At 35.6% G+C, this 144179-nt stretch overlaps 3 protein-coding genes across 7 annotated transcripts; 1 reads left to right on the forward strand and 2 right to left on the reverse strand.

The window, feature by feature from the left end:
* Window positions 1–592: 592 nt before the first annotated feature.
* Window positions 593–64705, reverse strand: VTA1 (vesicle trafficking 1). 5 transcript variants are annotated; one of them, XM_021087275.2, is made up of 8 exons: window positions 64568–64705; window positions 42478–42572; window positions 40036–40163; window positions 39306–39381; window positions 32880–32988; window positions 21805–21978; window positions 12962–13045; window positions 593–5019 (listed from the first exon to the last, which is right to left on the reverse strand). In XM_021087275.2, exons 1-8 carry the CDS (start codon window positions 64677–64679, stop codon window positions 4874–4876), a joined length of 924 nt encoding a protein of 307 aa, XP_020942934.1. In that variant the 5' UTR covers window positions 64680–64705; the 3' UTR covers window positions 593–4873. The 5 variants fall into 5 exon arrangements, 2 of the variants coding, with proteins under 2 accessions (XP_020942934.1, XP_084880986.1); XR_014845336.1 differs by lacking the exon at window positions 593–5019 and adding an exon at window positions 10846–11043 and having other exon boundaries at window positions 12435–13045; XR_014845335.1 differs by lacking the exon at window positions 593–5019 and adding an exon at window positions 10846–11135 and having other exon boundaries at window positions 12397–13045.
* Window positions 64706–74796: 10091 nt separating this feature from the next.
* Window positions 74797–77079, reverse strand: GJE1 (gap junction protein epsilon 1). The gene is made up of 3 exons (XM_021084388.1): window positions 77041–77079; window positions 75851–76033; window positions 74797–75192 (listed from the first exon to the last, which is right to left on the reverse strand). Exons 1-3 carry the CDS (start codon window positions 77077–77079, stop codon window positions 74797–74799), a joined length of 618 nt encoding a protein of 205 aa, XP_020940047.1.
* Window positions 77080–113848: 36769 nt separating this feature from the next.
* On the forward strand, window positions 113849–128911 carry NMBR (neuromedin B receptor). The gene is given in 3 exon segments (NM_001128489.1): window positions 113849–114270; window positions 125752–126100; window positions 128489–128911. Coding segments are annotated over 3 exon segments (1173 nt in total). The 3' UTR covers window positions 128891–128911.
* The last annotated feature ends 15268 nt before the right edge of the window (window positions 128912–144179 follow it).

Raw genomic sequence — 144179 nt, forward strand, 5'->3', positions numbered from 1 at the left:
TTTCACCCTGTTCTTAAGCCATAGAGGTTTAAATAGCTCCAATGGGCTTGAACATATTTCTGCTGGCGTATAGGTAGACCAAGAACATATAAGCTGCTAGAAAGGAAAATGTATGTTGTTACAAGGATGTTATTAGCGTATATTCTAAGAATGTTCTGAGCACATCGCTGTTACCCTTCATGTTTTCAACAGATAAAGAACCATGTATTTGAATTAGGAGTCAAGGCTAGGTGGGGGAGCATGGGTGGATTCTGCCAGTATTCCAATATTTGGATATTGCAAAATGAGATTTTCTTAGATAACAATGATTAACAAATAATTTCAGAAATACTGGATGCAATTATCCTTATAAATTTACCTCATATTATAATATTAGAGGACCAAGGTTTCTGTATATTTACTTGAGTTTATAATCATTTCCTTATTCTTTTACCCATTTATTTACTAATTTCACCAGTTAGGTATACTCAATATGCAAGAGACATCATGTGAAATACTAGGGATTCACAGATGTATAAATAGGTCTTACCTTCAAGTTACTTAGCATCTGATGATCTAATTATGGGAACATATAAATACATACACACACGTATACATAATGCTTATATATATATTTAACGTAAATGACACATAAAGAAAACAGGTAAACAGTAATTCTGCCAAGTTGTTAGAGGGGTATTACTAGTTTTATACAGAAAATATAAAAGCACAGCACAATAGACAAATCTAAACATTCTTCCTTCTTAAGGGCCCCTATACCACAACACAAATAACACAGCTGAGGAGTCAAAAAGACAAAACCAACTCGATGGGTTATCGACATAAAGCAAGCAGCCAATATGTCAGGAGAATACCTCAGGGGATCAAAGCCTTCATAGAGATACACAAATAAAAGTGAAAATTGAGCCACAGACTATAGAGGAAGTTTAGAAATAAAATTCCTTCACACTTTGAGTGGAAATGACAATTATTTGGTGGAGCTATCAGTGTTTTCATCTTGCCTCCTGTTGCTATAATGATACTACAAACTGGAGGCTGGAAGTCTAAGACCAAGGTGCCATCAGGGTTAGTTCTGGTGAGTTCTCTTTTTCTGGCTTGTAGATAGTTGCCTTCTTATTGTGCCCTCACATGGCCTCTTCTCTGTGTGTGCATGGAAGGAAGGGACTCTGGTGTCTTTTGTCTAATAAGAACACCAGCCCTGAGGAATTAGGGCCCCTACCTTTGGACCTCCTTTAATGTTATTTACCTCTCTAAATGTCCCATCTTCAAATAGTTACATTGGGAGGGAGGGCTTTAACCTATGAAGTCTGGTCAGTTCATGACATCTTCCCACCTGTGCAATCTCACATTGACAAATCTTGGTCTTGATAGGCCATCTACCATAGCAACACTAAATTACTCAAAATCGCTGAATTTTCTAACATTTTTTTCTCTATGCCGCTGCTCACACTTTTATTTTTGCTAAGGTCTCCTTGCATTCTGGCAAAGCTGCAGTTCAATCTCTTTTCCCAGGCCTTCCCTGACTTTCTGCAGGAAGAATGATTTGTATCTCATACATAACCTCCAATATAGTATTATCATGTTAAACTTTAATTGATGGTAGATGCTCAATCATAGAATTTTTGAACAAATGATACTAAATTTTTTATGAGATCTCCCAAAACTGCTGCACCATGAAGATAGTTCTCTAGGAAATTTATATTCATGGATTATTGTTATGCAATCATCTCTTTTCCTCCAAATTTTAAGGGATGATTAAAGAAAGGGACAGGTGTTCCTGCCTCAAACTTTCAGGCAAAAATTTAATTTGAATAAATGATTAATTATGAACATGGTTGTTATTTTGATAGCTATCTAATTAGGAAAAAGTTACATTGTTTAAAACAAAGAGGAAAAAATCACGGTTAGGTCTTGGAAGCCTAGGTCTCCTTAGTGATAAGAGACACTCTCTCTAGGATGACATATTAATCCATTGCATCAGTCATTCAAATCTGCCTATTTTCTCCTTGGACACAAATTCCATTTGTTCTCAGGCCATGGGCTTCAGTGTGTGTGATCATGCTGTGTTCACTGACTGGCACCTAGTTAATTGGAACATATTTACCAGACAATAGGAAAGTCTATGCTTCACCTCCCACTAATATTGTTCAGTGACCTTGATAAATCTCACCTCTCTTGTAATAATTTAACTCATGATTTATCTACGTGGATAATATTACTGTCTGAAACTGGCAGTCTAAACTTCAAAAATTTCAGTATTAGCTATGCAGCCTCAGGTAAACTTATTACCCTGTGGCTGTCTCCTCATCTATAAAACAGGAACCAATGGTAGGACCCACATCTCAGGACCATTGGCAATATTAAATGAATACATGTCAAATATTCAGAATGTTGGCTATCACATTTACTATCATTAAAGTATCACTTACTTGGAATTAGTCCTACTAAAGTATACTCCACTGACTGAGTTTTAGTCTCAGAAATCCACAGAGATATCAAAGATTACAACCAACCAGGTAAGTGCACCACTACATGAGGGATGCCTTAGAATTTTGTGATTTAAGAACTTTTCTGCTGGTGGAGGTTTTATGTATGGTCCCAAATTAGATGATATGATCCAATTGCTTTGGAACACAAAGTGAATAAACCAAAAAAAAAAAAAAAAAAATGGGAATGGGTCAAGAAACCCATGCAGATAACTAAGACTTCAATCTCGTCAGTTATTGTTCTTTTAGAGTTGAAGGTATTTGTAACAATGCTTTTAGGATTTGTTTCTTCAGAACAAGTAAACAAATCCAAGTAGATTCTGATTGAGTAGGACTGGGGTTGGGCCCAAGATGTGCATTTCTAACAGTTACTCCTTGAAAACCATTGGTTGAATAGAGTATATGATATACTTTCTATTGTCTCCTCCCCATTACAATAAAACTCTCTGAGGCAGGGATTTTTTTTTTTTTTCCCTGCTATTTCCTTATGCAAAGGACAATACCAGGCACTTAAGTAGCTCCTTGATGAATACATGTTGAGTAATCGAATGAAAATCACTTATCCTAGCGTTACACCAGAAAATTTCTTACTCTTGTCAGATTTTATAGGCAGAAGTACAAATACTGTATGACTTGAGCTATGAAACATGTGAAAACATTTTTCAGGAGTTATGTTTTTTGGGGGGCTTGTTTTTGCAATGATTTAGAACAGTTTATTCTGTTTGTATATTCATTTTACCAAACTTTATACTATAGCATTACACTTATACAAAGAAAAACTAGAAAGACATAAAAGATTGTGATTTAATGACTCACTTTCTTTCATCAGACTGTTAGAACAGGGGTCAGCAAACTTAAAGGGCCAAAGAGTATATATTTTAGACTTGCAGGCCATATAATTTTGCGGTTGTGGAAAGCAAACACCAAACATTAACAAATAGATATGATTTTGCTTCAATAAAACAATTTATACAAGTGGCCAGCCCATGGACCATAGTAGTTTGCTGATCCCTATGTTAAAACATTCCAGATATTAGTGGAATGCATGAAATGGGCCAGATATTGGAGTTCCCGTCATGGTGCAATGGAAACAAATCCAAGTAGGAACTACGAGATTGTGGGTTTGATCCCTGGTCTCACTCAGTGGGTTAAGGGTCCAGCGTTGCCATGAGCTGTGGTGCAGGTGGCAGACGTGGCTCGGATTCTGTGCTGCTGCAGCTGTGGTGTAGCTCTGATTATACCCCTAGCCTGGGAACCTCCACATACCATGGGTGTGGCCTTAAAAAGCAAAATAATAAAAAAATAAAAAGTAAAAATGAAATGGGCCAGATAGATTTCAGGCAAATCTGCCAAATTGCTCTTTAAAAAAAAAAAGACTTTAAAATAGTGACAATTTTAGCACACAAAACATCTGCCTCTGTAATACACTGAACTAGTTAAAAGAATGCTTATATTTATTTTTTACACAGCACAAATGAAGGTGACAGAGTAAGTCCATAATTTCCCACAAAACTTATAAACTTAACAACTGAGAATTAATTTTCTTATAATCTTTTGCATCATTCAAAGACATACATTCTATGGAATCCATTCCATAGCAGCAGAGGAGAACCTTAACTCAAAGCACCAAGTTTCCAGGCATTACTACAAACATTTTGTTTTCATTCTCTAATACATGCAGTCAAACTGCCTATGAAGCAAATACCAATTCACCTTAAGCATCAATGGATAGGGAAAACAGCTGGGAAACCAACATTATTCCTAAGTCTAAATTTGATTCTCCCTCTTTACCTTATTTTATTCCCTTCCATGAACAATCTGACTTTTAACGTAGCTATATTTAATACGAATATAAATTGAAATTTGAACATAATCTTGTGATTCATCTAACAGTTTATGACATTCGTATCTGTTTTGTAAGTCCTGAGGAAAACAAAAACATGCTCTAATCTAGAATATTCTGGCAATCTTTATTAAAAGTTAAATTTAGTATTTTATGACAAAGTAATAAGGTCTGTTTGTTCAAATTATAGATGAAAAAATTCCTTAATTTATGTAGATTAAGATACAAAGCTAATTCCCAATACATTTACTAGAAGCATGTTTTCATTTTTTTGAAGAAGCAGGGTTCAATGGGCGTTTTTAGGATCTTGCTCACATCAACCCTATATACTCAAGAGATTACTGGATCCACTAAGTGGACAATGAAAACTGGTTGAGGCTGCTGCTGAATGCTTCAACAGGATCTGATACACAGACACAGATTTCATTGTTATAGTCATGGAACTGAAGTCTTCCTTAAAACTGTGCCCCTGAGAGGCTGAAGATAGAGTAATGGACTGTTAGTTCTTTAAGCCAAAAATGCATGGATCTGTTGCACAAAGGCTTCATTCTCTGCCTGTAGTCAGTAACTTGAGGGCCTTCTGCAGATTCTGCACAGCAGTGCTGACATCTTCATACTGCAAAGCACTGCCAGCATATTTGCAGTATTTCTGAGCCCTAGCAAAGTCCTCCGGTGTTAGTCGGATATCTCCTAAGAGAAAAATAGAGTAATTGAGATATTTATAAAGAATATAAAAAGTGTTCCCTTTAGATTAGGTAAGTGCTTATGTTCAAGATTACAGAAAGTATTTGGAATTACATAAAAGCATGAAGTGTTCTTTTCTCCCCCAATCCCCAGTTGTATTTAATTTTCTATATGCTTTAAAATTTTTAAATTACTAATATAAGCCATACATATGCCAATATATAAGAACTTATATGAGCGGAATTTTCCTTTCAGAAGTAATACACTAGATGCTTTTACGTTTTGGCAAATTAACTGCAAAAAATAAATTACGTTCTTTATGAAACAAGAAGAGTAGCTTTGTTTATGTTAGAATAGCTGAGCTTCTCTTTTCATAGAATTAATGCACGTAGTCTAAACCATTTAACCCTCATTTGAACCAGAATATAAATATAAATATAACTCTCAATAAAAAAAATAAATAACAAACTTTATGTAAAAAAAATTACATAGGTCATCTAACTTTTTAAGTATGAAAATAGTTTGCATTTTTGTGCCACCCACATACAAAACTCTTAATATTTAGCTAAGATATATCATTAAGCTACACAAACATGTAAACAAACCTGACCAAAATTATTTGTCCAAAGTTTATTCTCAGCAAGTTTTCTAGTTACACATATCATTAATATACATAGAGCCCAACTAATTTGGGTAAAAAAACAACAACAAAAAACACTCTGAAAACATTTCATTTAATCTAGGATTTGAATATACCTGACTATATATTATTTCTAAAGATGACTACATTATATATTATTTTTAAAGATGAAAACAAAAAACTTAGTTTGTCTCTTATCTTTGGAAATAAATACCATTTTCTTTAGAAATTTTTATGAGGATTCTAAAAGCTGAACAGAAAGCTGGGAGAATAGAACATAACAAATAGATAATATATTCTGATTCTGTTTCTAAATGAATAGATAATATATTTTGATTCTGTTTCTAAGCTTATAGTTAGTTACTTTTTAAAGTAGCTTTTAATTCTGCCATATAATACAGCATAAAATGCTAATCTTATTTTTACAGTGTCAGCTTTAGCACTTTTCTGCTGATGTACCACTTATTTTATTAATAAGGTAAAATGTGTATAGTGGCAAGAATTCTATTCTATTTTAGTTTTTATAAACTTATCTACCAATGATAAAACTACTTTAATATATAAATATTGCATTTTTTTCCATGAAATAATTTCAGTATTTATAAAATGTCAATAAAATATTTAATAGAAAACTATAATTACAGACATGTAGTATGTATTATGGGCATGTATAACAAATTACCTAACTATCATAAGATATAATTAGTAAATGATAAAACCAACTTACAGATTTAGATGCAAATGTAATTTATAGATTTATATAGATGTTAGATTTATTTTCAATAATAAAAATATCTAAAAAATGAAAAACTTAAAAACCTCAAATAGTTAACGTCTGCTTTTTTGTAACATTTGAGCCTTTCCTTCCTTCATTGATAAAATGTTGTCTAAAAATCACTGATAATAAAATACAAGAATTAAAATTTTAAGTCAAATTAAAAAATCTAGAGTTCCTGCTTGGTGCAGTGGGTTAAGACTCTGACTTCAGTGACTCAAGTTGCTGTGGAGGCATGGATTTGATCGCTGATGCCCCGGTGCAGTGGGTTAAAAGACCTGGCATTGCTGGAGCTGCAAAAGGGGTGACAGCTGCAGCTCAGATTCAATCCCTGACCTGGGAACTCCCATTCACCATGGATACAACCATTAAAAAAATATATATATATAACTCTTGATTAGGATTATTTTAAATTAGCATTTAAAAAACAAACAGAAAGTGGAAAAGACATAGAGGGAAAACACATTTCAGGAAGATAATTGTTTAATTTCAGTTTATCTGATTTATTCGACATAGCATATATTCCTTAAGGCATCCAAATGAAAGCTGTTTTTTTCTATCATTAAAATTTACTAGGAGCCATGATCAGAGCTTAAGAGAGCTAAAAGGTGTTTAAAGAATTAGAAAGGTTGTCTAATACAGTATTTCTTTTCTAAAAGCTGTGCTTATAAACTCCAGATGGCTTCAGAGAAGATGGTCTTTATTACTGTGCTGCTTCTCCCCCTCACAGGGCAGGACAAGAACAGGGCAGAGGATAACTAGAGCTATCCAAGTTCTCTATTCTAATGGAAAGAGTCTGGGTCAACACTGGATCAAAGACAACATTATTTGGTGTAAAAAGAAAATCCTGCATGTTTAGCTGACATAAGGAACTACTTCCAAGGTTGACTTATCTAATCTCATGACAGAGGACAGAACGCTTAATTGTAAATATGGAGACTCTTTTCTATTTAACTAGGTAGTTCCAGAAATTCATGTGAAGGACCTTGTATAATCTGATCAGGTATACTCAGTTATCTTCTCACTTGAATGGAAGGCATAGGCAGAATCATTTGGGAATCATGTGACCTGCAATAAATCTTTGAGATAAATAAAAGCACAATACTGGACAATATATCCACGACACATTACTTAATAATGGCAACAACAGCATTCATGATAAGAGGTGGAATTATGTCAGGCATATGTGCTAAATATTTTTCATATATTCCATTTAATTCTCAAACTTTATAAGGTTAAGTCGTTATTCACACTCTAATACTATACGGATATACAAATTAAAAAAGTAAATACTGTACTTCAAACACCTACCTTTTCAATTTCATTCTCTCCTTCAGAGTAAGCCATGAATTCATTACAAAGTATTTTAATACTAACATGTAACACCAATATGTAATGTGTGTATTAAAAGATGATAAGTATCAAGCACTAGGGAGAAAAAGCAGCAGGGAAGCATATAGGAAGTATTAGAGATAGTGATGATGGTGGTAACAGTGGTTAAGAAACCACAATTTTTAGTTTTGTGCATTGTTTAGACTTTTCCCATGGATTTATACATAGGAAGATAAAGTTTTGCTTTAAATTTTATTTTTCTCTATATAGGGTCAACTTGCTTTTTAACTTATCATGCCTTGGAAAGTTACTATGTACATATATATATATATTTTTTTTCTTTTTTTTTTGGTCTTTTTAGGGCTGTACCCGCAGAATATGGAAGTTTCCAGGCGAGGGGTTTAATTGGAGCTACAGCTGCGGGCCTACACCACAGCTACAGCAACGCCAGATCCAAGCTCCATCTGTGACCTATACCACAGCTCACAGCAATGCCTAATCTTTAACCCACTGAGTGAGGCCAGGGATCAAAATTGTTTCCTCATGGATCTTAGTCAGGTTCATTTCCACTGAGCCATGACGGGAACTCCACCACATTCTTTTTTTTTGGTTGCGCCTGTGGCATGTGTTAAGTTCCTGGACTGTACCACAGCAGTAACCTGAGCCACAGCAGTGATGTCAAATCTTGAATCCGTTGAAACACCAGGGAACTCTAGATCATATTCTTCTTTAATATGTGCACAGAAGGGGAGTTCCCGTCGTGGCTCGGTGGTAAACGAATCTGACTAGGAACCATAAGGTTGTGGGTTCGATTCCTGGCCTTGCTCAGTGGGTTAAGGATCCGGCATTGCCACGAGCTGTGGTGTAGGTCACAGACCCACCTTGCTGTGGCTCTGGCGTAGGCCAGCGGCTACAGCTCCCAGACCCCTAGCCTGGGAACCTCCATATGTGGCCCTAGAAAAGACAAAAAGACCAAAAAAAAAAAAAAAAAAAAAAAAAAATGTGCACAGTATTCCATGGGACAGAGAGACCATAATTTCTCATTTCTCACTTAAAATTATTTTCTACTAATACAAGTGATGCCGAAATAAAATATCCTTGTAAATATATTTTGTGTCCATGTCTAAGTATTTAAGATGGACTCTCAAAAATGGAATAGCTGAGACAAAAAAATCTGCAATTCTGAAGGTGACACAATGCTACTGAAAAAAAGCTTTACCAATTTACATTCCCACCAGCAGCATACAGGATTCATTCCTTATGTTTATACTCTCTGCCAGTTTTTTCATACTATATTAAGTTTTATTTATTCATTTGCAGGAGCTCTTTATATTCACTCTGGACATTAATTCTTTATTTTTAAACTATTAATTTCCTCTTAGTCTATTAGTTACATTTTAACAATATAATGGGGGAGAAGGAATCTTTTGCTGTATGCAATTTATTAATTTTGATTAGTCAATGCCTGTTAAGACATAAACAAATAAGATGTAAGAATTGGAGAACAGTACCTAATATATATATTTTTCCTGATAACCAACTGTTTTAACATCACTTTTGAATATATATTCTTGCCACACTAATCCAAATGTCACCTTTTCATTATTTTAATTTCCATACTGTGTGGTCTGATTTCTGGATTCCTTATTCTGTTTCATTGTTCTGTCTATTCTAGTTCAGTATCTGCACACCAGGGTTGAGACAGAGCTTTCACAGATGGATGGGACTACAGAGGGGAATCTGGAAAGCAAGTTTAAAGAATATGGTATTTACTAAATAGGTTATTTATCTACTAGATAAATATTTTCCACTATGGTTTTGGGTAATTTGCCAACTTATTACAGGTTCTTTATCTACTCTTCTTACCTTGGCACTATGTTCCCACAAGAAACACAAACACTCTTTTTTTTTTTCTTTTTGTCTTTTTTAGGGCCACACCCCCGGCATATGGAGGTTCCCAGGCTAGGGGTCTAATCGGAGCTCCAGCTGCTGGCCTACACCACAGCCACAGCAATGCCAGATCCCAGCTGTTTCTGCAACCTACACCACAGCTCATGGCAACGCTGGATCCTGAACCCACTGAGCGAGGCTAGGGATTGAACCCACAACCTCATGGTTCCTAGTCGGATTCGTTAACCACGGAGCCATGACGGGAACACCAAACACAAATACTCTTAAACCAGGCTTTTCAGGATTCAGAGGTCATTGGTTGCTCTTGATTTTAGGTTTTATATCTCATTTGCTTCTAATAAAACCAGGAAAAGTAGAATAAACTTAATATAACTCATACACTTAAATAAGTCATCTTTCTTGGCCCTCCACCCAACCTTTAAATTATTTCTATTTTTGTTGTTCCCTAACAAACACCTCAATTTATAAGCTTATAACCACCATTTCCTGATTGATCAGTTTTTAGATTTTACCTACTGACACTCTGCTATGAAAGGTAAGGATTTAGATCACACTATTCTACCGTCTCTTGCCCTATCTCCTCCTAAATTTATTAGATCTTTAACTTTTTAGCTGCTTACTTCTGTCTAATAGTTCTCATTTGATTAACTTTAGGAAAGAATCACAGCTTTTCACTTCTGACCACTCCTCCTAACAGCTTTCTTTTATTCCACCTTTCAACTTTCAGAAATATCTCTCTACCTTCACTTGTCAGTGCTGATTTATAGTCTGTCCTGAATAAAACTATTTTGTTTGTGATAAGCCTGTGCCATTTCAAGGAGAATGTTCTTTGTGTCCAAGTCAAACAAAATCTCTTTTCTTATATTTCATAATTCTATTATTGTTCAAAATCATGGCATATTTTCATTTATTTACTTGAAATTTTTTGTACAATTTAAAGTGTTTGCTTGGATCTTTTCGTTCTTCTTGGGAGAGGAATTCTATGACTTCTTATCCATTTCTTTCATATTCTATAGCTTCTGACTCTCTTTATTGCATGGAATCCATTTGATTTTTCTTAAAAGAGGGGAGTTCTGATTTTCTCCTCTAATTTCAGACCAATTGCTTTTCAAGCCTATGGAAAAGCTATCAATGGAATTTTTCCTCTTTAAGTGACCAAAGATTAATTTCATCATTTCTTATATTACATTTCTTTTCCTGGTAATCATTCCATTCTTTCCCTTTTTAAAAAAAATTTACTATAGCTGATTTACAGTGTTGTGTTAGTTTCAGGTGTACAGCAAAGTGAATCAGTTATATACGTCCATTTATCATTCTTTTCTTTTCTTTTTTCTTTTTTTTTGTCTTTTTGCCATTTCTTGGGCCGCTCCCGCTGCATATGGAAGTTCCCAGGCTAGGGGTCAAATCGGAGCTGTAGCCATCGGCCTACGCCAGAGCCGCAGCAACGTGGGATCCGAGCCGCGTCTGCAACCTACACCACAGCTCACGGCAACACGGGATCGTTAACCCACTGAGCAAGGGCAGGGACCAAACCCGCAACCTCATGGTTCCTAGTCAGATTCGTTAACCACTGCGCCACGACGGGAACTCCCCTATCATTCTTTTCTTGATGGAGTGTATCTTCTGGTTACTTCCTTACAAAAGGTATGTGGTAGGCAAAACATCAGATCGTTAATATTTATTTTGCTGTCACATGCAAGGGTTTGGTTGGGTAAAGAATTTCCAGGGTGCTGGCTCTAGATGGTAAACTGAGCATACATCATTGATTATTCTTCCTTCTGAAACCACATTAAAAGATAAGGTAAAACAAAAGGAAATAAATCCTAAAATTGAAAAGAAAAAGTGGAGAGGATGAAAAAGTATAAAAACTGAAAGAGCAGAATGACAAGATATTTAAGTAAATTTCTAGAAAAGTAGAGGTATGCTGTTAGATAAAACAGAATGGAAGAAATCCCAACTCCAAACATGTACAGAGGCAGCTATGGAGCCTATCCAGAGAAACTTCAGAGGGTCTAGTCATATGAGGGGTAGGAGTGAGGGTCTTTACTGAGTAGGTCTGAAAATGTATTTGTACTAATCTCATATCCTTCCCTACTGTATCAACCTCTGAACACCTGCAAAACCTCAGCCCTAATGGCTTTCCCCCTCTCCTATGAAACTCTAGGTAAAGAAGACAGAATATCTCTCTAAAATTGTTGAATTAACTTCCTGGACAGAGACAGGACTGACGAGGTACATGTGGTACATCCCCTGCGATCCTTCTTCAAGAAAAGATCTCCTCATCCATGTTGAGATGCAGGAGGAAGCTGAATGGCCAGTTCTCACAGGAGAGAACAGAAAAATCAAGTGAGAAAATAGACTTGGAGACATAGCATCAGGGGAAATTCAATAACAGCTCCTGAAAATAATCAAGGTCTTTACTCTAAATACAAAAGGATTAATATCAGAAATATGAAGAGAACTCTGAATAAGAAAGACCAAAGTAATCAAAAACAATAGCCAGTGGGGAGAGGGAGGGAGTCAGAAAAAGCTGAAAAGATTAAAATCAACAAACCAGGAGTTCCCGTTGTGGCGAAGTGGTTAACGAATCCAACTGGGAACCATGAGGTTTAGGGTTTGATCCCTGGCCTTGCTCAGTGGGTTAAGGATCCGGCATTGCCGTGAGCTGTGGTGTAGGTTGCAGACATGGCTCGGATCCCGCGTTGCTGTGGCTCTGGGGTAGGACGGTGGCTATAGCTCCGATTGGATCCCTAGCTTGGGAACCTCCATATGCCCGTGGAAGTGGCCCTAGAAAAGGCAAAAAGACCAATAAATAAATAAATAAAAAATAAAATAAAATAAAACAAACCAATCCCCTAACTTACGAACCAACCAATCAAAATAATTATCCTCAGAGATTTTCATCTTTCACCGTGGTCAGTTTCTCTCAGATAATCTAATAACTCACGAAGATAAAGAAGATCTTAATCACATTACAAGATAATCTTGTACTAAAGTAATTGAGTAGAAGCTTTCCCGACAGCTTTGGCTACATGTTTGTGCCACAAGATATAGCAGTATTTGAAAAAAGGAATTGTTAAAAAAAAAAGGGAATGTCTTTGGATTCAGGTATTTTTTATAATAAGAAACAATCTTGGTTTACTGGAGAATCTTGTAAATAAAGGCATTCAAAGAAATGTGTTTCAAATTACCTAGATATTCAAATACATGGCACTTCTAAGATAAAATTACTAAGCAATGCCCCCAAACAGGAAATATACTAAATCTCATAAAACAATCAGTTGACTTACCCTGGGAAACTGTACTGAAAAGTGCGGGATCAATGGCAGGAATTGATCCCGGTGGAGTAGGCTGGATAGTGTTACTTGTTACACCTGCAAATCAAAAAACCACAAATGGGTATAAAAGCGGTACAACTCTTGGAGTTCCCGTCGTGGCTTAGTGGTTAACGAATCCGACTAGGAACCATGAGGTTGCGGGTTCAATCCCTGGCCTTGCTCAGTGGGTTAAGGATCCGGTGTTGCCGGGAGCTGTGGTGTAGGTTGCAGATGAGGCTCGGATCCTGAGTTGCTGTGGCTCTGGCGTAGGCCAGCGGCTACAGCCCCAACTGGACCCCTAGCTTGGGAACCTCCATATGCCGTGGGAGCCGCCCAAGAAAATGGCAAAAAGACCAAAAAAAAAAAAAAAAAAAAAAAAAGTGGTACAACTCTTAATTATATATGAGGAAAGCACTCAAAGGATCAGAGGAATTTCATCACTTAATTACTTTCTTGAAACCTCAATGAACTGTAATTTGACATACTTATTGGATGTTCAAGGCTGGTACAGTAAATATGCAGATAAATATATTTTGAGTGTTTACACACGTGTTGGCCACACATTTCTTATAATGTATTTTGCACTTCCTTTCATATCTAACGCTTCAAGCTGCTTCTCAACTAAAGCTTACCCAATATCTACAGATGTAACAAACTCCTTTCCTACATTTTAATTTTTTAAAATAAGTAATTAAATAATTTTGGGGACTAGGTGAGAGAGTTATGATTTGGTTTAACTTTTGGGCTGAGTCCTATTTCATCACTATAAATGAAATTATTAATTATATATTCCAAATACCCAGTCTATATTTTTAAGATGATACTTTTACATATTCAATAAGCAATTAAGTTTTAATTCCCTTCAGAACTTGTCATGACTGTCATATTTAGTGAATAACTAGCACTCTTGATTAATGCTAAATAATATGCCAGAGTTGAAGATTATTAATAACCTAAAAAATTAACTCAAACTGTTGAAACTTCCAAAGAGACTTAAGATGGTTTTATCATTAAGAAAGCAAATAAAGAGCTGATTACTCTAAATAAATCAATGGACTCAAAAAGAAAATAGGATTCATTTGCCCCAGGTTAAAATGTTAAATCTGAATAGGCAAACTGCAGTAAGGGTAAAGTGGGAAAAACAATGGGATAAGAAGGTAAGAGAAGAAAGGGAGAGAACAAACTGGGAAGTTTTGGGGGCACAAATATACAGCTAATTAGAGTTCAAGTGCTATTGTTTCACAGAGGTTGACAAAAGTTGCAAAATACATTCTGCAGGTATGAACACTTGCCTTTGAAGGATCTTATTCCCTAACCAAGGGAAAAAATGGTTTAAATCTATACTATTTTATCTCATTTAATTTTGTTTTGGGGAAACTAGTTTCATTTTACAGTGTTGGTGCTGTTAAATCATAAAAATCTTTTAAACTCAAAATTAAAGTAACACAAATTTTAATAGTACAAAGGGATACAGATGAATAGTCAAGTACATATTTTAAACAGTACAAAAAGAAAGGTGAAAAGCCTCCCTTTCATTCTTCTTCCAGGTCACTTTAAGGCTGCTGCTAGTTTCTAGGGCATCCCCCTATGCATACACAAATGTGTGTGTGCTGTGTGTGTGTGTGTATGTGCATGTGCTCCTGTGTGTGTATAAATAAATAAATGTACTGGGCTAAGAAACTGGTGTTTATGCTTAAATCAAAATCCTCCAAACCCCTTTTATTATGGAAAAGGCATACTTTAGTATGTGTATATGTTTTGCCAATGGTAATATATCTGCATACTGTACTATTCTGTGCATTTTTCACTTAATATGCCGTATCAATAATTCCCAATTAATACATATAAATTTGCCTTGTTCTTTTTAATGGCCATATAGTACTCCATTCCATGCATGAACCACAACTTACAATGCTATCCATTACTGATGGACTGCTTCCAAACTTTTGCTACTGCATATATTATTGCTTCCAAACTTCTGCTATTGTAGATATTACTACAGTGACTATTCTTTTCTTTTTTTTTAATTTTTAAAGATTTTATTTTTTCCATTATGGTTGGTTTACAGTGTTCTGTCTGTTTCTGCTGTACAGAAAAGTGACCTAGTCATACACATATACATATATTCTTTTTCTCACATTATCCTCCATCATTTTCCATCACAAATGACTAGATAGAGTTCCCTGTGCTGTATAGCAGGATCTCATTGCTTATCCATTCCAAATGCAATAGTTTGCATCTGCTGACTCCAGACTCCCAGGCCATGACACTCCCTCTCCCTTGACAACCACAAGTCTGTTCTCCAAGTCCATGAATTTCTTTTCTGTAAAAAGGTTCATTTGTGCCATATGTCAGATTCCAGATATAAGTGATATTATATGGTATTTGTCTTTCTGATTGACTTCACTTAGTATGAGAGTCTCTTGTTCCATTCATGTTGCCACAAATGGCATTACTTTGTTCTTTTTATGGCTGAGTAGTATTCCATTGTATATATGTACCACATCTTCTTAATCCATTCATCTGTTGATGGACATTTAGGTTGTTTCCATGTCTTGGCTATTGTGAATAGGGCTGCAATCAACATAGGGGTACATGTATCTTTTTCAATGGAAGTTTTCTTCATATATATGCCCAAGAGTGGGATTTCTGGGTCATACAGTACTTCTGTATTTAGTTTTCTGAGGTACCTCCACACTGTTTTCCATAGCAGTGGTACCAATTTACATTCCCACCAACAGTACAGGAGGGCTCCCTTTTCTCCACACCCTCTCCAGAATTTGTTATTTTTTGACTTATTAACGATGGCTATTCTTTTTTTTTTTTTCCCTGCTGTACAGCATGGGGATCAAGTTCCTCTTAGGTGTATACATTTTTTTTCCCCACCCATTGTTCTGTTGTAATATGAGTATCTAGACATAGTTCTCAATGCTACTCAGCAGGATCTCTTTGTAAATCTATTCCAAGTTGTATCCGATAACCCCAAGCTCCCAATCCCTCCCACTCCCTCCCTCTCCCATCGGGCAGCCACAAGTCTATTCTCCAAGTCCATGATTTTCTTTTCTGTGGAGATGTTCATTTGTGCTGTATATTAGATTCCAGTTATAAGTGATATCATCTTTGTCTTTCTGACTCATTTCACTCGGTATTAAGAATCTCTAGTTCCATCCATGTTGCTGCAAATGGCATTATGTCATTCTTTTTTATGGCTGAGTAGTATTCCACTGTGTATATATACCACATCTTCCTAATTCAATCATCTGCTGATGGACATTTGGGTTGTTTTCATGTACAGTGACTATTCTTAAACACTGTATACATAGTATGTGTGAGTATATTTATAGGAAAAATTTATAGCAGTATAACTGCAAAGTCAGGAGACATACAAATTTTAAATTGATTAATTCAGTGACTATCTTCTGCTTGATGTTGATAAATACTAACAAAATATATTAAACTATAAACATGACATAATTCTCCCCACCATAAAACTTGCTGAATTTTCGAAGGCACATAATTATATAATGCTTTTTTTAAAAAACAGAATGTAAGATTTGAGAGGGGTCTTCAGAAACTAAATAGTCATGTCCAGTGATTTAAAGCAGCTGAGCATTAAAACATAGGTAGTTGACTAAATGTATTTTTCACACAGATCATCAAAAAAAAAAGGGTAAGGAGTTCCCGTCGTGGCGCAGTGGTTAACGAATCCGACTAGGAACCATGAGGTTGCGGGTTCGGTCCCTGCCCTTGCTCAGTGGGTTAACGATCCGGCGTTGCTGTGAGCTGTGGTGTAGGTTGCAGACGCGGCTCGGATCCCGCCTTGCTGTGGCTCTGGCGTAGGCCGGTGTCTACAACTCCGATTAGACCCCTAGCCTGGGAACCTCCATATGCCGCGGAAGCGGCCCAAGAGATAGCAACAACAACAACAACAACAAAAAGACAAAAAAAAAAAAAAAAAAAAAAAAAAAAAAAAAAAAAAAAAGGGTAAGTTTCCAACTCTTACAAAATAATCTAGCTATCAATGCCATTCTTTACTAAGTAATTTCTGTTTCTGTTTAAATTAAAATCCTCCAAATAAACTCCTTTCTCTATGGAGAAAGCATACTTTTTTTTTTGGTTGGCATCTTGCATTAATTTTTAAATGCTTATGTGTACATCTCCAGGTGATTAAGCAGGAAACAAGACTTAAAAAGAACAAAGTGGAATGTACACAGAGAAAATTTAGTTATATAGTAAAATTTTGTTTGAGTGATATTAAAAAAAAAATAAAACAGGTAGTCTTCATTTTACTAAGCACTCCAGTCAAAGTCATTCAACTACAATTGAGAGCACAGACTGCTCCACATTGCTCATGCAGCAGTCAGAAGATGCCACTTCTTGTATGTCTCCATGCACAGGGGCCAAGCATACAGGCTCAATACAAGTGCATAAATACCTGTTAAATCAGTAAAAATAGTTTTTGGCTTATGTTATTTACTTTTTGAGATCTCCATATCTAGTTCTTTTTCCTTCTTTATTGATTTGGAAGGGTTTCATTTGTCAATGCACAAATGGGTTGTAGTCCTCTTATACTACATGGGGATCAAGTTGCTCTTACATGTATACATTTTTTTTGTATGTCAGAGTGATGTCATCATAGAAACATTCCTAGGGGAAAGCAGAACTCTGCTGGAAATTCCTGTCTATCATTTAATGAAAAAGAAACGTTTACAAGTATCTTGTGGTTAATTTTTTAGTAGATGGTTACATAGCCTTTTAGATGAAATTAACATATACTCAAGAATTAAAAACTATATATAGTTAATTTACAAAGTTGTGTTAGTTTCAAGAGTACAAAGTGATTCAGTTACACATACATATCTATTCTTTTTCAGATTCTTTTCCTTTATAGGTTATTACAAGATACTGAAGATAGTCCTTTGCGCTATACAGTGCAATTTCTAATTAAGTACTAAACTGTTCTATGGACTACACAGTGTGGGGATGCTGGAGAAGAGGAAATGTGTGTTGGTTAAAAAACTCCAGAAGATTATGTAAAAAGTATAATTAAACAGAACCCTGAAGGGTAGCAGCATTTGAAGAGGCATAGAAAGAGGGAGAAAGATATGCTAACTACGAGGAACACTAAGCAAAAATAAGATTGGGTTGAGTAAACCTCAGTATAATCAATGAAAATAGCACTGATAGAAATAGGCCAGAATATAAACAACTCTGGAAGCTGTACAGAAAAGCTCAAATGCAGTACTGCTGCAACTTAACAAATCTGAATAATAAAAGAGCCAGGTTTCTGATCTACATATGAGGTGAGCTGCATTAAAAGGCTAGCACTAATTCCAAAATAATTCTATTATTTAATCTATTTAGATTTATTACTGAGATATTCTTCCTCCATTTTTATAGACTGTAAAAAGTATGATTCAAGAGAAGGAAAAATAACATTCGCTATATCGCCTATATCTGATATTACACAGTGGTTAAAGTACATGAGGCAAACACCTGTCTGTTCAAACAATTGCTAGTCTTGCCCCTTTGTACCCCCTTTGCTTTTCTGTGGAAGAACTAAAAACTGTATATTAGTACATACTATTCTTTTCAGCTATCTCAAGGATTTCCCTTTGATAAAAGTGCATCCTGGACCTTTACATGAGAGAAAGTAAATCATTCTTAAAGTGAGTAAGAGGGGAAACATCTGCTATATTTATAAACTAAAATGTTATTTTATTTTCTATTAGGCAACTATGGACTGATTTTTTTTTATCACTTTTAAATATAATACAAAAATTTTTGTTAGCAAAGAGGAGAGTCCCATATCTTAAGCAAATCTTAAAGGGCAAAATATTGTGAAAAATGTAAATTTTGATTTGACAGGACTTTAGTTCCTTGGAAGAGGGGAAATAAAAGGGAGGAACTAAAATCATGAACTCTGAAAGACTTGGGTTCAAATTCAAGTACTGTCACTTACTAGGTATGTTTGTATGTTTATTTTCTCAGGATAGTGGCTGAATCTCTTTAGTTTGTAAATTAGGGATAATATCTAACATAGTTTTGTAAGAATAAGTTTATAAAATAGCTATGCCCTAAAACAGTTCCAAAGTTTTTAGTTTTGTGTCCCACTCTGAAGAACATAAGAGAGTTAGGGGAGGAAAAAAAAAGGCTTATGCCAGATTTAAATTGATCAAAATGCCGAGAAACTTCCTAATAGAAATAAGAAGACTTCTCCTGATATCTATCTTTATGTCTAGACACTCTAAGTAGGAGTCTGTCAGTTTGAACATATAAAGCTACTAATATTTCATCACTTTTGTTGATGGTCCAACCTACTACAACCCTCTTACTAGAAATTTATTTTCCCTCTCATATATACATACAGTATGTCTTTATATAAAATATACATGTATAAGCCTATACCACAACTCTGCCTTAAGAAATCTTGTCTGAGCAATCTTTTTGTAAGGTCGATATCCTATCCCTAATGGTGACTTTCTGATTCACAAAATGATTTCATAAGTGTTCATTAGTTATCTTTGGCACAGAAACAGGAAGAAAGGCAAAAAAGAGAAAAGGAAGCTAATTTGCTGGATGTAGACTTTGTGTTAGACCACAGTAGTCAATTTTTATATTTCTTCCCCTTTAATAATTAAAACAACCATGAGAGGATTTCCCATCGTGGCTCAGTGGCTAATGACTCCAACTAGTATCCACGAGGACATGGGTTCGATCCCTGGCCTTGCTCAGTGGGTTAAGGATGGATCCGGTGTTGCTGTGAGCTGTGGTGTAGGTCCCAGATGCAGCTTGGACCCTGCGTTGCTGTGGTGTAGGCCAGCAGCTACAGTTTCGACTCAACCCCTAGCCTGGGAACTTCCATATGCCATGGATGTGGCCCTAAAAAGACAAAAGATAAATAATAAAGAAATAAATAAGTAAAACAACCATAAGAGGTACGAATAATCTCATTTTAAAAGAGGAAAAACCTAGGCTGAGAAAAGTTGCACAACTGTGTTTGTGGTTTAGCAAGGGTAGAAACTAATAACTAAGCCAAGCGCATTTTGGTCTCACTTTGCCCTTCAGTAAGGATGCTTGTGTTGGCTCTTGGGTCAGTTTTTAAACTTGCTAGTATAATTTGAGCAATATTTATCTAAGGCAAATACATCTAAATATGCAGTTTGTTTTGCTTATATCATTCTACACTGGAAATACTGAATAGTCCTAAAAGATAATAAAATATTTAAAACAGTGTTCAATGAAACTTTACTTACAAAACTAATGCAAATTGGCCTATTTAATGACATCATACGGAATATAAGACAATGAAAAGTCAGGTGGGGTAAAATGTACAGAATGATGACATAAGAGATCCGTGTTAAAATTATCATGTTCATCAATATGCTTGAAGACAAACACATTTTCAGTATTTTTAGATAATATGAAGTTGAAAGCTTTAAAATAGGAGGAGAAAGATGAATTGTAATTTTTGCTACAATGGTCAAAATAGAAAACTTTAAAATGTTGTTCAACTCATGCAAAATAATCTAAATGATTTGGGTAAACTGAGGCTGAAAATCTGAAAGTCAACTAAATAATGGTGAATAATAGAAATGGTAGAAATCAGGGCTCAGAGGCACATTCAATCAATTACATATTTTATAATATTAGTTTGCTATCATAGATGACTCTTATGCTGAGATAAAAGTAAAATTTTAAAAATAATTTCTGGAAAAAAAATTGAAATTAGATAAATTAGATTTAAGAATTAAATTACAGTTTTTAAATGCCCTCTATTTGGAAGTAAGGGTGATATGGTGTCAAGTATACAAGCAAATGGTAGATTATATGTCTGTAACTTTAAAAAATTTACTGATACTGACTTTTTACTAGAAACTAGTTTTGCCAGGTCTTTTTTCCATGAAAACACAGACATATAATATTGTTTTATTCAAAGATAGTAGATCTCACGTCTCTGGCTTATTTTTAGACACATTTGTAATATTAAAAAATATAGCCTAAACCCCCTCCTTTCAACCTGTCTGTGAATCCACTGCTATTGAGACTCTATGTCTCCAAGCTGGCTTCTTCATCAATAATACTTAGTTGAGGGGAGAGGGAGGATCCTAAAGTAATAATGAACACACACACACACACACACACACACACACACAATTTTTTTTTTTTTAATGACTCTTGTGATCACAGTGGGGGCCTGAATGACACATCCTATAACAAGCCCCACTCACCTGAGTGCTATTCTATAGCAGTGAATGGGAAAGAGAGAGGAAGAAAAATAAAATAGCAGCACACATGAAAAGCATAGAAACTACTCTTATTTAAGAAAATACAGGAGCTCCTGTCATGGCTCAGTGGAAATGAATCTGACTAGTATCCATGAGGACGCAGGTTCGATTCCTGGCCTCACTCAGTGGGTTAAGGATCCGGCATTGCTGTGAGCTGTGATGTAGGTCTCAGACATGGCTTGGATCTGGCATTGCTATGGCTGTGCTATAGGCCAGTAGCTACAGCTCAACCCCTCCTGGGAACCTCCACATGCTGCAGGTGCAGCCCTAAAAAAAAGACAAAAAAAGAGAAGAAAATACAAGAGTAATAGTAATCTATTACATATAAATGTTTTGTCATTTCTCAAAAACTTAAAATACAGCTAATAGTAAAACTTCAATGAAAAGGATTTAATTTTGTGTGTGGGGGGTTCAAGAGGAGTTTTAAATTTTTATCATGCTTTAGGAACATCATTATGAGCGCAATATGAAGTGCAACTGTTATTTACGAAAGGCGAGTTCAAAACCTATGAGGCTTCCACTTCCTACCTGTGCTGTGAGGCACCTCTGCTGGGGTATTAGCTGGAGCATGGGCACCGGGAGGAATCTGTATTCCAGTATAGCTGCTCGATGGCATGTTGCCTGGGTCATAAGTGGAAGATGATGGCTGAGGTGGCTGAGTGGGCAGAGAGGTTGCTCCAGCATCTTCATTTTCTTCAATGTCTATTACATAATATATACAAAGTGTTAAACAAGAACCACACAGTCCCTGATTTAAGATTTTTAACTATAGTACAAAATTGATACGAATTTAATAGAAATTATACTTGTAATTTTGAATTTTGGTGTTTTCCCAGGCTAGTGCTATGTGGTACAGTACTCTCTGTGAAAATAGGCAGTGGCACTCACAGTCCCGTCAGCTACGCAGTCACAGGGTAAACAACTGATACATTTACAACCATTCTGTTTTTCACTTTCAGTACATTATTCAATAAATTACATGAGATATTCTACACTGTGTTATAGGGCAGGCTTTGTCAGAGATGATTTTGCCCAACTGTAGGCTAAGGTAAGTATTCTGAGCATGTTTAAGATAAGCAAGGCTAAGCCGTGATGTTTGGTAAGGTAGGTGTTTAAATGTATTTTCAAATTATAGTATTTCCAATTTATGAGGGCTTATTGGGGCATAATTCCATTGTAAGTCAAGGAAGATCTTTATTTTGAAATAAAAATGCTAAATATTTTTATTTTGCTATATAGACATGACAGACCCTTAAATGCAATTCTATTTACTGTGGCTGAAAAGCAGCCTTCCTTAAATTTAGTTTTTTCCTTTTCTTAAAACATTTAGTTGTGCATGGCAGTATGAGTAATATTTCTTTAGTACTTCCCAACTACATAAAATCTTTGCATATGTTCTATTTTTCCTAAAAATAAACTTTCTTTAAACCAATTCTTTAAATTTCTTAAAAATAGAGGACATTTTTGGCAAAATATATCACATTTATGCCGTCCATAAGAACTCTAATTTTTTCCTTTCTTCTTCTTCTTCTTTTTTTTGCTTTTTAGGGCTGCACCCATGGCATATGGAGGTTCCCAGGCTAGGGGTCGAATCAGAGCTGTAGCTGCTGGCCTACACCACAGCCACAGAAACACAGGATCCGAGCTGCCTCTGTGACCTACACCACAGCTCATGGCAATGCTGAATCCTTAACCCATTGAGCAAGGCCAGGGATCAAACCTGCAACCTCATGGTTCCTAGTCGAATTTGTGTTTGCTGTGCCACAATGGGAACTCCAAGAACTCTATTTTCTGACAGCTGCTTTTTACTGAATATTTGTTTACTAGCTATTAAATGATTACCTGTGTGTCTTAAATTAACAATTTAAGTTAATCCATTAAAACAAAGGAACGAAATTGCACACTGAGCTGCCTATGTAGAAAGGAGTCATAAGATTTTATATATACAAACATCATCTTCTCCCATATTACTCTAATACTTATACATCCTGAGGAGGGAAAAACAACAACATCAACAAACCCCACTGTTTTAAGACACTGGAAAGTGATCAAAAGTTGGTAGAAATTAGAGTGAAGATGGCCCTTGAGAGAGAAAATATCACCAGGTAAGGCTTGCTTTCATGTGGCTTTTCCTCTGAGGGCACTCAAAAGTTTATACAAAAGAAAGCTGCAGAAAAGTGAGCCTTGAAATGTGTGTCTGAACCTCAACTGAACACCTATGTGGCCCTGAACTATGCATGCACACTTAGGGAAGATTCTAAGGGGCCCTGAGAAAGCAACAGCCTTAAAACTGAAGGAAAGGAAGGACTGCATTTGAATTCAGGCAAGCTAACTGTCTGTGAGAACAAGAATCAAGACTGTGCAGAGGAAGATAACTGAATGCAGAGGAGCTACAAGATGTTATCAATAATAAGAATTATTAGATATATGGGGGGGGGGGAGGAGAATATAACCAGAATCAGGAGAAACAGAGCCTATATTAAGAGACTCCAACATGACCCAGATACTTAGCAGAAAGTATCTTTAAAGTAGGTACTATAAATAGGTTTAAGGTCCTAGAGAAAAACGTAGTCATAATTAATGAAAGAAGAAAAACTCACCAGAGAAAAGGAAACTATAAGAGGGAACAGAAAAAGATGGGCCTAAATAGGAAAAAAAAAAAAAAGGTAAAAAATAGTAGGCTTAAATATAGTAATAATTACATGAAATATAAATGAATTAAACACTATTTTGAAGACTAATGTTGAAAGACTGAAGAAACGAAAGAAACAATGTGCTTTAAGAGTCAGATATGTTTAAAAGGATGAAAGCAGATACCATGTAAATATCAAGCAGGCAAAAGCTGAAGTGGCTAATTTCAGCAATAGATAAGTTTCAGGATGATAAAAAGGTTAGGTCATTTAAAAAAAAAAGGTGGATGTGCTTAATAAAATAAAAAAGTTTCTAGTTAAAAAAAAAAGCCTGAGAACTACTGAAATCCCCATAAATTATTAATTATAATTATTAATAGAGAACAAATTATTAATTAAAATATACCCTTATATATGATTCATATTCACAGAACACCACATCTAATAAATGCAGGATACATTCTTTTCAAATCCATATGCAACATTCACCAAGACAGATCATATTTTGGGCCATGAAACAAAGCTTAGTGAACTCTGAAATACTGAAATCTTGCAAAAAATGTTCTCGGACCAAAACAGAATTAAATTAGAAATTAATAATAAGACAGCTAGAAAAGCCCAAATGTTTTAAAATTAACATACTTCTAAATAATCCATTCACCAAAAAATAAATCACAAAGAGAATAAGAAATATATTGGACTGGAGTTCCCATCATGGTGCAGTGGAAACGAATTTGATCAGGAACCATGAGGTTGCGGGTTCAATCCCTGGCCTTCTTGCTTAGTGGGTTAAGGATCTGGTGTTGCTATGAGCTGTGGTGTAGGTTGCAGACGCTGCTCAGATCCAGCATTGCTGTAGCTGTGGTGCCGGCCAGCAGCTGTAGACCCCTAGCCTGGGAACCTCCATATGCCACAGGTGGGGCCCTAAAAAAAAAAAAAAAGAAAAAGAAAAAGAAAAAAAGGGAAAAGAAATATATTGGACTGAATGATATCAAAATTTGTGGGACAATATTAAGTCAGTACCTAGAAGATAATCGACAGCTTTAAATACTTACATTAGAAGAAAAGTTTCAACTAAAAAAAAAAAAAAAAAAAAAAATCTACATTTTTCCCTTAGGAAGTTAAAACAAACAAGTTAAATTTGAAGTATAGAGAAGGAAAAAGAAAAAAGGATAAAGAGCAAATGTAAAGTAAACCAAAAAATAAAAAGGAACAAATTTTAGAAAAGCACTAATTGTTGAAATAATAAAAAATATTGAAAAATAAACCACACAAATTAGAAAAAAGAAGAGAAAATAGATACTACAAATATTAAGAATGAAAGAGGTTATATCAATACATATCCTACAGACATCAAAAGGATAATGAGGACAATAATGAATTATTAAGCCAATAAGTTGGAAAACCTAAGGGAAATGTCATTATTCTTTTAATGCCTTTTGGATCATTATCATCATCAAACTTAAGACACACATTACCAAAACTCATCTAAGAAGAAGATTATCTGAATAGGTCTATATCTATTAAATAAATTGAATTCATAGCTGAAAACATTCCTACAAAGAAAATGCATAGCCTCAAAAATAAAGTGGTGAATACTATCAAACATTTACGTAAGAAATAATACCAATCTTATGCAAACACTTTCAGAAAAGAGAGGAAGAAAAATCAGTGACAATTTGTTTTCTGAAGACAGTGTAACTCTGATTAGCAAAACTCACAAAGATTTGAACAAAGACACAAAAATCCTATATCACAATCAAATCTAGTCATGTAGGAAGATAATATACATCATGATCAAGTGAGGTTTACTAATGGTATAGGGTTTTAATATTTGAAAATCAATCAATAATAGCTCAAAATATAGGATATAGGAGGAAAAGAGTATAATTTCAATAGCTATGACAAAATTTAATATCAATATTTGACAAAAGTTCTCAGCATCCTAGGAAAACAAAGGAAATTTTTCAGTGTCAGAGCAAAAAACCAACATAAAGCAATGCATGTATTTATCACTGGTGGTGAAATAGACAAGAAAAAGAAAGAATAGGTATCATTAAAAGGAACGAAATAGCAGCATTTTCAGCAACATGTATGGACCTAGAAATTATCATGCTAAGTGAAGTTAGCCATACAATGAGACACCAACATCATACGCCTTCACTGACATGTGGAATCTGAAAAAAGGACAGAATGAACTTCTTTGCAGAACAGATACTAACTCAGACTTTGAAAAACTATGGTCTCCAAAGGAGACAGTTTGAGGGGTGGGGGGATGTGCTGGGGTTGTGGGATGGAAATCGTATAAAATTGGATTGTGATGATCATTGTACAACTATAAATGTAATAAATTCATTGAGTAATTAAAAAAAAAAGAAAGAATAGGCATGAAGATTGGAAAAGCAGCAACAAAACTTTCTCCTTGCCGGTCAGATGATTATATACATTAAAAACTCCCAAGGATTCCACAAAATCATCATCAGGCCTAATATGTAAATGTAGTAAACTTGAAAGATGTTAAGGTTATGTAAAAATCAATTCGTATCTCATATACTAAAAGCAAACAACTGGAAGACTAAATTAAAACAATTCTGCTTACAAGAGAATGAAAAGACAAAAACTACTTGGAAATAAATTTAACAGAAGAGGTACAAAATCTCTACTCTGAAAAATACAAAATATTGCTTACAGAAATTAACAAAAGCTAAAAAAATAGAAAGATATACTATGCTCATATTATAAAAGATTCAATTTTGTTAAGATATGAATTCTCCCTAAAGTGACCTTTATAATTCAATGTAATAGCGATTCTAATTCCAGTAGGTATGCAAAAAAATTTTTATTTTTCTTTTCATTTTGTATTTTTAGGGCTGCATTCGTGGCATGTGGAAATTCCCAAACTAGTAGTTGAATCAGAGCTGTTAGGTGTTAGTCTATGCCATAGCCACAGCAATGCCAGATACAAGCCGCATCTATAACCTACACCACAGCTCATGACAATACCAGATCCTTAACTCACTGAGCGAGGGCAGGGATCAAACCTGTGTCCTCATGGATACTAGCTGGGTTCGTTACAGCTGAGCCACAACAGGAACTCTGGCAATTTTTTTAAAAACAGAAACTGGAAAACCTAGACTAAAATTTATGTGAAAACTCAAAGGACATGAAATTTTTGAAAGAAAAGTGTTGGCGGACTTAAACCACTTCACTCCACGATTTCCTATAAAAAGGTGGAAGGCAATGTGGTACTGGTACAGGACTGAAAAACATATCAGTGTCATTGCAAAGAGTTCAGAAATAAAATCATACTTATATGGTTAATGACTTTTTGATAAAGAAACCAAAGACCTTCAAAAAAGAAAGGAAACAGTGTAACAAATGATATTGGAATAACAGGATATCCTTACGTATATTTTACCACAAAAATGGGTAAAAGATTTAAACAGATGCCTCACAAATAAAGATACATGAAAAGCCAATAAGCACACATAATAGAGCTCAGTATCATTTAATCATTGGGAAAATGCAACTTAAATCACAGTAAGGAACCCCTAAACACAGGGTTGGCTGTATTTAAACACATTACTGACAATACCAAGTGTCAGCAAGGACACTGGGCAACAGAAACTAATACATTGCTGATGAAAGTATAAATGGTTATACTAACTTTGGGTTAATTTCATTTCTCCCAGAGAAAATGATTTGGGAGTTTCTTAAAAATTAAAGAGCAATTCTGCTGTAGCTATTTACCCAGAACAAGGGAACGTATGCCATGTATTCACATGCAGCATGTGAAATATTTCTGAAAAATATATGTATTTCAATGTTAAGAAGCTTGGTTCACCAAAACCTCACAGTGGAAACAGCCATAATGTCCACTAGCAGATGAAATAATAAACAAACTGTGTTATCTATACAATGAAATACTACTCAGCGGTAAGAAAGAATGTACTACTGATACACAAGACATGGGTGAATCTCAGAGATACAACACTTTGAGAAAAATGCTGGGCATAAAAGAATATTGTATGACTCCAGTCATACAAAGCAAAACAGGCAAAACTAGTTGGTGGCTGAACAAACGACAAAATCATTTGGTTCTGAAGGTGGGAATGGACTGGAAAGGAGCACAAGGTAATTTCTGGGGGTAATGGAAATATCTATATTTAGAAGGATATACATCAAGTCACTGCGTCACACATGTAATTATGATACCAGACTTTTAAAAATTAACAGGGTGAAAAGCATACAGTGAACATATTCTTTATATTTAAAGGATTATTAGTATTCTTTACCTAACAATTTTCTACTAAGAAGCTCTATAAAAACGAAATGAAAATTATGAATAAAAATTACAAGCTCAATTTAAGCCAATTTTTGGAAATCCCCCAAATAAAAATTACATAGATTTAATTATCTATGGTACTATGGACGGCCTAAAACAACCGTTTCAGAACAAAAGAGATCATGGTAATCATCAAAATTTCACACTTCCTATTTTTGAGGGAAAAACATTAAAAACTTAAAGTTTAAGAGGTCACTGATACTGAAAGAGTATCTGAAAAACAAAACTGATCATTTATTAGGTATTTCAATATAGCTAGAATGATACCTCTGAAATACTACTGAAAAGTAAAATGATTATGTTTAAAACAACAAAAATATTTTTTATGGTATATTTAAGAACGTACACATAACCACATTTAAGAGGTTAAGTTTCTCTCAAATCAAATGTCTGAAAGTAATTTTAAGTATTACATGTAGTTTTACATTTACTACAAATATGTGTATATACCTTACAAGTAATAAGATAACAGAAGTGCCTCCACTTCAGTTTCCAATTTAATGTGATTACTGAATATGAACAAAGATTGGTCCTACTTTTGTCTTTTATTTCTTAAACGACTCATTTTCCCTGTGTGATCCAACATTTTATCTTGGCTTCATTTCTTGCTTTCAAACTGACAATTCCAAAAGTTCTACTTTTAGCCTAGATCTTTCTTCTGAAATCCAATATCTAATTGCCACTGGACTTCTTCAAGTAGTAGTCACATTAGCATCTCAATGACTTTTCCTTGACTTTTTCCACCAACCTGCTAATCTTTGATCAGCCATTTCTTTGAACTGAATCACCAAGCCTCTGATCACAAAAGCTGGAAATAGGGATCACTTTCTGTTTCCTCCCTCTTCTCTCACATTAAACTGTCTCTAAGTCCTATTAATTACACTTCCTTAGATGTACTTCCTTCTCTTTATCTCCTTGGCCAATAGCTTACCCAGGTTTTCATTATTTTGATTTACATTACTAATAGCTCCCGCACGTCCTTAAAATCTGCAGCATTATCTTTCTCCAGTTCATTCTGAAAAACATTTCTTCTTTTTCTTTTCTTTCTTGCAGGGATTATAGTGGGGCCATTTCTCAATATTCCTCCCTGCCTTTGGGGATGTTCTCCTTTTTAGCTGTAGCATCCTTCCCTTTTTCTTTACCTGATCATTCAATTTATCTTTTAAGATTTATTTATTTATTTTATTTATTTAATCTTTTTGCCTTTTCTTTACCTGATCATTCAATTTATCTTTTAAGATTTATTTATTTATTTATTTATTTATTTATTTATCTTTTTGCCTTTTCTAGAGTCGCTCCTGCGGCATGTGGAGGTTCCCAGGCTAGGGGTCTAATCGGAGCTGTGGCTGCTGGAGCCACAGCAACACCAGATCTGAGCCACGTCTGTGACCTACACCACAGCTCACGGCAACGCCGGATCGTTAACCCACTGAGCAGGGCCAGGGATCGAACCTGCAACCTCATGGTTCCTAGTCGGATTCGTTAACCACTGTGCCACGACGGGAACTCCTATCTTTTAAGATTTAGCTCAGGTATAAACTCTCACCAACATGTACTATATCTGCTTATTTACCTATAGCTCCCCATGAGAATGTAAGTTCTTATAGTACAGGGCTATGTCTTATCCATCTCTGATACCCAGTCAATGCTGACAAAATGACATTAAAAAGAAAAAAGTTTCTTAAAAAAATGAATTAAAAATATGTAAGACTTTAAAAATGCAAGCACAGGTTATACCTTGGGAGACAGGAGGTCACTACAAATTTGGGGCTCTATACCATGTCTATAGAAGTATAGAAGTGCTTCTCATAATGTTGGTACTATGTCCTCAAGGGGAACTAAATGAACAGTTACGTTGACTTGGTTGATTGGGACATTTTCTTGTGAGGCTCAATGGGGAAGACATATACAGATTAAGTCTTGTTATCTGGTTGAGGAAAATAACACATCTACTTAAACGCAGAATAAGAACATAGACGGTATTATTTTTTTTTTCCTTTTTGTTTTTACTTCTGGCTACACCTGCAGCATATGGAAGTTCCCCAGCCAGGGGTCATGTCACAGCCACTGTAGAAGCAATGCCGAGTAGTTATGTTATAGGCCACAGGGGAAGTCCAAGAACTTTAGAATTAGACAGATTTGGATCAAATCCTAGGTTCCATTAACTAGTTATTAGAGCTTGGATAGGGATCCCCAGCTACCATCATAAATTATGAGGACTAAATTAGAGATTATACATAAAATATTGAACACAGGGCCTAAAATCTAGCAAGTACTCTATAAATTATTTTTACCATATATTATGAAGATACTTCATTAAACATATATTTTATAAGAATTTATACATACAAACATAAAATAGCTCTGCAGAAATTTAGATGAAGGAAGATTATTACAGATTATTACAAGATTCAGATAGGTAAAGAAAGATAACATTTTAGGAGGGAGAAATGGCTTTAACTAAATAAAGAGACAGAGATACTTTCTGGCTGCTAACATCTATGGATATAATAAAGGGTTTATATAGGTGTTATGAACTGAACTGTCCCTCAAAATTCTTAAGATGGTGCCCTAACCCCTCAGTGTGACTGTATTTGGAGACAGGTCTTTAGAGATAACTAAAGGTTAAATGAGGTCATAAGAGTGAAGCCCCAATCCGAAAGGACAGTGACCTTATAAGAAGCGGAAGAGATCTCTCCTGCCCTGCCCCCCAACACTCTACCATGTGCAAAAAGAGAGGAGGTGGTTCTCTGAAAGCCAAGAACTGGGTCCTCATCAGAAACAGACTCTGCTGGACCTTGGTTTTGGACTTTCCAACCTCTAGAATTGTGAGAAAATAAAGAGCCTTTTCTGTAAGCCAGCTAGTCTACCATATTTTGCTATGGCAGCCCAAGCGGACTAAGATAAAAGGAGACAGGAATAGGAAATAAAGCTGGTAAAGTAGGTCAGTGCCAGATCTTGGAGAATCTTGCCTGGTAGGCTAAGGATCTTAGATCTTTCTTTGTGGGCAACTGGAAGTGACTAATGGTTTTGTAAACACTAGGACTGACATAAAATACTCCTGACTGTGGTTAGCATTAAACCATGGAGGGAAGTATGTAAAACATTTCAAAATATTGAGTGAAAAAGAAAGAAATAAAGTTAAGGCAATATACTTACAAAAATCCAATTTCACTATTATGACATAAATAACCCCAAAATAACCATATCTTAGAACAGTCCATGTTGAACATTTAATAACAACTTAATATTACATCATGCTTCTGTAGTGTTAGTAAACAGAATACAGGACTCAGAGTAAGAATTCAATTTCTGGTCCTCGTTCTTTGTGGTTCTATGACAGGCTGGCCAAGGCCAAGACCCAGGCGGAAGCTCAATTTCCTCTTTTGTAAAACAGGAATAATATCAACTGTCTCTTAGGGATTTCTGAGGGTATGAAGTATATGAAAATGATTGCTAGCCTTAAAGCACTGTATGATGCAAGGTATTTATTATTTAAAATGACTGTTAAGAAGCATTTTGTGTGAAAATGTGCTACTAAAAGATTAAACAAGGCCATATCTTAAAGTGTGCTTCCTGAATAAATAGCAAAAAACTCACTTGAAATGCTGCATCAAAGTTTGCATTTCTAGGAGTTCCCGTCGTGGCGCAGTGGTTAACGAATCCGACTAGGAACCATGAGGTCGCGGGTTCGGTCCCTGCCCTTGCTCAGTGGGTTAACAATCCGGCGTTGCCATGAGCTGTGGTGTAGGTTGCAGACGCGGCTCAGATGCTGCGTTGCTGTGGCTCTGGCGTAGGCCGGTGGCTACAGCTCCGATTCAACCCCGAACCTGGGAACCTCCATATGCCGCGGAAGCGGCCCAAGAGATAGCAACAACAACAACAACAACAACAACAAAAGACAAAAAAAAAAAAAAAAAAAAGTTTGCATTTCTAGGGGATGAGCTGCAAAATAGTTTACACATAGTATTTATATGTAAAACTGCAGTGTTTGTTTGCTTTTTTTTACTGAGTGGCATTATAAATTCTAAATAGTCCTCTTAGTGAATGAATAAACAAACCAACCAGATGCAGAACAATGTGTATATTACCAATACTGTGAAAAAGTGGGGGTATATATTCCTATTTACTAGTAATTTATAAAAAATAATCTCTGTAAAGATATACAAAAAGCTAAAAACATTATTTACTTGTTTAGGTTTTGGTGAAATCTGGGAAGATGAAGGGGGTCGTGGAAATGAGAAACTCACTTCTTATTTTTTATATACTCTATAAATTCTGAACTGTGTGAATGTATTGCCTGCCCCGCTCCTCAAAAAATCCATCTCAGGTATATAAGAAATAAATTCAATGTTATTTGTGGTCTGAAATACTTTATAGATTATAGAAGGACTGCCTGTCCCATGTAGGGGTAACATCTGATTAGAGGAAGGAGACAGCCAAGCTATTTTGTTGACATAGAGAAGTGTTAGAGCAGTTTTTCACTTGTCCCTAAGTTTACATTTTTACACCTGACTTTGGACCGGATGAGGGAAACAAAATTGTATCAGTCCTTCCCAAAACTCTGAATAATAATATACTAAACAATTATAATTTTACTAAATCATTTCACTTAGATAAATACATACCATTATCTTCTTCAATGCCCACAGGACCTGCTTGAGGAGTCTCTCCATTCTTTAAACAATTATGAATATATGTTGCCTTCCACCTTGCATACTTTCTGTGTTTCACATTCTAAAAGAAATATTTTTATAACAACATCAAACTGCAGTAAAGAAGGCAAATCAAAATATACACTATGATGACTTATATCATATTTCTGAGATAAAACCTATTTCTCCATGGTACAGCTCTGAAATAGTCTAGCAATCTCCCCACCTTATCTCTGGATTCTACCATTGCCCGGGGCTTGACAGACTTTATGAAAAGCCATTCTTCAAAACATATAACTAGTTCTCTTTTACAGTTCTGCGTTTCAGAAAAAGTCTGCAATGGAACTATGGGAATGTCTTTACAACAAAACTTGCAACTCTTATGCATAGGAGAGAAATAAGGCTAAATGGAATTCTAAAATTAAATATAAAAGAAAACAACAATAGATTGAACTATTTTCACTAAAAAGGAAAAACCTGATCTGTACATATCTATGAAAACAAACAAAAACCTAAGGTGCTATAATGGTTAAAGCAAACACACGAATACTAGACTGACAACTAGGCAAGCTTGACCTTTTAACTTACAGTATGCTATTTACCAGCTCTAATCTCAGTTACCTTCATTCTAAAAAGGGGGAAATAATACGTCATTGGGTTGCTTTAAAGAGAACTGGAAAATCAGTGAAAAATCTGATAGTTGCCTCTTCCTTCCTGACATAAAATTTATACTACATGCTATAAAATAACAATTTGCTTTAAAACATACAAGAGTAAAATCTGTTACAATTTTGGACAGGCTAGTGATTTGCAGTTTATATTTTCACTTGACCTTTACTTATGGACCAGTGGCACTGGTATCACCTGGGAGCTTATTAGAAAGGCAGACCCTTCAAGGCCATCCCAGACCTACTAAACCAGAATCTGCACTACTATCAAGATCCCCAGGTGATTTGCATGCATATTTGAGTTGGAGAGAACATATATTTTATTATGTACATTAAAAACAATTGTAATTTGCCTTTTATAAAGATCCACTAAGTCATCAATAACTACAAATACGGCATATAGTCCGGATACTTAGCTGAAGTGTTTTGCAGTTTAAGAGTCTCTATATACTACTACAGATAAGTAGTACATAGAAACCTAAAAAATGTAACCCCCTAAATTAATGAATTTGTATATTTAATTTTTCTCATCAAACAAGTCTCTCATATATTCCATTTTTTTAAAAGTTCTATACATTGCTTTTCATTTTTGCTCAGGTACAACTATATTTCTTCATCTTATACATGTGGGGACAGGCTTATATAAACAAATAACTTGCCCAAAGTCACACAGTTATGATGTGGCATACGAAATTTTGAAACCAATGCCTGCAGTATTCTTAACCACATTATATACTAACACTGCATGCAAAAATACTCCATTCATTTACAACTAATTGAATATCAGGTATAAGACACAGTTCTTGGCAATTATTACACCTAAGTGAATACGAGATACATGAAATTCCTACTCTAGGAAGAAATACTACACTCATATCTTTATTATTATAATTACTAAAAATGAGACCTTCGGTGTGCAGTGAGAGCATGAAAACCTAAGGTATGGTGTAGGTAGAGAACACATGATTTTGTGACTGGATACATTTCTCTTGATCTACCATGGTTTTCTAGGCTAGCAATAAGATGTTGCTTAATTCTGAACCTTCCATTGCAAACAGATACCTTAAACAGACTACCTTCTTTGCAGCTAATTATTCATGTACATGATCGTTCCAGATATGCTGCAGCCCTGTTTTTCAAGCCGGGAGAGTCCCAGACTGGGATACATCAGGATTCTCTGGGATATATAAGGATCTAGATCAGTGTCAATCAAAATTTGGTCTCAGAACCAATGCTGGCCTGTAAAATGTTTACCAGTTTCGTAACAAGATAGTATAGGAACTGAGAACATTTAGGAAGCTTACAGAAAAACAGGCTTATATTTTATGTGTCTTTTTAAAGTTTCATTTTTCTAGTTAATTATTACTTCTATTTTTACAAAATAATCAGTGTGCAACAGAATGGAAATTAAGTAGAAAAAAAATGCTGGACCTTTATTACAGAGAGTTTGCAAATACTGTCCTGGCCATATGGCCATAGCATCTGAGGACAAGGAACTTATATTTTTTTGACTCTGTTTCCTCACTGTAATTCAGGGATGTGAAAGTGAAACAAGATTTAATCTAAAGTGTCCAAGCACAGTTTCAGGCAAGTGGTAGGAGTGGAGCCCTTTCACTGTATGCTGTCACCACACCATTTCTCATCATACTCAGTTATTCTGCTTCACTTTCCAAGCTGGAACACAAACCCTGTAAGGGCAGGAAAACATACCATATTCATTTGATTTCCCCTAAATTGGCAGAAACTCAACAGATTAGAATAGTATTATTATCTTTCACCTGTAACTTTCTTATTTTTCCTAAGTTAGAAGTATTAAACCTAAAATAAGACTATGAAGGAATGAAAAAAGGCAAAAATGGGATCTGTTCCTCAAATATTGGTAGAAGTTAATGAAAACTAAAATACAATAAAAGGCAGCCTATCATAATGTTGCAAGATGTTACAGTGGGAAATTAACATACATTTGGAACACTGTTTGCTTTAAAATACAAAATTAAAAATATTAATATATACTCTAGTGACCTGACACCTAAAACTGGGACACTTTTTTTTTTTTTTTTTTTTGTAAAGGGCTGCACCTGTGGCATATGGAGGTTCCCAGGACTGAGGCTGAATCGGGGCTATACACCACAACCACAGCAGCTTGGGATCCGAGCCAAGTCTACAACCTACACCACAGCTCATAGCAATGCTGGATCCTTAACCCATTGAGGGAGGCCAGGGATTGAACCCACATCCTCATGGATCCTAGTTGGGCTTGTTAACTGCTGAGCCACTGAGGGAACTCCTAGGACACTGATTCTGAGACAGCTATAAGAATGGCAGAAGTTAATGTGACAACAAATTTAATCAAATTCTGAGATGGAATCACATAAAGCAGGGTTAAAAGAGTCAAGTACATATAACTGAACTGAGTTCAGAAACAGAATAGTGACATATAAAATATTAAAGAAAATATAAACCTTATTTTTGCAGAACTATGAATATGGCATAAAATTAAAAAGGGAAAATGTTAGGAAAGAGATCAAGAAAAATGAGAAAAAACTTTGGTTGGGTGATGAGAAAGGAAATAAGAGTGTGGACATTTTTGGAACATGTCCCTTTTACTCTTATGCTACATACAGTCCCTAGTATCCTGAGTATCTAAACAAATCTCCTCCAGCCCCTCTGAAGCCTTCTCATCTGCCCTATTTAGAGTCCTTACCTTAGCTACTATGTTCGAATAACTAAGGAAGCTGTTCTTTGTTAGTGACACCTAAATATAAACCCAGATTTTTTTCTTCCGAAATGCAGATGAATTCCATATTAATTATGTGTGTAGGTATTTATGTGTCTCTTAAGTAAAACAAAAATGAAAACAAAAGTTACCTAACTCACTTAAGACTTTTGGACATCTTGTTCTTTCCCTCTATTTATTGCTTTACCTATTATCTGGGTTCCCCACTATTGGCAGTTATAACCCCAAAGAACTGTGTGCCTGCTTCTGAGATATGTGGGCAAAAGCAGCTCCCCTAAGTAAGAAGTAGGAGGGGGAGGAAGTATATCATGGCTTTCTCTTCTCATAGCTTAATATTTCTATCCACTTCTCTGTTTTATTCACTTCCTCTTCTTGCCTTTCAAATTAGGTGGTGACCAGGATGTTTACCTGATCGTCTTGTCTCTCTTTCAAAACTATCCTCTTACCTGATGGTTCGTCTAATTTCCTAACTTGAACTTCCACTTCTGTTTTGCACATTTCTTGTCTTTTGATTTCCAGGAGTCTAGTAGTGATTTATTTTTGGATGCTATACCACCACCTCAAATTTTTTTTTTTAGCCACACCTATGACATGCAGAAGTTCCTGGGCCAGAGCTCAAACCTGTGCCACAGCAGCAACCTGAGCCGCTGCAGTGGATACTTAATCTGCTATGCCACAAGGGAACTCCTCACATTTTAAAATGTAAATTTTATTATCTAAGTATTATTTTTCCTTGGTCAAAAAACTCACTTTGTACAAAGTTTCATGGTAATTATTAACTAGTTCTTTTGCCAAATGACTGGTAGTTTTCTTCCTTACCCCAGTTCAGTCTACAGATTCTTTTTTTTTTTTTAATTTATTTTTTGTCTTTTGTCTTTTTTGTTGTTGTTGTTGTTGTTGTTGCTATTTCTTGGGCCGCTCCCGCGGCATATGGAGGTTCCCAGGCTAGGGGCTGAATCGGAGCTGTAGCCACCGGCCTACGCCAGAGCCACAGCAACGCGGGATCCGAGCCGCGTCTGCAACCTACACCACAGCTCATGGCAACGCCGGATCGTTAACCCACTGAGCAAGGGCAGGGATCGAACCCGCAACCTCATGGTTCCTAGTCGGATTCGTTAACCACTGCGCCACGACGGGAACTCCAGTCTACAGATTCTTACTATATGAAGCACCCGAAAGCATAGCTCTTTATTCAAAACTACCTCCCCCCTGCCCCGATAGAAGATGCCAGGCCTTTTATTATCTGTCTGATCCGGCTTATGACTTATTTTTCTAGTTTAGTCTCATTATTCTCCTTCACCCATCTGGTAGTCTCCAAAACCCTACTGACCTATCTACAGCTTTCCATAATGTCTTATTTATTTATTTTTAAGGGCTGCATCTGGGGCATATGGAAATTCCTGGGCTAGGGGTTGAATTGGAACTGAAGCTGCAGGCCTACACCACAGCCACAGCAAGGCAGGATCTGAGCTGCTTCTGTGAACTATGCTGCAGCTTGTGACAACACTGGGTCCTTAACACACTGAGTGAGGCCAAAGATCGAACCCACATCAAGGATGCAAATTGGGTTCTTAACTTGCTGAGCCACAAGAGCAACTCCCCATAACGTCATTTTTAAATCACCTCTGTGTTGTCTGTATGCTCTACCTAGTATAGAGTCCCATACTATGTAAAAAGGGGAAAAAAATTCATATCAGTATTAACAGGAGATGGGAGTAGAAAATGGGCTATACAGAGTGGATCATTAGGGCCTCCAAAATACAAAAAAGTGAGAAGCATTTCTGGTTTTCACACTCCAGGTTTCAGTTTTCTCTTATACGACTCTATCTCAGGAAACCTAACAGCAGTGGCTATCAATGGGCATTGTCCCACACCCTATAAGGTGTTTGGAAATATCTGCTGGTGGATCTGTGATCTGACTGACTAGGGAGTGCTGTGGGGGCAGAGCACTGTGCTGTGGGATGCTGGACATTTTGAAGTAAAAGGGACAGTCACACACAATAATTGGCACAATTTTGAAATGTCCTATACATCTGCCAACTCAAAAACCAAGCTTACGATCATTGAGCCTAGAGCTTAACTTCATTTGACATATAAAGAATTTTTTTTCACAGTTTCGATATATTGTTTTACAAAAATGCAAAATATCTCACAGATAGACGGTACTTCGTTTTGTTTGGAACTTTACCATGAGTTGCTCACCATTTTGAAAAAAAAAGATTTCATAGAAGGCAATGCTCTTCATAGGTTACTAATCACTAATATGACATGCCCCTATGGGTCTCATATGTAGCCCTCTCTCTTTCCTTCTTTCTTTCTCTTTCTAGATTAACATCTTCCCTCCCAAAAAACAAATTTGCTATGCCAATAGCAGAGCAAAGTGAAAGCATGTAGAAGGCATAGCAAAGCCTGCTACCTTGAAAACAACACAACTCATGGCAATAAGTTTGTCACTTAGCTTTCATTTGCTCAGATATAAAATGAACATATGCTCTACTTAAAGTGGCTATGAGAAATGACCTGGTAAAAATGGATAGGAAATATCTTACAAAATATCAAGTTCTATATGCAGTTTAAATAGAAACAAATCTTTAACAATACTATTCCTGACTAGAAATGAAATAGGAAAAAAACAGTCCTAAAAAGTCTCTGCCTCCAAATAACAATAAAGAAATTTAACAGCAGCCAGGATTAATAATAAAATCAGACTCTGAATCTAGGCTGACCAACATAGCAGCCACACACTTGCTAAAGTGTAAAATATACGCTGGATTTAAAGAACTTACTACAAAAAAATAACATTTTTATGTCATTATTTTAATCTTTTTTTTTTTTAACTTTTTAAAACGTGCCTAGTAGAAAATTTTAAATTATATTTTTCTTATACTATAATTCTGATGGACATGCTGCTCAAAATAAACAATGTAATAACAACTATAAAAAGCAACAATAATGATCTTCAGAACAATAAGACAATAAAGAATGTACACTCACTTCATCAGTGAGTTCTCCAAACACTGTTATGACATCTATTAAAAGACTTGCAGTATAGAAGGACTTGATCATGTTTCTGGAAGAGAAAAGAGTTCATTGAGTTTAAATGAAAAATATTAAGAGGCAGAAGTAGTCTTTTAGCTATAAGAAAACCTCCAATGTTTATAAAAGTACTCTGAAATTAATGTTTTAAATAAAATCAGATTTCGACAACACAATGGAACTCCTTTTGTAACCTGTTATTAGGAGGAAGTGACAACACATACTACTGGTAAATATGCCACAGCAAGGTTTCACAGTAGGCCTTTGATTTTAGAAAATGTAATGACAATACTATCTGAATACCTATCAAGCCATGTGTATTTCCTTGTATTTAAGTTTTATTATAATAATGACAAATCATTTCAATTAGTGGGGGGGTGGGAATTTTTAAAATGAGTACCATTGAACCAAGCTTTTTGGCTAAAATCAACTCAGATTTTATTAAATGTCAAAAAATGGCCAGTTAGGGTATATTTACTGAGAAAATGAGTCTGCCCTGGGTATTCTTCTTTCAGCCATTTTCTCTAAAACGACAGGATCACTCTTGTAACCTAAAATCATTCTGAGTCTACAGGTAATTAAGAAAAATCTATATCATTAATCAGGAAGCATAAAAGTGAACAAGAGAAAACTAGATACTTCTATTTGGTAACTAAACATCATTTTTATTTTATCTTTCTTTACTTACTTATGAAATCGCCCAGCCCGATCTTCATTATCTGCATATAAAAACATTTTCAAAGCATAATTCTCCAAGTGGGCAGAACCAACTATTTCTTGAGTAACAGCTTCATTGTCACCCAACTGTTTCTTAAGCTAAAATAAAATGAGATATAGAACTCATGATTCTGAACTTACAGAAGTCTATGCTTAAATACAAATAATCCTAATCATCAAAGCCAATGATTAGAAAATTTTGAAGAAACTCATGATAACCTAAAGTATAATTTAGCTGTAAATATCAAAATAATGAAGAATAAAAAAGATAAACATCCAACTATGACATAAATATTTCAAACTGGTGTATTATCCAATGTAATAATGGAATTATTGGGAGTTCCCGTCGTGGCGCATTGGAAACGAATCCGACTAGGAACCTTGAGGTTGAGGGTTTGATCCCTGGCCTCACTCAGTGGGTTAAGAATTCAGCATTGCCATGAACTGTGGTATGGGTCACAAACGTGGCTCGGATCCTGAGTTGCTGTGGTATGGCAGAGGCCAGTGGCAACAGCTCCAATGGGAGCCCTAGCCTGGGAACCTGCGTATGCCGCGGGTGCAGCCCTGAGAGGATAAAGGACAAAAAAAAAAAACAAACCAAAAACCAAACAAAAAAAAAAAACGGAATGAAATTCTTTCTTAACCATATGTAATTTAAAATTTTAATTTATTCCTATTTCAAGTTCTTCTATCAAATACAGAAAAATAGAGTAAGAAGGAACACTACATCCTAAAACAGTACCTCTCAGAGCACACTATGCAAAAAAAAAAAAAAAAAGATACCTAATTCTAAGTAAGGTATAAGATGAAAAACTTAGAATAGGACTATGGATGTTTTAAAAACATAGACAAATGTGTAGCTCAAATCAACACAATTTACAACTATGAAAATTTCCAGTTAGTACATCCCTTTCCTACACATACAATAATTTAAAGTATTTTAAAAACACACTAAATTCCTACATTTTATTCAGACTATCACAATGTAATAAAAGGACTTTTTGGAATATTAGATCTGAGCACCACACTACTGTTTAAAAATTGCTTTTCTTGGAATTCCTGTTGTGGTGCAGAGGAAATGAATCTGACTGGGAACCATGAGGTTGTGGGTTCGATCCCTGGCCTCACTCAGTGGGTTAAGGATCCAGTGTTGCCATGGGCTCTGGTGTAGGTTGCAGACGCAGCTCGGATCTGGCATTGCTGTGGCTCCGGTATAGGCTGGCAGCAACAGCTCCCATTAGACCCCTAGCCTGGGAGCCTCCATATTCCACAGGTACGGCCCTAAAAGGACAAAAGACCAAAAAAATAAAAAATAAATAAATAAAAATTGATTTTCTCAAAGAATGTTATAAAGTAAAAAATTAAATTTAGAAAAAGTCACAGGATTTTTCATAAAATCAGCAAACTAAATAATCTCATAATTAAGGCCCAGAAGAGACTGGATATTGGAATTTAAGACATTTTGGCCTGCTTATCTTGAACAAAAACAGAAAATAAATCCCACAAATAACACAAGTTTATTGTAACCACACTGTGAAATAATTTAATTGTAGAGGCAATTTAATTCTAGAAAAATTTAGTGGGAATATGTCATTCCATCTCATCTTCAATATAAAATATCTGGCAGCAAAAACACAATATACTTGAAGCTTTCCAACTGTAAATATAAAACACTACAGCACAAGCAGATATGTTCTCACCATGGAATAAACTTCCTTGTTATTTCATATAGATAATAATAAATTCCTAGTAAGTTCCCTTATAAGTATAATTTTACATTTTGCTTATTATCAAGAACTAATTGAGTTCTGTCTTATCCACAAGCTATTATTACTTTAGCTATTATTGTTATGCTATAAAATTAACGAAGATATATTCTGAATAAAATGTCTGTTAGAAATGGTATTTTACACATGTTTTGCTACATGTCAGAAACATTCTTCTCACCTCCTAATGCCATCCTCCAAGAGAAGAGCACTTAGGTTTTTCCTGCATCTATGGAAGCAGTGTTAGAAGTAGAAGAGACAACAGGCAACTTCCTCCATCATCTCTTTCGCTAAATAAATAGCCCATTTCATTATTATAAGAGCTATTTAAGAATCCCCAAATCAGTTATTTCTGTGATTTTGCGATGGAAGGTTAGAAAGGGTTCTCCCTTATGAAAGGATGACTCAAAGGTCATCTATAATAATCTGGAACAAGACATAATGAATATGCAAGATACTAAAATTGACTTTACACCTACAACTCCCTAAGTAGCATGATGTAAATTAAAAAAGAAATTGTGTCTAATTTCTCCTTAGCTATAATGACACTGCTGATTGCTGCCAAAAAGAACTGACAACATGCACACAAATGAAATAAAAATATTTTAAACACTAATCAGCAAATAAATTTTCAGTGTTCAACTTACAGCTTCTAACTGATCCATCAGCTTTGATAAAAATTTACGACATTCAGGAGTTTTACTATCAATCTTCATTCCAGTTTGCATTGCATATAAACGACCTATGAAGAAAAATATGATGATCTGAACAATTTCATGACTGATTGTTTAAAATATGTTTTGTCTAAGAAATAACTTAAATTTTAAGTGAATTTAGAAACAAAAGTCTAATTTACTATGAATCCTTTTCACAAATATAAAGAACACAAAAAATACCACCCTAAGAATGTAAGACTCATGATGATAACAAATTTTTATGAAGTTAGGCCTTCTCTTTTGGCATTATATTTAAGAAATAAAAAGACCAGGTCCTAAGCTATCAAAGGTACCTGCAGTTTACAAGGTCTAAGTGAGGGCATTCAGAAAAAGTTACATGTATAGGAGCACCTGCCAAGGGCCAGATAAGTGATACAGATAAAATATACGATATGGGCTGGGATAGTGGGAAATGACATTTGAGCTGAGGCATAATTGTTTTGGTCATTTTTATGTATACACATAAAATTAAATATACCTTCTTTTAAAAATAATAAAAATATCAGACATAAGGCTAAAGCCAAAAAAACTCTCTGATACCACAATCCTAAATAGCTTTCCCAGTGATCAGAACTGTGCAGTTTGGTGGTAATTGTTGCTACCACTGGTGCTTACACACACTTACATGTACCTCTTCTATTCAACAGTCTGCTTCCATTCAGCAGTGCTCCACAGTAAGGACACACTGTCTTAACTAAAGCATAGTTGGGTAGTTCTCAGATTTTCATCATTACAACCACATTGTGTTACCTAGTAAATACATCTTGTGTATATATTCAGGAGTTCCCTCAGGGAAATATTAAGTGGAATTGCTGGATCATAGTATGTGTACCTTTTACTCTTAAACTGTCCTCCAAAACAGACAACTGCTATGCAATTAAATCTACAATACATGCAAGTACCCATTTCTCCCAAACTCACAAAAACTGATATTAAGTTAAAAAAAATGATATTAAAACTTACCAATCTCAGGATTGCGTTAGCTGTCTGATTTTGCATTTTCTCTACTCAAAATGTATTAAATATTTACTAGATAGCTTTTTATCTTCCTTTATGAAGTAGGAATAGTTAAATAAAAGAAAAAAATCTTGTGTCAATTTTCTGTTGGGTTGTTTCCTTGCTAACACATTGTCTTGTGGAAGTTCTTTATACAATATGAAGGCAGAATAGCATGTTTTGGCCCCGAAAGGAATCTTGTGAACACCATCCCCCTTCCCTGCTTTATTTTCCCCTCAGCAGGTAATCATCTCCCATTTATTTATTCTGTTTCTACCACATCTCCAGCTTAAACTCCATGGTAATGGTGATTTTAGTCCATTTTGTTTGCTGATGTATCTCTGGCATCTGAGATAGTGCTTGGCTTTTGATAAACATTTTCTGAATAGATAAGTACATGAATGAAAGAATAGCTCATTCTGCCTCAGTGATTTAAATGCCATTTTTATCATTCATTACCATATATTAAGACTTCATAGGATAAAAGGGCCTAATTCTGTTTATTGTCTATCTTGCTTTGTTATTTGTTAGTCTACTGGTCTATCACTGCTTCATTTACTACAGCTTTAGCACAGGGCTTGGTCTATCAGGTCCTCTCAGGATTTTTACTTCAGTTATGTCACCCAACCATATCTTCCTTAAAAATGTATTAATATACAAATTATACATAGATATGTATTCTGCATTTTTTTTTTTTTTTTTAGAACTGCACTCGTGGCATATGGAGGTTCCCAGGCTAGGGACTGAATCGGAGCTATAGCTATGGGTCTTTGCCACAGCCACAGCAACGCAGGATCCAAGCAGCTCAGGGCAACACTGCATCCTTAACACACTGAGTAAGGCCAGGGATTGAAACCACGTCCTCATGGATAGTAGTCAGGTTTGTTACAGCTGAGCCACAACAGGAACTCTTGCATATGTTTTTAATGTCAATAGCTTTATATGAAGGAGCTTTCTTTAGAAGGCTTAGGTGTTTAGGGCTATCTCTGTTACAGAGCTTAAAGTTTATTAATGCAATTTATTTCCAATGCATTTAAGGGTTATAGCAGATTTAAGGGTTTGGTCTACCTAGGTACTAATGATAGAAAAAAAATGGAGTTCTCAAAGTATTTTATAGATTTACACTGCCTCACTGTAAAAATCATGATGATTTCATTTTCAATGCACAGTAACCACCACACGCTATCACTCTGACAAAAGAAAAGAAAATTCTAATTTGAGAAGCAAAAAAAGCTCTTATTATATCCATTGCTTTGATCACAAATCCGACAAATTTTTTGCCTTTTTTTCTCTTTCTTTTAAGCAGTCATATTTAACAACATGTCCCATTTGGATTCTAATCACCTCTCCCCACTCCACACCTTTTAAAGAATGGCTAAACACCCTCCCCCTCCCGCACTCACCTTGCTTGCTTTTCTTAATTTTCTTTTCATTTTCTTTTCTTTCTTTTTTTTTTTTTTTTTTGTCTTTTTGCCATTTCTTGGGCCGCTCCTGCGGCATATGGAGGTTCCCAGGCTAGGGGTCGAATCGGAGCTGTAGTGGCCAGCCTACACCAGAGCCACAGCAACGCAGGATACGAGCCATGTCTGTGACCTACACCACAGCTCACGGCAACGCCGGATCGTTAACCCACTGAGCAAGGGCAGGGATCGAACCTGCAACCTCATGGTTCCTAGTCAGATTCGTTAACCACTGCACCACGACGGGAATTCCTCTTTTCATTTTCTAAAGTTTTACTGAAGTATAGTTGATTTGCAACGTTGTGATAATTTCTGCTATACAACAAAGTGATTCTGTTATACATGTATACATATCCATTCTCTTTCAGATTTTTTTCCCACATAGATTATCACAGAATATTGGCTAGAATTCCCTGTGTTATACAGCAGGTCTCATCGGCCAATTATTCCATATACCTCAGTGTGCATATGTCAATCCCAAACCCCCGTCCATCCCTCTCCGCCTTCCCACCTTCCCCTTTGGTAACTCTAAGTTTTTCAAAAGTCTGAGTCTGTTTCTTTTCTGCAAATAAGTTCATTTGTGTCCTTTTTTTTTTTTTTTTTTTTTTTTTTTTTTTTTTTTGTCTTTTGTCCTTTTTAGGGCCACACTCGCAGCATATGGAGGTTCCCAGGCTAGGGGTCTAATTGGAGCTGTAGCCGCCGGTCTATGCCAGAGCCACAGCAACACCAGATCTGAGCTGTGTCTGGGACTTACACCACAGTTCATGGCAATGCCAGATCCTTAACCCACTGAGCAAGGCCAGGGATCAAACCCGCAACCTCATGGTTCCTAGTTGGATTTGTTTCCCCTGCACCACAACAGGAACTCTCATTTGTGTCCTTTTTTAAGATTCCACATAAAAGTCATATCATGTGATGTTTGTCTTTCACTGCCTAACCTCACTTAGTATGATAATTTCTAGGTCCATTCATGTTGCTGGTGCAAAACAAGACCCTTTTAAACTAGCCATATCTCCTGAATTGCTCAGGCTCTGTACCTTTTTCAGTCAGCTCTTTTTTGGTTATAATTGTGACTGAACTTCTCAACAGCTCCTCTTAGTGAGTTGTTCAGGTCTTTTCTTCCAGTGTTTTTATGCATTTCTTTTATTAAAAGTGCAGCACATAAGCCCTTTGGAAAATAAACATACTGGTTGCAAATCTTACTCCATCTTTCAATTTTTGAACATTGTTTTAAAACACAGAAGCTTAAAATATTTATGTACTTAAAGCTTCTATTTGTGACTATTTTTCTCCTGTCAATTCAAATGAAAGAATGGAAAGTTCTTTTATCTCTAAGAAACTTGATATTCAGTTAAATGATTTTCCTGGTTTTTCCTATGGTTTTTCATATTTAATTATTTAATAATATGCATCAATCCCAGTTACCAGCACCTATCTCAAATACACTCCATAAATAATCCTTTCTTTTTCCAATGATTTGAAGTTCTTTCTTGAATGTTTCTACTTTTTATATGTCATGGCTATTTGATTTCACTTAGATCACAGATCAAATGTCATCTCCTCTAATGATAATATCTACAACTGATAATATGCTTTTTCTTCATCCAAATTTAATCTTATTATGTCTGTTACTACCACATTTTTTTCTGAGGAATTTTGTTCTTGTACTTATTTTTAAACAGAAGGCTTTTAAAGGAGTGCAGGGATCAATTTCATGCCAGGCTGCTCCTATTCCCCTAACCACCCCCGACACCAGCCCAAACTACCCTGAGGCTGGCTGCAGCCTTATGAGAACCATAAGATCCTAGGGACTGACTAGCCGGAGTGTGGGGAAGAAAATATTAGCATTTCTATTTATATGTTTATCTCATTCTTTTAAGTTTCTATTTGTATATATTTTAATAATACATATATTATTCTTATAATACATATATAGTATTACCACATCAACATAAAATGTTATTTATAAATAACTTACATAATATTACAGATTTATGCTTAACTTTTTAAAACTCATGGGTAGGTGAGCAAAAGGTTAAGAAGCACTGCTCACTGTACCTTCACTCTCAAAAGTTTTGCCCCAACCTAGCCCATGTCTCTCCACACAGCCCCATTCCTTCTACAATATTTCCTGGAACTACTGTTTCAGAATCAGCAAAATTCCCTCCTCTCCTCAGATTCCTTCTCCCTCTTAACTCATAATCTTTTTCTCTACAGTACAATTTCCATGGCTCTGTTTTAATCCAACTTCTTTTCTACTTGTGTATAGCATGACCAAATAAATTTTAAGTTGCATTTTTAATATTCCTCCTTAATTTTTCTTGCACTTTATTTTATTTATTTTTATTTATTTATTTTTGTCTTTTCTAGGGCCGCACCCTCGGCATATGGAGGTTCCCAGGCTAGAGGTCTAATCGGAGCTGTAGTCACCGGCCTACAACACAACCACAGCAACGCCAGATCCGAGCTGTGTCTGCAACCTACACCATAGCTCATGGCAATGCCGGATCCTTAACCCACTGAGCGAGGCCAGGGATTGAACCCGCAACCTCATGGTTCCTAGTCGGATTTGTTAACCACTGAGCCACAATGGGAACTCCTTCTTGCACTTTAAAGAGCAGTAAATAATTATATACACAGGGGAGAGTCCATGTATAAACAAACTGAATAATCAGAAGAGCCATTTGCATTTTTCCTGGTTGGTGTTTGGCTCTCAAAGGGTTTGAAGCAATGTGATGGTGAGTATAAAGTCAACAATTACCTCCAGGTTGCTTTCGTTTTATTTGTGCTTTTCGTAATATTGATACAACAGACCAATCCTTTCTCAATGTAGCGCTTTCTCCCTTGGACTTCAGTGACACCACGATTTCCTGGGCTTCTCCTCCCTATCAGGCAGCCTCTTGGGTGCTCTTTCTCTACCAGCTCCTTAAAAGGTCCTTTGTGTTAATTAAAACTTGAATATCACTTGAAGAAATCAACTTATTTGCAGTCCTCTCAAGTAATGAGTTTTAATTCTCTCACATTCCTTCTGGTATGTAAGAGGACTAAAAGAGAAGTGGCAAGTTCTCTTTGTATCCCACTGTTACTCAGAGTAGAGACTCTCAATGTTTTCTAAACACGCTGATCTAGGGCTCATCCACTCTCTTTTGATTGTTATGTGCATAATTGTCCATGGACCTCAGGATCTTTCCTTGTCTTTCCATCATCTTGAAAATTTCCCTGGGAGTTCCAGTTGTGGAGCAAGGGAAATGCATCCCACTTATGTCCATGAGGATGTGGATTTGATTCCTGGCCTTGCTCAGTGGGTTAAGGATCTGGCATTGCTGTGAGCTGTGGTATAAGTCACAGATGTAGCTTGGATCCCATGTTGCCACGGCTGTGGCGTAGGCCAGCAGCTCTAGCTCCAATTCAACCGTAGCCTGGGAACTTCCATATGCTGTGGATGCAGCCCTAAAAAGACAAAAGACAAAAAGAAAAAGAAAAAGAAAAAAAAATTTCCCTGTTAACAAGGATAATGGCAGAGACTGCTAGTTGCCCACCCACATCCTTTCTTACAGTCCTCTTTACTAACCAGATTCCTACATTACGAGGGAGTTGTAACGTAGCTAGCTAAAACAGTACATTTCCCAGTACATCCCTCAAAGCAAAATATGGCCAGGTAACTAAGACTAATATAAAACCATAAATTATTGGGAGAGACTTCTGGAAGTCACCTTAAAAAGGGGAATGACAGCAGGGGAAAGATCTTACTGACCCTTTCCTTTTTCTCCTCCCTGCTCCTTAGAATAGAAATGGGATGACTGAAACTCTAGTAGGTATTTTGAACCACAAGGTGACCTTGGTAATCACATGCTGGTTTATAAATTTGAAATTGGAAAGAGTTTGAGTCCCTGATGGCTTCATGGAATTGGCACACTGGGACTGGGTACTGCAACATCAGACTTTCTTTTAAATGAGGGAATACATCCTTATTTTATTTAATGGCTATTTTATTTAGCCATTGTTATTTTGAATTTTCTGTGTTAAGAAAGCAAATCTATTCTAATGCATACATGGTGCCATATTCTCAATTCTTACAAACATTGATCTCCAAAAGTGTATGTACTTTCCCTTACATGCCAACCATTTCATAATTAAATTATCATCTCAAATCACCAGCATCAGCATATCAAGCATTTACTCTAAACTTTGTATTTTGCCTGTTATAAGAGGCTTTCAGTTCGTTGGTGTCTTCCTATTTCTTCATTATAATCAGTCTTTTCTCCTTTAAATTTTCCTCTGCAACTAGCTTTGATTTTATGATATATTTTTCTAGATTTTTTTTCCCCCCACACTCATGGCATATGGAAGTTCCTGGGCCAGGGATCAAATCCAAGTTGCGGCTGCTACGACACGGGATCCTTAATCCACTGCTCCAAGCTGGGGATCAAACCTGCACTGCCACTAAGACAATGCCAGATTCCCAATCCACTGCACCACAGTGGGAACTCCTATTTTTCTAAAACTTTATTGTCCCATCTCCTATCCCTGAATCTTTTTATTATGTTCCTCTGGCAAAAGCAACTATTCTCTTTCCCTCTGCCTGCATACCAGCAACAGACAGCACTAGCAGATCAGCATCACTATAAATATCATAATTATCAACCTCAAATTAACTTTATACCTTTAAAATATTGAATATTCCTGTATTCTTTATTTGGCCAAGGTAAAATAATACACTCTCCCTTACTACAAATTGAGCATGAACTACAGCTGTTTAAACATCCATATTTTTATTACATGCCAACATTTTGCATCCTATGCGAAACATTTGGTTTGAAAATACCCTTAAAGTTCTATTTTGTTTCCCATCTTCTCTCCTGTTATCTCCCATTCTCTGAAGACATTTTAATATTAATTGCGTAAGACTGATTTCCTTATCTTCCCAACCTCTCAAATGACTATTCTAAACATCTTTCAAAAACTTCACCAAACACAAAGAAAATTTAATAGATATTAATTAATTATTCACTATCTATATACTGTTAGCACACATGATAACATGATAATGTGAGGAAATACAGTACTGACAGTTTCATTCCTTTAGGAGGTCTTTCTCTTTATTTCATCATAGTAGTGAACAGTATATGAATCCTGCCATCTAAGAAGTACAATGAGCTACTTAGTAGACCAACTTTGGGGATAAATGGCTTTCTAGCACAGGTAATAGCCCATTAAGTAAACATGCAGAAAATTAATTAGCACTTTCTTGTTACCAAGCAAAAGTGATTTATTCCTATGTAAAAAGCACAATTCTTTTTCTAATTTGTTACTCTTAACTTCTCCTACTCTTGCTTACAATAAAATGGAGATTATCTATATCTTCTTTGAAGCAAATATGAAATTATCACAATTCGCTATCACAACCATCATCGATCTCCCTTACAACACAAATATAAACAAATATCAGCTACTTGTCCTTTAAAAGTTATCCTTAATACAGATGGCTGATAACTGAAATATATAGTATAATGACAAGAGAGTTTAATGGTTTCACCTATGTGTATTTTTTTCTTGGCTTACATGCATATTTAGTCTTTATAAGAACATTATTATAAGGACATTATTATTACTATTATAAAGTGAATTATAAGGACGTTATTATAAAGTAATTGAAGGACTGGGTGGAATCATCTCAGAACTGGAAAGATTAAGGATAAAAACGGGTCTGGCTTTTACATTTTTTAATATCTTACATGGTTTACAATTCTTAAGTTGTATCCCAAGATACATTTCTTATATTAAATGAAAGTGAAAAAATGCTAAATTCACTTATGAAAATTAATAAACACACCAGATCATCTTGATTAATGGATAGAACAAAGGATCACTTTCATATAGAACTCTGTTCAGGACAAGCAATTCATTGTAGCAGAAGCAGTACAATGAAAAATTAATGTTTAATGTGGAAAGTTACCTACTAAAACAGAATAAATATGCACCTAAAATCATCTATAAGAAAATATACTTGATTTATTTCAGCAAGGAAATGTGTTTATTTTCATGAATAAATATTATTTGAAGATGAGTAATGAAGCATATTTGCAAAAGGATTAAATACTTTCCAACCTAACTTTAAATTTAATGTGAAGCATTTAGGAGACAAACATTTACTAATCTTGAAGGTATGTTTAATTCAAAGTTCCATTAAATCTAAACATTAACGTTCTAACACACCCTTGCTTGTACATGAGAAATCTAAAAATATGAAATATATGGTATAAATACATAAAAGTATATAAAAGCAATTGTGAAGAGTGATATGTTAAAAGGTTAAATAAATGGAGCACTCAAATAGAAAATACATTGATGTATAATAGAAAATTTCATTCCAACAAAGAAAACTGAATATATTACTCTATCACAAGTGTATTATAAATACTTGCTGTATGGTTAGTATTATCTTTTCTGAAGTGACTTCTGAATTAAAGATGAAAAACAGAGTATAAATGATATATCAATGAAGGTGTTTCCTTCACTCATTCCTGTATTAAACAAATATTTTTAAAGTTTCTGTCATAATGTAGCAGCTTTAAGAAAAAGTTAGCTCTTGCTGAATTCCTACTAAAAGACTGCTGGTACTTAGCAAACACTAAGTGATGGTTTGGTTATTAAAATGAGAACACAGATTCTAATTCTGGCCACATGGAGTAATGAGATTTGCCATTCTACTGCAAACAACAAAAACACTAGACAAAATCTGCAAAACAAGTTTTCAGACAATGGAAACAGACATGGTAAGACCAAGACATCTGAAGAAAGGAAACATATAAGGAGACACCAACATTAGCCTAGCATTCTGCCTGGAGGCAAACTCCAAACTAAGGAATAGGAGGGAGTCCTAAGCAGAGCACAGTCTTCCAGCTGAGTTGAGAAAACAGACTGGAATTCAGGGAGATGGAGGCAGCTGTAAGTTGGGGCAGAGTTCTAAAGAGGATGGAGCTATAAAGAAAAGAAACCCAGAAATCTGCACAGGGGAAAACCTTGAGGCTCAAACAAATATTACCATGCGCATGTGAAGGAGAAAACTCCATATGGCCAGAGAATGAGCAGAAGCTATGCACTGGACTGTCCCCAAAGCACACACAGGGCTAGGATGCATTCAAGTTCTTACCAAACAGAGTGAAGAGCCTTAGATGCTTTCCGAGGATATTCAGTAGAGACCCCCAAAGGGATATGCTTTAAATAATAGGGTTAATCTGTCCTTAAAGCAAAGGCTACTTTAGACATGACCCCTAAAGCTAAAAACATAAAAAATAAAGCACAAAAGAAGCAAACGTTCAGTAGCAAATTTAACTTAATTGTTGGCCATACCAAGTCCCTTCAAAGAACAGATAGATATTCAGGAACTTAAACTCCAGACATTCAAGAACTTAAAATTCTCTCTGTCCTGCAACCAGTTAAAAACTACAAATGATGGCAACAGGTAGAAGAATGTAAACATAAGGTAAAACAATAAGATAGGCTAAAGCAATGGCAAAATAATGAAAGTAGCAGACAATGATGTTAAAATACTGGGAAATCATCATAAAGTATTTAATGGAAACCATGAATAAAATGAGAAGAGAAACAAAATATACACAAAGGAACACAAAAGGAACTGCCAGAGGTGAAAAATATAATACCTGAAATGACAAAATTTACTGGATAGGATTAATAGTTTAGACACCATAAAAAAATTAGTGAACTTCAGAACACAGCAATAGAAACTACTCAAAGCAGAGAGAAAAAGGATTAAAAAGAAAAAGAAAAACAAAACCAGAGTTTCAGTGAGGTGTGGAAAAACACCAAGTGCTCCAACATATGTGTAATTGGATTCCCTTCTCAAAAAGGTGGGGAGGTGTGGCAAAAACAATTGACAAATTAAAATTTTTTATCCAGTAAAGATATCTTTCAAAAATAAGAATGAAATAAAAGCTTGTTTCACACAGCAGAAGTTGAAAGCATTGGTGGTAATCCTACAAAAGAATTGCAATTTTTTTTTTTTTTTTTTTTTTTTGGTCTTTTTGCCTTTTCTAGGGCTGCTCCCATGGCATATGGAGGTTCCCAGGCTAGGGGTCTAATCGGAGCTGCAGCCACCGGCCTATGCCAGAGCCACACAATGCGGGATCCAAGCTGCATCTGCAACCTATGCCACATCTCATGGCAACGCTGGATTGTTAACCCACTGAGCAAGGGCAGGGATCAAACCCGCAACCTCATGGTTCCTAGTCAGATTCATTAACCACTGCGCCACGACGGGAACTCCAAGAATTGTAATTCTTAACAAGAAAGAAAATGATAGCAGATTTAAAATAATCTACACAAAAGAATGAAGACTACTGAAAATGGTAACTATGTGGGAATATATTAAAAATTCATTTTATAAGTTTCTTTTTAAAAAAGACTGTTAAAGAGATACATTTAGAATGGATAAACAACAGGATCCTACTTTACAGCACAAGGAACTCTATCTAATCTCCTGGGGTAGACCATGATGGAAAAGGAATATAAAAAAAAATAATGTACATATATGTATGAATGAACACTTTGCTATACAGTGGAAATTGGCAACTTTTTTTTTTTTTTTTTTTGCTTTTTAGAGCTGCTCCTGTGGCATATGGAAGTTCCCAGGCTAGGGGTCAAATTGGAGCTGTAGCCACTGGCCTATGTCACAACCACAGCAACGTCAGATCCAAGTTGCATCTGTGACCTACACCACAATCTTATGGTAACGCCAGATCCTTAATCCATTGAGCGAGGCCAGGGATCAAATCTGCATCTCATGGATGCTAGTCAGATTCGTTTCCGCTAAGCCATGACGGGAACTCCTGGCACAACACTGTAAATCAACTGTAATTTAATAAAAAATAAAGTAAAATAAAAATGTATTTTAGGGTTTATGGCAAATGTATAAGTAAAATGCATGAGGAACTACAGCCAAAGGACAGGAAGAGGGAAAAGAAAGTGAAGTTCTTACCTCATATGTGAAGTGCTATATGACAGTAGACTATGAAAAGACATTGTAAATGCTAGAGGAACCACTAAAAAAAATTAAAACAGTAAGGAATATTTATAAGCCCACAATGAAGGTACAATGGACTCCAAATCGGTTCCAAATAGAAACAATAACTGAGGGTCAAAAAACATCTAAAAACCTTAAGAAGGCACAGAAAAATAAATGACAAATTGAATGCAAGTGGGAACCTATCAAGCACTGATACAATTTTAATCCTGTGCTATTCAAGAATATGTAAGCGTTCACCTTGAGCAATCACACATAATTGTCATAAAAAAATGAACCTTATCTAAGATGCTTTTGGTAAAACTGCATGGGTGCCAAATGTAAGACAATGACAGTTAACTATGAGTTTCTTGATTCCACTACCCTGTCCCCTCAACATTCCGAACAGGATGAAAAAGTCTAAAAATGAAATGATTTACTTTACTCAAAAGGGAGCTATATATATTTGAGCTATAATACTCAAAATGACTATTTTAATAAAATAAAATTCATGTCTGCATATCTGTTTGCAAAAACAAACATAAGAGAATGGAATGCTAATGGATAAGTTAGTAGATCAACTTTCTATGTGTTTTTATTATTAACTTTCATTGCTACAGTAATGTATCCTGAGTCAGCTTATAATGAAAATGATAAACACCTAGACAAGGGGATTACGGACTCAATAAAAGAAAAGAATTACTTACGTTCACTGGCTTAGGTAAACTTGTCTGTCTTTAAAAAATCCAATTTCTGGAGTTCCTGTCGTGGCTCAGTGGTTAAGGAGCCTGGCTAGGATCCATGGGGATGCGGGTTTGATCCCTGGCCTTATTCAGTGGGTTAAGGATTCCATGTTGCCGTGAGCTGTGGTGTAGGTCGCAGACATGGCTTGGATCTCAGGTTGCTGTGGCTGTGGTGTAGGCCAGCAACTACAGCTCAGATTTGACCCCTAGCCTGGGAACCTGCATAGGCCATGGGTGCAGCCCTAAAAAGACCAAAAAAAAAGAAAAGAAAAAATTCAATTTCTGTGTGATTAACAACAAAAAAATTATAGGTAATTGATTATTAATCCTGCTATTACTGTAGATTACCACCATCAATAAAAAATCCAATATTATTTAGCCTTTATTTAAACTAAATTAAAAATTTATACTCATGTGTCCTAGAACATCTTGTATATGAGATATACATAGGTATTCACAAGTTTTTGAACTACATTTAATTTTTCTGTGATCATATAAGTGAATGATTCTCAAAGAATATTCTATTTTCAGTGAATATCTATTAATTGTACAATATCACCCCCTAGAGGAAACTTTTAAAAAAATCAAACTTGAAACGACTTGTTTAGTTACTTAAGAAAATTTAAAAGGGAAAATAATCTTTCTAGTTTAGCTTTACCTACAACACTAAATCTCACAGAATTAAAAAATTTATCATATGGTGCTCATGTTTAGTAGGGGCTCACAAATATTTTCTGGCTTCATTAAGGAAAAAGAGAGACAGACAGACACATACAGAGTGCAGAGATACAGTAATAAAAACAGGCCTGTCCTCCACCTAGTAGAAAGCTCCCAGATTACTGTATTGGCTCCCTTTTTATTTTTCACCAATTTAACTAGTCCATTTACCCTCACTCACTCTATAACTGGTTTTCTAACTACTACCTATTATCAACAAATTTTCACATACCCATTTCTCATATAGTATCCTTCAGGTCCTACTGGCTCCATCACTTATTAATAGAAGGGCCAGGATGACTGAGGGATTCAAATCAGACATCCTGAAGGAAAGCACTGTTACAAATGCCAAGAGCTACATGAATACTAACATTTGGCCTCTTTATTCACTGACAGCTATAAGGCCACAGTTTCCTCTAGGGACTACTGTTGCCTTAAAATTCAAAAGGTCAATTAGACGGACATTTTTTACTAGGTCATCTCTAGTGACCTAGTACTACCAGGTAATGAATAAAGAGTTCCCAGCAGGGTACAACCTTCTTAAAGTTTACAGTCTAGAAGAAACACCAGGCAAATGAAAAGGAATTAAGGTAAAGCCATGCAAGGCCCAATGAAGACACAGAAAAGCACCTTAAAACTAGAGAGTTTAAGAGAAGGCCTCCCAGAAAAAGTGACATTCAAGCTAGTACTTTTTGGTTAAAAATGAATTGGAAGTGGAGATGCTCAGATCTGGTGTTCTCACTGCTTTCACTTCAGGGTCACTGCTGTGGCCCAAGGCACTTTAAATTTTCTGATAGTTAGTTGGAGCTACTATAGGTGTCTTTTAAAAATATATATCTAATTTTATATCCTGTATTTTCATATAAACTTTTCCCCATGTTACAAAAGATACTTTCTAATTTTAAATAATGACATAATTTTCTAACAGATATACTATAATTTACTTAACCATTTCCACAATGATATATATTTACACCGATTTGAGCTTGGTACAAATGTATAAATAATCACGTAGAAAATTCTGCATAAAGCTCTTAATATTTTTGTGATTATATAATTTGTGATATATTTGTGAAGAGCAGAAGCTTTTCAGAACTAGACTTAGTGAATTACAGATACTTCTACCATTCCATACACTGACAAAATGCTTCCTAAAATTCTGAACAAATTCATACATCCATGTCAATGATTTCACCACATACTTATGTGCACTGGGTTATAACTAGAGTCAAAAAATGGTATGTCTTTTTAATTTACACTTATTACTAATTAAGCTGAATGCTACTAATTAGTATTCTCTCTTTAGCAGTTGTCCATTTATCTATGGGGATCTTAGTTTTTTTTTTTAATAGATTTGTATGAATGTTTTATATATTATGGTATATTGGCTCTTTGTCTCTCAACTATTAGAAATATTTTTTCCTAATGTAATTTTTAAAAATGTACTGTTTGTATCATACAGAATTTCTAAATATTTAGTTAACTTTATCATTGTGTTTTTTTCACTAAGCATTTAAAGCAGAACTTTCTAGTTGCAACAGGAATTACCTGGTTAAAGTAGGAAGTAGGAAGCTATGTCAATACCTTCCTTAGATGGAAGGTGAAGGTATGATATCAAAGAAACCAAGGAGATAAGTAAATTTAAAAAATTTGATGACTATCCAAACAGTGTGGTACTGGTATCAAAACAGACAGACAGACGAATGGAACAGAATAGAGAACCCGGAAATAAACCCTGACACCTATGGTCAATTAATCTTTGACAAGGGAGGCAAGAACATAAAATGGGAAAAAGAAAGTCTATTCAGCAAGCATTGCTGGGAAACCTGGACAGCTGCATGCAAAGCAATGAAACTAGAACACACCCTCACACCATGCACACAAATAAACTCAAAATGGCTGAAAGACTTAAATATACGACAGGACACCATCAAACTCCTAGAAGAAAACATAGGCAAAACACTCTCTGACATCAACATCATGAATATTTTCTCAGGTCAGTCTCCCAAAGCAATAGAAATTAGAGCAAAAACAAACCCATGGGACCTCATCAAACTGAAAAGCTTTTGCACAGCAAAGGAAACCAAAAAGAAACCAAAAAGACAACTTACAGAATGGGAGAAAATAGTTTCAAATGATGCAACCAACAAGGGCTTAATCTCTAGAATATATAAACAACTTATACAACCCAACAGCAAAAAAGCCAATCAATCAATAGAAAAATGGGCAAAAGACCTGAATAGACATTTCTCCAAAGAAGATATACAGATGGCCAACAAACACATGAAAAAATGCTCAACATCACTGGTTATAAGAGAAATGCAAATCAAAACTACTATGAGATACCACCTCACACCAGTCAGAATGGCCATCATTAAGAAATCCACAAATAACAAGTGCTGGAGGGGCTGTGGAGAAAAGGGAACCCTCCTGCACTGTTGGTGGGAATGTAAACTGGTACAGCCACTATGGAGAACAGTTTGGAGATACCTTAGAAATCTATACATAGAACTTCCATATGACCCCGCAATCCCACTCTTGGGCATCTATCTGGACAAAACTCTACTTAAAAAAGACACGTGCACCCGCATGTTCATTGCAGCACTATTCACAATAGCCAGGACATGGAAACAACCCAAATGTCCATCGACAGATGATTGGATTAGGAAGAGGTGGTATATATACACAATGGAATACTACTCAGCCATAAAAAAGAATGACATAATGCCATTTGCAGCAACATGGATGGAACTAGAGAATCTCATCCTGAGTGAAATGAGCCAGAAAGACAAATACCATATGATATCACTTATAACTGGAATCTAATATCCAGCACAAATGAACATCTCCTCAGAAAAGAAAATCATGGACTTGGAGAAGAGACTTGTGGCTGCCTGATGGGAGGGGGAGGGAGTGGGAGGGATCAGGAGCTTGGGCTTATCAGACACAACTTAGAATAGATTTACAAGGAGATCCTGCTGAATAGCATTGAGAACTTTGTCTAGATACTCATGTTGCAACAGAAGAAATGGTGGGGGAAAAATGTAATTGTAATGTATACATGTAAGGATAACCTGAACCCCTTGCTGTACAGTGGGAAAATAAAAAAATTATTAAAAAAAATTTGATGACTGGCTGACTGTGACAGGAATGAGGAAAGGAAGGAAAGGTTAGGTTTATAATTTCTAGCTAATAAATTTGAAAATCTGACATATGGAAGATATTCTAGAAAACTTAAGTATATCAACATTAGCTCAGGTTAAATTTTTTAAGTGGACAACAATCTCAACAATATTTAAGAAACCCACTTAACAAAATAAATATACAGACTTGACATCAAAAGCATAATAAAAAAAAGGAAAAACTGACAAATTGGGCACCACCAAAATTAGACCTTTTGTCTATAAAACTCTGTTATGAAGAGCCAAAGAGAAGCTACAGACTGGGAGAAAATGTTTGCAAAACACATTATGTGACCAAGGATTAGTAAGTAGAATATACTAAGAACTCTTAAAACAATTTACAAAGGAGGGTTGTCTGGGAAAAATAAGAACAGACATTTCACTGATGGTGATATACAGACGCTTAATAAGAAAAGACGTTAACTTCAGTAGCCATGAGGGAAACAGTAATGAAAACCATGATTAGATATCATCACACCTATCACACTAAAACTGAAAAACAGTGACACACCAAATGCTGGTGAGGTTGCAGAGAAGCTGGATGGGAATATAAAATGGTAGAGCTAGTCTGAAAAACAGCTTGCCAGTTTTTTATAAAACCAAACATGTAAGGACTTCCTACTGTGGCTCAGCAGCTTAAGAATCTGACTAGTATCCATAAGGATGTGGGTTTGACCCCTGGCCTTGCTCAGTGGGTTAAAGACCCAAGGTTGCCATGAGCTGCAGTGTAGACCACAGGCACAGATCGGATCCGGCATTGCAGTGACTGTGGTGTGGGCTGGTAGCTGCAGCTCTGGTTGGACCCCTAGCCTGGGAACTTCCATATGCTGCAGGTGCAGCCCTAAAAAAGCAAAAAAAAATAAAAAATAATAAGATAAAAAAATAAAAAATAAAAAAAAATTCAGACGTAATTACCACGCGCACCAGCAACTGAACCAAATGCAAACTTATGTTCACAGAGAAAGGCTACAAAACTGTTCATACCCACTAATCGTAATAGTCACAAACTGGAAACAACCTGTCTTAGTCCACTCAGGCTGCTAAAACAAGGTACCACACACACTGGGTAGTTAGAGGCTGGAAGTCAGTGCCAACATGGCCAGGGAGCTCTATGTGATCTCTTTCCTAAAAGCACTAATGCCGTTCATGAAAGGTCCACCCTCATGACATAATCACTTCCCAAAGGCCCCAACCTACTAATACCATTGCTTTTAGGGGTCAGGATTTCAACATGAATTCTGTGGGGAAAAACAAACATTTAGAGCATAGCACAATCTTTATGTTCATTAATAGCTGAAATGTTAAACTACAATATAAACATACCAGGGCATTGTACTGAGAATTAAAAAAGAAACAAACTATTGATAACTTGACTCACTTAGGTGAGTCTCCATGCAACCGTGCCAAGCAAAAAAAGTAAATTCCAAAAGGTTATACAATGTGTGATTTCATTTATAGAACATTTTAAAAGTGACAAAATTTAAAGACTGAAGAACAGGTCAGTGGCTGCCAGGGGACAGCAGGTGGCATGGAGGGGAAGTAGGTGTGGCTACAACAGGATAACATGAAGGATTCTTCTTAGGAAACTGCTAGTGTTCACCATAGTGATGGATACAGGAACCTACACACCTGATAGACTATTTAGCTAAATATGCAGGTACACACAACAAATTCATAGGAAACTAGGGAGGTCTGAGTAAGACTAGTGCTATGTCAATGTCAATTTTCTGGTTGTGATACTGTATATTTTACAAGATGTTACCTTTGAGGCACACTGGGCAAAAGGCACAGAGAATCTCTGTATTATTTCTTACAACTGTATGTGGCTCATAATTATCTCAAAATTAAAAATTTAATGAAAAAATCTAATAGGATTCTTTTCAGGAATGAGAGGATGTTACAAATATGAGTAAATTTAATAATCAACTATTTACTATACTAAAAAGTTCGAAGAAGAAAACATTAAGCATATTAATCAAAAAGCAATTTGATATATGGTATTTCAACACTCTTAGACAAACAACTTAGAAATACAGGAATATTAAGGTAACAATTTAAAAAATGATAAAACATGAGAGTATTCCCATTAAGGCCAGATAGAAATAATTTTTGAAATCATAAAATTCTGGAAAGGAGAAGGAACAATGGGCACATCCTATGACATATCTATGACTTAATCTAATACCTACCATAAACACAGTAAAAGCGCAAGTTATAAAAGACGTGTTTTGGGAATTTCCATCGTGGCTCAGTGGAAATAAATCTCACTAGTAACCATAACAACGCAGGTTTGATCCTTGGCCTCACTTAGTGGGTTAAGGATCTGGTGCTGCTGTGAGCTGTGGTGTAGGTCACAGATGTGGCTTGGATCTTGCGTTGATGTGGCTGTGGTAGGCTGGCAATACAGCTCCAATTCGACCCCTCCATATGCCGCAGGTGCAGCCCAAAAAAAGACCAAAAAAAAAAAAAAAAAGACAGTGTTTTGGAATTCTTTTCATCACATTTCCTTACTGTCCTAAAAGCATGTGAAAAAACTATGAATCGCCATTTAGTCAATCAACAGATATTACATGTAAATTGCCTAATTTACAATTATCCACTATGGCTTAGGTACTGTCTTAGGACTTAACAGATACAACAATCATCAATTTAAGACACACTTCTTGCTCTCATAGAGCTTACGTTCTAGCAAGAATGGAATATTAATAATATTTACAATGATGGCATGCATTGAATAGCTATAAATGTAAATTATGTGCCAGGTGGTAAAAGAAAACAAGGTGTCAATCCCTGTCTACCAGAAGAATCTAGAAGACTGAAAGGTAAAAAGTGTTTATAATACAATGCAATCAAGATAAGGGACATACTTGAAATAATTTCTAGACCAAACCTATAAGGTAAGGAAAACCAATATGCAAAAAGTACTGAGTCAGTAAGAGTAAGGGAGGTGAAGATGAAGAGGAAGTCAGAGATGATTCCAGGCAGAAAGCAACATACATAAAGCATCAGAAATAAAAGAGAATAGGGAACTTTTATAAATCAGCAAGTTACTTTAGCAAAATACTCTTGAATATTTTTTTTTGGATTTTTTTCTCACAAAAATTCTTCCTTGCTCGAGGAATTTAGAAAATTTTTGTTTGCTTTAAGTTTATAAAAATGTATCCTTCCACACATTTTTAGGTCATACCTGCCACTTTTCATCGGAAGTCTAAAGAGATAAAAAATAATTTCTGTACTAATCCAATATTGACATCTAAAAATTATATCAGTTTCAATATTTGCTATTATAATTTAAGATACAAAAAGCTCTTTATTTAAGTGAGAAAAAATACACTTGTATTTTCTTTTAACCTATACTCCTATTTACTTATCCTGCAGAATTTTATTATAAAAAAATATATTTGGAGGTTCCCTGGTGGCTCAGTGGGTTAAGGATCAGGCATTGTCATAGGCAATGTCATTGATATGACTCTGGTTGCTACTGGGGCGTGGGTTCCATTCCTGGCCCAGGAACTTCATGCTGAAGGCATGGACAAAAAAAAAAAGTACTGCCTTGATTATCCTATCATGCTGCTCTGCAAAAAAAGTGTATAGAAATTGAAATTGAAATTTTTGTAAATTTCCTTCATAGTAGGTAAGCTCCATGAATACAGCTCCCGTGAGAGAAAGTATGTGAATATGTGTCAAAATTTTCCTTCAGGAAATGAATTTTTGCAATTATTGTAATGTATAATTGATCAAAACAACATGAATATGTATTTTTTAGTCATTAAATACAAAAATAAAAATTTCCTTGGAAATACATTATGGGTTAAATTGCCTTTTTATGAATTAATATGATTTATCCTCAGAATGAACCAGTGTAGAATACTGGTTCTATCCCTACTTTCATTTTTTATGAATTTAACAAAAGAGAAAATTCATTCTCATAAAGAAGCAGATGAGAATGGAAGCGCTGTCACAGCAAATTCACTGAAGTCTTTAAATTCCTTCTGCTTATAAGCTAAACCCATCATCACTTATCATCAATTAATATTTTTAATAATTTTTCTTGGCTGACATTTTAATTAGGTCTGCCTCAAAATTTGTTTTAAGACTAGAAAAGAATCTGTCACCCATCATTAGAGTATTCACTTACCCAGTTCCTGACCATTTTTATTTTTACTGCTGAGCCTTGATGGGAACTCCTCCTGACCACTTTTAAAGTGAAATCCCCTCCTCACTTCCTACCGCCCTACTCTTGGTACTCCCTATTTTTTCCCCTGCTTTATTTTTCTTATAATTTTTTAATATTCTATATAATATACTCATATTATTACTTAATCTCCCCACTTCATAGTAGATAAGTTCCATGAATACAGGAACTGTACAGCCACAGTGCATAGGTAGAATTCAATAAATACAAACTGAATGAATGACTAATGGTCCCTGCTTGAGGTACCTGAAAAACAAGTCTAATGGAAAATGCTGTTAAGATTTGAACAAAATAAGGTATAGCCTTAAGAGTAATTAACTTACGGTCTACAGAAAAGGTGACATTTAAATTAGAACCTTGGAGTTCCCGTCCTGGCGCAGTGGAAACGAATCAGACTAAGAACAATGAGGTTGAGGGTTCGATCCCTGGGCTCACTCAGTGATTCAGTGGGTTAAGGATCCGGCATTGCGATGAGCTGTGGTGTAGGTCTCAGACGTAGCTCAGATCTGGCGCTGTCATGGCTGTGGCGTAGGCCCGCAGCTGCAGCTCCGATTAGACCCCTGGCCTGGGAACCTCCATATGCTGTGGGTACGGCCCTAAAAAGGACAAAAGATACATACATACATACATACATAAGAACCTGAATCATGAAGAGTTCTCCAAGTGGAGAAAAAAGGCAGACAACCCAAGAAAGGGAAGAGAGCAGAGGTTTGAAAGGGCCTTGCATATTTGAGAAATCAAAGCGGGAGACACCTGGCGTATGGCAACGATAACAGTGGACAGTATTTTAGCTAATCTTATAATGTCCACAACAGAGGACACATTATATTGAGCTTCTCAAAGCTAAAAGTCCTTTTCAGAAACTTTATAGTTGTTTGGTCACTTGTTTTATATGCAATTAAGTTAGACTATGTAATATAAAATAAAGTTTACTGGACCTACTATCTTCACTGCAAAGGAAAAAGTATGAACAAACTTAATCTGTGTGTTTCATCAACTGTAGATTATGTGTATTACAGTCAACCAAAGTGAGAATACTGCTACCAAACGTCTCAGCCCCAGGTATTATTCAAAGAAGTTAAAACCAAAGATCCTCATTAGTGGGAAAGAGTAGTCTGGATGCAAAAGGAGGAATGGTCTAACCCAAGTGCTTGTTTTGTAGCAGCTACTCTTCATTATGAATTTGTGAATGGACTTGCATGTTGTCACAATTAATCTGCACTTATTACTATGTTCTCAATCAATTCATCTCCCTTTTGTCCACATCACTACTGTCTTTAGGACACTTACCTATGTTTTAACCCCAACTCAATTACTTAACTACTCAGATTAATTCCAGGATATTCAGGGTATTTTCAGGAAACCCTGGTGGGGGCTGGAGGCTCTCGGACGTCCATACAGAAAGAAAACCTTAAGAGCTCATGAGCCTATGTGATCAGTTTAAAAATATTTAAGCACAAGACTGGAGAGCTGGTGGCCACCGCCGTGCTTTTGAAGTTTTGCCTTTCTGGGGCTTGCGGGGTTCCAGAGAGAATGTGGGGATCCCTGAGGAGGGCGGGGCCCTAGGGATTCCCACAGAAGGTCAGAGGGTCAGAGGTCAAAGCTAGGTCTAAAGCCAGGGGGGCGGGGCCTTGACTTAAGAACCAAGAGGCAGTTTTGTGGGCCCGGGAGGGTAATGAGGGCCGCGGCGACACGGACAGACTCACAGTAATATGCCACCACAGGGTCCCGCTTGTCATGCTCCTGAGCCGTCCTCAGATGATGCTGAATGCTCTTAAACTGCGGAGGCAGCGGGGGCAGCGGAGCAAGCGCGGCCATCTCCACCCCAAGAACCACCACTTCCTACTCGCGCGCCGCCGACACTTCCGCTTCCGTCTTCGGAGGGCGCGCGCAAGCACGGGCACAGCAAGTCCCGCCCATTTCCCTGTTGCTCAGCAACAGCAGGTCAATTACGGGTTCCCAACAGGGACAGCCTCCGCTTGTCTGGCTCGTAGCAGTTTAGTGCCCCGAGGAGGCTGAGCAGCTTCGCGGTTAAGCTGCTTATGGCACCAGCGCTCTCTGCTGGCTGCTGGCAGAAGGGAAAAGAGATTGTTTTATTTTCTTTGTTTCCACCCTCGACCCCCCTTTTGTGTCAGAAGATAGAAAGGGAAAAACAAAAAGAAAATAATGATTGTTAATTGGCAGAAAGGGTAAAGGCGTGAATTGCCTTTGGCATCATTCAGGAATTTTCTCTTCCAGTTCCTCAGGTTGTACTAATAGAGTCCCTAGAAGCCTTTCCAATTTTAGAAACTTTAAATGCAATTCTTGCGTAAGATGAGAGATGATGTGTTTAAAATGTTGAATTACACTTTTTTGTGTTGACACATTGGATAAAATAACCAGCCGCTTTTTTAACTTAAATACTAAACACGTTAAGCTTAAAAAAAAATTGAACTTTTTTTTTCTGAGCTGGTTACCACAAACACTAGTGAATGAATAATTTGTAGGTCGGTAGTTTCTGGAGAGTGATGAACTATTTGCAAAGTCTTTTGACAGTTATTATCTTGTGATTGCACAGATAAGGCGTTCAAATAATAATTCTTGTTCAATGCTGCCGACTCGTACTTTGTAGGTAGGCATCAACTTTTCCCATCACTGTTACCATCAGTGACATCAATTATTTTTCTCTCCTCTCCATCCTATAATTTTTCAGGACTTTACTCTTTATTTACCTCCTCCAATACCCTTCATCTTTATTTATTTTATCTCAGTCCCCAGTTTTGAGAGTTCATCTTAAAACTAATTTTCATGGAAATTGCACCATCTCAAAGAAACAAGATCTCAAGCTCTGAAATTTCCATCTGCCTATTCTTCTCTAATCCACACTCCACCCATCCTATCCCACCCGTGACCTCAGCAGAACCTGCTCCTTGTCCTGTATAACCTCCAGTCCACATCTTTTGTCTATCCATGTTTGCAGACTACATCATCTTATCAGGAGGCTGCCTTTTTTCTCTTTTTCTTTTTTTTGCAATGAACTGAATTCTGTATTCTCCCCAATTTCAGCAACACATTCATTACCACTTGAGAACGTGTGTACTGTGGACTGAATATTTGTGTCTCCCCAAAATTTGTGTGTTGAAACTGAATGCCAAAGGTGGGGCCCTTGGCATATGGTTAGGTCGTGCACACAGAGCCTTCATGAATGAGATGAATGCCCATATAAAAGGGACCCCACAAGCTAGACTGTCCCTCCACCATTTGCAGATACAGGGAGAAATCAGCAGTCTGCAGCGTGGAGGAGGGTCCCACCAGAACCTGACTGTGCTGGCACCCAAATCTTCACCTTCCAGCTTTCAGAGCTGTGAGGAACAGGTTTCTATAGTTCATAAGCTGCCCAGTCCGTGGTATTTTGTTGTAGCAGACCGAACAGACAAAAATAGTATTTCTTTCTCCTTCTCTATTCCTACTATCCAGTCGGAAGTTGCTGAGTTGGTAGAGAAATTAATGAAGCAAAGCAGAATGGCATAACCATAAATGTCATTTCTCTGTCCTTATGACTTCTCATTTATTATTTTCCTATTCTTGATTCTCAACTATGGTTGTCCTTAAAGTTCACCCCAGAAATTTTTTAAAAGCTCCTATCTAGGGAGTTCCCGTTGTAGCTCAGTGGTTAACCAATCTGACTAGGAACCATGAGGTTGCCGGTTTGATCCCTGGCCTTGCTCAGTGGTTTAAGGATCCCGCGTTGCTGTGAGCTGTGGTGTAGGCTGGTGGCTACAGTTCCAATTAGGCCCCTAGCCTGGGAACCTCTAAATGCCACGGGTGCGCCCTAAAAAAAACAAAAAGACAAAACAAACAAACAAAAAAACCTCCTGTCTAGGTCCTATTCCCCACCCCTGCCCCCGGGGCATTCAGATTTAATTGCTCTGGGTTGGATCCTAAATATCAGTATTTTTTTTTTAAGTGTTCAGGAAATATTAATGGCACATCCAAGGTTGAGGGCCAATGCTCTAGTGAATCACCAGTACAGGGCTAATGTTTCTTCCCTACTCTCTTCCAGTCAGATCCTCCAGCCTGATTGCCTTGGTCAGAAAATGCACTTCCTGCTGTTGAAATTAAGTTCAGCCAATATGAATTGTTTAACCTACCCCCTGCCACAACAAAGTAAGAGTAATTAGGTAACACTTTCCCCAACATCTACTATGTATCAGGCATGTTTCTAGCGACTTTACATCAGCTCATTTAATCTTGACCATAACCCTGTGAAGAAGATATTATCATTTTCATTATTTTACAGATGAGAAAAATAAAATAGAATTTATGTAAACTATACCAGGTCACAGCCAGTAAGTATGAGTTTGACCTTAAAATCTAGGTACTTTGGTTTCAGAGCCTGTGAACCTATGGCTGCTACTTGACTTTAATGCCACTCTAGACCAATATATCTTTGTATTTTATATTTTCTCAATTTCATCATCTTTTGTCTGAAAATCAAATGTTCCTCTTCCTAGTGAAAGCTGTACCTTCCTATTATTCTCCTGATCTCTCCCTCCAGGACTGGAGGTTGCTCAAAGTACCTTTCTCAAATGAGCATGAATCTTGAGCGTAACTTCTAGGAGAGGAGGGACGAAAAAAAGAAAAAGAAAAGAAAAGAAAAAAGAAATGGTTAGAATTAGTTTTTACTCCACCTGCCAACACATTCTTTCCTTTTTCTAAGTACTGTACCCCTTTACCGGATAAGATGAGGGAGAAAAGTAACAGAAACATTGTTAACATAGCAATACATGGAAATTATGCTATGAAACAAAGTATGTACTAAGAGACTAAGCTAAGTTTTTCTGGTTAGTGTCTTACAATTATGAATTTACTGGCATACTTTACTATGAAGAAAGACCTAGATTCTCTTCCCTCTAACTCTGATCAGTTGGTGAAAGATGTGACATCACCCTCTAGGCTGTGGCTAGAATCTTGGCAAGTTAGGTTAGGGGAGGGCAGACACAGGGGGTGGGAGGAAACATAGGGAGAAGAAAAGGGAGAGAGACCAGAAATAACTGGTGTTTTGATGGAAAAGGTTAAATGTTTTGCACCATTCCCTGGACTCCAGCAAAACTCATCTCACAACAAAACTTTCTGTTCTAATTATGGTCACAACTATTTCGGTAGGAAAGGACAGGGTTCAACTAGTGTAATCAGGGTAATGTATCTTTTGGGTATGCTCTATATGGTAAAAATTTGTTTTCCAGTACATGAAACTCACATTCTGATGGATTAGCATCCCCTAAAATAGAGAATCTTTTCCCCTTAACTGTCCAGCAGGAGACTGAAAGAGAAGACGCTGATGTCTTGGCCAAGCCTGTTTACACATCCATGGTTGACACAGGGTCGGAGGTAAAAAATTGCAGTTTATTTTTTCACCATGGATATCTGGTTGTTTCAGCACTATTGAATTATACTGGAGAATTTTTTTAAAAGCACACACACACCTATATATATGTGCTGAACTATTTTTGGTCTCTGTTCGTGTAAGCAATAGATTTATGCACATGCCAATACTACACTGTTTTGGTTATTGTAACTTTTTAGTAAGTCTTGAGAGTACATAAGGTAAGTCATCTACTTTTATTTTACTTCTTCAAAATTATATTGGCTATTGTAGTTCTTTTATATTTCCATGTAAGTTTAAAAACAGCTTATTGTTTTTACAAAAGCTTGCTGGGATTATGACTGGAATTGTACTGGATTTACATATCAATTTGGAGTGACTGATATTATAAAAGATTAAGGCTTCCCAACCATGAACTCGGTTTATTGTTCCACTTATTGAAAATTTCTTTAATTTCTCTCAGCACAATTTTGTAGTTTTCATTGTACAAGTTTAGCAGTCTATTGTAAAATTTATCTGTGTGTTTCATACTTATGAATATTATATCATATTTATGAATATTTATGTAAATGTTTTACATTAAAATGTTTATGTAAATATTTTACATTTAAAATTTTATTTTTATTACTCTACTGAAATATTAACTTTCATAACTTAGTTACAAATTCTAGAAACTTTTTGCATATCCTTGATAATTTTATATTAACATGATTATGTCTGTGACTAAAGACCATATTTCTTCTTTTCCAATCTGTATAAATTTTATTTTTTGTCTTACTGCATTTGTTGAATATATATATATGTATATATATATTTGTTTTGTTTTGCCAGTCTTACTGACTTCCAGTTCAATGTCAAACAGGTGTGGTAAAGTAGACATCCTGACCTTTTTACCCTCATTATAGAGGAAATTATTAATTCTTCTATTAAGTGGGATATTTCCTGTGGGTATTTTTAGATGCTTTTTATCAAGTTTAGCTTCTTCCCTTTTACAGTGAGATTTGGGCTTTTGTTTGTTTCATTATAAAATGGTGTTAAATGCTTTTATCTCCTATTAAGATGACTAGGTGAGTTTTTTATTCCATTAACCTAGTTTAATTACATTAATTAGTTTTCAAATGTTAAAACAACTTTTCATTCCCGGGATAATCCCCACTTGAGCACGTTGTATTATCTATATATATTGCTGGATTAGATATGCTAGATTATTTTTGCTAAGAATTTTTGATATCATGGTTATGCTGTCTTCATTAAAAGATATGGCAAATAGTCTCTCCTAATTCCTAAAAGAAATTGTTGAGTATTATTTCTTCCTTAAACATTTGATGGAATTCACCAATGAAGCTGTCTGATGTTTTCTTCCTGGAAAAGCTTTTGATTTTCAATTTAATTTTTTTAATAGGTATAGAGATATTCATATTTTCTCTTCATTATTGACTCAGTTTTTATATGTGTCTTTCATGGAATTTTTAATTTCATCTAGGTATCAAACTTATTGGCCTAACATTGTTCATGGTGTTTCATTATATTCACTTAAATGTTCTGTTGTGATGTCCCTTTTTTTTCCATTATGATATGGATATACTCATACTTATGAGTAATTTTCATTTTCTTCTTTATTATCTCAGTCTGTCTAGCTAGAAATTGATCAGTTTTAAAAATCTTTTCAAAGAACTAGCTTTTCATTTTCTATTTCAATGTTTTGTGCTCTTATTTTTATTTTCCTCCCGTTTAATTTGTATTTAAACTGTTTTTAAAAATAATTTCTTAAGTAGGAAGTTAAAATCATTTTATAAATTTCTGTCTTTGTAATATAATATTTAGAACTTTAATATGCTGCCAAGAACAGTTTTAATTGCTTTCCACAAATTTTGATAAATTATGTTTAAAGTAGTTTAAAATTTTTATGTAATTTCTTCTTTGATGTATTAATAAAAATGTATTGCTAATTTCTCACACATGGGCATATTACAGATACCTCATTTTTATTAATTTCTAGTTTAATTCCATTGTGATTTTCAATCTTTGAGATTTTCTGTGGCCCCAAAAATTAACTCTCTTGGTGAATGTTACATATGAACTTGAAAAAAACTGTATAGTCTGCTTTTGTCTGGTAGAATGTTCTCTAAACAATTAGTTCAAGTTGCTTATTGGTAATGTCTTCTATTTCCTTCTTGACATTCTACTTTGTCAATTGATTACTGATGAGGAATGTTGAAATATCTAATTATAATTGGATTTATATCTTTTCATTTCTAGCAGGCTTTGCTTATTGTATTTTGACACCATAACTGGTGGCATACACATTTATAACAGTTATGCTTCCTGATGAAATCATACTTTAGTCATTATGAAAAGTCTCTTTTACCCCCTTGTTATTCGTTACCCTGAAATCTGCTTGAGTTTTCTCATATTAACATAGCTAATTCAGCTCTCTGGTGCTACCTGTTTGCATGATAAATATTTTCCCACTTTTTCTTATTATCTATTTGTAAAAATATTTAAATGTTTTAAACATTTTATCTTTAACTATTTGTGGGGTTATTGTTAATCATTTGATCTGGATTTTTAAAAAATGCATTCAGCAATCCCTATTTTGGTGTAGAGTGCTAAGACCTTTATATTTATTGTAACTGTTGATATTTTTCAATTTAGTCCTACCACCTTGTTGTTGTTTTCAACTTGTTCTACTTGTTTTTGCTTCCTTTTTGTCTTTTTGGCCATCTTTTAAATTAACTGAGTGTTTTATGATCCCACTTAATTTCCTTTGTTGGCCTAGCAGCCAAAATTTTGTTGTTTTGTTTTTATGGTGGTCTTATATTTTATAGTATACATCTTTAAATTAGCACAGTGTATTTCATGTGATAATGTATAACTTTGTATATATTATAAAATCTCATAAGAGTGTACTTCTAGGAGTTCCCACTGTGGCTCAGTGGTTAACTAACCTGACTAGTATCCATGAGGAGGCTGGTTCAATCCCTGGCCCTGCTCAGTGGGTTAAGAATCTGGCATTGCCGTGAGCTGTGGTGTAGGTTGCAGATACAGCTGGCTCAGATCTGGCATTGCTGTGGCTGTGGTGTAGCTTGGTAGCTGCAGCTCTGATTGGATCCCTAGCCTGGGAACTTCCATATATTGTGGGTGCAGCTCTAAAAAAAGAAAAAAAAAGAAAGAAAAAGGAGTGTACTCCTACACTTGATTCGATGTGCCACATTTATCTATTTAATTATTATTTTCAAGAAAAATTATGGCTTTATCTATTGCAGTTTGTTTTTCAATTTATTATTCTGTCTTTATCAAATTACTTCTGTTTTCCTTAGTTTTATTTTAAAGTTCTTATGTTTGCTGTTTGAATTGCATTTATGGTTTCTTTTTAAATAAATGCATTTTCCTCTGTCAATTTGCCATGTACGATGAATTTGGTAATATCCTATGGATTTGAATAACTAGTATTCTGACTATCATTAATTTATAAATAGACTGAAAACTTCAGTTTAAATGACCTTATTTGACCCAAGAGATTTTATGAAAAAACATAAAACATATTTTCAAATGGTTATTTTTTTAGCTTTAACATTCTTATTAATTTTTGCAATTTGCAATTTGGTTAGAAAAATCAGGTTTTATATTTTAAAATATATTACATATATTTTAATACTCTATGTTTATATTTTATAAGTGCTATATATATTTTTATAGCACTTATTATCTAGGACTATAGAGCTGTGTGCTGACAATCCGGATACGTTTACTAACAAAATGTAATCATAGAATAGTGTAGATCGGTGAGGAATTAAAAAGACTGTCCAACTCTCACAGGATTTGTATCATTACACATAACAATATGCACTGTTCACTTTAAAAGCAGCAGAGGCTACCAGGGTTTCTTTGATGTCTTAGAAGTGCCATCCTTCCTCCTTGTCAGTTGAGGAGGGAGAGTCCAGGGAGACAAAGGAGGCTGGATTTCACAAGCTGACTATCCTAGAGGGGGGAGCTGCAAAGCATAACAGCTCTGTAGCTCTTTGACTGAGTCCTGATCAGTGTAACATCTTTTAAACATCTGTGCAGGAAAGAACTACCTAAAAGGATTAAAAGCAACAATACCCAAGATTCACATAGTACTGCACCTAGTTGCTTTTCCCAACAGCTAGGGTAGAAAATCTCTTAAGAGGGAGCATACTTTGACAGTGACCTAGAGGATGAGTAAGAATAAGAATAAATCTAAGCATTCTTCTATGAAAGGGCAGTGACACTAATGAAAGCCTATTGGGGTTTTTGCTTTGTTTTCTTTTGTTTTTGTTTGTGTTTTTTAAATAACCTTCCCTGAGAAAAATCCTGAGAGGCAAACCAGAAGAATGTCTTTCCTCATTCTAGCAGCACAGCAAAGACCTGCTTGCTATAGTTATAGCAATTTTTGTTGCAACCATGAGTGCAATGGCCTGAATGTTTATGTCCTTCCAAAATTCATATTTTGGAAATCCTGACTTCCAACATGGTGGTATTAGGAGGTGGGAGCTTTGGGAAGTTATTAGGTCATGAGGATGGAGCCCTGATGAATGGGGTTAGCTCTCTTATAAAATCAACGCTAGGGAGTTCTCTGGCCTTCTTTCTACCGTGGGAGGATACAGTGAGAAGTCTATAGCACAGAAGAAGAAGGTTCTTACCAGAAGCTGAACATCCACACTCTAGAAATATGGGACATAAATTTCTTTTGCTTGTAAACTCTCTAGTCCGGGTACTTTGTAAGAGCAGCCTCAATGGACTGAGACAATGAGTTAACCAGCTTGAGGAAGGAACTCAAGACTTTGAGAATAGTGGAAAGATAATATTTCCCAAGCACCGAAGGGGCATCTCATAGAGCACATGGGAAGGTTTTGCCTTAGTTAATTGGGAAAATTAGCCCTTCGGGGGGGGGGGTACACTGATCCCATCTAACAAAGCTTAAAAGGAAGCACAAAGGATCAACTGTTTCCAAGTAATTTAACTATGCCTCAGAATAAAATTTAAGAATTATTTATGAGAAGACAGAAGTATCCAGCATCCAACAAGGTAAAACAATGCTTGGAAAACAATAAAAATTACAAGCCTTCATAAAAATGCAGGAAAATATGACCCATATTGAAGATGTATATGTTCATGGGAGAATTGATAAGCGCAGTCCACCCTGGGTACAGGCTTAAAGGGTATATTATTTATAGAGAATTTAAAAATAAGAATAAAACATACCAAACATTGTTGCTGTTTATTAGCACTAAGGGCTAGTGATTCTAAACAAAAATAGGGAAGAAATACTCATTACCATCAGAATGGGCTGTTTCTAATAGCCCCCACCCTCTTGTCATGCTATTGTGATACCCACTAGAATATGATCCCATAAAGGCACTAAATTTCTTTATCTTTGTACTTGAACTTTTAATGTGGTACATGTTTACTAACAGATACCAAGCAGCTCTTTGTTGAATAAAGGTAAACTGGATTTTCTCTTATGCTTTCATGTGGAGAAAGCCTCAGTGATTTAGGAGTCCTAAATGTAGAAATTCATATCTACCATAGACTGAATGCTTAAGAAAAAATTTAAAACCTTAGTTTTTGACTGACTATACTTGTTTTCCTAATAAAGCAGTCATATATAAAGTATAAGGCAGTCATATATAAAGTTTTTAAATGATGTCAAATTGACATGATTATGGATTAGATAGGCAGATAAAAAGAAACACATTGAATTAATATAATTAAACTGCCTTTGAAATAATTTCACAGCTATTTAGGAAATCTAACAGTATAAATATACATTTCTATTTCAATAATCATGGATGTAGAAACAATAGCGATAGGATATCTATAGGCACAGAGGATCTTTTTCTCTCCAACAAGAAACAAGGAAACCATGAGCAATATTTTCCATAGCGTTTTTTTATTTATTTGGTGGTCACATTACCACATCATTTAATATTAAAAATTTCAAGAAAACAGTATGAGTATAATATTAAAAATGTAAGGGCACCATTTCCCCGAGTTAGTGATCAAACTATAGTATGACTCTTTTAATAATTGATTGACAACTTTTGTACTTAAATTAGTTATATTTTACATCAATGCCACAATGATTACATCCTCAAAGTTTATGCTGCATCATTCAGGGGGAAGGGAAATGGCTTTGTAGTTAGGAAGCTGAATCCTAGTCAGATTGCATGATTTTAGCCTCCCTGAGGCTCATTTTCCTACTTTGTGTAAAAAAGTTAATAAATGTTTCTCTGGCCATAAAATACTGTGATCGATTAAGATGTATTTGAAAGAACTCTGTAAAAGTATTACTTAAAAATGAGTTAATGTTAGTTCCATGTATATTTCCTAATGTGTGACAAAATTAAAATGGAATGAAATGTTCAATCAAGAATCCCTTCCTAAGAACTTAGTATTTTCTATTAGACATAAATTTCAGACACACTGAGGTAAGTTTAAAGAACAGTTATTTATGTTTGAAATTGAGATACTCAGTGAATAAGATAAAACTAGATAAAAATGATTGATAAATAACTGTGGCATGGCAGTGAGTAGTCAACCTTTTTGTCACTGCCTAATTAGAAAGCAATATCTTCTTAATGTGATCTCGAAAATCTCAGCAACACATAATACTATCGTAATTACAGTAAATGTATACATTGCAATGAGAAAAATAGTCTTCTCAAAGTGTTCTGGCACCATGCATTTTATAATAGTAAATTTTTTCCCAAGAGACACAACATCACACAAGTAGAGAGGTTTTACTTGGAAACCAAAGAGGTGAATCTGAAGCCAAAATGCTACCACTTCTAGACTAATTCTTAATAAAACAGAGAGGATATAAATCACAGTGTAGATAGGCTTTTGAAGAATGCATTCTTGATTGATCCTTTTACATGCAGCATAAAGATGGAAAATAGCTCCAGGAACCAGGACAATCACTAGCTGTAATGCCCAGAACACCTAAAGTATGTCAGAAATATCTTAGTCAAATCAATCAGCATGTAATGAAAAAAATACACTAAAAAATTTACTGACTCTCAAAGGAGGCTAACCTAAAAAGTCAAAGTTTTGTAAGTCTTATGAGCAATAAAAGTAATATGATAAATGTAGTAATGGTGACCATATTTAATTACCCATAAAAATTGCATATTTAATTGCAAAAAAATCATCATATTTTACTATCATTGCTTATAAATAATGATGAAGTACTTTATTTTAGTAGTTACCCAATTTCCATTTTCTAATTGCAAGCCTGGAGTATAATTCTTTTTATTTATTTTTTTATTGTTGTTGATTTACAATTTTCTGTCAACTTCTGCTGTAAAGTGACCCAGTCATACATATATATACATTCTTTTTCTCACATTATCCTCCATCATGTAGCCTGGAGTATAATTCTAACTTCAACAGAGAAGAGAATGCTGGACTTGAAAGAAACTCTTGACCAACTCAAATTAATTTACCTGAAATACAGTTAATTAAAAAAAACTAATCATTCTAGAAGTAACACCTGACAGGATAGTCTTCCTCTTATTATGACATTATGTTACATTTACAGAGAAAACAATTTTATCTGCTGTAGAGTAAGGTTTACACTTGTGCACACAGAAAAACTTACTTGTGGAGTGATTGGCCTGAACTGATTGTAACAGAAGAGGTTAATTTCTCTCTTGTCTGGATCACAACTGAAGTGCAAAGCCTCATTGCCATAGACTGCAAAGCCTAACACTCCAAGGAAGAACATTCGGACTGATCCAAAGAAAAGGGTGTGGAACTGACCAATCACAGTGGGAGGCTTCATCTGTTATCGTTTTAGGGAAACAAAACAAAACAAAACAAAACAAAAAAACAAAAAAACCTTGAAAACAAACATTAAAGGAGAACTTTTTTTTTTGATTGGAAAACTTTGAAGTCAAACCATTAAAAAATATATTCTGCTGGTTTCTCAAAAACTCCAAGCAATCTTACTTACTTAAGTTATATATAGGTGAAAAATGGTTGCAATTTATCTAACACTTATGTGGCATTTTGTGTATTTTCCCACTTACCTTTAAATCCCTAACAACAGTCATGGACGTAAGCATTATTATGCACAGTTTATAGATAAGAAAACTAAGATTTGGAGAGAAATGAAATAATTTGCCCAAATCACTGCTAGTAAATAAATGATCAAGCTAGGGTTTAAACCTAATATTTTTAAAGGAGGACATTTTAAAGAATGTTTTCACTATCACATTAAAAATTTTTTTAAGATTCATGAAGTTTTGAAGCAATGTAGAACCTTAAAAGATCATCAAGCTCAATTCAAATCCTGCATTATGAGATTTCACCTTTTTCTCTCTGAAAATATGAAGTGCAACAAATAGGAATTTGTTGCTAATCAAATAAGTAGTTTCGGAAATGTGTAAAAAGCTTTGCATTTAATGAATATCCCTGTAAAACTTTTTCAATAAAATCAAAATAATATTAGTATATCTAGTGCCTTTAAAAAAATTGGATAACAACTCCAATATTAAACCCATTCATATATACACTATCTTATTAGCCATATATTTATTTAGTTGTAATTAAAGCTTATTTTCTACTTCTCAGTTATCAAATTGAGAGAGTGACTTGCTTTTAAAGCACCAACAGCTAAAGTTACGTCTTGACTTTTTCTAGTTACAGTTTTAAATTCAGAATATTTTAAAGTATATGGTTGATATTTATATTATTATCCATGTATGTAGAGGACCTTCCTCAGCAGCACTCATGCAAATACACAGTTTGGACTCATACAATTGTTGTTGCTCTTGGAATAATACTTACACATCCTTCATAGAAGTTTTTGATGTAATTTAGAGACATGTCTCAGGAGATATTATCCCGGCATCCCTATTGGTTAATCCTTGACCCACATTGCCAGTTTGCTTCTGCCAGAATCAAACTCTTACTTTTGGCCATGACTTTTACAGCAGAAAGCACTTATCACTGCACATTTCTCTCCCCTCCTCCTTTTCTGCCTTTTTTTTTTTTTTCTTTTTTTTTTTTAACATAGATCTCTGGGGCCCCAGTCAATTTTCCTCTCATCCTCCCAAAATAAAACAAAAACAAAGAAACAAAAGCCTGTGGCACGTGGTCAATATAATAATCCCTTGACTTACACTGTCAGCATAGCCAGCCTGCCAGACAGGAGTGCCAGCAAAGCAGGAGCCCAGGCTGGCAAGGGCTCCGACCCTCAGTGCCTCTCAATTACCTGAGAATTGTATGTATGTAAACCAGTGGCTCAGCGTTTTCCCCGGAAAGTCAAGTGATCTATTATTATTATTTTGGCTTCTTTTTAGGTATGTCTGAAAAGATAAGTACATGGGAAATAGTCCTGATTCTTTCCTATTTACTTCCATGGAATAAAACTGATTTCTAGGAAGTTTAAGAAATTGTGATGGGGGCTATGATAACTGTCATGCCGTTGAATATTGCTGATGTGTTGCTGTATTTGTCTTTTTGCTGAATGTTTACCAGAGAGATGGAAAAATTGCAGTTTGATCTCTATTTTTAGGGGAAAAAAGTAGGATATTGCTAACCAAGACCACAATCTAGCATAAATGATGTGAACAATCCCACCCTTCCTTTCTTTTGTCCTTCAGTAGGTACACTATTTGCTAGACATTGTTCTGGGGATGAGCAGGGACCAAGGCTGACAAGTGGCTGCTTTCTAACTGATAGATCTGCTTGCTATGTTGCAGATTCCTAGAATGTCATACAGCCAATGGGGGATCAAACCTGCTTTCTTCACCTGCCTTTCTCTTCTTGGTTTTGTCTGGGATCTCTGCCATAACTCCAAACAACTTCATTGCTCTCCCCAACAAGTGAAGTGACTGCATCAGACACGTAATTATAATCTATGAGCAAGGGGCAGTGGCCATGCTGTCAGACTGTCTTACTGGATAGGAAAAAAATAAAAACAGGCAATGTACTCACCCCTCAAAACTGTTGGGTAAGAGAAATTGGTGTATATGCTCCTTTTCTCTGAAACAGAATCCCAGAACAGAATTTCCTTTGTGTTGATCCCTTCAAAGGGGTATCCAAAAGCTAAAACAATCATTTGCATGAGAGGAATCCTGCTTTGACTTCTACCATTGTACAGTAATAAGTATTTTTGTTTAGGTAAATGAATACTAGTGTCAGACATATTAAGAAACATCGAATTTCTTCCTGTTTTTTTTCCAGAAATGAATAAAATTGGCTTGAACCTTAATTTCATGTGTAAGAAGAGGAAATGCAGCATCATTTTCATTGTTGGGATCTATGAGAGGCCAAATAAATAATACTAGTCTTCTCCCTATGGGTTATGGTCCAACTCAGTCATAAGACAAAGGAATAAAGCATATGGGGACCAAAATGTCACCTTTATTAGACTCTAATTACCATACAAATTTGTTTGGAAGAGGGACATGGCCTATCTCTTTGGGAAGTGTGACTCAGACAGCTAGAGGTGTGGCCATGTCAATGCTCTATCATAGCTGACTCTCCTGCAGGGAGTTCCCTTTGCCTATATAAGGTTTATGAATGAGAAGAGCAGAATAGAACTACTGATTTTTGTGGGCAACTTGCTCCCAAGTGGAAAATGCTGAGAAATAAATGATGTATGCCCAGTTTTATCTTCTAAGTGTAAACTCACTAGGTAAGATGGTGAGGTTGGCTTCACATGGATGACATTGGTAGGGCTATTAATTAGGGTGACAACCTGGGCTTTCTTACATGTTAACAGTTGCAATTTTCTAAAAGTAGCAAAAGGAGGAATTCCCAATATGCAGGTATTGTTTAGACCTCTGCTTCATGTTTGCTAATGTTACATTAAGCAGGGTAAATGACAGTCTCAAACCAGGTTCAAGAAATAAATTTTACATCTTGATGGATCTGCAAAACTCATATTGCATAGCTGTTGTTACAGAAACAGAAAGCGTTTGTAGCCAACTTTATATTCTACCACAACATGCCCTACAATCACATATATTCATTTTCCTCCCACACTTCTCCCCTTCATCCCGAGATACCAAAACTCATGTAATTATATCATTAAAATTCAAATCCAGAGTTTTGTGATTTGTGTCATGTACAAATCTGGATGTGGCTCAGAGGTGACCTCTTGGTAATCTAGAACCTAATGAAACAAAAGGGATAGGATGATTACAATAGAGGCTTCCACTCCAACAAGAGGCACATCACTGTCACTGGTCCATAACAGATTTGAAATCTTGGAGGGGAAATATTGCCAGTTCCTCCTACTCTGGAGTCAGAGAACATCCTTAATTAAGGCAAAGTACTATTCCTTGAAAGCTGATCCTCATATTCTGTACTCTACTACTTAAGGGAAGTGGTTCCTGATCCATTTTTGTCTTTGGATTGTGGATCCATGCTCTGTGTTCTTGGCTGAAAACATCATCCCCTTTTCATTTAAAAAGTGACTTATTTGAAGCTGATTAACTTCCTCAAACAGCTTCTTGCTAGAAGAAAATCATAAAAAAGTCTTTTTTTACAGTGAGCATTATCCATACCTTTTAATTGAAATTAGTTGTTCTTTTTCTAGTACAACTCTCTTAATCATTTTTTGAGTTTTCTGTATGTCAGATACAATGCAATTAATTTGAAAAAGTCATACCCACATTTTTTTCAGATGTGTTGTGCATATACATATATATCTATAAATATATACTTTATTTTATTTTATTGCTTTTTAAGGTTGTACCTGTGGCACATGGAAGTTCCCAGGCTAAGGGCTGAATTGGAGCTGCAGCTGCCAACATACACAACAGCCATGGCAACATGGGATCTGAGATGCATCTGTGACCTACAGCACAGTTCATGGCAATGCCAGATCTCTGACCCACTGAGTGAGGATAGGGATCAAACCTGTATCCTCCTGGATACTAGTCAGATTCTTTTCCATTGTGCCACAATGGGAACTCCCAAAGCCTTGTTTTACATGGGAAAGTTTTACTGGCCAACACTACTAGAAATAAAAAAAAAAAAAGAATTCCAGTGTATCAAGTCCTGATTCCTCTATATTTTCTCTAAACTTTCCTTGCAAATTCATCTCTATAGACTCCTTCACTAGATAATCCCTCTCTTCTCATACACTATCAAAGATGGCCAGGAATACCAACTGTTACTTTTAATATTCCCTTTGGATTATTCCCTAAACAAGTTCAAAATTTAATTAATACATTTTTTATATTTCAAGTTATTTCAGGTGACTGTTGTGCCAATTTGTTTTATTCCTATATAATAAGGGTTACCATATTTCCAGCCTGCTATAGTAGTTCCCTCATTGCTTTTCCAGCTTTCATGAATAGTTTCTCATTGCTTTCCCTGCCTTTGGTAATAGTTTCTTATTACTTTTCTACCTTCACCCTCCTGCCTGGTCCTAAAGATGATGCCATGTTGTTGTTATAGTAGCTTCAGACCTTTGGTATTAATACCTTTATCAGTTAAGAATTTTTTCATAGCAAGCCGCTCTCAAATTAACAGCCAAATAGCAAGCATTTATTTAGCTTATGGTCTAGGTGATTATTTCTCCTGGTCTGGGCTGGCTTAGTTGACCTCTGTTGGGTTCTCACATGCATGTGTGGTCAGTTGGAAGAATAGCTGCCAAGAGGATCATCTAGAATGACTTCACTCACATGTCTGATAGTTGGCAGGCATTGGCTGGAATGCTTAGAATGACTAAGGCACATATTTCTTGTCATTTTGGAGGCTAGCCCAGGCTTCCTATCATGGTAGATATTGTGGAGTTCACAAAGTCGCAAGATTGGAGAAGCCCAAATGTGCAAGAGCTCTTCAAGTTTTGGCTTAATTCATGGTTGCTAATATCCCACTAACCAAAGTAAGTCTCACAGCAAACTTGGATCCAGACCTTAATAAGAAGATCTGAAGTCACATTCTAATGGCATGGAGGTGGAGAGGTGAAGAATTTGCAGTGATTTACAATTTACCACATGACTAGGGCATTAATTGGGTAAATCTAAAATTCTAGAATCTTGCCTGTTTCAAAATGCAGTTTGGGAATCATGGATATGTACTTCTTTCTTGAGAATCCTGGAATCAATTTTTGAAAAAGAAAGTTTGAATTCATGCCTGTGCACTGTTACAATGAACTCCTACTTCCTGATGTGAAAGGAACATGAGAAGGACCAGAACAGATGGGAATAAACTCTCCTTCAATAAAAATCTAATAATCATGTGTTATGCTTATTGAGTGGTTTCTCTTTGCTACTGTTTTAAATAAATTCTCTCTCTAAATTCTTACAACTCTGCAAGATATGTACCCTTATAGGTCCATTTTGCAGATGATGCTTAGAGGGTTTAAGTAATTTATCCAAAGTTATAGCTAGTAAATGGCAAAACCAAGAAGGGACAAAGAGTGAATCAGTTGCTTGTTGTTAAATGGCAGGCTATAGGCACATGAGAATATTATTGGGTTGATTGCCAAGACCCTGAAACCTGGGGAGTTAAGGGTAGATATAAGCTTATACATTCTTATTTTGTACTGTGAAGAGCTCAGGGGAGTATTAGAATACACAGCAGCTGTATGTTTCTGCAGAGCTTGGACCTTATCCCATGTTCCTAGCTAGAGCACCTACAGTATCCACTGCTGGATAAAGTGTTGAGAATGTGAGAATGGTGTGGCCCCTGTCTTCATGGGGCTTACATACAAGCATGTGTATTGGTGTGTGTATGTATGTATGGACACATGTACATATGTATATATGTACATAGTTGACGTGTACTGCTGAGAACTTGCTTAAAATGAGGCATAATTTATATTTAATCCTTTATAGTAGGGTTGCAAACTATCTTGGCTTGTTTTATATCTGGCAAACAAGGAGAAATGGTCTCTATGTAAGTTTTGCACCATTACAGTAATCCACCCTCTTCCACATGATATGTCCAATGACTGTTGAATGGGATGAAATAAAGGTCGATTTAGATACTCACAACAGTATGCTTCACAGAAGGACAGCTGAGATAAGGCAATCTGGATAGCTGCCTCAATTCATAAATCACATTCCTTAACCAATTCGCATCTCATTGAAATCTCTGACCTGCCAAAATTGGGTTTGTCTTTCTGCATGAATAATTTATATTTTCTAGAACGGAATTGGGAATGGCTTAGAAGAAAGGGTCAATAGCCAATGATGCTATCTATTTTAGGCAAGTTATTTAACTTTCTGGGTTGTATTTCCAAAAGGAATAGACTGGATTCCACGATTTGCAAATAATTTCACGATCTATGTATATATCATTTTCTGATTATAAGTTTTATAACCATACTTGAAGCTATTGTACTAGCTTTGAAATGTATTGTCAGTAATTTGTATGATGCCAGTAATTGTTTGACCTAACAGTTAAATGGAAGGTCTTGTTTTATTTTCTATTTTCCTTTTTTGGCTGTACTCACAGCATACGGAAGTTCTTAGGTGAGGAATGGAATCCAAGCCGCAGCTGCAACCAATGCCACAGCCGTGTCACCAGCAGATCCTTAACCCACTGCATAGCACTGGGGATTGAACCCACACTGCCTCAGAGATAACACTGGATCCTTAACCCATTTCACTACAGTGGGAGCTCCCTGGAAGGCCTTGTTTTCCTTTTGATCAGTGAGTTTGCATTTCAAATATTCCTAAGCCACATGGCTTCTAGTTATATCATATATATGTCTTATTTCTTTTCTTTTCTTTTTGTCTTTTTTAGGGCCGCACCATGGCATATGGAGTTTCCCAGGCTAGGGGTTGAACAGCAATGCCGGATCCTTAACCCACTGAATGAGGCCAGGGATCGAACCTGCATCCTCATGGATACTAGTCAGATTCGTTTCCACTCAGCCATGATGGGAACGCCCTATGTCTTATTTCTTTTTCATATACTTCATCTACATAGCCAAACTCTATAAGACAACATAGCCTGTAAATCCAGAAGAACTGAGGCTGTGTATTTTTCTACTATTACTGGTTGTTATTTAGGTGTTCTGTGTTAACTCTGTGAGTTTTAGTTTTTTCATCTCTAAAATGGGGAAAATTATTCTTACCCCATAGAAATACTCTAATCAGACGAGAGAATATATGCTGTAACGTGGGGCACAGTGCTTGACACACTTTCGGTTTCTCGATACCATTTTTGCTCTTGTTGTGGAGACTAGAGTCATTCTATCAAATTTGAGAGGAATTTGAGAGGTAAATATTTGAATTCTTGAATCAGCCAACATGGTTTTGAATCATAGCTTGTAATGAAAATACCTTGCAAAAATTACCTAACAACTCTAAACCTAAGTTTACTCATCAGCTTGGAATTTATTGCTTGTAATGAAAATACCTTGCAAAAATTACCTAACAACTCTAAACCTAAGTTTACTCATCTCCTTGGAATTTATTGAGTTCTCTGGATCCATGGATTTCTTTTCAACACATTTTGGGGGGAAAAAAATCAGCCATTATGTCTTCAAATATTTTTTCTTTCTCCTTCGTCTCCTGTTCTGGACTAAGATATGTTTATATATATCAAGTCTGCTTGATATGTTCCCAAACATACCTAATTCTCTCTATAAATCATTTTTCTTATTATGTTTCATTGCAAATAGCCACTATGTTAATTTCACTAATTTTTTTTGCTGAATGTCCATTGAAGTTAATCTTCAGAGCATTTTTCATTTCTGATATTTTTATCTTTAAGACTGGGCTCAGTGAACTATTTGTTTGCCCATGGATCAGCTACTCCTTTTGTAAAATAAGGTTTATTGCAGCATCATCTTGCTTATTCACTTATGTATCATTTGTGTTTGCTTTGGCCATACAAGGTCAGAGTTGGATATTTGCAACAGAGGTCACATGGCCCATAAGCCTAAATATTAACTATCTGGTCCTTTAGGAAAAAAAATTGCCACCCGCAACCAGCTTTGCTGTGGAGGTTGAGTTTGGTCTTTTTAAATCTTCCATTTCTCTAATCATCATCTTCAATTTTTTCTCTATTGTAAAGGAAGATGGATTATGTACTTATATATGCAGATAGGCATATATACATTTATTTATTTATTTTATTTTTTAACCTAATTGGCAAATAACATCATATATTAGTTTCAGGAGTACAACAGAATGATTAGGTGTTTTTATATATTGTTAAATGATCATCAAAACAAGTTTAGTTAACATTCATCACTTTACATAGTTGCAAATTTTCTTCCATTGTGATGATAATTTTTAAGATTTACTGTCTTGGTAACTTTCAAATACACAATACAGTATTTTTAGCTATTGTCAATATTTTGTGCATTACGCACCCATGACTTGTTCATTTTATAGCTAGAGTTTTTACCTTTTGACTTCCTTCACCCATCTCTGGCTACTGCCAATCTGTTCTCTGTATCTATGAAGTCAGTATTTTTTCAAAAAAATTGTAGATTCTGCATATGTGGGATCATATCATATTTGTCTTTCTTTGTGACTTACTTCACTTAGTGTAGTGCCCTTAAGTTTCATTGCAAATAGCATGACTTTCTTCTTTTTTATAGCTGAATAATATTCCGATGCGTGTATATTCCACAATTTCTTTATTCATTCATCCATTGATATACACTTAGGCTGCTTCCATGTTTGGCTATTGTAAATAAAGTTGCAATGAATGTAGAGGTGCATATATGTTCCCAAGTTAGTGTTTTCGTTTCCTTCAGGTAAATACTGAGAAGTGAAATTGCTGGATCATTTGGTAGCTCTATTTTAAATTTCTTTCTTTTTTGTGATTTGTATTTTCCCATTATTGTTGATTTACTGTTTTCTGTCAATTTCTATTGTACAGCAGAGTGACCCAGTCATATATATATATATTTTAAATTTTTCTCACATTATCTTCCATCATGTTCCATCACAAGTGAATATTTTTAATTTCTTGAGTAACTTCCATGTTGTTTTCCATAGAGGCTGCACCAATTTACATTCACATCAGCAGTGCACAAGGATTCCCCTTTCTCCACATCCTCACCAACACTTGTTATTTCTTGTCTTTTTGATAGTAGCCATTCTAATAGGTATGAAGTGAGATATTCTTATTTTGATTTGCATTCTTCTGGTAATTAATGATGTTGAGGATGAAATATATTTTAATATCTATTTAATATCCTTATTTTCTTGTTCCATCTTTCTTGTCTTTTTTGTGTCTGTTTCTAGTGCTTGATTTTCTCATTATGGGTTATGTTTTCCTGTTTTTTTTTAATATACCTGGTAATTTTTTTTTTTTTTTTTTTTTTTTGCTGGATGCCTGGTATCTTGTTGATTGCTGTAGAGCGTTAGCTTTCTTTCAATAGTGTTAGAATTTGGTCTGGCATGCAGGTAGTTTGTTGGAATCAGTTAGATAATCTTTGAGGGTTGATTGAAACATTGCTAGGCTAGATTTTGATTAATCCATAGTATAGGGCAAATTTAGGCTCACAGCTAAAGTGATATGCTTGCAAGTTTCTACAGGATACTCATTGCTTCACAAGGTCTTACCACTTGGGTTGTGGAGTCACAAATTACTATCGGCCCAGTTACATCTTTTTCTTTCTTTCTTTCTTTCTTTCTTTCTTTCTTTCTTTCTTTCTTTCTTTCTTTCTTTCTTTCTTTCTTTTTTTTTTTTTTTGTCTTTTTAGAGACACACCCACAGCATATGGAGTTTCCCAGGTGAGGGGTCAAATCAGAGCTGTAGCTGCTGGCCTGTGCCACAACCACAGCAACATCAGCTCCTAGCTGGATCTGCGACCTACACCACAGCTCAGGGCAATACTGGATCCTTAAACTACTGTGCAAGGCCAGCAGTCAAACCTGTGTCTTCATGGATGCTAGTCAGATTAATTTCTGCTGAGCCACTATGGAAGTTAAATCTTAAAGGATGGTTCTTTCTCTGGCCATGGGAAATTTATCCTCATGCATATTCAGGTCAGTATTCAGTCAAAGCCTCGAGGAGACCACTCTGCAGATCTCAGGAGTTCTCTCTGTTTAGCTCCCACATCATAGTACTTTGCCCTCCAAATTCTAACATATTTCCCTCCTCAAACACTGCTCTCTGGTGCCTGGATTCAGTGAGGTCACTTCCACTTCTTGAACAGTGGCATGATTGTGTGACATACCTAAGTGAAAGAATGTAAAATTTAGAATGCAGGTAATCCATTGCTCTCTCTGAGACTTGATGCAGGCCTCTGAACTGGGACACTAGGAACAAGAACTATTGTACAACTGCTAAGGCAGTTTCCTATGCCTTCCTTCCCTCCTTGAGGTTCTGGACCATACCCTTCTGCTACCCAAACGAACCTGATAATGTTTTTTCTTTTTCTTTTTCTCTTTTTAGGGCTGCACTCCTAGTATATAGAAGTTCCCAGGCTAGGGGCCGAATTGGAGTTGTAGCTGCTGGCCTACACCACAGCCACAGCAATACCAGATCCTTAATTCACTGAGTGAGGCCAGGGATGGAACCTGTGTCCTCATGGATACTAGTTGGGTTTGTTAGGGATAAGCCATGGCAGGAACTCCTGTTTTTTCTTTTCAAACTGAAAGCTTTTATGATACATCTGCTCCTGAATACATTTCAAGCCTGCTGCACCTGTGCTTAAAGAGGAAGGAGGGAGGGATATTGAGAAAGTGTAGAAAGGGAGGCGATAGTTAGACCTACTTGCACAATCACTTTTTTTCCCCTCTTTTTTAGGGCTGCACCTGTGGCATATGGAAGTTCCCAGGCTAATGGTCTAATCAGAGCTGCAGCTTCTGGTCTACACCACAGCCACAACAACACTAGATCTGAGCCACAAGATCCTTATCCCAATGAGGGAGGCCAAGGATCAAACCCGCATCCTCATGGATACTAGTTGGGTTCTTAACTTTCTGAGCCAAAACGGGAACTCCTGCAAATCACTTTAGGAAAAAAAAAAAAAAAAGATAGCTCTAGGTAGCTGAGGTGTTCATCCTTCAGATTGCCAGAAGATGGAATATTTCCTAACTCTCAGATTCACATCAACTTCCTCAAAACTTCTATGCTTCTTAAAACTTTCTGAATGGTCTTCGTGTTCCAAAAGACCTTTGGACATGGGCATTTTTCCTAAAAATGATTCCTAGGTAAGCCTGAAGTTGTATTAGGGTGATCTTTCAGTTAACAGATTCCCCCAATACAAGAGTATCTGCATCACATAAACCTGACTTTGGAAGGCTCTCATCTGAAGTTATCACAAATTGCCATGGGCAAATGAAAGACTTGGGTATTAGGGTTGACTATATGCACATGATTAATAGTCTTAGTAATAACCTGGTGATGACTACAAATACGAGTGTATTAGCATTTACCTTTCACATGCCTAGGTTTTCATGTTATTTCAAATTACTTCAGTACCAAAGGAGTTACTAAGTATTATGGCACTGTAACTGGACTCTTTAGATGTATTGGTTGGAAGATTGTACTCTTCATCCTGAAAAATGCTAAATTTTAAAATGTGTATATGTTCAGCTTTATTTAACAATTTTCTATGAATCAAGTACCTGTAGGGAAATAAACATCTGACAGTCAAGGGTTTTTGTGAATTATTTGTATAGAGTCAAACTCAGAAGCCCAATCTTAATATTACTCTTTGTCAGTGCCTATCCCTGATTTCACCCCAATTTTCATCAATATAGCTTCTGTAAGTTTGTAATTTTTCAATGTTGGACATAGTGAGAAATTCTAAGTGCTTTTGTTGCATGTTTAGTGTGCAGAAAATTAATAATTGTTTCATGTTTGGCAAAGCGGTATACTCCAACTGCTTGTTAATTTCGGTATATATGGAATCATTTTTATTGAAATACTTGGCATTCCTTTAATTTATGAAATGCTTGTAGAATCAAACTTTTGTGCATATAATCAGTCTTATGTGCATAAACTCCAGATTACTAAATTAAAACCCTGTGCTAAATTGCTGTGCTATCATTAGAACTTCCGTTCTTTATTCCCTTTGTGACATGTAACCAGAGAAAATTCATTGCTTTGAATAATAATGAGCTTGAGACAAATTTAGCTTTCGAAAGCTGATTAATGCCTTTCCTTGTTATGAACACCTAATATATAACCACCTTTGCTCCCTTTTAGAAGCAAAATTTAATGTCCATTTTTCTATGAATTTCTCCCACTTGCTAAGTATTGGGATATGTTAATTTATCTTTAAAATGTTAATATAGATCTTAGGATGCAAATGTACTAGAGCTGGTAAAATATGAAACCATATGTGAGATGATTATATAAATATGCTACTGACTATAATTATTTCAGTTTTATGAGTCATATGAACTAAAACCATCACATAGTCTCTGATAGTTTTAGAAGGAATGATTTTTCCAGCTGCATATGTTCAGGGAATATATTTTTCAGGATGTAGTGATAGGTTTTGTGAATGTCTAGCGATCTTTACTGACCTTATCCTCACAAGCATTCTTGTACACTGCAATAAACGGAAACCAATCCCAGCATTTATGTTATTGAGACACAAACAATTTAAGATGAGTTCATGTGCTGCAAGTTCCTAACAAAACTTTTTCTTTTTTTCTTTTTCTTTATCATCTTTTTGTCTTTTCTAGGGCCACAACCACGGCATATGGAGGTTCCCAGGCTAGGGGTCTAATCGGAGCTGTAGCTGCTGGCCTACGCCACAGCCACAGCAATGAGGGATCTGAGCAGTGTCTGCAACCTACACCACAGCTCACCAGATCCTTAACCCACTGAGTGAGGCCAGGGATCCAACCTGCAGCCTTGTGGTTCCTAGTTGGATTTGTTAACCACTGAACCACGATGGGAACTCCCTAACAACATTTTTTATCGATAAAATGTATATAGCACTTATTTTGGGTGAGGTGCCAGGTTTCTAATAATGATGTTAGAAGTTAATTTGTTAAAAGAAATTATGTTAACAACAAAGATAAAATTATGGGGTTATTTGGCTAACTGGATAAAACTTATAGTAACAGTAATTGGAAAGATGATTTTATGCTAACAATCTGTTTAAAAATATGTAACAATTATGAGTGGAAATTTAATGGATAAGAAATTAAAAGAATGCCTACCTGGCTGAACATTGCTTATTAATTGTCAAAAGACATAGGGAGATGTGAGAAAGCAAGACCCTGTAGTTGGTAGACAGAGCCATTTGGAATCAAGTGGCATCATAGATATGATATAGAGACCTTCCTCTGATTCCTGATATGTCACAACTCAGAAGCATCAACAACCTACCAGGGCTTCAGGACTGTTAATGGAAGTTTGAGTTCTTCTTAAAAGTTTCTAAAGATGGAATTTTTGAAGCCATTGAACTGTGTCCAAACAAGATTTTAATAGTGCTGCACACACCCGTTTGAACCAAATATTCTATGCACAGCATCCTATAGTAATTGTAGCTTGAAGATATGATTTCGTGTAGGTGTGGCTAAGTATATGTTTTTCTAAGATTAAGAGAATACAGAGAGCAATAGATATTAAAGTTCTGTCTTTGATCTAATATTTCTATTAAATCATAAGTCAAGGTCTTTGGGTAATTTCTCACGACCATTATCATTATGTTAAATTCCAGAAGATCTTAGTGTTTTAACTTGCCCACATGGACAAATATTAGACAGAAGAAATTTTAAAAACTAATATTCACAGGGAGAAAGAATAATATTGCATTTTCTGGTGATGGGTTATTCTTCCTCCCTGATTCTGCACTGTTGTGGCTCAGTTCTGGTATTAAGAGTTGCTCAATTGTCTTCTTGTTGCCTTCAAACTTCTGCACTCACTTCTGGAATAATCATCCTTATATGACTTTGATGTTTCCCTCCCAAATTATCTATTCCTCCCCAAATCTTAATGACCATGGACCACACACCTTATTTTAGCATTTTTAATATTCCACAAGTCGGTTTTTTCCAGTCTGATCTCCCATCCTTCTCGAAAAAAATCTATGCTCTAGCCATTCCAGACTTCTCCTATACCTCAAATGTGCCTTACTTTTTTCCACTCGTGGATCCTTTGCATTTTTTTCCAAAAATGCTCCAGTAAACCCTCCCACTCTTCATCTTCTTCAATAAAATCTTATCCTTTTTTTTCCAGGCTAAATTTGAATTTCTTATGTGTATGATTCCATTTCTGATCAAATGAGCTAACAGCAAACTTATCTCTTTGAATTTTTAGAACAATTGTCTACACCCAGGGCTAATACTAGATCACTCGACATCTTTGTATAAATGAGAAAAACTCACTCAGTTTGGGTAGACAGTCCTGCAGGCACATGGCTTGGTGAGCTGACTCTGACTCTAAGTGAATTAGAAAAAATACCTCGTAATCCTAGCCCACATAGCTCCTTGCCAGGACACATTCTTCCTTGTGAATGCAGATTCGCTAGCCTTCAGTTTCCTGTCACTGTCTGGCTGGATGTCCTTGGATGTATTAGTTTACCTCTTTAGATTTAGTTTTCTCCCCTGTAAAACAGACGCCATAATATGGAGGTCATAGCGTGCGTGGGTAAGAATATGACAGGAGATAATGAATGTATATTGTCTAGCTGGATATTTGGCATAGACACCCCCATCAGTAAGTTGTACTGACTTTTACAATTACTATGTTTTATGCCACCCTCCTGGTCTCAGGACTAGTGTGTTTTTCTCTTTGAATTAAAATGTCTGCTAAGGGGAAATTAAATGTATTTGTAGACACAAGTGCATTTTTGTCTTTTCAACTGAAATATTTACTGACGATCATTAGCAGGTCAATACCTCTTAAATAAATATTAACAAGACTGTATTTCTTGAACCATGATGTTATTTTCTTCTGCTGTTGACATTAGCTAGACACATCCCGACACACAAACCTAGAGAGAGAAAATAAATATAAGGAAAGTAGATGTTCTATTAATACTCTGACCTTAATTTAAAGTTATGATGGATTTTGAGAAAGACATTGTTAGCATGATCAGTCATCCCCATTCAACTAATGAGAACACTTTCCATTTTCTGAAAGACAATTTGTGAAAAAATAGCAGATTACTGACCACAAAACCACCTAGTTACCTGAAAAAAAAAGATGTGATAGAGATGATTCTCCACATAACACCAAAGAAAAAGGCCTTAGCCTTGACCCAAGGAGATTGCCTTCAAGGCGACAAGGTAATTTATTTTTCCAACCGAGGCTCATTCAAATTCTTGTCTTCTCTGGCAATATCGCTTCAGGTTATATTCAGTGGACCAAATTCATATCGGTCTTTTAACCTCTCCAGAGCACTTTGTAACTGCATGCATTGCCTTTGAATGGAGCTTTTCCTATTTCATAATTGGACTCTTCATGCTGCGAAACCTCTGGGGCATCACCAGAGGTTTACAGCCAGGAAAATGTGAATGTAGGAAGGAATTGGGCCAAAGGAAGATAGCTGTTAAACATTCATCCATTTGCATTTGGAAAGTGTGAGTGACTTCAATATTTTGGCTCTGCTTATATTTTCAAAACATCAAAGCCCCTGTGAAAAGGAAACATTCAGACAAAATTGAAAGTGCAGGAAAAAATGACCAGTATTTAAATGTTTACAGATATTAAGATGCTTCCAAATTTAGTAAGCCACTTATTATATGATTGGAGATTATAGAGAAGGAAACATGCAATGGGAGCATTGTTTGATTCCTCAGTCCTGAAGTTCTACCTGCATTATGTATATGGTAGAAAAAAATAAGTGTAATGAATACGTTTAATCAGATATATGGCATTATTTCATTTTAACTTTATTCGTTATTATTTTATTATTTGTTGTTATTTCATTATATCTCCAAGAAGGTGGCAAAAGAGCTAAAGTTTATGAGAGGAACTTTTTCTAAATACAATCATTCTGTTTTATAAAATACACCAACAGCCGAATATCAATAGACTTGATACTTAGACACATTAAGTTCTTCTTGTGCTTCTTTGACTCAGTAGTTTCAGCAAAGTCAGAAGTTTGCATTAACACTCCATTTCATCAATTGAGTCTTTATATGCCCTGTTTAGTGTGTATGATTCAGTGCCTTTTCAGAACTGAAAAATGTAGTACGACTTTAGTCTATAAAAATATCCTCCCTTTTTTTGAAATGAGAAAATACTAAGAAAGGGATATTAAATAATCAAATATAGAACATCTTTTTCCAGCAAAATGAAATATTTCAGCTTTTCCAAATGCTTTGATTAATCAAACTTGAAGTAGCACCCTATCAGATCATAAGTTCAGTTGTAGCATTTTTAAATTAAAAAAATCAAATAAAACTTAAAATATTCCATTATAGGTTAAATTGTATAGATTTTTTTTTGTCTTCTTTTTTTAAGGGCCGTACCTGCGGCATATGGAGGTTCCCAGGCTAGGGGTCCAATTAGAGCTGTAGCCTACACCAGGGCCACAGCAATGCTGGATCTGAGCCGCGTCTGTGACCTACACTACAGCTCACAGCAACGCCAGATCCTTAACCCACTGAGCAAGGCCAGGGATTGAACCTGTGTCCTCAAGGATGCCAGTCAGGTTTGTTAACTGCTGAGCCACGATGGGAACTCCTGTACAGAATGTTTTAAATCTTTTTAATGTTTTGTGGTTTGAAAAGATTTTTCACATGTACTACTTTATATAATTTTATTGTTATTCTGTGAGATGGATATGATAGTTATGGCTTAATGTTTGCTTTTGTCAAGGTAAAGCATCTTTTAATCAAATAAAGTAATAAATGAAATTTCAAGCTAATTAGTTTTTTGACTGACATGCACTGCTCTGGTACTGAACCTCTACTCAAATAGCCTGGAAGGAAAGAAAATGCTGGACATGCAATCATTCTACTGTCATTCTCTTGTTACTTTGATTTGGTTCCTTTTGCATTTATTTCTGAGATTTCTAAAATGTGACTAGTCTTCTGTAGGTGGCGCTAATGAGACATAAAATATTGAAATGTCAACTATTGCCAGTGAAGATGTATTACAGTTTAGTAATAAGGATTTAGGGGGTAAAGGCACATTCAGTCATCCCGTCTCTTATTTGAGGATTGCTGATGCCACATCAAATGATTTTAGAGAGTCATTCAATCCTGACCTCTGAATTTGAAGATCATATTTACTCTTTCTTGTCTACTTCATCATATCTGGAAAAAAAAATTAAGCACCTTCTTCCACTGAAAACTAAGTCAAGTTGTTTGCCTATATGTACTGCTTTCTAGTCATATGCTGAAAGGGGGGGGGAATGTTGAAGTACGTTGTGGTGATTCCTTTAAGTACAAAATGTAGAATTCAAATGAAATTCTTGGGAGCTACTAACTCCAAGAAATTATAATCTTTCATATTTTGTGGAGACATTTACCAGATTATTTACATTTTACATTCAGGTCAAGGGTTCCAATTTGGAATTTTGTTTTGTGGCTTTACTAAATGTTTATAGTGAAAACCTAATATACTTGGGGTAATTAAATGGACTTTTTAGAATAAGAAAATATTTAATTAGAATTGAAGTATTTGCTTACTTTGTCATTTAATAATTAAGCTACACAAATGCCATTTGCTTGTGTGTTAGATTAGTGCCTTAAGCAAATTATTTGAGAAATATCCCACCAAAAGAAAAAGAGCTTTATTTTATGTGGAGATGCAGTGGAGTTTATTAAGAACATACTAATGCATATTCTTTGAAGTCACATTTCTAAACAGATTAACTAGTCGCTGACATTTCTGGCACTCTAATAAGTTTTTCAATCCTAAATTTTTTTCATTAGTATCCAATCTCATCCCATTTTTAAGTTCTAATTTACATAAAATAATCTTTTCACCTTTTTTTTTTTTTTGGTGAATCCTTTTTTTTTTTTTTTCTTTTCTCTTTTTAGGGCCACATCTGCGGCGTATGGAGGTTCCCAGGCTAGGGGTTGAATTGGAGCTGTAGCCGTTGGCCAACACCACAGCCAACGTTAAGCCGTGCCTGCGACCTACACCATGGCTCACAGAAGCACCAGATCCTTAACCCACTGACGAGGCCAGGGATTGATTGAGCCCACATCCTCATGGATGCTAGTCAGGTTCTCTAACAGCTGAGCCATGACGGGAATTTCTGTGAATTCTTTTTGAAACCAGCAAGTAGATAAAACTATTTCTAAGAATTTTGTTCTAAATGACTAAGGTGAAGACACAGCTGTATAAGCAACAATCTAGTTAGTTGGGTTTTTTTAAGCAAGTAACATTAATGCCTGGAAAACACATAGAAATCACATTATTATATAACCAAAGTAACTTTTTCTCACTAAGAAAATTTAATTTTTTATTTAATTAAAAATTTTTTGTTTTTGTCAATAAATTAGAAATTATAACAGTTGTATTCATAGCCCCTTCCCAACAGAAATGACATTTTCCCAGGAACCAGATTTTGTTGTATTTCATGGTATGAACCAAAGGACATGCGTCAGTGAATTCAGGGTATTTTGTGGGCATAGACACAGATCTTTGAACACTTACCAGACTGAGTTGAAATGTTTTCCCAAAGGAGAGGGTCTTCTAAAACAGCTAGTCAATTTATCAGTGGGATTATCTGAGAGAAATGTATAATACTTCCAGTCCCCACAAGGTCAACAATTGGGTGTGACTTATTGTGATCTACCTACGAAACCAAAGCTGTTGCGGAGACTCGTATGAATTCTATTCCTCATTTAGGAACTTCCGTAATTCAGGGGAGTCACAGATTTTCCATAAAAGAATTAAGCAGTAAACATGATAGCTAATGAGCCTCTTCCTCCTTCTCTTCCTTCCCTTCTTTCTTCTTCTTAAAATCTTTATTGATACGTAATTCATATACCATAACATAGACCCATTTATAGTGTACAATTAAATGATTTTTGATATATTCACCCTTGTATAGTCATTGCCACAACTGATTTAAAAATATTGCATCCCCCTCAAAACAAACTCATACCTGTTAGCATTCCCACCACTTCCCACCTCCTCCCAACTCCACAGTCCTGGGCAACTGCTAAAGTACTTTCTATCTCTGTAGATTTGTCCATTCTAAACATTTCATATAAATTTCATAAATTTTCTATAAGTGGAATCATGTAATATGTGGTTTGTGATTAGCTTATTTATATAGCATAGTATTTTCAGGCTTCATCTGCACTGTGGAATGTATAAATGCTTGATTCCTTAATGCAATATAAGAATATCCTTGAATATATTACATTTTATTTATCTATTCATCAGGTGATAAACTTTTGAATTGTTCCTATTTTTTTGGCTATTATGAATAAAACTATGATCCCATTTGTGTATGGTTTGCATAATAAATGTTTTCAGTTCTCTTGGATATGCACTTAGGAGTGGATTTGCTGGAAACTATGGTTTTTTGTGTAATCTTTTGAGGGACAACCAGACTGTTCTCCATAGTGAATGCACCATTTTTTCATTTCTCTAGGGGTTTGAATTTCTCCACATCCTTGCCAATGCTTGTTTTTGCCTGCCTGCTTGCATACCTTCCTTCCTTCCTTTTTTGCTTTTTAGGGCTGCACCTGCGGCATAGGGAAGTTCTCAGGTTGGGGGTCAAATCAGAGCTGTAGCTGCCGGCCTACGCCAGAGCCACAGAAACACGGGATCCAAGCCACATCTACGACCTATACCACAGCTCACAGCAACGCGGGATCCTTAACCCACTGAGTGAGGGCAGGAATTGAACCAGCAACCTCATGGTTCCTAGTCGGATTCGTTAACCATTGAGCCACGACGGGAACTCCCTTGCCTTTCTTTTTGATTATAGTCATCCTGTCGAGTTTGATGTGATATTTCATTACAGCTTTGATTTGCATTTCCCAGGTAATTAATGATGTTGAGTATCTATCGTTTCATGTGCTGATTGGTCAGTTACATATTTTCTTTAGACAAACATCTATTCAGACACTTCATGCATTTCTAAATTGAGTTATTTATCTTTTCATTATTGAATTGTAAGAACTCTATATTTTCAAGATAAAAGTCTCTTTTCAGAGATATGATTTAATTTTTTTTTTTTTTTTTTTGTCTTTTGTCTTTCTACAGCCACACATGGAGGTTCCCAGGCTAGGAGTCGAAATCAGAGCTGCCACTGACGGCCTACACCACAGCCACAGCAATGTGGGATCCGAACTGCGTCTGCGGCCTACACCACAGCTCACAGCAATGCCAAATCCTTAACCCAATGAGCGAGGCCAGGAATCAAACCCGCGTCCTCATGGATACCAGTGAGGTTTTGTTACCACTGAGCCATGATGGGAACTCCAGAGATATGATTTATAAGTTCCATTCTATGGATTGTCTCTCCACTTTGTGATACTGTTCTGTAAAGCATCTAAGTGATGCCCTTCTTTTATACCTAAATTTGAATCTTCTCTCCTTTTTCTTGGTCAGTCTAGCTAAATTTTTTCAACGTTGTTGATCTCTTCAAAGAATAAGGGATAAAATTTTTTAAAATTGAGGTAACATTGGTTTATAACATTACATAAGTTTCATGTGTACAACGTTGTGTTTTGATTTCTGTGTACCCTACGGCATGCTTGCCACAAAGAATTTAGTTTCTATTTCCATATGGTTGACCCCTTTACCTATTTTGCCCTTCCCCTAAACCTCCCCTTCCCTTCTGGTAACTACTCTATTCTCTGTATTTATGAATTTGTTTTTGTTTGGTTTGGTTTGTTCATCTATTTTATTTTATTTTATTTTTTTAAATATACCATATACGGAGTTCCCGTCGTGGCTCAGTGGTTAACAAATCCGACTAGGAACCATGAGGTTTTGGGTTCCATCCCTGGCCTTGCTTAGTGGGTTAAGGATCCAGCATTGCTGTGAGCTGTGGTGTACGTTACAGATGAGGCTTGGATCTTGCATTACTGTGGCTCTGGTGTAGGCCAGTGGCTACAGCTCCGATTAGACCCCTAGCCTGGGAACCTCCATATACCACAGAAGCTGCCCTAGAAAAGGCAAAAGACAAAAAAAAAAAAAAAAAAAAAAAAAGAAAAACCATATATGAGTGAAATCATGCTATATTTCTCTTGTCTGACTTATTTTACGTAGCATGTTACCCTCAAGGTCCATCTGTGTTGTCATGAATGGCAAGATTTCATCTTTTTTATGGCCAGGTGATATTCCATTGTATATATGACACATTTTCTTTATCCATTTATTTATCCATAGACACCTAGGTTGTTTCCATAATTGGGCTACCTATCATAAATAACCCTCATTGTGGATATAAAGGCGTCTATATCATTTTGAATTAGTGTTTTCATATTCTTCAGATAAATATTCAGAAATGGAATAGCTGGATCATATGGTAGTTCTAGGCTTAAGTTTTTGAGGACTCTCTATATTGTTTTCCATAGTGGATACATCAGTATACCTTCCTATGACCAATATGTGAGGGTTCCTTTTTCGACATATCCTTTCCGTTTGCCTTTTTGGTAATTGACATTCCAATGGACATGAGGAAGTATCTCATTGTGATTTTGATTCACATTTCCCTAATTAGTGATGTTGAACATCTTTTCTTATGCCTGTTGACCATCTGCATGTCTTGTTTGGAAAAAAGGTCTATTCAGGTCCTCTGCCTATTTTTAGATCAGGTTGTTTATTTTTTGGTGTTGAGTTATATGAGTTGTTTATATATTTTGGCTATTAACCTTTTTTCAGACATATGATTTGCAAATATCTTTTCCCATTTGGTAGGTTGTCTTTTTTGTTTTGTTGATGGCTTTCTTTGCAATGCAAATGCTTTTAAATTTGATATAGTCTAATGCGTTTATTTTTTTGCTTTTGTTTCGCTTGCCTGAGGAGACATATCCAGAGAGATATCGCTAAGATTAATGTGAGAGAATGTACTGCCTATGTTTTCTTCTAGGAGTTTTATGGATTCAGCATTTATATTCAAGTCTTTAATCCATTTTTGAATTGATTTTTGTTTATAGTATGAGATAGTTGTCTCATTCTTTTCATTCTTTTACATGTAGCTGTCTGATTTCCCCAATACCATTTATTGAAGAGACAATCCTTCCTCCATTGTATATTTTTTGCTACTTTGTCTTAAATTAACTGTCTGTGTATATGTGGGTTTATTTCTGGGCTCTCAATTCTATTCCACTGATCAATGTATCTGTTTTTCTTCCAATACTGTACTCTTTTATGTGTGTATCTTTTTAGGGCCACACCTGTGGCATATGGAAATTCCCAGACTAGGGGTTGAATCAGAGCTGTAACTGCTGGCCTATGCAACAGCTACAGCAAAGCAGGATCCAAGCCTTGTCTGCAAACTTTACTGCAGCTCACAGCAAGGCTAGATCCTTAACCCACTGAAGAAGGCTAATGATCAAACCCACATCCTCATGGATACTAGTCAGGTTTGTTACTGCTGAGCTGTAATGGAAACTCCAATACTATACTGTTTTGATTGCTGTAGCTTTGTGATGTAACTTGAAATTAGGGCATGTGATACTTCCAATTTTGTTCTTTTTCCTCAGGATTGCTTTGGCTATTTGGGGTCTTTTGTGGTACCACATAAATTTTAGGATTTTTTTGTTCTAATTTTCTGAAAAATGTTACTAGGTTTTTGATAGGAATTGCATTGAATCTGTAGATTGCTTAAGGTAATATGGGCATTTTAACATATTAAATTCTTTCAATACATGACATAGAGGGAGTGCCCACTGTGGCGCAGTGTAAACGAATCCAACTAGGAAACATTAGGTTGTGGGTTCAATCCCTGGCCTCACTCAGCGGATTAAGAATTCAGCATTGCTGTGAACTGTGATGTAGGTTGCAGATGCTGCTTGGATCTGGTGTTGCTGTGGCTATGGTGTAGGCCGATGGCAACAGCTCCAATTTGACCCCTAGCCTGGAAACCTCCAAATGCCATGGGTGTGGCCCTAAAACAACCCCCCCCTCAAAAAAAAATACATGAAATAGAATATCTTTCCATTTCTTTGTGTCCTCTTCAATTTCTTTCTTTCTTTTTTTTTTTTTTTTTGTCTTTTTAGGGCTGCACCTGTGACATATGGAGGTTTGAATTGGAACTGTAGCCGCTGGCCTACACCATGGCCACAGCAATGCCAGATCTGAGCCACATCTGCTACCTACACCACAGCTCACGGCACCATCTGATCCTTAACCCACTGAGTGAGGCCAGGGATTGAACCTACCTCCTCATGGATGCTAATCAGGTTAGGTTGCTGCTGAGCCATAAGGGGAATGCCTCAATTTCTTTCAAAAATATTTCATAGTTTTCAGTGTACAGGTCTTTCACCTCCTTGGTTACATTTATTCTTGGATATTTTTTTCTTTTTGATGCAATTATAAATAGGATTATCTTTTTAATTTCTCTTTCTGCTAGTTAATTTTTAGTGTATAGAAATACAACATATTTTTATATTGATTTTGTACCCTAAAACTTTACTGTATTTAAAAAATTTTTTTTAATGGTGGAGTCTTTAGGGTTTTCTATATATTAAAAAAGTCACTTGCAAATAGTGATTGTTTTATTCCTCCCTTTCCAATTTAGATGGCTTTTATTTTATTTTATTTATTTATTTATTTTGTCTTTTTGCCATTTCTAGGGCTGCTCCCACAGCATATGGAGGTTCCCAGGCTAAGGGTCTAATCGGAGCTGTAGCCGCCAGCCTGCACCAGAGCCACAGCAATGCGGGATCCGAGCTGCATCTGCAACCTACACCACAGCTCACAGCAATGCTGGATCCTTAACCCACTGAGCAAGGCCAGGGATCGAACCCAAAACCATGGGTCCAAGTCGGATTTGTTAACAACTGAGCCATGACAGGAACTCTTTAGATGCCTTTTAAATTGGATTAATTTACAAGGGATTGATCTACAAGGGATTAATCTCCAAATTTATAAACACATTCTGCTGCTCAATACCAAAAAAACAAACTTTCCCATAAAAAAACGGGCAGATGATCTAAATAGAGAATTCTCCAAAGAAGACATACAGATGGCCAAAAAACACGTGAAAAGATGTTCAACATCACTCATTATTAGAGAAATGCAAATCAAAACCACTGTGTGTTACCACCTTACACCGGCCAGAATGGCCATCATTAAAAAGTCAGCAAACAGTAAATGCTGGAGAGGGTGTGGAGAAAAGGAACCCTAGTACACTGTTGGTGGAAATGTAATTTGCTGCAACCACTGTGGAAAACAGTATGGAGATTCCTCAGAAAACTAAAAATAGAATTACCATTTGATCCAGCAATCCCACTCCTGGGCATCTATCCTGAGAAAACCATGACTCAAAAAGATACATGTACTCCAATGTTCATTGCAGCACTCTTTTCAATAGCCAAGACATGGAAACGACCTAAATGTCCATCGACAGAGGTGTGGATCAAGAAGATGCAGTACCTATACACAATGGAATATTACTCAGCCATTAAAAGAAAAGAAATAATGGCATTTGCGGCAACATGGATGGATCTAGACATTATTAAGTGAAGAAATTATTATTAAGTGAAGAAATTATTAAGTGAACTTACTAAGTGAAGTTAGTCAGACAGTGAGACACCAAAATCATATGCTAACACTTACATGAGGAATCTAAAAAAGGACACAATGAACTTTGCAGAACAGATACTGACTCACAGACTTTTTTTTTTTTCTTTTTAGGGCCATACTCATGGCATACGGAAGTTCCAAAGCTAGGGGAAAAATCAGAGCTACAGCTGCAGGCCTATGCCACAGCCACAGCAACGTGGGATCTGGGCCGTGTCTGCAACTTATACCACAGCTCACAGCAAGGCTGGATCCTTAACTCACTGAGAGAGACCAGACATCATACCCACAACTTCATGTTTCCTAGTCGGATTCGCTTCTGCTGTGCCACAATGGGAACTCCCTAACCCACAGACTTTGAAAAACTTACGGTTTCTAAATGAGACAGGTTGGGGGTTGGGGGATGTGCTGGGGGTTTGGGATGGAAATGCTATAAAATTGGGTTGTGATGATTGTTGTACAACTATAAATGTAATAAAATTCATTGAGTAATAAAAAAATTACCATAAGAAAAGTCACTTGCAAATAGTGATTGTTTTATTCTTCCCTTTCCAATTTAGATGTCTTTTATTTCTTTTTCTTGCCTAAAGGCTCTGACTAGGACTTCCAATACTGTATTGAAAAAGTGGTGGAAGTGGGAGTTCTCATTGTGGTGCAGTGGGTTAAGAATCTGACTGCAGTGGCTTGGGTCACTGTGGATGTGCAGGTTTGATCCCCAGGCTGATGCAGTGGGTTAAAGGATCTGGCTTTGCCACGGCTAGGGCATAGGTCATGGCTATGGCTCGGATTCAATCCCTTGCCCAAGAAGTTCTGTATGCCATGGGTATGGCCATAAAATTTTAAAAAATGAGTGGTGAAAGTAGACATTTTTATCTTGTTCCTGATCTTAGAGGAAATACTTTCAACTTCTCATTGAATGTTAGCTGTGGGTTTGTCATATATAGCCTTTATTGAGTTGAGCACTGTTCCCTCTATATTGCTTTTTCTGAGAGTTATCCTAAGTGGATATTAAATTTTGTCAGAAGATTTCTCTGCATCTATTGAGATGATCATATAATTTTTATTCTTAATTTGCTAATGTAGTATATTACATTGATTTATTTGGAGATACTGAATCATCCTCGCGTCCCTGGAATAAATCCTGGTTGATCATGGTACATGCTCATTTTAATGTGTTATTGAGGACTTTTGCATCTATATTCATCAGCTATATTGGCCTATAATTTTCTTTTTTTGTGTTAATGTCTTGTTTTGGTATCAGGGTGGTGATGGTCTATAAAATGAGGTAAGAAGCATTCTCTCCTCTTCAATTCTTTGGAAGTGTTTGAGAGGGATTATTGCTACATCTTTGAATATTTGGTAGAATTCACCTGTGGATCCGTCTGGTACTAGTTTTGTTTTCGGGGGGAGATATCTTAATACTGTTTCAATATCCTTACTAGTGAATGGTTTTGATAAATTTAAGACTGAAATCATATCAAGCATATCAAGCTTCTTTTCTTATCACACTGATATGAAACTAGAAACATTACAAATATGTGGGGACTAAACAACATGATATTTAACAACTCTTGACTCAATAGAGATGTCAAAATATACCTGAAGACAGATAAAAATGAAAATACAACCTACCATAATCTGTGGGATGCAGCAAAAGTGGTACTAAGAAGGAAGTTGATAGCAAAACAGGCCTACTTTAAGAAACAGAAAAATCTCAAATAATCTAATTTTAGATTGTTAGGAACTTGCTAATCCTCTCTACTATATGGTCTTCACGATTTCCAGTGTTTTCTGATGGTTTCTTAAATTCATTACTTGAGTTCTTCAACTCTAGAATTTCTGTTTAGTTTGTTTTTAGAGTTTCAATCTCTTTGGTAAAATATTCCTTCTGTTCATTAATTTTATTCCTGAGTTTATTGACCTATATTTCTGAGTTATCTTCATGACAGCTATTTCGAGTTCTTCATCATTTAAGTCACAATATTCTATTATTTTAGGCTTGATTTCTGGAGAATTGTCTTTGTGTTTGAGTGTGTATGTGTGTGTGTGTGTGTGTGTGTGAGAGAGAGAGAGAGAGAGAGAGAGAGAGAGAGGGAGGGGAGGAGAGATGCCATATTACTGTGGCTCTTCCTGGTGCTTAATGATTTATTTCTCTGCTGGTGGAAGAGGGAGTTCTGGTATCCTTGGCTGCACTCACATGAAGAAGACTTTTTATTATACTGAGCTGGCAGTGTTGGGGATAGAAAACGAGGATCAACTCTCAGGTGACAGAGTTTGAATGTTTTCACTGAGATTTAGTAGGTAATATTGAGTAATATTTCTTCAGTTGCTGTATGTACTTTGCACAATTTCTAGAGACATCAAATTATTGTTTATGTTTATTTGTAATTTTCATAATTATGGTTGTTGCACTAAGGAGGTTATCTGTGGAGCTCTTTGTCAGCATTTCAGGCATTGTCCTTCTATCCTGGCCTGCTTGTTCTTCTATGTGTGACAATATTTCTAAAAGCCCTGTTTGATTCAGAGTACAAGCTCCATTCCACTATTTTGTTCATTCACATTTTCTTAACATTTCTTCCATTTGGAAGAAATTTAGTTAAAGCTTCTTTACCAGACCAAGAATCTTGCTGTCATTTGCTTTCACCCTAGAGTAGAATACCATTCTTGCAAGAAGGTTTTACCTTTTGAACATCACTTTGCATTAAAGGTGAATTCTGTTGGTGCTGATTTATCTATACTTGGTTCCATTTCCCCTAATATTCTCTTTGACATGATAGAAAAGTTTTGTCTTACTTACCATGTATGTTGTGCCCATTGAATGCTAATGGCCTGAGTGAAATTAGGAAACACATGTACACAGGAAATGTTTGTGTTTCCCAAGACAAACTCATGTGGTCATGGTTACCGCAAGTACACCTCTATTCATGTGTGCTTGAGGGTCTCTCATAGGCCACCATGATTACAGATCATGTGGTATCCAATATTTGAGCATAGCTGTGTTGCCATGGATTCATATACCTTAATAATCTGTTATATTCTTTTAAAAAAAGAAACAAGAGAAACTGTTTTGGCATATAACATTTTGACATCCTGGGTAAGTGGCAGGCAACTCTCTGCTATAAAAACCTAGTATTTTTCTTAACAGTTCATCATCAAAATTTATAATTACAAAGTGATTTTCAGTTACACTACTGAGTATATTACTTAAGAACTGATCTAGAGGAAGACATTAATTACTTCGATGTACCAAAAAGGTTCCTGCATGTAATTTGTAATCCTACAAATTTGGTCCTACAAATGTAATTTGTAAAATGAGAGCCAAGAAATAACCACATTAATGTCCTTTCATTTAGCCCCACATAAATGTTTCTGTGCTTCATCAAATAAATATGAAATAAGTCATTCTAGTAACAATGTTGCATGGGTCTGCTGCCTTCGGCTTCATGGCATTTTGTTTCAGTAATGGCAAAGACTTCAGCCAACAAAGTAATTTGCCTTTATGGGTATAAGAATCAAAGGTAAAGACAAAATGTTTATCTTGCTCAAAGTATCTTACAAGATACCAAATTTACATTTATTTTTCCTTTTGTAATAATTCATTTGTTAGTTCCTTTACTTCCAAATATTTCACCTTCTATGGTAAGTTCTGCTAAGAACTTTTATTGTGAATGGCTGTTGGATTTGAGCCAATGCTTTTTCTACATTTATTGAAACATTTATTTGTTTTTTTCTTTTTTAGTCTGTTAATACAGTGAATTACGCTGATTTTTGAATGACAAAACAATGTTGCATTCCTGCCTGTCATGACATATTACCATTTTCTTAAAAAATTTTTGGATTTCATTTGCTAAAATTTTGTTAAGAGTTTTCATGTCAAAAAAAATAAAGAAGAGTTTGGTCATGGAGCAGCGGAAACAAATCTCACTAGGAACCTTGAGGTGGCGGGTTCGATCCCTGGCTTCACTCAGTGGATTAAGGATTCGGCATTGCCATGAGCTGTGGTGTAGACTGAAGACGTGGCTCAGATCTGGTGTTGCTATGGCTGTGGCATAGTCTGGCAGCTACAGCTCTGATTGGACCCCTAGCCCGGGAACCTCCATATGCCGGGGTGTGGCCCTAAAAAGACAGAAAAAAAAAAAGGACTTTTCATATCCATGTTCTTGAGAGATACTTTGTAGTTTTTTCTGCATCATAATGTCTATATATGATTTTATTATTTAAGTTTTATTATTTTTTAAAGTATAGTTGATTTTCAATGTTGTGTTAGTTTCAGATGTACAGCAAAGTGATTCAGTTATACATATATATTTTTTCAGATTCTTTTCACTTACAGATTATTATAAAATATTGAGTATAGTTTCCTGTACTATACAATAGATTATCTATTATATATATAGTAGTTTATGTGTGATTTTGGTATCCTAATAATTCTTGCCTCATGGAATAAGTTGAGAAATATTTTCTCCCCTTCTATTTTATGAAAGATTTTGTTTAAAATCAAATCCCTTCATAATTTTTGTTTGTCCTGATTTATTTTCCTATAGCATTTATTTTGTTTCTTTATTTACTTATATTGTTTTTGTTTAAAATTGGCATTCTTTCTTTTATAAATATTTGGTAGAATTCATCAGTAAGCTATCTGGAGCTATAGTTCTCTTTGTGGGGATATTTTTAACTTTAAATTTAATAACTTGTTGAACATAAGGCTGTTCAGGTTATTGATTTTATTTTTTGTTAGCTTTGGAAATTTATTGATTTCAATCAGTTTTTGATTTGATATTCTAGTGTTTTTATATTTTCATGAAATGTTTTTAATTTATTTCCTTCTTCTCACTTTGTTTAATTTGTTACTTTTATTATAGATTTTGAAGATATAAGCTAAAGCCTTCTTCAGTTATATAGGCCTTTATTGCTATAAATTTTTTTCTAATCTCTGCTTTAGCTGTATCACACAGATTCTCATAGGTTGTGCTTTTGTTTTCATTAACTTCAAATTGCTTTCTAATTTGCCTTTTGATTTCTTCTTTGAATGGGTCATTTAGAAATATGCTGTTTATTTTACAAAGAAATTTTCCTGGTAACTTTCCATTATTAGATTCTAATTTAATTCCTGTGTGATTATTCAACATATTTTTAGATTTTGAATTCTTTAATATTCATTAGACTCATTTTTTGGCCCAGAATATGTTTTATCTTGTTAAGCGTTCTGTATGTATTTGAAAAGAATGTATAGATGGCTGTTGGGGTAAAATATTTTATAAATGCTAATTAAGTCAAGTGGATTGGTAGTACTGCTATCAACAGACTTGAACTAATTATCCCAGTTGACTTCCCTGCTCAACTTTTATCAAGTGATATTATACCACTGCATAAATAAGAAACTTTATAAGATTATACTTGAATAACTCCTCTTGCTTTTCATATACTATCCATTATCATACATTTCACTTCTATATATAATTCCCACAATATTTTTTTTAACTTTGCTTTTTCAATCAATTATCTGTTAAGGGGCTTTAAACCATAGATTTATTTTTATATTTACTGTTTACTTGCTCTTACTCATTTTTTGAAGATAAAAATGAAATCATTTTACTTCCATCTGATGAACTTCTTTTAGCTTTTTCTATAGTGTGGGTCTGGTGATGATAAATCATTCAGATTTTGCTCATCTGAGAAAAAATATGTTTTTTAAAGTTATTTTCCTGATTATAGGCTAATGTCTAAATGACATTTTTTTCTCCCTTTGTTTATTTTTTAATTTTTTTGTCTTTTGAGGGCTGCACCCACAGCATATGGAGGTTCCCAGGCTAGTGGTCTAATCAGAGTTGTAGCTGCCAGCCTACACCACAGCCACAGCAACGCAGTATCTGAGCTGTGTCTGTGAACTACACCTCAGCTCATGGCAATGCCAGATCCTTAACCCACTGAGTGAGGCCAGGAATAGAACCCACCACCTCAAGGTTCCAAGTTGGATTCATTTCCACTGCGCCATCATGGGAACTCCTTCCCTTTGTTATTTTAAACATACTGCTCCACTGTCTCTGGGCTTGCAGTGTACTCAGTAAAATGTCTTCTGTCATTATTTTATTTGTATCTCTGTACATGTTTGCTTATTTTTTATTTTATTGTATTACCGGCTGATATTAATATTTTCTCTTTGTCATTAGTACTTAGTGAGTTGATTATAATGTACCTTGGTATAATTTTTTAAAAGCCGTAGGTTTAGTTTGTTAAAAAATTTACTCCAAATAAGACTTTATTTGACACTAAAATATAAAGCAGATAATACTATCAACCAGCTTTCACTGATACAGGTAAAATGCAACACTTTGTTAATAAAATATGATTTTTATTGTATTTATCTTTAAGACTTGATATTTTTGGAACAATTTTTAAGCTGCTTTAGTTCCACAAAATATTGACTAAAACTTAGGGAGATTTCCTGTAAACCCCCTCCCCTCACATACCCATAGCCTCTCCCACCATAAATATCCTTCACAGAGTGGCACAATTATCTTAATCAATGAACCTACACTGATAACATCGTTATCACCCAGAGTACATAATTTACATTCAAGCTCATCCTTGGTGTTGTTCACTCTATGGATTTTGACCATATATCTATTGTTATAATGACATGTATCTACTGTTATGGTATCACACAGAGTAGTTTCACTGCCCTAGAAATACTCTGTTTACTGCCTTTTCCAATCTCCATCCTAGGGTAATCCCTGGACCAACTGATCATTTTACTATCTCCATAGTTTTACCTTTACCAGGATGTCATATAGTTGGAATTATACAATATTTAGCCTTTTCAGAACGGCTTCTTTTACTTAGTAGTATGCATTTAAGATCCTTCCATATCCTTTATGGATTGATAGGTCATTTCTTTGTAGCATTGAATAATATTCCATTGACTGGATATACTACACTTTATTTATCCATTCATCTACTTGGTTGCTTCTAAGTTTTGGAATTATAAATAAAGCTGATGTAAAAATCTGTATGCAGGAGTTTCCATTGTGGCTCAGCAGTAATGAACCCAACAAGTATTCATAAGGATGTGGGTTTGATCCCTGGCCTCCCTCAGTGGGTTAAAGATCTGACATTGCCATGAGCTGTGGTGTAGGTCACAGACATGGCTTGGATCTTTCATTGCTGTGGCTGTGGCTTAGGCCAGCAGCTGCAGCTCCGATTCAACTCCTAGCCTGGGAACCTCTTTAAGCTTCAGGTTTGGCCCTAAAAAGACAAAAAGAAAAAGAAAAATCTGAGTGCAAGGTTTTGTGTACACATAAATTTTCAGTTTTTTTGTGTAAACAGCAAGGCAAGGATTGCTGAATTGTATGGTAAGAAAAAGTTTGATTTTGTAAATTTCCCAAACTCTCTTTCAAAGTGGCTGTTCCATTTTGCATTCTCACCAGCAGTAAATGGGAGTTCCTGTTACTCCACATTCTCACCAACATTTGGTGTCATCAGTGCTTAAGATTTTGGCCATTCTAATGGGTACATAGTGGTATCTCACTGTTGTTTTAATTTTCAATTCCCTAGTGATGTATGATGTTTTCATAGGCTTATTTTCCATCTGTATATATTCTTTGGTAGCTTATTTTTACATTGGGTTGTTTCTTTTCTTATTGACCAGTTTTAGTGCTCTTTGTATATTTTGAATAACAGTCATCTATCAGACATACATTTTTGTGTGTGTGGCTTGTCTTTCTCATTCCCTTGACAGCATCTTTTGTAGAGCAGAAGTATTTAATTTTGATTAGCTCATTAAGTCTAGGTTATCAATTCTTCTTTTCATGGGTTGTGCCTTAGGTATTGTATCTAAGAAGGTATTGCCATACCCAAGATAATCTAGATTTTCTCCTATGTTATCTTCTAGGAGTTTCAGTGCTTTGTGTTTTACACTTAGGTTGATAATTTATTTTTGGTTAATTTTTGTGTAGAGTGTAAGGTCTGTGTGTTTGTGTGTATAATTTTAACATTGAATATTCAGTTGTTCCAGCTCCGTTTGTGGAAAAGCAGTCCTTGCTCCTTTGTGCCTTTGTCTAAGATCAGTTGACTATGTGAGTTCCCATCGTGGCTCAGCAGTTAACGAACCTGATTAACATCCATGAAAACATAGGTGTGATCCCTGGCCTTGCTCAGTTGGTTAACGATCCAGTGTTGATGTGAGCTGTGGTATAACTGTGATGTAGCTCACAGACATGGCTAGGATCTGCATTGCTGTGGCTGTGGCTTAGGTTGGCAGTTATAGCTTCCTTTCAACCCCTAGCCTGGGAACCTCCATATGCTATGAGTGTGGCCCTAAAAAAAGAAAAAAAAAAAGATCAGTTGGCTACATATTTATGTGAGTCTATTTTGGGTCTCTTAAATCTGTTCTATTGATTTACTTATCTATTCTTTTGCCAGTACCACACTGTCTTTATTACTAAAGCTTTATAATAAGTCTTAAAATTGGATAATATCAGTTCTCTATGTTCTTCTTTTTCTGTATTTAGTTGGTTATTCTGGGTCTTTTGCTCTTTCATGTAAACTTTAGAATCATTTTGTCAATATCCGCAAATTAACTTGTTTAGATTTTGATTGGGATTGGATTAAATATATAGATCCATTTGGGAAGAAGAGACATCTTAAAAATATTTAGTCTTCCTATCCACAAACGTGGAACATCTCTGGATTTATTTAATTTATTTCTTTATTTGATTTCTGTCATCTTATGCATATTTTGTCAGATTTATACCCAAGTATTTTATTTTCGGGGTGCTAGTGTAAATGATATTGTGTTGTTAATTTCAAATTCCACTTGTTTATTGTGAATATAGAAAGCAATTGACTTGTATATTAACATTGTACCCTACAACCTTGCTGTAATCACTTATTTGTTGAGGGAGGGTTTTTTTGTTGTTGATTTTTTTTTTGGATTTTCTCCATAGACAATCATGCCATTCCCTAACAAGGATTGTTTTATTTCGACCTTCTTAATCACATATACTTTTTATTTTCTTTCTTTTTTTTAGCATTTAAAAGTTAAAGTTTTTTTGTTTTGTCTTGTTTTCTTTTTAGGGCCTCACCTGCAGCATATGGAAGTTCTCAGGCTAGGGTAGAGGTAGAATGAGAGCTGCAGGCCTATGCCACAGCCATAGCAACACAGGCTCTGAGCTGCATCTACAACCTATGCTGCAGTTTGTGACAATGCCAGATCCTTAACCCACTGAAAGAGGACAGGGATCAAACCCACATCTTCATGGACACTATGTTGGGTTCTCAACCCACTGAGCCACAATGGGAACTCCCTAAAATTATAGTTGATTTACAAGGTTGTACCAATTTCTGCAGTACAACAAAGTGATCCAATCATACATATATATACACTCCCCTTCTTATATTATCTTCCACCATGGTCTATTCCAAGAGACTGGATATGGTTCCCTGTGCTATAGAGCAGGATCTCATTGCTTATCCATTCTAAATGTAATAGTTTGCACCTGCTATCTCCCAAACTCCCAATCCATTACACTCCCTCCCCTTTTGTCTTTCTTTTTCCTTTTGCAATCCTAGAACTTGCAGTACAATGTTGAATAAAAGTGATGAAGGAGAATATCCTTTCCTTGTTCCTGACCTTAGTGGGAAAGCTTCTATATTTCAATCTTGGTAGAATTTTCTTCATGTTTCTTCTGCATGGGACTTTTCAAATTTCAAGAAATTTGAAACTATGGGGCCATGATTTCTTCAAATATTTTTTAAAAATTTCCTTTCTTTCCTATCCTTCAGTGACCCAAAGACCAGCGAAAATTTCCTACCTGCACTGATACATTGTTCATTATTTTCATTCTTTTTCTCTTTGTATTTCATTTTAGACAGTTTATCTTACTATGTTATCAAATTCTCTTTTTCTTCTGCGATGTTTGATATGCTATTAATCCTATAAAGCTTATTTTTCCATCAAATTGTTATTTCCTTTATAGAAATTCAATATATGCATTTTTATTATTCTCCCTGTCACTCCTATATGCTAGTGTTTTCCTCTTCCTCCTCAAACTCACAAAATACGCTTTTGCTAACATTTTTAATGTCCTTATGTAAGTATTATATCATCTGTGCCATTAGTTTTAGTTGACTGATTTTGTCCTTATTTATGGTTGTGGTTTCCAACTTGTTTGCATGAATTTGAAACACCAAAAAATGTTTAAACATAGTTTTAAACAGTATTTGTCCAGGTTAGGGCAAAGAAACATATAATGTACATTTTAAAAATATTGAATACCTTAATATTAAAAATACATTCTTCAATTATATAGAAATCATATTTTTTTAGTAAATTTCATTCTCTGGGAACAATAAGATAGACTTTGAAGTCACATATAATAGGCATCAAAATACAATTTTACTGATGTCTTTATGAAATTAAGCAAGTTATCTCGCCTATGTGAGTTTCGATGGTCTCATATGTCAAATTAAGACTCAAATACCTCCTTCATAGAATATTTATGGGCCTTAAATTAAATACAATGCTAAGGAACCTAATGTAGTGTACTATTATAATAAAAAAAGTTTGTCCCTTTCGTAGATATTTATCTCTGATGTATATTAATTCTATATAAATGAGACAATCCTCATGTTCCTAAATGTAACTTGCTGATGTATGTAAATAATACATAGTTATAACAACTTTATAGCATAATTTAATAAAATACCAGTAAGGACATCATTATTAACACATTTATTATACATCCCACTCCCACAAACCCAAGCCTTTGACTAAAAACTAATGGATTCATGTGAAATGGAAATGAAACAATAATTAAATACTTTACTTCTACAATGCTAGGCAACTGGATATTTATTATTCCAGTTTTAGACTAAACATTTTCTCATCTAAATCCTTAGTATCATCCAGACACAATCAGAAGAGATAGCTATTCATTCAGCAATTTAGATTACAGTATGTTTTCATATACAAAAAGTTAAAATGTATAGTTTAGTTGGAAGGGTTGAGGGATTTCAAAATTTAGAAGATTGTTTTGTAGTTAATTTACTTTGCATAATGAGATTGAATGTTAAAAATGAAAACTTAAATAACTTTGAAGATAAAATTCCTAGAGACATTTTAAATTTATATGTAATGTTAATTGCCTTGATATCTATGATATATAAATAGAAGGTTCATTAACACAAATTCAAATGTTTTATATAAACATTCTATTTAGTCAACCTGGATAATAGACTATTTTAAGTAATGAAATTCAAGAAGAGTATAATTAGGACTTGTAATTGAGCTAGAAAAATATAAAATTGATTACAGTGCAAATGTTTACCTTGTCTAATTAAACTATGATAATTAAACTCTGCTCTTGGTCAGCAATATCTGAAAAAATTGCTTATGTTTTAAAAATGACTTGATGTATTTCATTAGCTTATGAATATATCATTGTAGACAGTCCTTGGCCAATTTTCTTGCTTTCATACAATTTTATGCTTTAATAAAGAACTAGCCAAATGTTTTCTCCTAGTGAATAAAAGTGTTATTTGGCTAACTTCAGAACTGTGCCACTTCTGAGAGATTTATATTAGACTCAATGGTATTAATTTGAGGTCTTACTTAGGGACATTCTGTTGAAAGTAATGAAGCACTTATATATTGAGTATATACTTCAGGGTGGCATTATTCAGTCACAGGCCTGCATATGTTCAGCATTAATAGATATTGTCAAGCAAGTTTCCAAAAGAAAAAACTTGGAACTCACTTTGAAAAATTGTTAATTTCTTCTAAAATTGAGCATCCTCAGTCATTGTGACCTAGCAAATCCACATCTGCTATTCAAATGTGCACCAGAAGACAAGCATGAATTATTTACAGAAACATCATTCAAATTAATTAAAGCTATAACAAATCCAAATATTAATCAACTTTAGAAAGGATACTCAAACAACTGTACGTTTATACTAGAATACTACATAACAATGAAAAGTACTACACACAAAACTGTGGGTGGGTCCCACAGATGTTACCTTGAGTGAAAGAAGCTGGACACATGATTAAGCACTTTATAATTCCATTTATATGATGCACCAAAGCAGGCAAACTCATCTTAGATGATAAAAGGCACAAAGAATAGTAGTTACAATAGGGGATAGTGATTAGATTGTAGGTTCTGAATGGTGGTTGGATTGAGCTGTACATTTATTTAAGAACTGTGTAACTTATGCATGCTATATTTCAATAAAAATATTTAAAAAATAATATGACAGCTGTAGGGAAAAGGTTCGATATTTAAAGTGAGAAAAGTAGATCAAGGAAGAAAAATAAAAAGGGAATTCTGTTCTTTTACCTCCTCTTTTGTAACTCCTTTTCTTTCCTAAATTCAGTGTTAGAGCATCAGGGATTTGCCATTTCAGCCCCCAAATCAGCAGAGGTTCATAAGCTTCTTGTCCGGGGCGCCTCCACCTCGGAATCGGGTAAGGATGGACCTATGTAGGAAGGCAGTGTGTGAGAGAGGACTCAGAGCCCCTTCAATCCCACACAATACAGCAGGAACAAGAGCAAAGCTGTGGGACCAGCAAAGTGCCAGCAACCCAAGCTACCTCCTAGAGCTTCAGCGGCCGTTCGCTGGACAGCGACAGGGTGACTTCCTTAGCTCCCCGCGAATTGTCTGGCAGGTATGGTTTTGTTGTTGTTGTTGTTGTTTTTGTTTTGTTTGTGTGTGTGTGTTTTTTTTTTTTTTTTTTTTTTTTTTTTACTAATTCCAGAGGAATAAATCTTTGCTCACAAAAGGCTATTCTCTGCTAGCTATAAGCGAGAACAAACCACGGAGGACTGGAACTAAGACGCAACTGCTTTGCATTTTTTTTACCCCCTCCTCCAATTCGGAGACAGCAGTGTGCCCCTTCTAAAAGTGAAGTGCCGGAGCGTGTGGACAGCTTTCTCTCCTGGCAGGCGGTGGGACGCGGTCTCCGCGGACGGTAAACTTGCCCTGGCGAGAGGGAAATCCGTTAAGTCCAAGGGTGTGTTGCGCTCTTCAGGGCACCTAGGCGCATGAAAACTCGAGATTTTCCTGGAGAGGAGACCATGCCCCCCAAGTCTCTTTCCAACCTCTCCCAGACCGCGGGCGTGAACCAGAGCGGTTTTTTTCCCGGGGCGTCGGAAAGGGATTTCCTGCCCGCCACGGACAGGACCACTGCGGAATTTGTGATCCGCTGTGTGATCCCCTCTCTCTACCTGCTCATCATCACAGTGGGCTTGCTGGGCAACATCGTGCTGGTGAAGATCTTCCTCACCAATAGCGCCATGAGGAGCGTCCCCAACATCTTCATCTCTAACCTGGCCGCTGGGGACGTGCTGCTGTTGCTCACCTGCGTCCCGGTAGATGCCTCCCGCTACTTCTTGGACGAGTGGATGTTCGGGAAGGTGGGCTGCAAACTCATCCCGGTGATCCAGCTCACCTCGGTGGGGGTGTCCGTGTTCACTCTCACTGCCCTCAGCGCGGACAGGTAAGGGCACAGGTGGCGATGGGTGGCCTAGAAAAGAAGTGGAGAGGGGCGGAGAGTGTACCTGGGGAGAGGAAGGAGAAAGGACGATGGGGAGAAGGAGAGAGACTGTATCTGAGAATTAGAGGTAAAGGAGTTAAAACGGACTGAGATGTGAAGTTTGAAAAAATAGATGAAAATTACTTTAAAAATAATTAAAATTACATTTGTTTGAAAGTAGTTTTAAAATGTCATAGCCTGGACTTCCCCTGCCCTTTGCACACTTTGGGAATATTTATCGTCCCTTTCATAGAAAAGCTATAAAATAAATGTGCAACAGTGCAACTACCTTGTAGAAGCTTTTTATGTGTCCCTAAAAACTTAGAGGTGCATTTTCTTTATTCAGTAGTTTAATAATTTGATAGGTAGAACTGTCTACCTTAATATTAGGGAATTGTTTGATTTTGATTTTTTCCAAATAAAGAAAACATCATTTACACTTATTAAATTCTGCTACTTATTTGAAGCAAAACAAAAAACAAAAAAAAAAAACCTAGAATAGTAAATGTTCTACAGACATGACTTTACACATGACATTATACTTCTTGTTTTAATACCTCAAGTCTAATGATACTTTTTTCTCCACAAATGGGTAGGTCCCAAATTTTAGTATCTTAAAACAGTGCTATAAAAATACATCTCTGATATTAAATCTGCTTTCCACATATTTTAAGGGTGAGAAATATCCATTATTGTCCCTTGTAGATCAGCTAGCTCAACTGCTTTATTTTTCGGGTGAGGATTTTGTCAGTTCCCCTGGCAGAGCTGGGAGGAGAATCCAGTCCTGCGGACTCTTGGTCCAGTGCCACTTTTCCAGGCTCTCTGTAATCATGATCTTGGGCATTTAAGCAGGAGGGATAGTGGATGAGAGTGGGAGTAAAATGCATAATTAGGCATCTTTGCTTGGCACCCTGGTCTAATTCCCTCAGGGGTGGGGAGTTGATTTAAGCAATTAGATAAACAGTTCAACTTGGGTGATTAAGGTGGTATTCACTGTCCTCCTCTTTAATTTACATGTTAAGTTATTAGTGGAAAATGGGTCTATCTAAATTTCCTGGAATTTGCGATAATATCCTTACATCTCTTTGGCATTGAGGAGTTAATCTTCATTGAAAGACAGACAGTATTCAGTGGAGAGTTGAGAGCCATTGTCTTTTTAAACTAAATACTACTGACTTTGTGTAATATTCTTTCTAAACATTCCTCTAAAGATGGAAGACTTTGGGTAAATGGTATACTTCATTTAGCTTATATGACACCATTTCTATTATCTTCCAAAAAAAGGTTTTTTTAATTCCATAATTAAAATATGACTTTTTAGTTTAGTGGCCCTTCTTTAGGGGACCCATTTTATTTAGAAAGTTTAAAAAATCTACTTAGTGATTAGAATAAAACTTAATGAAAATCTATCACTCTAATAGTTAAATTATTGACATTCTGCTTTCATTTTTTTAAAGGTAATATTGGTAGCACGACCCAGGGCCTGAGTTTATTTCCTACCACTTTCTCAATTTACTGTCATAGATATTGGTTATTGGCTCTGACTAAAGTGGCTATTCTTTGCATACTTTGGATACGTACTGACTTTTTCAGTTTATACATATCCTGTGCTTTGTAAACATACTTTAACAAGAATGGTAAAGAAAGGTGGGTTGCCACTCCTACTTGATCCAGACAATACTTTTGCCTCTCAGTGTGCTTTTTGGAAATTTTCATTAAGGAACTAGAATTTCTAGTGATGAAATGACACAGTACATTCTAATATTCACTTAAAATGGGTTTGGAAATGTTTTGTTATATGTTATCTACACTTCTATTTTTCTTCCAGAACATGATAATCAAGTATTGAACAGTACTTGATCTCCTCACACTTTATCCTACTGTTTTGATTTCTTGTGGATTTGGAAACTAGTGTAAAACTAATTATACTTAGTCCTGTGCTAACTTTTTTTGTGTGAGTTTTTTATCCTGACAACATTATGAAATAGGCATAATAATTATTATCATTTTAAAGTAAACTAATTCTTGTGATTAAGGGACATCTTCATGATCTCACAGTGATAGAGCCATCATCTGAACCCAATTCGAAACCTGGACTCTTCACCATTAAGCCACATTGTTACTTTCCCAGGTATAAGATAGTTCTAATGGCTTTTCCTATTTAATGGCAGACTGAAAAGTTAAGTTTAAAACAAAACACCTAATAGTTAAAAAAAAAAGAGAGAAAGAAAGAAAAAATAGTTTAAGCAAAGCACCTAAGAGTGAAAAAAGAAAAATAGTTGCAAAAGCCAATTCATTAGATTCAATAGTATGTATGAAAGAAACTTGTAAAATGTAACTGCAAAATAAAGGAAACACGTTGAATTCAAAATTAAGAGGTAGTAGTAATAATAGGAAAAGTTTTAAAAAAGCCTTACAAAAACTTTGTTAGTTTTTAAAAACAAATTCAATTGTTTGTTAAACCAAATATCCAATCTCATGAGATGGCTTAGGTGTGTTTGCCTAAGAAAATAAAGGGAGAGAGTTTAGAATCACAATAACATAGAAAAAGAAACAGAAGATAATTAGATTTTGGGAAGCATATGCCAATGTGAAGTGGATACAGATATTATACATCAATGATGACAATATCACTGGATAGTGGAGACTTGAAACACAAACAATATTTATGAACCTACCTTGAGACCTAAATCACCTTGTTTGATATGGCCAAAGAGAGGTACAGGTGACACTTTTTGGTGGTTTCTCACCAAAACTCCCAGCTGAAGCTCAGGTCTGACTAACCAAATGGGTCTGATTGGAGATGCTTTCTTCTTTGGTTAATAGCCCTGCATGGTACACTGACAAGCCCTTGCTTCTGGTGGATGCTGAGACTGCCATTCAGAGTGTACTTCTAAACTGTTTTGGAAAGTTCAGATTGGCTATACACACCCAAGAGAATCATCTCCACTTAGCCTACAGATAATCCATGTTATCGGAGTGGTGACTTATTTAGTTTCAACTTGTTCCAAAAGGATTTAAGGTAGTTAAAAATAAAGATGCAGGAGTTCTCTTGTGGCATAGTGGGTTAGGGATTGAGTGTTGTCACTTCAGTGGCTTGGGTTGCTGCTATGTCTCAGGTTTGATCCCTGCCGGAAGGAACTTCCAGGGCCACCATAGTAGCCCCCCACCTCCAAAAGATACAAATAACATGTAACAGAAATAAAAGAGGGAGGAAAATCAGGTATAGGGAAAATAAGAGTTGCAAAATATAAGGTGACAAAATGTGACCCATCCAATTTGTCTGAGAATTTCCTAGCTGTCAATTCAGAAAGGAAATGTTTTGCATAACAAGTGCTCCTTTGTTATTTTTACATAGTCATAGATGTAAGATGAATTGTAATCTGCACTTTATGTTCTAGTTTTTAATTTAAAAAATAAACTGAATTATTCTTCATAAATCAGATATATTTTCTCATTAGTTTCAAACATTTGAAGATTATTTCCCTTTCCCTTCTCTTTAGAAGGGATCTCACACATTGAGTTGAAGAAGTGCTGTGTAATTCTCACGGTATTCCCACCATTGCCATGATTTATGTATTAATTTATAATTTCTGAACATTATTCATCCAGCTTGAGCTGAAGCCTTTGGAACACACTATAAATAAGAAAGGAATGTACTAGGCAAGGGGTTATGGCATCCGGGTACCAATCCTGCATCTGTTATGTCCAAATATTCTAGTTGGAAAAAATTGATAAGTCAGCACAAAACTCATGCCCATAAGGAAATATTTTTTTTCTCATTTGCAAAGTAAGAATAATGTCTGTAGAGGTGAGGGACCTAAGATAGGATCCTATTACCTCCTCTGAATATTGAGCAGAGTGAGACCGAAAGAGGAGAAGGGACAGGAGTAACTGGTGGGGCACCAAGGTGCCCCATGCATTGTGTCACTGCTCTGCCTGTCACACTCTTCCACGTTACCACAGCTCAGACAAGTCTCTCATTTGATCATTTATGCTGGTTCTATTTGACTACTTCTCAGTGGAAACAAGGACCCTCTTATGACCTACCTTTCAGTCTTTTGGTTGTAGTCATGCCTTTAAATTGGGACTATCTGTTCTGGCTGAACCATGAGGTCAGACAGTGAAGTTTACCACTTTCCTTATTGTTTGTTGTCACAAACAGTACAGTTCCTATGCGTATGTTTCAAAACCCCAAAAGACAATTTACTTTGATCTGTCCAACTGCTGATTGCTCAGGAGGGTTTAACTGATTTCCAAAGTTTTTAATACTTTTAATTTCATTTTAATTTTCTCATTCTTAGTAAGTTCTTACTTAAAAGTTTTTAGTTAGTTCTTATTTGTTTATTTACTTACTACATTTCTGGAAAAATTGATGCTGATGTGAGGTATAGAGGATTTTCTTCTGGAAAGGGTTGATCCAACATTTAGCACAAGAAAAAAGTAATATATTGTGTATTATAATAAGTACATTGACAGTTCATTCTTATTTTTACTTTTGAATCAATGTGTATGTTTTAGGCAATATTTTATGTAACCATTAGGTTATTTTCAGCTCTTTGGAGAACCCCACCTGTATCCCAGATGTACTGACAACCTGGCCTTTAGAAAATTCATTTGCTTATTTTCTACAAAAAAATACAACTCTTCCCTAAATTTCCTTTTTTTTTTTTTTGGTTTGTTATCATTTTCTGTTCTTTTATCCTCATTTATTTGCATTTGACCAAAGTTATTTTCTGTTTCAATCCATGCTCTAAAGTGATGACCCAGCTTAACATTGCTAGTTCAAACTTAATGAACTGTTTCTTAACTTATTTTTTAATTATTGACACAAAATATTAAATGTTATTAGATTCATAGCATACCTCTCATGAACACTACTGATTTGTTACCATTCTGGGCAGGATTTTCTATTCTCAATTATTCATAGGTCTTCATGGAGAGCAAAAATAAACATTAAACCTCTACTTCTTCCTAGCACTTCCCTTGATTCATCTATTTGTCATTAAGTTTTTTATTTTTTCTTATGGAGATTTTCATTAAGAGTATTTTTTTCAACTTCCAAGGCAGATTTCCTCTCTACTTTCTTTTATTATTTGTGGAGATTTGGGGGAATATTTTTAAAATTAAAATTTAATAATCGTGGTTTCATTAAAGTTAATTTTTGGAAAAGAACATTTCAGAGACATTTTCAAAGAGAACCAAATATCAAACATCTCATTAGGAACCAGTTTTAGATTATGAAAGCACAACCTAGAGATGATTGTAGACATTTATACAGATTCTGTGAAAATGAAATTTTTATTTATTTATTTATTTATTTTGTCTTTTTGCTATTTCTTGGGCCGCTCCTGCGGCATATGGAGGTTCCCAGGCCAGGGGTCAAATCGGAGCTGTAGCCGCCGGCCTACACCATAGCCGCAGCAACGCGGGATCCGAGCTGCATCTGCAACCTACACCACAGCTCATGGCAACGCCAGATCCTTAACCCACTGAGCAAGGCCAGGGATCGAACCCTCAACCTCATGGTTCCTAGTCGGATTCGTTAACCACTGCACCACAACGGGAACTCCGAAAATGAAATTTTTAAAGATAAAAGGATATGAAATGTTATTTGCTGGCACTGTTGAGGCTTAATTTTCTCCACTCTAAAAATGTCTTTCCTATTGAAAATATGATTGGTTTTTAAAAGGACAAGGAAGTCAAATGTCTAAAAATGAATAGATTAGGTAGAGCATTTGATTCTTTAGTTGCATTCTCTGCAGTGTGCTACAGTTGAAAAAAAAATAGAGTCTATAGTCACAAGATGTAGGTGTGAATCCTGAGTTTTCTGTTTACTGGCTCTGCGATTATTTGAACACCATTTAATCCCTTAGTCTTGAGTTTTTCAGCAAAATGGGTACACTAATCAGCTGTACTGCACAGAATTATTTTATCACATGAAACAATTCTTGTGAAAGCATTTTAAAGCTGTGGGTTGCTGTGTAACTACTTCTGGATTACCTGTGCATCAGGGTAACAAACAACTCACTAATTCAAATCAGTATTTACCCATGCATGCAGTTAATTATCAGGAAATAAGAATTGACATGGAGAGCAAAATGAGCCTACTGTAAAATTAATGAAGATGATCTCTCTGCCTCCTGTAGTCTTCTCCCAGTTCTTTTAACCACAGACTGGGTAGTTCCAACCTGTTGCCTTCACCAATGTGACCTGGCATTGTCATTATCCTTATGAAACTTTCATGTCTTTTGAGTCATACAAATGACATGTTGGTCAAAAACAAAGTGATCTTTTTCGAAGAAAGTATAAATAAAATTTCCAAGCCCTTCGATCCAGTATTTTTTCATCTTTTCCAAAATGATATCCCACATATTGCATTGATTTAAAAAAGTTATTTATATGGGAAAAGGATCTAAGACAGAATGGATGCGTGTATATTTATAACTGAATCACTTTGTTGTACAAAAGAAATTATCACAACTTTGCAAATCAACTATATTTCCAGCAAAACTTTAAAAAATGAAAAAAGTTATTTAGTCTTAGACATTCTATGTGCAAAAAAGCATATATATTTTTAAACAAAAATTTTAGTAAATTGGTTTAGAATAAATTTTATTATAGATTAATACTCTTAAAAGATTTAAACAATATTTAATCCCTCAGTCTCCTCGAGTTTTTCTGCAAAATGGGTACACTAATCAGTTTTGCTGCAGAGGATTATTTTGTCAATTGAAACAATTAATATGACAGCATTTTTAAACTGTGGGTATAAATACTCTTAAGACACGATGTGACATCTTGCAGAGGGTAGGCATCTGATTCTTCAAATACCAAGCTTCTGCTGGATTCCAGTTACTCTCCACCCACTGCACTAGAGAACCTCCAGGAAGCCTGGAGAGATGTTCACCGTGGAAGTCAATCTTCTTGAAAGGTGACTTCTAAACCTGGCTTATATTTAAAGTCCCTCGAAAATCATATAAAATGCAGAATCTTACATTTTACATTCCAGAGACTCTGCACCAGTAAATCTAAGGAGAAACCTAATACTCTTTATCTTTTTTCAGTTCTCTAGATGATTCTAAAGATCGATCCAGCTTGGATATTGCTAGACCTTGTCTCCATCTCCCAGTTCCATTCTCACCTCGATTATGTATTATGAAACTATCACCCACCTCTTACCAAAGCTGCTCTTAATGTGTGATCTCCTTGTTCAGACCACGTTTCCTTATTAGTTCAACAAATATTTATTCAGAACCTACTGTGGCTCAGACCTTGTTATGCTCTTTAGTTACAGCGGAGAGTAAGACACAGGATCTGGTATTGGGCACAGGTCTACACTTCTTTTCAAAATGTCCCCCACTCCCCTTCTCTTGCTTCCACAACAGCTTCTCTGTTTCTATTTGTCAGATTATTCACATTTAGATTCCTTGTTGACCTCTAATAAAAGAAAGTTCGAAAAAGACCAAAAAGAGGATGAGTAGTGTAACTAGAAAGGCAGAGATGTGTTGATGCAAATTTCGAGATTTTTGATGACTTTATATAAATTAAAAATATGATCTAATTTTCATTATATATTTTGTGATATGATTTAATTTATCTTTCACATTAAATTTAGACCATACACAGATATGATAAGCAAGATTTAAAACAAGAATTAATGAAGCATATCTATTTATTGATATTTAATATGTGAATGATGACTATGCTCTCTTTACATGCCTCTTAATTGCACATTGTCTAGTTTTCTGTTAGCGATATCTTTCTGAGGCTACCTGAAAGAAAAATTCTGACTTTTTGCACATACCTATTTATGTTGCTAAATTCAATGAGTTACTTTTTATACTGAGGGACCATTTAATTCCTAAATTTTTCATAAATCTTTGAAGGAAGCATGATTAAACATGTTAATGTTAATTTGGATAGTATTGTTTTACTTATTGCTTTTTATCTGCTTAGAGATGCAAATAAAATATTGATTTGTGTATAACATATTCTCTGACAATTCTAATCTATGTTTTAGTATTAACAGTGATACTTCCATAATCTATTGTTTTAAACTATAATTTCTGGCTTCATAGAATTTGTACTACACACAGATTGGTCACATATATATTATTTAGGATCCACAAGGTCCATTTTCATTTTCTTGCAGGGGATGGCTAAGAATTGTCCCTGTTGATAGGCCTTCTCTATCCATGGCCTGTGCTCCCATTAGGTTTCTTTCTTTTAAACCAAGAATGCTGGATCTGTTGCTGGTTCTACTTTAGGAACTTTATCAGGATGAGAGAGTCACAACTTCCATTCCTATTTAAAATTTCCCCCAACATTCTTTGTGGTTACAAGACTTCTGCAATTAGCATTTGCTTAGATATGGGGCGGGAGTGAGTGTAGGAAGTGATGGGTTTTTCTCCTCCTTTTTAAATCCATGAAGGAAAGTTCAAAATATCGTTTGTTGTTTCTGATAATGTAACAAGGAAGGCTAGTTAACTAAGCAATTTGTGGTGATCAACAGTCCTCAAATTTCTCTGCTTTTTCTCCTTCTCTTCCACATAGAGAATTATTTATTTATTTATTTTTAAATTTGTGTCTTTTTAAGGGTGCACCCACTGCATATGGAAGTTCCCAGGTTAGGGGATGAATCTGAGCTGTAGCTGCTGGCCTGCACTACAACTCACGCAACACCAGATCCTTAACCCACTGAGCAAGGCCAGGGAACGAATCTGCATCCTCATGGATACTAGTCAGGTTCACTACTACTGCGCCACCACGGGAACTTCTTAAAGAAGAATTTACAGTCAATTTTTTGGTACTATGATCTTACACTAATTGACAGGCAGCAAATATCTATCTTTTAAAGAAAGATTCTAGCAAAAAGAGACCAAAGAAACAAAAAATCTTGGAACTGTTCTACAAAGAAAGAAAAATTAAACATTTTTTGTATTAGTTCCACAGATATATAAGAAAAAATATACCTCCATGACATAAGAATAGGATCTATGCAAAGGAATGACTTGAAACCTAAAGAACTCTAGAAATTATAAATATGACAGATGAAATTAAAATTCAGGATAAAGGATAGAACCTAAAGCTAATAAAATATCTTAGAAAATAAAAGTAAAAAGAAGGTGGATATGACTTTGATAAAATGAAAAGCTAAGAAAGAAGAATTGAGTTTTAAGCATCCATATCCCAATTATTCAGGAAGGTGATAAAAAGAACATTTTAGAAAAAAATTAAATTCAGATACATGGGAAATTATGCAAATAAAAAAATCAAGTAGCAACTTTGGAAAAATCAAATATGTGTATCAGAAAGAAAATATAATCATAATATGCTATTTAACTCTGCAATGAGTGATATTTGCTTAGTCATAATAATTTTATACCAACTACTTTATAAACACTTTATCTATCTTACTAAGTCAGGAAGTTAGCAATAGGGGAATAAAGGTGGTATAAGACAGAAAATCTTCAAATACCATAATGTGATGTCAAGAGCTAATGTCTAATATTTAATTGAAGAGACAGGGCAGAAATATATTTCTTAGACAAGGAAGTAATGATGTGAGATTTATTTTCATCCAGGACCTGGAATGGAATGAGGGACGTCTACTTTTCTTTTTAGGATTTTTAGTAATCTCTGATTTTAAATACAAGTCCACCTCTTTGAATATAATAATCTGGTTTAAAAAATCTAAAAACAGGAAAAATAGCTCATTCTAGTTACTGAGTGTAATTCTCTCAGTTTCTTAAGAACACACAATTAAGCAGAATAGGAGAATGGAATCATGCCTGCTGAGTCCTGCCATGTGTAAAATCCAGGTAAAATCCATTATGTGTGTAATTTTATTTAATTTGGAATTGAAGCCCCTTGCCGTTGCTCTGCTTTAAGTTCTACTTGTTTCCTGTTTCACATGGGAAGACCATCTAGATGAACCTGGGAATTGCCTTTCTCCTGTTAAGGGTTTCTGGGAAGGACACTTGATCCAAGTCAGGAAGGAGAAAGAGAGGCTCCCCAAGTAGTGATTTTTGAGGCTGGCAGCTGTTCCTCTCCGGTGGATAGTGAGATGAATTTTTACAGAACCTCAGAAGGAGACATTATCTACTTGTTATGTAGCTTGAAACATTCTGAATTTTTAGATGATCAGAGTAATTCAAACGTAAGTAAAAAGAAGGTACGGGGTCATTTGTATGGTTAATATCTGTAACCATATTAAGTTCCAGGCACTGTAATAGGTGTTCTTTATAGTTTTTTTAACCACAAAACTTTGAGGGATGTGTCTTTTATCTCTACCTTATAGATGAAGAAAAAGATCTTAAGTGATGTTATGAAGGATATTAGAGATAAGACAATGTTGCAGATTTGGCTAACTAAAATCACTTTTTACTGTATCTTGTTAATCCCCTAGGTATACTGTAATGAGAAATATATATATATATATTTTGTCTTTTTAGGGTCACACCTCCAGCATATGGAGGTTTCCAGGCTAGGGGTTGAATCGGAGCCGCAGCTGCTGGCCTAGTGACAGCTACACCAGATCCAAGCCATGTCTGTGACCTATACCACAGCTTACGGATGGCTTGAACTCACATCCTCACAGATACTAGTCGAGTTTGTAACCTGCTGTGGCACAGTGGGAAGTCCTGAAATACTTTTAAGGACAGATATAAGTAATTTAAAATTTATGTACAATTTTTGTCTGTTTACATTATTATTATCTTGTTTAATATTTGTGTGTAATTGAGTGAGGTGTAGAAAGCTTGGATTGTTTAAGCCATCGTGTCCTGGAGTGTGGTTCATTTACCACTACAATGGTGTTAGGTAGGAGGAGAGAAGATTTCATGAGATCTTGACTTAAAGAAATCTGTACTATAAAGAAGAATGTTATTCTATTTTCAGTTCTTTCAGCCCCTATGACTGAACTAGGGAGAGCCACAGTTGGGATTAGCCTCTAAGATTTCTTAATGTTCTTTAGGAAGAAAAAGTGGGAGACTCAACCTCAGAAGCTCTAGAAGAGTATCCAGTGAATTTTAATGTTATTTTGTGAACATTTTATATTTTATGATTAATATGTATTATAGCAATTGCAGTAGTGAAAGGTTTTTTAAAAAATAAAATTATTAAAAGAAAAATATTCAGTACATGATACCTGTATATGTAGATTTAGAAAATATTTATGAAAGAAGTTAAGCACATTATTGCAATTTGGGAAATGACAATTTAAACTATTTGCCTCTCTATACCTGTCTTCTGTGCTAATAAGCAGGGGAATGACTTGTAGACAGAGAAACCCAGGGATCTTAGTTATTCCATAGATTGCATAACAGCTTGGGAATGATGCTGTCTGGCACCTCTCAGTAAGTTAAGATCTCTATCTTTTCCTTTCTTTTTTTCATTTTTTTTCTTTCTTAAGAAGTGATTTGAGATGTGTTGTTTTCCCAGGTACAGAGCAATTGTGAATCCCATGGACATCCAGACTTCAGGGGCAGTGCTGTGGACCTGTGTGAAAGCTGGGGGTATCTGGGTAGTCTCAGTGCTGTTGGCTGTTCCGGAAGCAGTGTTTTCCGAAGTTGCACGTATCGATGGCTTGGATAACGGCAGCTTCACAGCATGTATACCCTACCCTCAGACGGATGAATTACATCCAAAGATTCATTCAGTGCTCATTTTCTTGGTCTATTTCCTCATACCACTTGGTATTATTAGTGTTTATTATTATCATATTGCAAAGACTTTAATTAAAAGTGCACATAATCTTCCAGGAGAATACAATGAACATACCAAAAAACAGGTAAGCTCAGTAGGTGTGTGTGTTGGGTGTGCACTGGTCAGAGGAAGGAAGTGTTATTTCACGTTCTATTTTATAGGATTTCAGTACCAAGAATGATTAGAACAGTCAGAGGTTCCTGGGACATGCACTAGCCTGAACTAGAAATGATGTGGGGAGGTCTCTAACACGTGGCTCTGTCTTAGTTCTAAAAGTCTGCTGAAGTCCGGATTATTTTTTGCCATCTCTTTAAGTGCAAATATTTATGCAAAGAAACACATAACAAACCAGAAAACCTTCATATTTTAAGTATAAGTTTATTTAATTATTGTTTCTTCTCCCATTAGTGCACTAAGGATGATGGAATCCTGGGGAAAGGATGACTATAGGACACTGCCTGGGATCTGGGGTGGAAATTTGGCGAGGATATCAAAATGGGAGACTGGGGACAGAGGGCAACAGAACCAGAGTGAGAGTGATCAGAGGTCGGCTGGTGCTGGAGTCATACTTGGTCTAGTTTAACTTTACAACTTTTCTGATAAACAAAGATTATATACTAATTTTAAAATTACTTCCTGAACCTCATGTACTTGTTCCTCTCTAAAGAATACGCAGTAGTAATTTAAGGTAAAATCAGTTGCATTAATCTACAAAGAGATGGAAATACTACAGTGATGGGACAGTTTCAAGTTGTACATTTGTGTACCCCTAGGGAGGCACTTCTTTCAAAGGATTCTGTAGGTACTGGGAGGTTATGGGTGCCTTCTCCCCAGTTTGAATAAAAATGAGTTAAATCACTGGTCATTAAAATATGCTCATTTATAGATGGGGGATCAGGCTGGGGCTTTGGACACTAAATCTGATAAAGGTTTCTTGTATGGGAGGAGATCTCTATTGATGTCCATCAATATCAGTGATCCACATCTGCTTTAAAGGTTTTAAAAATTAACCAATCATTAAAGTCATTATTAGAAAAATTAATAGATTTATTATCTCAATATCTGGCATCATAGAAGCAAAAATGTCCAGGTCATAGGCTCATTAGGCTTTTTTCTTTATATATAATCTTTTTGTTCAGAGCCCTGTGATCCAATTTGTATCTCAGTTTTTGCTTTGGTTTCTAAAGTTGAGTTCCTCTTATACTCCCTGCTCCACTTTTTTGTTTTTTAATGACCTATTTCTACCTTTTCACATGCATTGTAAACTTATAAACTCTGGATGGATAACTGGGCTTGCCATCTGTCAAGAACTAATCTCAACCCCAACAAACTACATGTACCTTTGAATCCGTAATATAGACAGCCATGAAGTTCTTGGGCCTTTTCTCCACCTGCTAGGGAGATCCCTGCTTAGTAATGTAAATTTCATATCCACCTCCTTAATATCACCAAGTTGTCCAACTTATGCCACTAAGATTCATCTGGAATACCACATTCTACTTCTTGAACTAGACTCTTTTTAACTTGCACCTTTGTTTGCTGTCACCACTCAAGACTACTTACTCCCCACTGTCAGATTCATTTTAATCCCAAACCTTCCAAACTTCTCTGGCATATTCTAATCAACTACCAATAGTTTTAGTTCAGAAAATATGTTGTCTACTATAAATATCTTGGTAAATTATGTTTTCACTTTCATGTTGCTTTATTTAAATATTCAAACGAATTAGACAAAGGTTAGCTAAACTTTGGATTCTAGATGTTAGAAAATGATTTTTAGATTAAAAAACTTTAGTGCCCAATATTTATGTTAAATCTATGGAGCACATTCCTTTATAAGACAGTAAATATAGTAGGTGAATTTTATGAAAAAAAAGAAAATATTTTTAATTTTATTTTAAGGTAACCTAACATAGTGCTGTTTACAGAATTGATAGTTATGTCAGATGCATTTGATTTATGAGAGTCAGGAGTTAAATTAAATCTTGGTTTTGTGTGCATGTGTGTGTGTGTGTGTGTGTGGACAAGGGTTCAAAAATGTCATACCCTATTTCAATAGATCTATTTTTCCTACTTAAAATATTTTGATTTTTAAAAACCCTAAGCTTGAATATATTCAGTGATTTACTAATTCAATAGATAAACAAAAGTGATTTATATTTAAGTGATCAGAAGACTTTAAGCAAAAGGAAGAGTTAAAAACAAGAGATTTTTTTTTAGAGCCCAGTTTTAACACGGAGAGATAGCCATTTATAAGCTGTCAAATATTTTAAAGTGAAAAATAGGTTAGTGACCAAAATAGGCTTCATTAAATTCTTAAAATCTTTACTTTGACAAGGAAAATCGTTTTTGTGTTTTTGGAAGCATTTGCATGCTATCCTAAGTTTTACATCTTTTAGACTGTGATGTGTTTTAGGATATGGCTGGTTCCATTTTTGTTTTAATCAGTGGGACTGTTTCTTTGTATTTGCAGATGGAAACACGGAAACGCCTGGCCAAAATCGTGCTTGTCTTTGTGGGCTGCTTTGTCTTCTGTTGGTTTCCAAATCACATCCTTTACATGTATAGGTCTTTCAACTATAATGAGATTGACCCATCTCTAGGCCACATGATTGTCACCTTAGTTGCCCGGGTTCTGAGCTTTTGCAATTCTTGTGTCAATCCATTTGCTCTGTATCTACTCAGCGAAAGCTTCAGAAAGCACTTTAATAACCAGCTCTGTTGCGGAAGGAAGTCCTATAGAGAGAGATCACCCAGCTACCTGCTCAGCTCTTCGGCAGTGCGCATGACGTCCCTGAAAAGCAACGCTAAGAACATCGTGACCAATTCTGTAGTACCAAATGGGCACAGCGTGAAACAGGAAATGGCACTGTGATTTTGGCCATTCAGCTCACTACTTGAAAAGAGCATACTCTTCTATCTCTATTGCATAGAGCAGAACTGAACAATTTTCTTTCTTACTGTATCTCAACTAATTCATTACGTGATTTCACGACTGACTCAGAAAAGGCAAAATAAACAGAGCTAATATTTTTCTCTGAACCAAATTTTACAAGACATTTAAAAAAATGTATTACATTAAATGCTTCAAAAAGCAATTCTATGTGTATAAATCAATATTGTTTCAACATCCAAGTTGTTCCTAGAGACAACTCCAGTGTATTTATCTTAAATTTGTATTATCTTGGAGCATGAAATAAATTTCTTTACCGATTCAATGATTCAAGTGTAATATTCAAACTCCAAATATTTGAAATACAAGTTTTCTTGTCATGGTAATTTTATTATTCATAACTAGTGTATTATATATCTCCTTTGTTTGAATAAAATAAGAGAAAATTCAAAACGTGGAGCTAATCTTTGTAAGATTAGTCATAATTTATAGAAATAGCTTATATCTGTAACTTTAAGTATGTGATTAAAAGGTCTGATGACATTTGTATTATGCACAATGAAAGAAATATCATCTGAATATGATTTACATTATGAGTGTAAAATAGGTATCATATGTCCCAAAGTGTAAAACTATGACTCAGAAATTGGCATGCCCATCTTTGTATACATTGCTAAATCCCTGGATATTTGAGTGATTCTGCATAGCTGTGATAAGATTTATATAATTCTGGTGAGATCAACCATTTATTCTGCAGTGAATTTGACAGTTTATTCTGGTGGTTTAACCATCGTTTCTTGCAATAGCCTCCTGACAAGTGTATTTAAAATCCACTTGAAGTTTACTCTGCATAGTTATCTTTGAATAAATGTCTTGGATTTTTTCACCAAAATACAAGTACGGTTTGACTAAATTCTGAAAGCTACTCCTTTTTAAGCGTGTGTGAATAAGTCAAATATTTGAATTAATATATCTAATACTATTTGTTTCCAAATTTGCTGAATTTGGGAACATTTTTTGGTTTATAAACATTTCTTTTCTTTTTAGCTTTTTAGTGTTGCTCCTGTTGTATACGGAAGTTCCTAGGCTGGGGTGGAATAAGAGCTGTAGTCACAGCAGCGTGGGATCTGAGCAGCATCTGCAGCCTACACCACAGCTCATGGTAATGCTGGATCCCTGATCCACTGAGTGAGGCCAGGGATAGAACCGGCATCCTCACGGATATTAGTCAGATTAATTTCCATTGCGCCACAATGGCAACTCCCGAACCTCTTTCTTTGGCTTTTTTTTTTTTTTTTTTTTTGCTTTTGAAGGCCACACCTGTGGCATATGGAAGTTCCCAGGCCAGGGATGGAATCTGAGCTACAGTTGCTGGCCTACACCACAGCCACAGCAATGCAGGGTCTGAGCCGTGTCTGTGACCTACACTACAGCTCACTGCAACACCAGGTCCCGACCCACTGAACAAGGCCAGGTTGAACCTGCATCCTCATGGATACTAGTTGGATTCATTTCTGCTGTGCCACAATGGGAACTCCCCAAACCTCTTTCTTAAAGACGCCTAACACTTATTCTAGGATATGAAATATTCAATCATATGTAGCAATAGAAAAAAAAAAACAAAAACAGTTTTCTTATGATAGTTCATAATGGTAATGATGATAATGAAATTAAACAATTTTTTTCCCACATTCTAGGTATAATCCTAAAGCTTTATGTGGACTATCTAATTTCCTTCAATATAAATCCTCAGGTGAAAAGAGAATAATCTGATTTTGGAAGAGTATGATGTTTCACAATTGGGAGATGTTTCTATTTTTAAAAAATACACAGTTTTGCAAATTTAAAAAAATTACTGATTATGTGAACATAGTGCCATGGCTCTAAGCTTTGGTTTTATTTACTTCACGGTAAATCTAAATCTAGAATATGTCTTCTTGTTATTTCTATTTTATAGACTAGGAAAAAGGAAGCTCAGATTATTACAGGACTTAAAGGCTCCAATGTCCATAGCAACATTATTTATAATAGCCAAGTTATGGAGGCAACCTAAGTATCCATGAACAGATGAATGGATAAAAATGGTATGCATACATAAACAAAAGCCATAAAAAAGAATGACATTTTGCTATTGCAGCAACATGGATGGACTTGAAGGACATTATGCTAAGTCAGACAGAAAGACAAATACAGTATGATATATATATATGATATATAGCATTCCATATACACTATGATATACATATATAAAATCTAAAAAAATACAACAAACTACAAATATAACCAAAAAGAAGCAGACTCACAGATATAGAGAACAAACTAGTGGTTATGAGTAGGATGAGGGAAGGGGCAGTACAGGGGTGAGGGAATGGGAAGTACAAACTGTTGGGTATAAGACAGGCCACAGGGATGATTGCACATCAGGGAGAGTGTAGCCTATATTTTGTAATAACTCTATATGCAGTATAACTTTTAAAAATTGTATAAATTAAAAAAAAATTTTTTTAAAAGAAACTTAAAGAGGATTCCATAGCCAGGTGTAGGATTTAAAACCAAATACCATACCATGGTGCATGCACCCCATTCCACCATCTCTCAATTTTCTTCTTTCTCTTTTGGCTTTCTTCTACTGCAAATAATTGTTGTTAACCATTGGGAAGGTTGGAGATCCATTCATCAGAAACGTCTCATATATACACACAAATTTTATGCTGACTGTGGGTATTTTAAAATCTTTTAAGGCTCATCCCTTAAAAAGTAAAGAGCCATGGGTCTCAGGGTAAGAATTATTGGTCTATACAGAATCATTTTCCTTGCTGATAATAAGGTTATGGTAGAAATATGTATATGTGAAAGATTTCAGGATATATGCATATCAAATTATATAACAATGCTATTCTTTTAGACTCTAAATTAAAAGGACCTTATAATTATGATGTGCATATGTCCCTTTAGCTTCTCATATATATAGCACATATAAAATTAAATGTATATATATATATTTAATATAATAGTCTTTCTTTGGAATAGAAACTTGAGAGTTATTACAGTAGTATGTATTATATGATGTATGCTCATGCTGTGAGTGTGTATGTTTGTATAGCATGATGTAGTAAATATTTAATGTTTACTTTTATAATATAGTTTCCAAGTCAAACAAAACGTCTTGGCTTACATTCATATATATACATTTACACATGTGAGATTTGATTCATATTAAAATTAGAGTTTCAACTTTGGTCTTGATTGTATTTTTTCTTGTTGTTATTGTCTTTTTGCCTTTTCTAGGGCTGCTCCCACAGCATATGGAGGTTCCCAGGCTAGGGGTCTAATCGGAGCTGTAGCCACTGGCCTGCGCCAGAGACACAGCAACACGGGATCCGAGCCGCGTCTGCGACCTATACCACAGCTCAAGGCAACGCCGGATCCTTAACCCACCGAGCAAGGCCAGGGACTGAACCCCCAACCTCATGGTTCCTAGTCGGATTCGTTAACCAATGAGCCACGATGGGAACTCTGTGATTGTATTTTATTTATATTTATCTTATGTATTTTACATATTTTTGAAACATTTCTATTTATTTCTGGGCATTTAAAATTTTAATTGTTCTTATTATCAAGGAATGAAGTTAAAGCAAATAAGCTGCAAATTTATTTATGAAATCATACTACTGAAGCACATCAAACTAATTATGCATATCAGCCAGAAACAGAAAAAAAAAAAACTCAAAAAAAATGTAGGGCGAAATAGTCCTTAAAAGGTAATCAACTTATTTATAATTTCATCTAATAGTACTGTAATTCAAGGATATATTAGGGGAAAAGCCATAGCTAATGTGGTAATATCTGCCATAATGGAGGGAAATCTTTCATTAAATTATTATTTTTAATGTAGATATAGGCTATGTCTTTTTCTCTCAATCTTCTTTTTAAATCTAGAGTAGTTCAAAAGAAATACGAAAAGAGTCTTTGAATGCTTGGGACCAGAGAATGCTCCCCTTGATTCTTTTGTCTGTAATATGGGTTAACAGCATTGAAAGGATTAAGTTAAATTATGCATGTACTCAAAACAGTGCCTGGCATTAATTGTCAATGTTTGAGAAATACAGTTTCTATCATCATGTTTTAAAGTTATCTTTCCTTGTGTAGTAAAATAATAATAAAATTTATTAAACATTTACTATGTGACAGATCCTGCACTATCTCCTTTAAAGAAATGCCTCATATCAGCTCATAAGGCAAGCATAATTCTGATTCCCATTCTATAGGTGAGGAAACTGAGGATTAATAAGCAGATAGTTAAGGATGGAAGAACCTTTATTTATCTGACTTTAAATTCATACACTTTATCTATAGTCAATACTGCCAAGAAACTGGCATTCAAACAATTCAGTGGAAGATAGAAATAAGCATGTTGAATTTTCCTCCTTGGAATGCACAGGTTCCCTGATGACAAAATACAAAAAAAGAATGGTTCTCTGAGTTACCTTTATTGTTCTGGGGTCAGGATAATAGCTTAAATTCTGGTTATCTATGTGAATACTTTTATAAAAATAAATTTCATATATAAAATGTGGGACCATAATTTCTCCCCCCAAATTTCTTTCTCTATTTTGTGCATGTAATATAAAAAGAGTGAAGAGAAATAACATAAAAGTAATAGAACATCTTTGATACCAAAATATATATATTTTATTGGACTATTTGCTTGTTAGAATGTTCTAATATCTTGTTTAAATGTTTATGATTCTACAAAGCTGTAAAATAGTAGATTTTGAACAAGTACAATTTTCCCACTTACTAATATTTTATTACTGTCTTCATTGCACACTCAAGAACTATTTCCATTAAGTTTATGAGAAATGAAATGTTTCAACCACCAGGCTTCTCTTAAAATAGAATAAGCATGAATATTTCAACTTCAAATAAATTAACATATGTGCATGTTTTCCTTAGATTTTTTTGAACAAGGAGCAAGGTGTGAGCAAATAGGTATGAACAGTGTGTACAGTATAGTGTAGAAAGATACTTTTGTGACATTATAGAAGAATAAAATAAGAGGGCTAAAAAAGATGGGTTATAACTGCATCTTTAATGGTTATTGGAGGAAACAATACTTACATACTGTGGTTACAGAATTTCACAGCATTTCATTTTCTAAATTGTTTTACTAAGTTATTTTAAGAGTTCTATTTTTTCCATATGTGTTGTCTTCCCAGAATTTCAAGCAGGAAATTTTCTTATATACATAGCCTAGTCTTATTTGGTGGTAGATAGTTTGTGTTTGAAGTAGTGTACAGCAAAATTTAACCAAGATTTTATTTCTGGAAACTAAGACTCATCTTGAGCAATGAACAGATACTAATTAATATCCATATTCCTCATAGAAGAAAAACAGTATCAATGTAACCCACTTGGGAACTTAAAAAGTATTTTAAAAAAATTTAGTGATACTTAACAGAACTAGTTGAAATGGGACATCATAATCATTTGAGGTATTTTAGTGCTGTAGATAATTAAGTCTGAAAATTGAGCACTAAAATGTTCAAATTGTTGCTTGCATATGCTGCAAAAATTTAATTGGGAAAAATGAAGCTACACTTAAAATTTCTAATTTTCAGATGAACTTTAGAAAGCTATAATGGAAAAAATAAAAATCATTATAAAATAAAAAAAGAAATGTATGTTTACTTTGAGTGTCTGATATTCTGATGCATGTTTCAAATAAAAAAAGTGTAAGCCCTTATTAGTATGATCCACTTTTTAAAAACTGTCTTGCACGTTTCTTAAGGTGAATATACAAAAAAAGAAAGTATGTAAACTTGGTGTTATGATAGTGCAGAAATAGGAAGAAAAAACTCACAAATTATTTTAATATGACTTTATTGCCTTCAATAGTTCATGGTTTTCAATGCGTAAAGCTTCTCCATGGCAAAGCAAAGAAGAATTTTGTCAAACAGCTATATGGGATCTTGCAAACACATAACAAAATTCAGTGGGAAATTGAATTTAGTGTACACTTCTAACTTATTTTAAAAACATAAATTTACCCAAATAACAAATTACCAAGAGCAGTATTATTTCTGCTTATGTGTTTAATCAAGTGAATGTCTCAAAATCAATAAGGACCATATAAGACTGCATGCTGAATTTCAGGAATATTTAATCTGTCTGCATTAGTTTTGTATTTCAGCCTAAGCTATAATAAGATGTCTGGAGTATTTAAAAATTAGAATTTGTTTCTCCTCTCCAGGCAGTTTGCCAAGAAGCATATTAATGAAATATATCAATGTTTAAATAAAATGATTTGGCATACCTCACTGCACAGGACAGGAGGATAAATTTTCTATAGGAGCATTTATTTTTAGTGAATGAAATCAAGACATAGAAAATAAAGATAAACGTTTGAACACTTAATGCTTTTTAGTTCTTCATTTTATATTGACCTTAGGTTTAGAATACCATATTGGCTTCTTTTTAATTAATAAAATATTACTTAATAAACTCAGGGTAGTAAGTTATTCATATGCAAACGAAAATCCCAAAGGTCTGCAGTCAAGTTCTATAATCTCCTTAGAACACTATTTTTGGGTCAAGCAGGGAAATATCTCTTTACATTATCTAATAATTATATCTTTTCCTTTACCAATGTTTCCTTAAAAATCATTCAAAAATCTAAGCATCACAATACACAATTTTCTGTTAAGCTAGTTGTATAATTTTTCAGTTAAGACTAAAATCTTGCTAAATATTTTTGAGGAATATTTTATTTGCTCTCTGCAGTAAGTAAAATATCAAACTAGCAATGAAGTCACAGAAGAACCAATCTCACCACCCTCAAGTCCACCTCTCTCCTTCTCAGCTTGGCACATATTCTTCAGAATATTTTATAAGATTTAATGCATATTAGTATCTCAACCCCTTATAACAGAAAGACTGAAAAAGTGGTGACAAATGAGAGTGTCTTAACTCAGATTTTCATAAGGTAATGCATTGCAGAGTGAGAGATGGGTTTGGAATATTGAAGCAAAAATTGCTACACTTGATTAATCTTTAAAACGTATTTTTCATTCCTTTTTGCACACATACTTTATAGTTGGATAGCATTCCTGTCCACTAGAAAAATACAAACCAATGGTATTTCAACAGAGTGCCAAACATCTGGATGAAAAATAAAACATCAGCATAATTACCTTACTGTTTCTTATTATTGGTGTTTAGATGAAATATCTATATGCTTATGTAAACTTTTCATTTTATTGCAGTAGTTTAGTGTTGTTACAGCTTAAACACTCATATTAGATCTTAGTGGCTAGGTTAACCACAATTAAATTATTTCATTAGTATGAATTTATTATGTTTTTCTTAGATTGAGTCAGTTATCTCAAAGTATATAACATCAATATAGTTCTTAATGTTTCTGCCTATTTTTTAATCATGATGAAAGAAAAATAATGCATTCATAATGAGAATTGTGTTTAAGCTCTTAGGAATAAATATAACTACTGCTAATACTCAGTGAAAGCATTTGTGGATCTGCTTATTAGACGTAAGAGGTGGGAGACAATGACAAGGACAAGTGATGGAAATATTTGCCTTCTTATATATAATTTCTTCTGAAAAGGCAGATACTAGCTTTTTTGTTTTTTAGCTAAAAATATTCGTAGAGTAAGGAAAAAATCAGAAATAAAATTAATAGGAGTTTACTAACAGGAGCTTGGGTATTTAGCAGGAAAATAGTCAAAATGCTTTATTTGATAGCTTTTATGTATTTCAAAGAGCATTCTTTCATGTTCACATGGACTATTTAGCCATCTCTAATGCATTCTTTTATGAAGGTTCCAGAAAACTTCAAAAACTGCTCTTTATTGTTGCAGTTAATAAATTCATTTCATGTGATGCGCCACAATTTGTGAAGCAAATCAAGAGGACATTGCTTACTGTATTACTCGGTAGTGAAGACTTTGAAGAGAAGACCAAGACTTAAGTAGAATCAGCTGACTAAACTAGTAGTGGGTAAGAGCTTGATTTGGAGATGTCTCTCAGCAGCTGGGAGGCATCAGCATGAACATGGTGAAGGGGACTCACCCTCTGTCATTAGTAAGACAGTAGAAGTAGAAATAAATTCTTTTGGTAGAGTGGGTATATATTTAAGATCAATTACAGAATTACTTAAAGTCCCAAAGCTACGCTGAAATATGTTACCGTGTCCAGGGTTGAACAGTTTCACTCTTTAGTAGTAAGGAAAGGAAGATTTCCACAAAGGGTCAGAAAATAAAAGAGAGAAGAGGCGAGGGATTTTTGAGTCCCTGTAAGACTCATTTCCAAGTTTTAGCTCCGAGACTGATTGCTCAAGGGCAAGGGACAAGGGTGCTGGATGGACCTTAAAGGGGGCAGCCGCTATGGTCCAGAACTGCAAATCTCACTGTCTGTACAGATACTTCAAAGTCATCTCAAAATTGTGTGTGTGTGTGTGTGTGTGTGTGTGTGTGTGTGTGTGTGTGTGTCTTTTGTCCTTTTAGGGCTGCACCAGTGGCTTATGGAGGTTCCCAGGCTAGGGGTCTAATCAGAGCTGTAGCCACTGGCCTACACCACAGCCACAGCAACATGGGATCCAAGATGCATGTGTGACTTACACCACAGCTCACGGCAACGCTGGATCTTCAACCTACTGAGCAAGGCCAGGGATGGAACCCGCAACCTCATGGTTCCTAGTTGGATTTGTTAACGACTGAGCCATGACAGGAACTCCGTCATCTCAAAATTAATATGTCTAATTCCTCATGCCCAGACTTGATCCCTCTTTCTTCCACATTTTGGTAAATGTCATGCCTTCCACCCTTTTCTGAAGGAAAAATGAAACCAGGAGTGTTACACTTAATTCTTTCTCTCTTTCCACATCCAATCCATCAGCAAGCCCTATTGATTTTACTTCCAAAATGTATATCGAATCTTTCACTATATATCTCCATTTCAACTGTTATCCCATGCTCTAAGCTACCATTCCGTTTGCTTAGGTGATAAATTCTTAACTAACGCTTCATTTTCACTCTAGTTCCAATGAAATCCATTCTCCACAGTGCAAGCAGAAATCACAATAAACTTAATTTAGATCATATCACACCTTTGTTTCCTAAAACACTTAGAATAAAATAAAAACTACGTGTTTAAACTAAGTAATCTGGCCTTTGACCAATGTTTCAAATTAACTTCCTACGTATCTCACTGAACTTCAGCCTCACTGGTCCCCGTTTTTGTTCCTCTAGTGCACAGACTGGTTCCCACTTCAATGCCTTTGCATTTGTGCCTTAGAATCAGATATTCACATGACTGACTCTTCCCAGAGAGATTATCTGTCATCAAACAATCTGTAGAAGCCACTCTCAGCTTATTCCATTTCCCTGTCCTGACTTATTTTCCTATAGCATTTCTCTTGTTTCTTTCTGTACTCACTTGGGTGGTCTTTCTGTTTTATTTTAAATAAAATTCCTCTAAGAGCAGACACATGTCTGTGTTGATGTGTGCTATATCCTCAGGGCTTAAAACAGTTCCTGGAATGTAGTTTAATGTAGTTGGTACTCAACTAGTAACTGCAGATTGGATAAAGTGAGGGTTTAATGGTGCTGGTCTGGGAAACAAAGAGGGACTGTGGAGGTAAAGAATAGAAGCATTTGGTACAATGCCTCCAGGGATCATCCTGTACTCCTCTTTCTTATAGAAATGTAAACACTTCTTTTCTTAAATGGAAACCCTTCTTTTAAACAGGAATTGGAAGATAATTGTTCCGATGCTATGAAGTGTTGTGCTGATCATAATGTTATACTCTGCCTATATCCCCTGCACTACTATGAAGCCATAGGCATGGCTTTCCCCATGTCAGGCACCTATGGTATATTATAGATTTATATCTTTGGCCTCTCAAACTTTGGAGTTTCTAACAAAATATCATTTGGATGATATTTTTCAGGGGAAATGGCAAGAGCACAAAGCAAAATTGAATCCTTTTCCTGGCAAGTCAAATGAGATGCTCAGACCTTCAAATTTGCTTTATTCTTAAATGTCTAATAGTTTGAAGTGAGAAAAAAAATCACAGTTGATCATCAAGACACAGTTTTGGGGTACCCTGAGAATTCTTCCAGGTTTACAGCCACTTTGTGATGTAAGACCATAGCTGGGAGGTAATGCACTGGCTTCTGTTATAACTACATGAAAACTTCCTTCCTAGGGAGTTATAACTAAAACCTGACTGTGTTCTGTTCAGTTTGAAGGTTCCACTAAGTGAGAAAAATGAAAGAAAGCGTTATTGTGTAATAAAATCTTAGATAATATTTTTAATACTATTACGTAGTAGAGAGAAATTAGTTTCCTAAGACGTGCAAAATTCATGAAATGTCTGTCAAATATTTTCCACTTTAAATGATTATGTTTGAATATAACTGAATGGTTAGAAAACAGAGGCCAGTGACTTTGGGTCAGCTGTGGGCATTTGCTACTGTGAGTGCCTGCTTTTCTGATATATTTCTTGCTTTGAGAATTCTGAATTCCTAAACGCTATAAATTCCATACTTTGTATGATTTACCACTTTCTCACCCCTCTAAATTAGGTTATTTTATCCATTGGGATGCAAGTTGCCAAAAAGGCTGAGGTATAATGGAGTAATAGCACTGAGAAAGAACAGAATTATAATTTGTGTGTGTGTGTTTTCTCCAGCTGGGTGTCAGATGTTTTTTTGTTTATTTTTTATTTTCATTTTGAGAGACACCATTTCATTGACTTACAGGAAATATAGGTGAGGATAAACATGACTTCTCTTTTTTTCCCCAATCCATACTTAGTAACAAAAACAAAAATAAAGTTGCTCAGCATGTATTTTACAATGGTAAAATACTAGTAAAGGGGAAAATATTCAATCTTGAGGTAAATGTGAAGTCCAATACATCAGGATAATCAGGTACTGTCCTTTGTTGGTCTAATGTAGGTTCTGATCCAATTCCATCTAAATTTTGCATAGTATATGGCATTTAACTGTAGATTTGATGAGAAATTTCAAGTATGGTGATTTCTTTTTTTTTTTTTTAAGGCCGCAGCAGCTGCACATGGAGGTTCCCAGGAGCTGTTGCTGCCAGCCTATGCCAGAGCCACAGCAACACCAGATCCAAGCCAGGTCTGCAACCTACACCACGCAAATGGGCAACGCCAGATCCTCAACCCACTGAGCAAGGCCAGGGATGAAACCTGCAAGCTCATGGTTCCTATTTGGATTTGTTAACCACTGAGCCACTATGGGAACTCTGGAGAAATTTCTTCACCAAGTCACATATCACGTCTTTAAGAAGGACACCGATAAGCCCTTCTTGGGTGTTCCTGCAACAGTGACTAAGCATTTGCCTGAGGCTTAGTGCATCTGCCTACTTCTAAGGGGGCTCCTAAGGATATGTGGAGGAAAGCCTGCTGTGCATACCAGAACAAGCAAACAAATAAAGCCATGACAATGCCCTACAACCATATAGAATAAAGTATAAGAAAGACAAAAACAGTCTCTGATAACCAGGAGCTGGCTCTGGTTCAAGCAAGACTTTACAGTTCTTCTATTGAACACAAAAAATTTTTCAGAACATTAAAATCAGATAAGGCCAGACTGAAACCATGATGAACCTAGAAAAATATGTGCATTTCCAAGGCATAAAAATTGCATGACGGCCCCCATCCTGGCTAGATATGAATAACTACTGCTTCTTTACCAATTAGGGTATTAGCCTGGGTATAGTTTATTAAAATACCTAATCACAGAATTACTCTTTTTTTTTTTTTTTTTTGTCTTTTTGCCATTTCTTGGGCCGCTCCAGCGGCATATGGAGGTTCCCAGGCTAGGGGAGCTGTAGCTGCCGGCCTACACCAGAGCCACAGCAACGCAGGATCCCAGCCACGTCTACGATTTACACCACAATGCCAGATCCTTAACCCACTGAGCAAGGCCAGGGATCAAACCCACAACCTCATGGTTCCTAGTCAGATTCGTTAACCACTGAGCCACAATGGAAACTCCAGAATTACTCTTAATTTGTGATAGCATTCAATCCAGAGCCAAGTCCTGCTTCTTTAAATCCTCCTCTGATCATCTAACACAAGCTCAAATCCTATATTAACTCTTCTTTAACACCCCCTTACTAAGATAGCCCAGAGGTCCCCATGAGGTGCCTTCATCCTCATAGCAACTAGCAAAAAAAAATTGGCTTTGTTCAACTATAGTGTTATTCCTGGTGGTCTTTGGCTAGAATGAATTGATATCAGTGTTTTTTATCATAAATACAAACAAAACAAATAGTAACAACAGCAACAAAAATATCACTCAAGGGAGTTCCCACTGTGGCTCAGCAGATTGTGAATCTAACTAGTACCCGTGAGGACGTGAGTTTGATCCCTGGCCCTGCTCAGTGTGTTAGGGATCAGTATTGCCACCAGATGTGGTGTAGGTCGCTGATGTGGCTTGGATCCTGCATTGCTGTGGCTGTGGGATAGGCTGGCAGCTGCAGCTCCAATTAGACCCCTAGCCTGGGAACGTCCATACACTGCAGGTGCAGCCCTAAAAAACAAAAATAAAAAAATTCAAATTTAAGTGTTAAATTGTAGCCTGTAAATTTATTTAGCCTTGCCTGGCAGTCTGTCTTTCTCCCTCATATTTTGTTTTGGGCATTAATACAAAATAAACAATAGTGAAGAGCTTAGAGATGAGTAATCACAATGACACTGCTATCGTGGTGATGCACTTGAACTTTTATGAGATATCCTATCACTCCTCATGTTCTACATGCATTAACTGACTCTGCTGTGACACAAAGCCTGTGCCGGTTCTTTGATGAATGAGGAAGCTGTGATGCTTCACTTTAGCCATCAATCTGATAGCACAATACCATCAAGTTTCCTTTGGTTTTCTGTGATTTTAATCAGTCATGGTTTTCTCCAGATTTTTCTCTAGGACTATACCAGCCTCAAATGTACCACATCACTGAAAAGAAAAAAGATCACCTTTGCTTGTGACTATTTCCTGGCCATTAAAGTAGGTCGAAGCTTTAGTATAAGTAATTTTTTCTATCTGTGTGGAAATGGGATGAACAATTTCAGTATGGTCTCTGTTGAAATTGTTGCTTCTTCGGTATTCTTTTAGCAACCCACTATGCCTGAACTGTACATAGATTTATGCTTTGTTTGAAAGTCTGTATTTTTCTGGAGGGAAGTAATATTTATTATTCCACTGTAAGTTCTCAATAACTATCATTATTTGTGACATAAACTGGGTACTTAATAAATGTTTGTTGAAAGAATGAAAGGATATTATAAATAAACTTCACTCTCTTCCCTTTGCTCTGAAAACAAAGTCCAACCTCTATCCATGAGCTTCACAGTTTGGCATGAACTAATGAACTCTCCAAGCTGATCTGATATTCTGTTATACTCTCCACCTGGACTCTTAAAAATGTACCAAACCCCAAAAATTGCTCTTGCAATTTTTTCAACTGGAATGACTAAACTATTTAAGTCAGTTTCTCTTCATTCTTCAAGTCTCAATTTAATTTTTTTTTTCAGTTTAGTCTTCTCTGCTACCTTAGGTAAAATTATTTCTCACATTTATAGCACTATATTTATTTTCCTTTATAGAATTTGCTTCACTGTTTTCCCACTGGAATGTGAGTCCCATGTGGCAGAAATCTTTCTGGCATGTGCATAACTCTATCCCAGGTGCCTGGCCTGGGGTTTAGTAAGTCCTCAACAAATGTTTATTGATGTTAGGAATGAGTGAATGAGAACTAATTTTATAGCTGACTTAAAGAATTCATCTTTAGGGTAGACCTAAAAATAAGCACAGATAATTATAGTATCTTGAGAAGTGTATTAGATAGTGTAGGAAATGTACAATGATGGGAGTTTCGGGGATTAAGAGTTCCTTGGTAGCATTTAAGCAGGGCCTTGAAAGGTAGTTAGAATTTAATAGAGATCTGGGGTGAGGTAATATCGGATGGAAAGAATAATGTGTAATAGGCGTTTTAAAAATGGTAATTGGTCTATTTTGGCTGGAGAATAAACTTTGCAGATGAAATGGTTGAAGCAAGAGTTGGAAAGTTAAATTTATGTCAAACTCTGCATGGTTTGCAAGGGGTGCCATGACTGAATTCCGTGTTGCAAGCTAAGGATGATCATTGACTTTGAGCAAAGAGACATTTTATAGAGTTGTTTCTTAAGGTGACTAATACGAAAGTAGTCTGAAGAATGGTTTGTAGGGGGAGAAATTGTTAGAAACGTGTTGGAGATTATCGCCTGGAATAGTGTAGGTGAAAATGTGAAGACCTGAACTAGAATGTTGGAAGTAGGAATAGAAAGAAGATGCTGAGGACGAAAGGTAATTTAAAGATAAACTGAGCTCACAAGGTAGTCAATAGGATATAAGGAGTTGTACTAGATATTTATTCTGTACTTTAATAATTAGCTGTACATGGGAGTTTTACTGCTACTATTAGCTCTTTTATTGAGGGAACCTGTGAAGTGGATAATTCCTTCATCTGGAAAGACAGCAAGGGCACTCCAATCAAGACTCAAATTTCAGAGAAAGCAACAAAGTCTGCATAGCACAGAGAAATTCACTAGCATCACCAATTCCAGGGAAGTATCTGTAGTCTCATTCAGGATGCACTGATCAGTTACAGTTAGAAATGGATCAAAATTGGGTTTCTACTGGGATGGAACATCATACTGATCATAGAATCAAAAAATCAATAATTATAATATATCAGTTCTTCTCATAGGGGTATGTTCTGGGCTAAGAGCTTTACAAAGAACACTGCGGTCTTTTTCAGCCAGTTTTACATGAGGTGAGTGGTAGTAATATTGTTCAAATGGAATAAAAATATTTTACTACTACCATTGCATATTATAATGTTCCACAGTTATCTCAATTAATCTATTATTGACAAGTAAACTCTAGCTAACATTTGGGACAGCCTCCACATAATCTCTCAAATTATAAATGAAAGGTTTCATGGAGCCATTTTTCACTTGTAATTCTGAAATTCCACCACTGCCCTGGACTTAACAATGGAAGAATTTTTTTTTTTTTTTTTTTTTTTTTTTTTTTTTTTTTTTTAGGAATGGTCATATCTTTCAATATTAGACTAAGTAAATCATTTATTAAAATAATTGTTGTGCCTAATTTTGTGAAGAATAGATATTACAATAAACTGTTTTGGTAGATTAAATACATGCCTTTGTATTTAAAGT

This window comes from Sus scrofa, chromosome 1, assembly GCF_054392235.1.
Source record: "Sus scrofa isolate SSC_HxYL_T2T_F1_AM1 chromosome 1, Sscrofa_HxYL_maternal_Yorkshire_Landrace_v2.0, whole genome shotgun sequence".
In the NCBI taxonomy this organism is placed as follows: Eukaryota; Metazoa; Chordata; class Mammalia; order Artiodactyla; family Suidae; genus Sus; species Sus scrofa.

Bases quoted from the DNA above. Each gene is read 5' to 3' on its own strand.
- VTA1 (XM_021087275.2), bottom strand. From the start codon at position 64,679: ATGGCCGCGCTTGCTCCGCTGCCCCCGCTGCCTCCGCAGTTTAAGAGC. The intron at 40,164-42,477 runs GTAAGTTGAACA...ATTTTATTTTAG, and splicing joins TGATGGATCAGTTAGAAGCT to CTTAAGAAACAGTTGGGTGA. The intron at 39,382-40,035 runs GTAAGTAAAGAA...TTTCTCTTCCAG, and splicing joins CGGGCTGGGCGATTTCATAA to AAACATGATCAAGTCCTTCT.
- GJE1 (XM_021084388.1), bottom strand. From the start codon at position 77,079: ATGTCTCTAAATTACATCAAAAACTTCTATGAAGGATGT. The intron at 76,034-77,040 runs GTAAGTATTATT...AAACGATAACAG, and splicing joins AAAACTTCTATGAAGGATGT to ATGAAGCCTCCCACTGTGAT. The intron at 75,193-75,850 runs GTAAGTTTTTCT...GACATACTTTAG, and splicing joins TCAGGCCAATCACTCCACAA to GTGTTCTGGGCATTACAGCT.